Source organism: Chelonoidis abingdonii, chromosome 1 (assembly GCF_003597395.2).
Source record: "Chelonoidis abingdonii isolate Lonesome George chromosome 1, CheloAbing_2.0, whole genome shotgun sequence".
NCBI lineage: Eukaryota > Metazoa > Chordata > Testudines > Testudinidae > Chelonoidis > Chelonoidis abingdonii.
The window spans coordinates 360,907,179-361,051,357 of record NC_133769.1 but is presented as its reverse complement, the minus strand read 5'-3'; the positions used below and the strand labels follow the sequence as shown (position 1 = coordinate 361,051,357).

The window sequence follows — 144,179 nt, the reverse complement described above, 5'->3', positions numbered from 1 at the left end:
AAGGCTCTGGGGCACCAGCTGTGGCTGGGAGATCCAGGGCCTTTAAATCAACCAGGGGCTCCCAGCTGAAGAGGTGCCTGGGAGCCCCCTGGGGGCTCAGGGGCAAATTAAAGGGCCCGGGGCTCCGGCCGCTGGGGGGAACCCTGAGCTTTGTGGGGCTGGGGCAGGGATTTAAAGGGCCCAGAGCTCCTGCTGCTGAGGGAAGCTCTGAGCCCTTTAAATCCTGGCCCCAGCCCGGCTGCCAGAGCAGTGGGCGGGATTCAAAGGGCTCTGGGCTGCCCGCAACCGCAAGCAGCCCAGAGTCCTTTCAATCCCTGTCATGGAAGCCGGTGCGGTCCAGCATGGCGTACTGGCTCTTGCTGGTACACCATACCAGACTGGACCGGCTTACTTTCACCTCTGCTGTCATACCATGGTAAGGCTGTTGTAGTGTTTGAGGAGTTCACACTTCTCACTAGGTTGGTGAGATCTCAGTGTAGAACATTCCCAATGTGGGGGTTGTGCCCTGCTTCTTAACAGTCTGCCCTGAAGTTGGCCCTTATGGGCGTCAGCCACTCCAGACAGCTTGACACACCCCCTTGTTTTAGACAGGTATTTTTGCTGTCTGACTCTGCATACGTCCCTGCAGAGCCCGTTTAGCCTGCAAACAGGAGCAGGGGGAACCCTCCCTTCCCCCCAACATTCTTAAAGTGAGAGCTTGCAATTCCGACAGCCGCCACACATTCCATTATGTCATCACTGCTATTTTTAGACATACAAGCTTGATTAAAGCTAGCATGGGTTTGCTTCCCCGAACGGCAGCCACCCCTCTGACTGCAGTGTAGACGTATCCTGGGACAAAGAATGCAGCCAAACTAGCTAAGCGGGGCATCAGGACTGAGTTGCCTTCAGATGCTATTTCTCGTTTAGCTGAGTATGCATTACCTTGAAGCTGGCCTCAGTTCTCTTGGAAACACTGTACTGTGAATATCATTGCAGAAGTCAAGGTGTGAGGTCACAAGCATGTTCCAGAAATCTTGCTGTATCAAAGTTAAACTTGGGGCCCTGTGCGATGTTTATGAGGCGAGGTCCACACATGGGGAATGTGGCAGGAGGAAGAAAGCTGATATTCAACTCTAAACATAAGGGATCCTTTAAAAACTTGCCAGTGTTGTCTTAAATTAACTTACTGTATGTCAGTATTGCCGAAAATCCCATAAATACTTAGCATTGGGGCTACCTGGGAATACTGCAGATCCTGGAGTGATGTCCCGTAGGCATCACTCGTAAGGGTGACCACTATAGTTGTGACAATCAGGCTAGGAAAGAGGGCAGAGAAAACGAAGGCATTTGGGAGGGGTCTGAAGAGAAGTGAATATTTAACAGGAGGTAATCAGCTTTCATCCAAGAGGAAACAGGGGACAAGACAGGGTTACAGATATCCAGGGGAAGGGAGAAATACAACGACGTGTCACCAGCATATAAAAGAGATCATGGGCTGTGAGCTGAGTTAATGTCCCTGTGGGGAATTAGGTTATAGTCAGGCCTCTTCCTATTCAGCTTCACTGTCTCTGGCATCTTCACTATAGATTGTTGGAAGAGTCTTTTGTGTGCCACAGTTACCCACCGTTAGCTGGGGAAGGGAGGGGTGACGGCCAGTAATTCAGCAGCAGCGTTACGGGGGCGGGCAGGAAGAGGAATATGCCACAACAGCAGCTTGCTCTGCCACATCAAAGATGCAATGCCCAGCGTCAGTGACTGGTCCTGGCTGAGCCACCTGGTCTGTAGTAGTTACTGACCCACGCCGTCACTCAGAATCTTTTCTGAAGAGCGCATGGTTCAGAGAAGTCTCTTCCTCATTTTTTGTTAACTTTAAGCAATTCTAAACTCCCTACTTCCGGGGCTAGGCTGGAATTACAAACCACCACTCAGAGGGTGGTTTTACACTTGGGTGTGTGTCTAAGATTTGCAGTCTGGATAAGCATCTAAATTTGTCACAGCTTATCGAAACTAGACTGAGCTACATATCTCTTGCTAATTGAGAACAGAAGATGGCACGTTCCCGGTAGAGACTAGGGGTCAGTGTTAGCATCAGTTGCTGATCCATCCTCTATTTTCAGGTCAGAGTATGGGCAAGACCATGACAGAAGCAGCATCTACTAAGCATCAAACTTGGAGTCAGGGATGCCTTCAGTCTAACCCTAGCTCTGACACTGATTTACTCTGTAGCTTTGGGTAAGTTATTTAATAGCTAGCTCTTAAAGATTGCTTTTTCTGCATAGATCTTAGACCACTTTACAAAGGAGATCAATATCTTTGTCTCCATTTTACAGATGGGGAAACTAAGGAGCATGAAGGTAAAGTGACTTGCCCAAGGTCACCCAGCAGGGTAGTGGCTGAGCCAGGAATAGAACCCAGGTCTCAGGCCAGTGTTCTAACCATTTGGCAACACTGCCTCCCCTTCATAAATGGATTTTTATCCTCAGCAAACCCCTTGTAGGATAGGGAAGCATTGTCCCATTTTATAGATGGGGAACTGAGACACAGAGCAGATTGTGTTCTGCCCAAGCTCACACTGGAAACCAGTAGTTGAGCTGGAAATTGAATCCCAGTCTCCTGAGTCTCAGTCCACTAGACCTTTATAGCAGGACAGCTTCACAAAACAGTGGTGTTTTCTTGTAGATGGGCCTAGGTCTGAGTACCCCTGAGTGTGGAGAAAGTTCATATCTCGACCTGGATCTGAACTCTGTGGCTGGCCCATAGCTCTGGGGGGGGTCAAACCATAACCCTGAACCTGAAACCACTTGAGCTTTGGAGTTCATATGCTGCATCTCATGCCCATCTCTGGCTTTCACTGTAACAGAGAGTGTTTCTGAGCGCTGAAGAAGCAGAACTTTGGTTTGCTGTCAGCTCTAAGAGCCCTGCGTTTTGTCTCCCTTTGACTGGAAGGAGAAAGCTAAGACCCAGTAATACAGTAGCTGTGCTACTTCCACTGGGGCTGCTGACTCCCAGCCAAACTGACAAACCACTGCTGAGATTAGTCCATTGATTGTGGCTGTTTTTCCTCGCAGAGCTCAATGAGCGATGGAGAATAATGATTCTGTCTGACTTTCTCCACATCAGCCAGTAGCTTGCAAACAGCTCAGGGGGCAGAATGCCATGAGCCATCATCTGGCACCTGAACAAATGGCCAAATTGGAGATGAAGGGTGCAAAGCACCACATCAGTGAACGACTTCACTTTGGCCAAACAACACTGCGATTTTCATCTAGTCCACAATTAACATGTTCCACGGTAGGACATGTGACATGTCTGAAATACTATCTCTGCCTGCCTCTAGCCCAAGGTTCCTTTGTGAGATGGGACTTCACCAGGCCTGATCAGATGCTTCCCAGAAGAGGTATGCATTGAAACACGTTACAGCTAGGGATGTGACCTTTGCTGCTAGACAGGGTTGGCACCCGAAAGGAAACCTCAAGGGGAAAATTGTGGCTATTGGTGAGTCAGCTACAAATCAGTGCCCCAGCCTGGTATCAGCAGGCGCTGTGCATCATTCAGATGAGATGGGCAAACTGCAGGCTGGAGCTGGGCAAAGTTCAGTGGGTCAGGTATGCCTGGACCTTAGGGAACTTTATTTCATGGGGAGTTCACATCCACTGAATTTTGTGCTGAATTTCAGGCTTGAATGAATCCCCAAAGCAAAACTTGGGTGAAGCTGCCAATCACAAATGCTTCACTAGCGCACCTGGAGAATGATTGTGGCGGGGACCGCAAAGGTTGGCCCAGGGGAACTGCTGGGTAGCAAACCAGGGCTGAGTTAAGGGTTTATTTAAAAAAATGTTTACACAGTTCCCTGGCACCCACTGTTGGCATTGCTTCATTAACCTCTCTGGCCCATATGCTTATCTGTGTAGCGTACTGGTAATCCTTTAGCAACCAGCAACTGCTAATTAATAAATAAAAGTCTGGATGCACAATGAATCCCAGAGATCAGAGCTATACAACAGGGGAGGCGTAGGCACTATCTGGACTGTGCACCTAGCTAGCATTGCTGGCTGGAGTGGAGAGGCAGGGCAGGGCCCACTGTCCCCTTAGCCACTGTGCTTTCCCTTGCGGCGGCTTTTGCTTGCGGGAGCGATGCATGGCCACAACCTGTATAACTGTCATTTTCTACTATGCAACCTTACTTTTGCATGAACATCATCTGACTCTTGTAATATGCAGTTTGCAGTGTTTGTCGAGCATTTGGGGTGAAAAGCCCTGTGTGGGTGTCTGTTGTTATGGTAACCAGACAGAAGAATTGGTTGATGGGTTGGTAAGGGGATTGTTCGATATCATGAAACCATCATTCTAGTTAAGTAGGTTCACTCACTGGGACACTGATGCTTGGGGTAACTGGTGGTGGATTTCAAGTAGGTGTAATGAGACAGGTTTTGGTGGGACCCAACTGAGAGTGTCAATTCAGGACAAATTGCTTAAAGCAGGGCAGTTACAGCCCAAGGCTGGAGTTCCTTTACTATTAAAGAAAACCAAAGCAGCCCAACAGAGAAGACTATAGTTTTACCTTACTGACTAACCACAAGTCACGCAAGCTATTCCCTTAGACGCTCCAGTTTCCGAGTATCACCACCAGTGCCACTTGTTATGGGGATGAATGGTGATGAAAACCAATACCCCCACTAAAAGAAAAAGGTTCTCCCAATCCCAAGGGACCAAGCCCCATTCCCAGGTTAATGTACAAATTAGATCTTACCCACAAATCACGCTGTTTAGAATCTAAAATCTAAAGGTTTATTTATAAAATGAAAAAGGTAGAGATGAGAGCTAGAATTGGTTAAATGGAATCAATTCTATACAGTAATGGCAAAGTTCTTGGTTCAGGCTTGTAGCAGTGGTGGAATAAACTGCAGGTTCAAATCAAGTCTCTGGAGTACATCCCCAGCTGGGATGGGTCATTCAGCCCTTTGTTTAGAGCTTCTGTTTGTAGCAAAGTCCCTCCAGAGATTAGAAGCTGGATTGAAGACAAGATGGAGAGGAGGCAGCTGCCCTTTATAGTCTATTCCAGGTGTAAGAACACCTCTTTGTTCTGACTGTGGAAAACTACAGCAAAATGGAGTTTGGAGTCACATGGGCAAGTCACATATCCGTGCATGACTCAGTACTTAGCATGTGGGCAATGGCTGCCACCTGTAATTTTGAATGTTTCCAGGAAGACTTCTTATGTGGCTTGGAGTCTCCCAAGGTCTATTGTCAGTTAAGTGTTTCTTGATTGGGCACTTAACTTGAAAACTTCTGTCTCAAGAAGTTGACCAAAAGCTTTAGTAAGGCTACTTCCGAATCAAAACCCATTGAGATACAAGTACAGAGCCAATATTCATAACCTCAACTACAAAAATGATGCACACACAGACAGCATAATCATAATTAGCAAATCATAACCTTTCCATAGACATCTTACATGACAAGCTTTGTACAATACTTGATGCAAATATACAACAGTGGTTGTGACAATGATTTATACGGTTATGTCAGTAACGTCACGGTAGGGTCTGGTGATGAGTGAAGCTCAAAACATTTAGAGGCGTTGTGTGTTGCAGGGAAGCACCAAAAGCTTTGCATACTTATCTGAACCTTTTTGTTCTGTGCCATAAATACAAGACTCTTTGGGTCTGCAAAACAGGGCTGTAAATCTCCAAGAACTGGCTTTTTCATGATATTTCCAGTTGTTCTGCAAATGCCATAAGAACAGTCTCTCAGTGTATTTGTTTCCAGCTGAAAAGATAAGAGAATAACAGGTTGGTTTGCTCTGTCCTATTCAGGTCTGGGGTGTACTGGCAGAAGTACGTTAGGGAAATTTCCATGGAATGACGTTCTGTCTGGGATTGAAGAGAAAGTGAAGAAATACAAGAGTGGCTGGTCTGTGTGAATTCCTCCATTATATCTGGTTCTGGCAGAGACTAGTGATCCTCTTACTTTTACAATCCACGCACAAATTTAAAAGAAAAACAGCCACAGGGCAGATTTCTAGAGTTCCATTCCAGACTGCACATAATCACAGCCCTAATATTGCACCTGTCCTGCGGGAAGGCAATGCCTTTTTTTGAATACAGGAGCTCAGTGTTATTCAATGGGATTTCACCCTGCAGCGAAAGAAACCTCCCTGCAGGACAAATGAATTTCAGCATTCCAGGCCCTATTGCCATTGTCATTACAAATTAGGGAGTTACCAGGGGCTATAGCCACCCTTGGCCTCTTTTGCATTCAGTTATTTGTGAGTGCAGATAAATCGGCTGATTGCATATATCAGGCACAAAACAGCAGTCTAGAACCCCCAACAAATTATATCTCTGGTGGCAGTGACTTGCAAATATGTAAGGCCCTATTCAAGGAAACCACTTAAGCATTTCTGAAATCCATTGCTGTTTAGGGGCATTCTTAAGTGTGTGCTTAAGTCCATCCTGGTGTAGGAATGCTTTCCTGAATTAGGGCCTTACCTGCTACTTGCTGCAAGCAGGAATGTTCCTGCTGCCAGAATGAATCTGACCTCTACTCTCTATTCCCTCTGCAGTTTTATTCCCCCACTGCCATAAAATTCCATCCTGTTTGGTTTCTGAGAGCAGAAGCAGCCTGGTGAAATGAACAGCAACCATCAGCATGACAGCTGCTGAAACTATCCACCCTATTAGTATAACCCCGATGCACAGGCAGCAGCATGTATGCAGCCAACCCAACCCAGTGGGGCGATTTTATGAATATAACCACAGCAAGGAATGAAATCACCCATCATCCTTCAGGGTTTCTATGCAAACTGTAAAAGAGATTTTTAAAGCAATTTTTTTCATATTTCAATTGTAATAACTCAATATCCAGAAGACAGATTTAAAAAAATCTACTGGTTTCAAGGTGAGTTAACAATGTGCAAAGCACATGCCAGAACACGTCTTATTAGCAATAAAAAAGTCCTTTATTTGCCTCCCTTGAGTATTTCTTTCACACTCACTTTTTTTTAACTATCTTTATTTGTTTCCCTTCTCTCTCTCTCTCTCTCTTTCCCCCTCACAACCAGATCACTTAAACAAAACAAAGTTTTATTTCATTCCAGTCGGGGACTTCTGCCAAAATCTGGGCCTCCGTTTTTATATGTATACACATACAGACCAGTGCTGAAAACACACACAAATCCTCCTCCCCCCACCTTTCCCCAAGTCAGTGGGGTGACAGATGAACAAGACACAGGGTGAATTATCCCAATGGTGCCATGAAGGAATGGCTTTTACTGGCAGAGTTGAATGTATTTTTGCAAAGGTTTAGTGCAATTCCTCTGTTTCTCTTGGATTTTTTCATGGCTGGAAGTTTTAGTTTGGAGAAGAGCTTGATGCCTGATGTTTCAGATGTCACAGGCAAAAGTTCCCCCCCATTTGGTGCTTTGAATCTTTTATTTACAGTGTTGATCCCTTTGGTGTAATTTGCATTAATTCTGCAACAGAAATCCCCTTCTACTTTCACTGCTAAATATGCAATATTGGCTCCACTGATATAAGAGGTTGGATCAGTGAGGAGAATCATAGATCATCAGGGTTGGAAGGGAACTCAGCAGATTATCTAGTCCAACCCCCTGCTCAAAGCAGGACCAATCCCCAGACAGATTTTTGCCCCAGATCCCTAAGTGGCCCCCTCAAGGATTGAGCTCACAATGTGGGGTTTAGCAGGCCAATGCTCAAACCACTGAGCTATCCCTCCCCCATTTCCAGGGCTGTAGCAACTTACTTTGCCCCCCAGTTGCACTCTGTATTTCACATCCACTTGAGGCCCTTGTACTACTGGTTTTGTCAGATTATCCTATGCATACAGGCTTTTTCCATAGCAGATTGTTCCATTTGTCCATCCAGTCTGGTACCCTACCCCTCCCAATGTCCAGCATCTGATGGTTCAGAGCAAGTTGCTACATTCTCAGAATGCACCCAGCCAGCTATGGAGAAACACCTTCTTCCTGATCCCTTGAGGTGATGGGCATGAGGAGCGGGGGCTGTGTAGAATGTCAGCCAGGCTTTCCCAAGCTCTTACTCCACTGCTACCTTCCCCACTGCGGCCTCAGACCAGTCACCTAACTGCTACAGGTCTGGTGTTTGCTCTCAGTTAGATGGTGTAAGTGGGGCTTAACTCTGCTGTGGTCAATGGCGTTACACTGTGGTAAACCAGATGTGAGAGCAGGCTCTGGACCTATGGCTCCATTTCCTTATTTGGGATACTACTGCTTACATACTATAATAAGGGTTTTGGGGCTGATCCAGTTCCCCAGGGGACCACTGGCATGGGCATTCGATTGGGTCCTTTGGTAGGGCTGATTTGTTACCATGGGTAAGCTAAGAGCTAGGTATTAGTCTGAGTACCCTTAACTTAGCACGTGCACACACACTCACACACACACACACACCCCTTCCCTAAAAAAAACAAAAGGTGTTTTCCACAACACATTCAGGAGTTGACACACAAGCTCTAAGGAGACTTGGTTCTGCAGGGCAGCTGAATTGGAGGGAAACATATACTCAAGGACAAACACCATATGATTCTTGGCAGTAACAGGATCATCATTCCATACTGGTGCCAACACTTGAGCGTGAGAGCTCCTCAAACAGTGGTGGAAAATGAATGCACGAGAAGGGCACGAGGGCGTGCGAAGCAACGACATAGGTTCATCGGAACGTAGACTCCTGAGGACGTTTGGGGGGATTTGCCTCGTTCTGCAAGTCTTTGTGGGGCTAGCACTTCACTTGCTCATCACTCACCATCCGGGGCAGATTTTCAAACGAATTCATTTCCCATTTAGGTATCTCAAAATGGTTTAGGTTTCCTAATCAGCTCCCTTTGTCTCACGGCCAGATTTTCACAAGGAAATCATGCTGAGCTCTTCTGAAAAATCTGTCCACCTATCTAGCTTCCATTTAGGTACTGGGACTCTTTTTAAAAATCTGACCTGGAACGTCTCTGACCCTGTGAACACTGACTGCAAACTGGCTGCTGGCAATTTTACTCTTTTTCCAGCTAGACCCAGAGCAGATCTGGGGCTTTAAAAAACCAGCAGCCAGTCAGGTGCTAGAGCAATGGAAGGAGAATTTGAGAAAAATTCTTAGTGTGTAGATGCAGCTTCTGTGCTTTGGTTTCCCCATTTTTAAGCTGGGGACAGTGCAAACCTACCACTGCTGCTTGCAGCACAGAAATAATCTTGTCTTCTTCCTTACACTGCCTGCCCTTCTAGCACCTCACCATTATTTTCCTTTCCTTTCCTCTCCCTCCAACTCCTCATCTCCCCCTCTCACTTCGTCTCCCTTTCCCCGTTCTTCCTTTTCCTACTCTCTTGCTCACATTTACACACACTGTTTCTCCTCCTTCCACCTCAGCTTCCATTAAACCCCTTCCACAATGTAGCTAGCAAGACGTGCTGATCATCCTGTTCATTAACTTGTATGTTATATCCCTGTCCCCTGCCCGTCATCCGTGCTTGTGCATTTTAGGGTCTGAGTCATCTCCCACGGAAATCAATGGCAAGACCCCTGTTGGCGTCAGGAGGCTTTGGTTCAGGCCTTGTGTTTGCCTGGCAGCTGGTACAATGGAGCTGCGATCTCAACAGGTACTTTTGGGTTTTGCAGCAGTATTAAGAATTGCTCGGCTAATTGCCTACATCAGGCACACACAGAATTCCTGTGCAGCAGTGGTCACAGCACAGGGGGCTGAGGTCTCCATTGGCAGTGCCTTTGCACTTCTGAGGCTATGGCAGAGAAAGGGACCTTGTTTAAGGGGATGGGACATTGTGAAGATTAATTGATTCACATTTGCCCAGTCCTTGGGTCGAAGGGATTCAGAAGTGCCCAAAATGACGATCTATGGCTCATCACAAGTTTTTCTGAGCAAACCATTTTATAAGAAGGCTGACTTTAGATGCCGGAATAGAGTGGAGGAGTTAGGGGAGATGGGAGTTGAATTACTCATATTGATTGGGATAAAAACTAACATGGGGATGGAGCGGGAGGTGCCTGTTTCTAGAAGGAATGTCAGGACGTGGAAAGGGAGCGCAGCTTATTTAACAGCCCACGTAGTCACCAGACGTTTTGGACTAGGGTGACCAGATGTCCCAATTTTTATAGGGACAGTCCTGATTTTTGGCTCTTTTTCTTATATAGACTCCTATCACTCCCCCACCTCCTGTCCCGATTTTTCACATTTGCTGTCTGGTCACCCTATTCTGGACTCAGTCTGTGGTCTGAAGATGAGGGGCGTCTAGGATCAAGTGGAATCACAACGTTGTCAGATTTGCAAAGCATGTGAGGAGTGAAGTCGTGGAGGAGGCAGCCTGGGAAGTTGTTGACCTCAGCCACGCTGACTCTGAGGGAAAGTAAAACACTCTGAGGACTTCTGATTGGAATCCTAGAACCTACAGAGAATTTTGCTGCAAAAGAGCAGGAGCGGTTGGGTGAGACAGCAATTAAAATTCATCATTGTTAAGTCTAAGCAGCATTAAAGGGCCATCGCGGCCACATGGGCCTGAAGGCAAGGGGAAGATTGGCATAGGAAGGAAAGTTGGGAGGCTTCTGAAAATGAGCAGAAGCAAGTTCAAAGGATAATTCGATGAACAAATAAAGGAATACACAAGAGAGCGAGACAGCAATAAATGCCAAGGAAAAAAAAATACTGGCCTAGACAGAGGAGTGAAGAAAACACATTTTTTAAGAAGACATAGTGCTGCCTTAAGCAGGAGCTGAGGATTTTCTATGGGTATATCTACAGCAGGTAGGATGGCTCATAGCTCAGTCTAGACAGATACGCACTAGTGCTGTTCAAGTGAGTGTGCTAAAAATAACACTGTAGCCGGGGATAGCACAGGTGGCAGCATGGGCTAGCCTCCTGAACCCCCAGGGTATGTACTTGGGTGGCTACCCTGGGCTACACTGCTGTTTCAAGCTAGCAGGTGTCTGTCTACCCGAGCTGGGAAGCACAAGTGTAGACATACCCAAGCTGGCAGAAGGTGGGTGTAGGCACGCCCCCCCCCTACAGGGTAAGCAGTGTCCCACCTTTGGAAGGGGTAAGCCAAAGGCTCCATGAGGGTTTTTATCTGCCAACCCTGAGACTACTCAGGCTTGTGTGTTGACTCACTCTCCAGGATCGGGGATGGGGGATAGGAGGGCAGAAAGCCACCCATATCTCCCCTCCTCGGTCATGTTGAGCTCTGCTTCTGCACTTATCCCTCATCTGCTTGAGTTTCAGCTAATGTCCCCTGCCGAGGTTCTGTAGGTGCTGGGGGATGTGAAATTTGTGAGTTAGATCTGTCCTGCTCTTAGCAGGTGAAGGCCAATGGTGCCATTACTCGAGCAGAACTGTCAGTGCCTCCTGACACAAGGGCTTTCTCACTCAATAAACCACCTCTTTATTCTGACACTCTCTGTCCAAATATCACCTTTGCTCAAAGCTTCCTTTTTGGTGGGGAAACAACTGAGGACGTTGTAGTGAGGCAGCTCTCACCATATCTGGAGTGCTCAGATGTCTTTGACTCGAGGTAGTTTGGTTTTAGCCCTGCCTGGCTTGTCTGAAGATCTCCTGGAGATGGAAGATAGAGGAAGCATTTGAGGTGATTTCTTTTAAATCTGGCAGAAGTGCACGTCATTGGAAAATGGAGGGGGAAAATGATAATCCATGCAGAGATCTCTGATATAATTGACTATCAAATGCTAGCTGGCCTGGGGACTCTTGAAGCAATAGGATGAGTTTCTCTTCTGTGACTTGTTCCTTTCTCTCTGAGAGCTCCCAGGAAGCAGTAGTGAGCAATTGCATTTCTGCTCCAAAGGTTCACTCGTGGGGTTCTGCAGGGTTCCATGTTGTCATCCCTCCTGTTCACTGTGTTTGTGGGGCCACAAGGAGACTTAATGAGGAGGGACAGGCTGCAGTGGCTTCTGTGGTCAAAGGACAGTCATCCACTCTCTATCCACCTCATCTGATACCAGTTGGTGTCATCAAATACTTAGCATGTAGCTAATAGAGATGGGGGAATGGATAAAAGCTAGTGAACTGAGACTCCATCTCCACGCCAGGTCACAGGGAGCAGCAGCTGCCATGAGTATTTACCACCATTCCACGTGGCAAGAAAATAATTGTGACCTTTTCGTCTGGATTCAGACTTCACCGTATCTGTCCATGCCTTTCTCACTCTGAGTGGTCCATTGCAATGTGATCCAGGTGAGGCTCAGTTGGTAAACTGGATCCATTCAAACAAAATGTATTTTAATACAGGCAAGTGCAAAATTATACATCTAGGAACAAGGCATGCAGGCGATGCCTACAGGATGGGGGGGCTACGTGCTCAGAAGTAGTGGCTCTGGAAAGGATTAGGGGTTGTAATGGACAGGCACCTGAACATGACCTCACAGAGTGATGTGGCAAAAAGGGCTAATGCAACCCTTGGATGTAGTGAGTAGGGAGGTGACTTTGCTTCTGTGTACGTCACTGATGAGACCGATACTGGAATAGTGTGTCCAGTTCTGGTGTCCCTGTTTTCAAAACGATGTTGAAAAATTGGCAAGGGGGCAGAAAAGAGCCTCAAAAGTGATTTGAGGCCTGGAAAAATCCCTTATCGTGAAAGACTTAAAGCATTCAATCTTCAACGTATCAGAAATAAGTGATTGAGAGGTGCCTTTATAGGGAGAAAATACCAGGCACTAAAGGGCTCTATAACCTAGCAGAAAAGGCCTAACAAAAAGCAAAGGCTGGATGCTGAAGCTAGACAAATTCAAATGAGGAATAAGGCACAAATGTTTAACAGTCAGGGGGATTAACTGTTGGAACAAATTACTCAGGGAAGTGGTGGATTCTCTGTCTCTTGATGTTTTCAGATCAAGAGCGGACACCTTTCTGGCAGATCTGCTCGAGCTGAACACAAGTTATTGGGCTCAGTACAGAGGTAACTGGGTGAAATACATGCCCTGTGTTCTCTGGGAGGTCAGGCTAGATGATGTAATGGTCCCTTCTGGCCTTAAAGTCTATATGAATCTCTGTAGCCAAAACCATTGCACCTGCAGCTTTTTTGGAGGGTTTCAGTTGCTGGCTGTTAGTTCAATGTATGTGCATTCGAGTGATATTATATAGATGTTCCCAGCACCTAGAATGGATGTATGTTTTACTCACATATGGCAACCAGCAGAAAAGTTTCTTCCCTTCCCCCAAAATGTGAAATGCCCCCTCAAAACTACGGGAGGCGGAACATTCACTCAAGGACCCCATGCCACCAATTCCCTTGATTTTATTGCGAGTCTCATGATATTTAGTGGGTTTTTTTTGAAGCCCCAGCTGCTCAAGGGTGTTGGCTACATATGCAATGAATGCATCGCATGCTCCAGGGCCGGCTGTGCCCACGGGATGATTCCATCCAGTCTCTAAATGCGCATGAACGACGCCATTTGGGAGAACAAAATGGCATCCTCCCCACAGCGTGACCTTGCATGCACTGTATGTGTGAGGTCACGCCTTGCATGCCTTACTAAAAATGTCACGGCACGCCACTGCAGCTGCTGAATTAAAGAGATTGCATGAAATCCCAGCTGTCATTTCAAAAAATAAAAATAAGTTTCTAGCCTTCCTGACTGCAGAGAGCAGCTTTAAAATGTGAAGCGAGTGTATCCTGAAGGTCCAGACACCAGAAGGCAAAGAAAAACAGCCCAGCATTTATTATCAAGAGACTTTTTTAAACCAGTCTCTTGATTTTGGGGGCCTGACTCATGATTTTTGAATGCTTGGGCTTGGCAATACTGAGAGGTTTAAGGGCCAGTGTCTCAAGACACATCCAAGCTAGAAAGGGATAGTTTACCCACTGCAAAGAGAAGGTTCTCAGCGTTTCAATGATGTACATAGCTCTTGTTTCTAGTCCTGGAATGTCCTGAGATGTTGGTCCTTAAAATAACGGCATTAGGCACAGGAAAGCTCCTTGCGGTCACTTTCAGAGGTTTCTACAATGTATTAGTTATGGGGACAGATCCTCTGACGTTGCACCAGACTGGATGGAGGAGGGAGAGGCAGCTTTGCAGCACCTTTGCAGCTCCACAGTCCATGCTGGTGGTTAAAGCCAGTGCAATTATGAGCCTCCCACTGGATGGAGCAGATTGCTCCTCTGCTGTCCACAAGAAGCACCACTGCTCTGAGGCACCATCGCTCCGCTGCTCTTCCTGGGATGGGGTAGCTCCGTACTCCCCCTTACTGTAGCTTAAAAGCCACAGCCTAGTCCACAGTGGCTCAGTAGTCTGGGTAGTAGAGGTGTTAAGCATAAGCTACAACCAAGTATATCAGCTTACTCTTCACTGCCATTGGCAAGGATTTTCAAAGGTGGCTAGTGAGTTTGGGCACTTCCATTTTTGGACCTTTTAAGGGGCCTAATTTTCTGAAAATAATGTCCCCAAAGTACTGTAATTTGGGCACCCAAAATCACTAGCCCATTTTGCAAATGGGTTTGTAGATTCACAGGGTTAAAGCCTGTCCCCTTTGAAGTCAATTGGAGATTTGCTGCTCTGCTGCACAAATGAAGAGTATTGAGCCCAGTAACTTATGGCAGGACTGTAGAAGATCTAAATGTTCTGGTGATGTCACTCTAAGTGCAATCAGCTGACCGTGCCTTCTCATTTACCTGCCAGAAGGTTAATTGGCTCAGACCAACAACAAGAAAATGAAGTAACAACAAAATAATAGCACAATGAGAGGGTCCTTGTTTACTCACTACATCCAATGCTGTTTTCTTTTTTAGGGGTGGGCTGCAATTCCAGAGGAGTAGGGTGACCAGAGTCCCAATTTTATAGGGATAGTCCCAATATTTGGGGCTTTTTTTATATGGGCTCCTATTGCCCCCCAACCCCCTGTTCTGATTTTCATACTTGCTATCTGGTCACCCTTCAGAGGACGCTCAACCCAATCTGTCACCTAGGCAACATTTCAGTGAGCTGCGCCTCACGTCGGTCAAACATGATCCTGCCATTGCTCTGTCGTGACCAAACCAACTCTCAGTGCGTGGCATCGTGACCTGGTGCCCAGGATCACAGCACCATCCAGGTTTAACCCAGTGTCTCCTCCATGATGACGGAGGTGTGGCCAGGCCAAATCTGCCATTCTAGGCAACTGGCCAGCCCTCTGCTGCCCTAGGCAGCTACCCAGCTAAACTGGCCTTTGTGCAATTCCAGCTGCCTTGGCAAGCTGCAATCTGCCTCACAGACTGCTCCTGCCCTTCAGGCTACAGTCACCACAGTTCTGAGAGCTCCATACACCACAGCAGGAGCTTTCACAGGCAGGATCATTAGTTCCTCTAGTCTAACTTGTATGTCACAGGCCATTAAGTTTCACCCAGATACCCCTATATTGGGCCCAACCACTTGAATTAAATTAAAGCATTTCAGTCCTCAGGAGACTAAATAGTTGTGTGAAGAGACTGAAGTGCACCAATGCCTGAGGTCCTTGGAGTGGCAGGGAATTGATTAGGTGAGATACACTCAGATGATCTATGTTCTGTGTGCAGAGGAAGGAAAAACAAACAAACCAACAAACAACTAGCCCAAAAATCCTGGGGGGAAGAATTTGTTCCTGAGCCCAAATCTAGCCATCAATTAGAGGAAGACACACCAGACAGGCATCTAAAAAAGAAGATTCTCTGTATCACATCAGATCATTAGTCCACCTTGTCTAGTGTGCTGTCTCCAGATTAAGCTTCAGAGAAAGGAGGGGTGGGGAATAAGAGGATCTATCTGGTTAATTTTGCATCGGGGGGTGGGAGGGAATCCTTCTTGACCCCTGAAGGTGACCAACTGAAGCCTTGAAGCATGAGATTTGTTTATAACCATTGTCTTAATGCAGAGCTGCCAGTGTTATGAGCTTGCTGAGGGCAATGCAGGCAATCCTTTTCTCCCCAAGGCCCAAGAAGGAAGGGGATGATAGGGGAATCAATGGATTCACAATCTCCAAGGTCAGAAGGGGTCATTACAACCATCCAGCCCAGCTCCTCCTCTTCCCCCTCCCTGCCTGGCTGTAGAATTTCTCCCATAAACCAGATTAAAGAATGCCTTTTAGAAAGATAGTTCATCTCGTCTTTTGTTAAAGCTCCATAAAGCCTGCTTGTAACTGGGTCACAGAGTAAGTAAAGCCACTGCTTTTCAGAAGTGCTGAGCACCTGTTACTACAAGGGAAGTTAATTGGAGCTGTGAGTGCTCAGCGCTTCCGAACAATCACCCCTTAAGTGACTTGCCCCTGGTCTGTAGCAGAGCTGCGGAGACAACCCAGCTCTGATTCCTGGTTTGTTCTTCAGCTTGAAGGCAATCCTTCCCTGCTTTGAAATGGGCTGCAAACCCTGAGGAGTCTTGGCTCAGGCATGGGGCAAATAGCTTGCTCAGTAGAAAACTGGCTTGTGACCAGAAAACATCGAGCGGCCGTATATGGTAACTTCTGTCACAGGGAAGGAGTGTTCGGATGGGGAGAGAGGAAATGGGAGAACATAATGGAGTGAAGGATAGTGGCAACTGACATTGACAATAAAAGTGGGATAAGATTTACACTTAAATCTGACCTCCTTTAGCTAAGAACCCTTTCCCTCTACAGCGATTCCTTACAATCTTTATTATCCTGCAAGCTACCTCGGTCATGCCGTAAGCTTTTGAAGAAGCTTGTTAGCACACTGCACTTTCTTGTCACCCTCCTTGTTAAGCAGCCAGCCATTACCTTACAGAAAACATTGTACCCAATCAGTGCCTGGCCCTGTGAGATGCTGAGTCCCTTTGAAGTATGTGAGAGCCAATGAGAAGTGAGGGTCCTGGGTAGGTGCTCAGCTGCTCACCAGATCAGGCCCATCAGTTGGCGAGGGAACCAATGGTTTCAATTTTGAGCAGGCTGCTCTCCTCACCTGATCTCTTGGAATTTGACATATTGCTTCAATACTGCTCGTTTTATTACACCTTTCCTACAGGGTCAAAGGGCACATTCCATCTATCTACCTTGTGTGCAATTTTCATTCTCTTGTCTTCAATGCTTTATAGAACATTTTTTCCCCCTCCTCCTCCAGGATATTGTGGGTTGTTACCTCAATCCTTTTTCAGCTGAGGAAGGCTTGAGGTAATGACCTGAAACTTCCTGGAAGAGATCCCACAAAGCCCTGAATGGAAACCACATGCAACGTATTAGGGACTCTCATTGTACAAAGAAACATTCCTTCAAGTAAAGGAAATTTACACTGATCAGCTACTTATCTCCCAGCTGGCAAACACCTTCTATGCTCAACAAGGCACAGAAATTGGTGGTGCTGGTGGGGATTATTTGATGCGCAGAAAGTTGTAACAGGGAAGATTTTTTTTTTTTTTTAAGTTTCCTTAATTAACTTCCCTAGTCAAACCTCAGGTGGGCCCAGTGCCTATATCTCTGTGGTAGCTGGGATTGTACATGTGTAATAAACGTCTGTCTCACGTCTGTCTCAAATCTGGACTTAGAGTTCAACATCTGAGTGTTTATCTGAACCTCCCCCAAGCTCACTACCAGCTTGGATTTTACTTCACTGCCACCAGATAAGAATTAGGCTCTTATCAGCCTGGATTCCCCAAATACTCCTTGGGGGACCCCCTCTGTGGACTCCCCAACTTCCTTTGGGAAGACCCCCAAGACCCAGACCCCTGGGTCTCCCTATCTCATTCCCCAGCTTCCCCCCCTTCCTGGGTGAGCCTGGGCGATGTAGTACTTAAGTCCTTGAAGGCAAAACAAAGAAGGAAATCACTTTCCCCCGAGGCGATGCCTTCAAATCTAGTAAAGCTAATATAAAGAGATTTTCCAACCCCCCTTCCTGTAGCCTCACTAGAGAAACCCCAAAAACCTCAGCCAGGTTTTAAAAAAGAACTTTATATAAAAAGAAAGAAAATACAGAACAATAATCTTGCATTAAGAAACTCAGTACAGGCTCTTGCTTATAAGAAAATCTGAATAAACAGTCTGATTTAAAAGATAGCCCTATTAAACCAGTCCAGCAAATCAACATACATGTAAATACAACACAAAGCATATAACAGCCTATTGCCTTGTGGCCTTGTACTCACACTTTGTAGGAAAATATTAGAAAGAAATAGGAGTTAGCAGAAATAGATGTTTCCTCCATAGCTGGGAAAACAAAAGACTTAGAGTACACAATTCCCGCCCCTGACTTTTAAAAAATCCAGTTCTCTGATTGGTCCTCTGGTCAGGTGTTTGGTTCCCTTTGTTCACCCTTTACAGGCAAAAGAAAATTAACCCTTACCTTACCTATCTACTTATGACAACATGTATCTGGAATGGATCCATGAAACTTTCATGATGTAAAGATGTTGTCCATTGATGAATCCATGGAGTCTCATTGATACTTGCTTGAAGCTATAATATAACTGAGGAAATGATATAGAATTTTTTTATTACTATTACTCAGGGGAGCAAAGTCTTTTCTTATATAGTGAGCCTACAGAAAATAATATCCTTTTTCATCAATAGCAAAAACATTTTTTCCTGAGATCCTTAGTGGTTTTAGGGAGCAAGGAGGAAAGAGGTTGAGGATAATAACCAAAATATGAAACACTCACCTCAGCATTACAGGGCCAGAACATCAGCTGATGTAAATCACACTGTGCTCTCTCATGGAAACTTTACTTTTGTTCTTTCTTGTTTAGTTGTTGCCCATAATCTAAATCACATCATCAGGCCTGAAAGTAAATGGCTCTTCTTTGCAAGCATGTTGCTGTTGTCCTCCAAAGGCTTCAGCTACATCCTTCCACTAGGGGAAGGAGCTGGTGGGTCGATCTGAGACTCAGAGCTGGAGAGTAAAGTCTGCGCACAGCAAACAGAGACGGAACCTATGCTTAGTTAGCAACCCCTGTCATTCTTAATAAAGATGTGACAGAAGCGGATAAGGAACAAGGACCTGATCCAAAACCTGTTAAAGGACCCTAATTAAGGCAGGAGGGGGAACTGGCTAAGAGCTTTACAAGGAAAATAAACAGTACGGCACCTCTGTAGGGAAAACACTCTCATTTTAAACTCCTATTTCTTTCTGTTCCATCCAAATTAAATGTTACTGCATGTCATGCAAGATAGTGAACGTTAACAAGAGCAAAACATTGACTTTTGAAACGTAAGATATATAGTGTCGCCAGCTCGTGTGACTTTATCATGAGGCTTTTAATATGTAATTTTTTTTATTTTAATGTCACTGTTCCAGGAGATGCAAATCTCAACTTTCATTTTTTTTTTAAAGTAAGTGTCTAGCCCTCATGGTTGCAGAGAAAACCCTGAAAATGTGATCTGAAGGTAACCTAAGGGCTCAGAAACCAAGGAGTCAGATAAAAAGAAACCAAAATATATTAATTTGCATGACTTTTAAGCTCATCTCATGATTTTTGAGGGGCCTAGTTCATCATTTTTGAATGATTGGGGCTTGCTATCCTGGGTAGAGGAAATGACGAAGACAATGTAGTCTAGAGAGCAAATGATTATAAGATGGGACTGCTGGGTTCTTGTCCTGGCCTTCCATGAGTTGCTGGGAGGCCTTGGATAAGTCACTTGATTACATCGTGCCTTTGGTTAGCCATCAGTACAAGGTATATAATGTCACTTTTCTGCAGCAGAGATAGAAATATGAGGCTCAGTTGGCCAAGTGTCTGGAGACCCTTGGATCAATGTGGTTGTATTGTTGCAAACTATTATTACATTTCATTTTATTAAATCAATTAATGCCACCTCATTTTAAGCCTGATGCACTGTTAGATCTTTATTACCTTCATTTGGGTCTTTGTCCCACATCTGAGCCTTCCTGCAGGTTAAGAGGCACAAAATGAACGGATAATAAACGAAGACCATTTGTATGTGTGTGTAAAGGGCAAAGTAAAGGGGCCTGGTGTCTGCGCGGAAAGCTCCCAAAGCAGCGCCAGAGGAATCAGCCCGTACGCCAAGCCGAACAGCTGTCAGAAAGCTATATGAAAACTCAAACACTCAGCTGGAATAATTTATTCCGGCTGGTTTGCAGAGATAATAACAAAAAGAAGTCCAGCTCTTTTGTCTGCCTTTGCAGTGCTGCCGGTCCCGTACCAGACTTTTGAAAAATGTAATTTTCAGACTGCAGATGTAAGTTTACCTCATCTGTGCTGAGTGGGTAAACTGACTGGCACAAAGGACGTCTGTGTCTAAGGTACCACGTGGTATCTATACAGTCTCCTCTCCTGGAGAATCTAAGTACCTCAACATCGTTATCTTCATAGGTGTTGGCTCTGGGGCTGGAGCATCCATGGAAAAAAAAATAGTGGGTGCTCAGCACTCACCAGCAGCCCCCCAGGTTGGCATCTCCCCCTCCCTCCGTGCCTCCCACTTGCCACAATCAGCTGTTCAGAGGCATGCAGGAGGTGCTGGGGAAGGAAGAGGTGGGGATTTGGAGAAAAGGGTGGAGTGAGGATGGGGCCTGGGGCAGAGTGGGGGTTGAGCACCCTCAGGGAACAGAGGAAGTTGGCATCTATGGTTATCCTCACAACTTCCCTATTGGTATAGGTCTATCTAAGGTACTTCGGTGGCCTCCATTGCTGTAGCATCTGAGTGCCTCACCATCTGTCTCTTCACACCACCCTCAGTGGCGGCTCCAGGCATCAGCGCAGCAAGCACATGCCTGGGGTGGCAAGCTGTGGGGGGCGCCCTGTCAGTCCCTGTGAGGGCGGTAGTCAGGCCGCCTTTGGCGGCGAGCCTGCAGGAGGTCTGCGGGTCCCACGGATTTGGCAGCGGGTACGATGAAGCAGGGGGACTGGCGGACCTCCCGCAGGCATGCCACCGAATCCGCATGACCGGGGACCTCCCACAGGCAAGCCACCGAAGGCAGCCTGGCTGCCGTGCTTGGGGTGGCAGAAAAGCTAGAGCCGCCCCTGACCACCCTAGAGGGAAAGATTGCTAGCCCCATGTAAGAGGGGCACAGAAAGACTAATTGGAGGAAGAAGAGCATAGTCTGTGGCAGAGGATGGGAATTGAACCTAGATCTTGAGAGTCCCAGGGTAGAACCCCTCCTAGGTAGTCTCTGCCCTAAGTTATCCCGGGTTCCCAACAGTATCCTCTCCGCACAGGGAATCCTGACTTGTGCTCAAGGGAAAGTCATGAGATGCTGCCTTGGTCCACAGCTTCGTGAGAGCATGGTCCATCAGCTGGAGGCGTGTCCACCACAACAGCCGGTCAGCAAGTATACTGCCATCTGCAGCTGGAGTCTCCTTCTACTCCTTTTCAAAGAAAGGGGAATCCATTGCCCCATGCAGCTGGCCAGCTTGAGCCACTCTGCCTCACGTTGCTAAGATGGCTCTTTTACTTAAGGTGCTGCTGCTACCAATCTGCTTCAGCTCAGCATGGCTCCTGTCGGTAAAAGCAGCATATTGCCACTCATTTACATACAGCGTGCATCCTCTTTCCAGCACTGGTGTGGATTCACAGGGGCATGCTGAAGCTCGACTCATCTGTCCGCCCCAGTTTTAAACTCGGGTGACGCCACTGATTTCTTCGCAATAGTTCATGAGCGAAAGGCGAATCAGGCCAGGAAAGCGGGACTTTAGAAATGTCAGTTATGTTAATTGGAAAAGCAATGAGTATGGGTGGAAACCAAACCAAGCAGTTCCACTCAGTTAAGGACCTTTTGAACTTTCACCCCCACCATATCCAGAACGTAATCCTCAAACCTTTCACAAATGGTCAATTAACTGCCCGTTAAAAAAACACTGTTTGTCATCTTCACAGGGTTCTGCACTTCCGGTGCTAGCCAAGACGGGAAGCAAAAAGGGCCAAAATACCCAAAGAAAGGCCGATCCTGCCATACTACTGGCCCTGCCAGAAACAGAAAAGTCCCTGAAATCTTGCGATGCAGCTTGTTGCTCCTCAGATTTCCAGCCTGGGTTTGGAGTCTTGAGAAGTTTGGACGCTTGGGAAAAGGATAACAAGATCCTGATAAGTGTAACACCAACAGATGCTGGTCGTTGGCAGGTGGGATTGAACCTGGGATCTCTGGAGCTTAGTGCGTGAGCCTCTACAGCATATGGTAAAAGTCAACGAGATGTTAGCTAGGGCTGTAGAGCAGACTCATTTTCTCTCTCTCTCTAAGTGGTCTTGGTGCCGCTAGATGGGACAGGCCACCACACCCAGAAGGTATGTGGGTTACAATAAGCATCTGACCTTTTGTGAACTCAAGCCTGACTCCTTGAGATTGTCCCATCAGGATTACCGATGGAGCCTGTAGTGCCACCTATAATTAAGGTTGCGGGAACACACTTTCCATTATAAATCCTATTTTCAGTTGCTCATAATTTTGCCAAACTTTAACTATTCAGGTTTTAATTTTCCATGCTGAGTCTCTGCCTCAGGCTGAACTTTCCAAAGAAAGTTTTATAAAAACAGTTCATCACCCATTTCTGAGAAGAAAGGGAGGGAAAAATAGGTAGTATCGCCAGTGTCATAACAGACTGAGCTTTAAGGTCAGAGCCTCAGCTGGTATAGATCAGCATAGCACCATTGACTTCCTTGGAGCCAGGCCAAATTCCACCAGCAGAGCATCTAACTAGCCCATTGTTTGTGTTAACTGTGTACAGCATAAGCTAGTCAGAGAACATTATGTTTTCATGAAACTGACATTTCACTTTTCAGCTAATCATGGTCAAATAAGTCTGTTCTGCACAGGCTGCCCTTCTGAATTCAATGCATACGGGACGCACCTATCTTTTGACGCTTTGGTTTGCATATTTCATATAATGTCTCTCTCTCTTTTTTTCCCCCCTGAAAGTTGCAAGGTAATTTACAGATCGAGGGCCCAAATTCTCATCTCAGTTACATCAGTGCAATTGCCATTGATGTCAGAAGAGGATGTGCACCAGGGTTGCCCAGAGGATTCAAGGGGCCTGGGGTCTTTGGCGGCGGGGGCCCCCGCCGCCAAATTGCTGCTGAAGACCTGGCACTTCAGCAGTGGGTCCCGGGGGGGAAGGACTCCCCTCCGTGGGTCTGTGGCGCACTTCGGTGGTGGGTTCTGGAGCGGAAGGACCCCCTGCTGCCAAATTGCCACCGAAGACCCAGAGTGGAAGAAGCTCCGGGGGCCCAGGCCCCGCGAGAGTTTTTCAGGGCCCCCGGAGCGAGTGAAGGACCCTGCTCCAGGGGCCCTGAAAAACTCTTGTGGGGGCCCCTGCGGGGCCTGGGGTAAATTGCCCCACGTGCCCCCCCGCCCCCCCCGGGCAGCCCTGATGTGCACCCATGTAATTGAGAGTATGATCTGGCCCCATGGGTATCAGACAGCTCTTAGCTTACATATGGAACTCCTGCTGACATGCATAAGAATTGCACATATGGAATGAAAGCCTATGGGCCAAAATATAATTTGAATGTACATATTTTCCTCTTTCCCAAGTCAAGTACATTTTCCTCACCTCAAGTCAGATCTTTCGGCCTCAGTTTATGTTTTCCACCAATATTAATCTTTGGTTTAAAAGTTATGTTTCATCTGTTAAAAATAATCTTCTCAAGGGCTGAAAAAGCTCTAATATTAAACAGAATTTTCCTATTAAAATACATGTATTCCATGCAAGGTCAGTCAGTTCAATCTGCGCACTGCAGTAAAAGAAAGGCCATAATGACTGTACCTGGTAAAAAATTAACTGCATTTAATTTAAGCCTATAAGGCACTCTAGGGTGTGGGATTGTAACGTGATAACTGCCCACTCAGGGGTAGTTGTGCAGCAAGAGGTGGAGCTAGAAGTCTTAAGTCATCCTAGCTGAGCAGTTATCACATTATTATAGAGTAGATAATAGATTTGTTAACATGGAGACAAATAATTTTTCAGATTTATGTGCTGGCTTTATAAATGGCCCGATAAGTGGCAGAAACATAGTGCAACAGCCGCTCACCATCAGCCATTTACATAACTTCTTTAGTCAAGTTCTCACATACACACATACCCCTACCTGTAGTGTCTGAGCGCCTTCCTTTGTCGTAGTGATATGGCCAGCATCTGTCACATGTGGGTTGTTCTTCCTCTCCACTGCAGACAGTTGTCTGGGGATTGTTTCATTAATCTTATTCTAGGCACACTGTTCTGGGTGTTTACAAGTGTTCTGAGATCTGCTAGTGGTAAGCACTGTAGAAGAACTAGGTATTATTGGTATTTGATTACATTAGCAAATGGAAGGCTGGAGAAATGAGAGGAAGGATGATCCAGTGGCACCTGCCTGGGACAGCTGGGTTTAAGGCTATGCTTTTCCACAGATGTCCTGGGTGACCTTGTGCAAATCACACAGGGCAAGGTTCACAAAAGTGCTATGAGCCTAAACCCCCAACTTAGGTGCCTAAATCCCAATTTTAGGCCACGCTGCCATTCACAAAATTCCCACAGTATCCTGTAAGCACCTAAACTCACTCAGCGGCTACATTTTTGGAGCAAAAGTTCCCTAAACACTTACGTTTATGCCTCTGGGGGTGTGTGATGCTCCCTCCCTCCTGCTGTCCAGGCACCTGTCTCCTGCCAAAGCCCCAGAGCAATTCACAAGCCAGGGGAAGTTATGTTTGTCTGCCTCAGTCATGTGCGGGGCCCAGTCTGGTAGGACAGCAGCATCAGTTCCCCTATAACTTTTAGCTCCATGGTTAGGCCACTCACTCAACCCTAACCCTAACCCCCAGTTCAAGTCCTCCCTTCAGCTGATGAGAAGGGATTTGACCAGGGTGTCTGACTCCAAAGAAAGTGGCTGTGAATCGCTAGTAGAGAGAGGCACCTCGGCTTTAGGCACTTATGTCAGGGGGAGGGCTTAGCACATACCCCTCTTGTTGACGTCTCCCATAGGCTATCTGAGCTGGCGTCCCACCTAGCACGCTGGCTTTTGTGCATCACAGTCTAAGGTGACATCTGTCCTCATTCATTGTATAGGGAGCCTAGGCCCTGAATTTCAGGCTTTGTGAATCACACTGTGTGCCTGTGGTTTCCTATGTGACACTCAGCATCACTGCACTTAAGTGCCTTTGTGAATCTAGCCCTTAGTCTCTCTGTTCCCCATCTGTAAAATGGGACTATAATAGCAATTCCCTACCTCACAGGGCTGTTTCAAGGAGAAATATGTCCAGGATCATGAGGAGCTCAGATACTATGGTGATGGGGGTCATCTAAGTCCCTAAAACAGATAGATAGAAGTGGACCTTGCCCTGGCAACACAAAGCGGTGAGGTTTGTGGCCGTGCATAAGTCTTGGTTAAGCGAGGAATAGCACACGACAAATGCTCATCGGTCAGAGGCACCAAAAGTGTTTGTCCAAACCCTTCTCCCTCCCATCTCCAAAATGTTGGGGGCTCAGGTAAAAAGAAGTGAGTGGAAACCATAGCTGCTCAGTGCCTCTGAACACCAAGCTGCTTATTTAAAGGTTTCCATGTGGCTTTTAAGTGACTCGCTTTAGGGGCCCACGTTTGAAAAGTTTGGCTGACATTTTCAAAAACAAGTTCCTAAATTTAGGCTATGAAATACACCTTTAATCACCTAAATCAGTGGCTGCGAGTATCAAAAGGCTCCCCCTGGCATCAAAGGGACTACTTGTAGAGTAAGGCTGAAGCACTGGACCCTTACTTAGATATTAGGTTCTCAGGCCCAACTCCTCAGTGGTAGTTTGGAGCCTAGCTCCCATTGATTTCAATGAGAGTTCAGTGTGTAAATACCTTTGAAGATCTGGGCCTCAGCACCTTCCAGAATGTGGCCTTCCTCCCTCAGTTTTCCATCTATAAAATGGGGATAACGGTAATTACCTACCTTATTTGGGCATTGGGAAAATGAATTAGTTACTGTGTTGAAAGGGCTATAAAAATGCTAGCTGTCGTAGTTGGGAGGCAGTGTAGTCAGGCCACTGGAGTGGGACTCAGAAGAGCTGGGTTTTATTCCCTGCTCTCTCACTGACCTTGGATATGACACTTCCTCTCTCTGTGCCTCTGTAAACCCTGCAACCCTCTGTGTCCGGCTGATCTAGTTTCAGAGCAGGGCCTATCTCCTACTGTCTAGGCATGCTTCCCAGCACAGTGGGGGAGAGGGGATCGTCTAATGTCTGCTGTACTAAAAATAATCTATTTGGGCCTACTGAGAAGGCCATGCCATGGCTGCTAGCAAGAAGGGCCTGATCCTGCTCCCACTGAAGTCAATGGGATCTTTGCCAGGGAGCAGGATGGGGCCCAAAGCTAGACGCTGGTGAGAGATGTCAGCTCTTTAGCCAGCTTCTGTATTTGTCCCACTTGTGGTTCCCCGGCCTCCCTCCCCCTCCCGTCAGCCTACTTTGGTTAGATAAATAAATAAATAAAAGCCACAAGGCGATCATTGTCGACATCCTCTCAGCACTGAAAGAATTCCTGGGCTAGGCCTGGCGTGTGCTGTCTCCCGGCCCTCCTGCTGCCCTTTTCCTTTCTTGAACAATGTTCAAGAGCAATATTGAAGTGGTAGGTGAACAATATTTTCTATTCATTCCGACGAGCGATGATGTCAAAGAGAAGCGAACCGGTTTCAACCGTTCCCCAGTCCGCCCTCCGCTGCACATGATCAAATATAGCTTAAACACGTCTGCACCGTGCTGGAGCACTTTCGGGCTTCAGACGATGGTCTGGCAGGGGTCACACAGCGTGCATTGTAGCCTCCTGTTAATGCTGCTTCGCCTTGCCAAGATCAAAGCCATCTGAAATATCAGCTTTTTGCATCAAGGACCAGACTCAACTGAAAAACGGTGCCAAGTTTTTCTTTTCTCATCTGTTTTAAAACTTGCCGGTGAGAAAACACCTACTCTGCATGGGCCACAGAAGGTCCTGCTTTCTGCAGCTCTTCTAGTCAGAACGCACTGTTCTGTGGTGTAACTTTACTGGTGTTTTGGTAAAGGTGGCCATTCTCAATTCCAGAGAGAAGGTGGGTGAGATGAGCTCTTTTATTGGTGAGAGAGACAAGCTTTCGAGCTTCCACAGAGCTCGTGTTAAGTCTGACCTGAAGACAAGCTCCATGTACGGTCAAAAGCTTGTCTCTCTCACCAGCAGCAGTTAGTTCAGTAAAATACATTACCTCACCCGCCTTGTCTGTCTAATATCCTGAGATCAACATGGCTTCAACACCACTGTGTTCATGATGGCAGACTTTTTAGTGTCACAAGTGGCTTCTTAATGGACCCCTACCCCCCTAAAGGAAGGATGGTACAGTGATTAAGGCATTAGCCTAAAAAGTGAGGAGACTGAGCTGAATTTTATGCCCTCCAATGTGACTGTGGGCAAGCCACTTTGTGGAAAATCTTCATGAGTGTTTGTGAGCCATTGATTTTTCACCTTAGGTAAAAATGGAAGATAAGCTGCTTCAGTGGTTCACCTCCTTCCTTTCCAAATGGATCTTATATAATATCAATGTGATTTGATGCCATCAGTAGTTTCCAGGTGATTTTATATGTAATATCATTCTACTCACTGATTCAAACATTTCCTGGTCTATTTGCTTGAACAAACAGGGTCCTCAAATGTGGTCTTAATCTTTCTGTTTACAGTATAAAATGTTGAAAGGAGCTGTCAGCGATCAAATTCTCGATTGATGAACTTTGTGAGCCTATCTTTTTTAGCCCTCAAAAATGGGTTTATTGATATGAAAAAGGTTCAGAGGCAGGAATTTCTATCCTCTTTATAAATCACAAATCACGCTCCTTTGTATCACTATGCCAGGAACACAAATGTGTGTGGTGGACTTATCTGCATGTATGTATCCCTGTTTTCTTGCACACAGCTGAGTTTTGTAATGGGTTAGGGCTCTGGTTATGTAGCAAGCTTGCATAATGCGTAGTGTGTCCCCTTCTAGTTACTGATGTTCATGGAGGATAACAACCTACTACTTCTGTCAGCTAATAGCGTTATTCTTTTAGCTGAATCAGAGATCTGCACTTTGCTGAAGTTCTGAGGTTCAAACCCCACTGATAACTCATGCTGAGGGTTATAACAATTACATTCGTTGAATCATTTCCCGCATGCTTTGGTTTCTGCTACTATTTCAGGTCTAGCTTAAAAAAATCATATTGGTCACTAAAGTTATTGCCTCTGTAGCCCCTCCCTGGCTTCCTGAGCTAGATAGTTGTTTTCAGTCCCCAGCATGCACTTTATAACGAATGGTTGATGGATTATGGACAGTTTCCCCATCAGATAGTAGAAGGAAGAGCTATCCATGGCTCTGCTCCACTGCTGTGGACTGGTTTCTCTGGGCAGTGATCCCAGCAACTGCCTTTCACCCTTTGGAAAGTCATAATGTTTAAGTTAGCCTTCATCTGATGCCCCAGACAGGCTGACTTGCTCTCAGGCCCTCTTGGCCGAAGGAGCAGAACAGAACAATCAACAGTGTGCCCCTGTTGCCAAGAAGGCTAACGGCATTTTGGGCTGTATAAGAAGATAAGTAGCCAGCAGATCGAAGGACCTGATCATTCCCCTCTATTTGACATTGGTGAGGCCTCATCTGGAGTACTGTGTCCAGTTTTGGGCCCCACACTACAAGAACGATGTGGAAAAATTGGAAAGAGTCCAGCGGAGGGCAACTAAAATGATTAGAGGGCTGGAGTACATGACTTATGAGGAGAGGCTAAGGGAACTTGGATTGTTTAGTCTGCAGAAGAGAAGAATGAGGGGGGATTTGATAGCTGCTTTCAGCGACCTGAAAGGGGGTTCCAAAGAGAATGGCTCTATACTGTTCTCAGTGGTAGCAGAGGACAGAACAAGGAGTAATGGTCTCAAGTTGCAGTGGGGGAGGTTTCGGTTGGCTGTTAGGAAAAACTTTTTCACTAGGAGAGTGGTGCAGCATCATAGAAGTGCAGAATCATAGAAGATTAGGGTTGGAAGGGACCTCAGGCAGTATCTAGACCAATCCCCAACTAAATCATCCCAGCCAGGGCTTTGTTAAGCCTGACCTTAAAAACCTCTAAGGAAGGAGATTCCACCACCTCCCTAGGTAAACCATTCCAGTGCTTCACCACCCTCCTAGTGAAAAAGTTTTTCCTAATATCCAGCCTAAACCTACCCCACTGCAACTTGAGACCATTACTCCTTGTTCTGTCATCTGCTACCACTGAGAACAGTCTAGATCCATCCTCTTTGGAACCCCCCTTCAGGTAGTTGAAAGCAGCTATCAAATCCTCCCTCATTCTTCTCTTCTACAGACTTAAATAATCCCAGTTCCCTCAGCCTCTGCTCATAAATTATGTGCTCCAACCCCCTAATCATTTCTGTTGCCCAGTAGGAAGCTGGAATTGGGTAGAATCAAATCCTTAGTATATATATGGAGGATAAGTGAGATTCTGGTGTCTCTGGCCTGTAGTAGAAATAAATGATGGTCTTGATTGGGTCTATGAAAAATTTGTGGAGGGGGATAGTAGTTTTGAGGTCCTTTTAGAATGTCTCTGTATTGGTTTCTGTTCTACTGGCTCAGGATGGGAAAGAACACAGGGGAATAGATTGATTTAGTTTGGCTTTTTTAGCTGTTTCAAAATTGTTTTTCATTTGAAATTAACAAGACTTACAACAATAATGTACTGCAGTCACTTCAATTTATGGGGGCAGAGTGACAGATGTAAAAGAGTAACAACTAGCTAATAGCACAGGTGCAAATGGAATCCAGGACTCCTTACTCACAGATCTCTTTCCAGTGCAAGACTATACAATTTTGGGTTTACACTCCAGAGGGTATGTGCACAGGAGTGCTGGTCAATCCCCTAGCTGAGTCCTTCCACACAAAGCCGATCGCAGATCATACAGGTGGATGTGACCCTACTTGTGTGTGTGCTGGAAACAGAATTGAGAGCCTGTCACAGCACCATGGAATAAGGGGAGCCCAGGCTGGTGGGACAGGTGGAGTCAGTGGGACCCCAGTACATCTGGTGGAACCCCAAAAGGGGAGTCCAACCTGTCACACCCATATCCTGTGGCTGAGCTGCAGCCTGTGTCTTAGAAAGGTCAGCAATCTTCATTTAAAGACGTGAAGGGATGGAAAATCCACCACAGTCCTTGGTAAATTGTCCCAATGGATAATTACCCACATTGTGAAAAAGTTTTGCCTGATCTCTAGCCTGAATGTATCTAGTCATTGGATATTGTGAGGCTTTTGACGATTAAAGAGTTATGGAATCTCCCCGGAGGTCTGTGGAGAGGTGTCACTGAGAGCAAAATGCGGCTTGGTGGTTCCAATCATTCCCTTTCATTGAAAAAACGTACACAGAGAAAGACAGAGCCTGATCTCGCATTTACACTAAGGCTTTTTAACGCTTCTAAGACCACATAGCTTCAATGAGACCCAGATCCAATAGGTCCAAAACGTTGTGCAGAAATAGAGAGTTGCGCATGATATTTGCATTCTCACTGAGAGGATCATCAGCCTGACTAGTGGGCAGCAAGGACAGGGCCGGGCCAACTTGGCAACAGCTTGCCCACATAAGGGTAAAGAAATGTAGTCAGACAAGCTGTAAAAGGACCAGCAGCACTCACAGGCACAGGAGGAACCACAGTAACCCAGAGAGAGGTGAAAGTAAGCCGGTACGCCCCGGTACGACATACCGGGAAGAGCCCCAGGCCCTTTAAATTGCCGCCAGAGCCCCGCTGCTGGAGCCCTGGGGTAGCGGTGGCGGGGCTCCAGGGGTTATTTAAAGGGCTGGGCCTCCCGCTGCCTCCCCACCCCTTCCGCCCAAGGCCCCGCCCCTTCTGGGAGCCAGAGCCGACCCCAACCTTGTCTCTATTTCTACTTTCACCCTTGAACCCAGACGTGCAGTGAGAGGCATCACAGCACCCACTGGACCACAGTAGCTCTGTTAATGTCTATAGACGAGGCTGATATACACCAGCCTAGGGTCTGGTCCTACAAAACATAAAGATTCAAACCTTGGATCTGAAAATCTCCAAACATCAATGTTCTTGAAATCCAGCTCTCGCTCTCAGTTTTGCAGTGTGGATCCATGTCTAATGTACATTTGTTACTTAGTCAGACCTGCTAAACAACTGGGATGCTGTACGATCCCTTAAAATCACTCAGATTAATAGATAAAAAATAAAGCCACGAGCCAAAATATAAAATACCTTAATGGAGAGGGCTAGTCTGAGATAGACTATGTCAAAGGGGATTGTAAATTTCAAACCCAGGGGGCTTCTACATTCAAAACTTGGTCACTCGGTGTCAGTAGCAATGGGAAATGGTTCTATTCTCCAGCTACTGAAGTTTATTGCTAAAAGTTATTATTATGGTACATATGCATGTGCGTGAATGTATGTGTGTTTGTGTGCACATACTGTAGGAAATTATAGCAATTAAACAATGGAAATAAATATTTATACACTTACGTACATGCAACAAAGCTGAAGCTTTATTCCCGTGTTGTTGGTTTTGCAATACATGCGAGAATACACAGCACATTAAGCCCTTCTGTTCAGTGGGAGGATCCCATGTTAAATTCATAATATTCTCACATTATATTGTTCTATTTTAGAGAGTTTTCAGTAATCAAGTCTCCTGCAGGGTTCTTTATAGCCTCTGCTAGTGCACCTTGTGGCTTTATACTCCAGAGATCTTAGCTAAGTTCCTTTCCAAACTACGAGCTAAACTCATCTTTGGTGGAACTCTACTGGTTCAGCAGAATTACACCAGGGATGAACGTGGCCCTATGTATTTTAACAGTAACCAGAGCAGTGCTCTTGATACAAAACGGCACACTGCTTTCCTGACCTCTCACCTCTAATTGACACTGGACCTATTTGTCCTTACTCCAGGAACATTCATTACATTCTAAATTCCCCAAACAACAAAGCAAGGGCCAAATTCTCCTCTGTCTTACACGTGTACAGTCTCACTGAAGTCAGCTAAGGTTTCTTTAGTTAATTAAGTTATATGGGGTGCAACTGAAGGCAGACAGGGGGCCAAAATGTATTGTCACTTACAGTTCTCCCACTGTCCCAGACACAGCATTTCATTCTATGAATAAAATAGTGTCTCTATCTTATATAGAACTTTTTATCAGTAGGTTGCAAAGCTATTCCACAGTCTTTAATGTATTTAATCCTCATAGTGGTCCTCTGACTTAAGGAAGCATTATTACCCCCATTGCATGGATGGGGAACTTAGAGGATAAGTGATTTGCCCAAGGTCACATGGGAAGTCATGGGCAGAGAAGGGAATTTAACCCAGGTCTTCCACATCTCAGGCCGGTGCCTTAACCATTGGCCAAACTTTCCTTCACAATTTTTTCTACCCAATAGAAATACAAATTAGTGATTAAATTCTGTTCTCAGTTATATGAGCCCAACTTGACTGATTTAAACGGGATGGCGACTGAGAGAAGGATTTGATCCAATCCTGATGTAATGAGATTACTTACATGAGTAAAGGTTTGCAAGACTGAGGCATACCTCTGAGCTTATATTTGATCTGTGCTCAGACCTCTTGTTAACTTCAGGAGGTTGCCAATTACATGTGCTGCTCCTCTTGATATGCAGGGATGTAAGTCTGTCTCCCCGATCATGGTTAATGGCTACTGAACAATGCCTGTGCTGCTGTTCTCAACGAATGCATACATTAGACTAAAAAAATTTTTTCCTGCGTGTGGTCTCCACAAAGGCCAGCTCAGGGGATTGGTAATGGGCTATCAGGCTTTCACCCCAAGATTGCTACTAGAGCTGTGTGAACAATGGCTTTTGTGGTTCACTGATAACGATGAAAACTTGGGGGAAAAAAACATTTGGGGTCAAATTGCAAAGGAAATTATTTTGAAACAATTTGGCAACATTGAGCCATACTTGCAAAATATTTCAGTGCCACTCACGCCGCATTTTTCACCAAAGAAAGTTTCAGTTGAAAAACGTCACCTGGCACTAGTTGCGACTGCAAATTCAGCTCACGTAGGCAGTGACCAAAGGCTCTTGAGGGATCTCAGTGGCCAAGTGTCCACACCCCAAAAACCAGCTGCACAGTAAGTGGCAATCTGAATGGTGACCGTGGAATGGGGACTGAACTCAGTGGTAATCTTGCTAAGGATACTGCTACGATGCCGCTGCTAGCAGGCTTGCCAGCTTGGCTAAACAGATGCACACTAGATCTGCTTGAGCTAGCATGCTAAAAGTAGCAGAGGGTAGCACAGGCAGCAGGCCGGGCTACGTGCCTGTGGAAAAACCCACCCAGACCCTCTGGGTACGTACTTGGGTGACTAACCCAAACTGCCACCCATGCTACCCCAGTTACATGGCTATTTTCAGCAGGCCAGTTCGAGCAGAGTGAATGGGTGTCTGTCTACCTGAGCTGGGGAGCAGATTCTCAACTGCAGTGTTCATTTACCTAAGGTTATGTCTAGTCTGCAGTCACAGGATGTGACTGCAGCTTTAGCAGATATATCCAAGCTAGGTAGCTCGGTTACTGAATCAGTGTAGGGGTGGTAGCATGGACTTCAGCGTGCAGTGCCAGGTTTACAATGGCGCCAATGGCTTCATGGACCTGGGCCCCTGCTCTGGAGGGGCCCCGGCCTGCTCCACTTGCACTGTGCTCTGAGACCTCGCCAGTGCACTGGCTCCCCCCGCCCACCACCTGCTCCTCTTGGCCTGCCTGCCGACTGGTTGAGGGCTCCTCTTCACCCCCTGGCCCCACCCCCTGCTCCTCTCAGCCCCCTAGCTGGACTCCAGTGCATCTCCAGCTCTGGGCAGTCTCTGCTTCCCACCACCTGTGAGGCCCCACCTGTCTCCCCGGAGCTGATACATAAGCCTGGCCAGTCTCAGCCAGGTGTGTGTGGCAGGGAACAGCGTGGAGGGCTTGGTTGGGCCCCTCCAGGCAAGTGCGTCTGGAGGGACCCTGGCTGGGGCAGGTCCTGTCCTGGCCGATCACACCACTCCCAAGGGGACGGAGCCAGGGCCGGCACTTCCATTTAGGCGACGTAGGCAGTCGCCTAGGGAACCAGGATTTGGGAGGGTGGCATTTTGCTGCTCTCAGCGGCAATTCAGCGGCTCGGGGTCCTTCCGCGTGCCGGGTCTTCGGCAACAATTCTGTGGCAGGTCCTTCACTCACTCCGGGACCCGCCGCTGAAGTGCCCCGAAGACCAGGAGCACGGAAGGACCCCCGCCTAGGGCGCCAGAAACCCTGGTGCTGCTCCTGGACGGAGCGATTCCCAGGAGGCAGGGCTTAAGGGAGTGGGTCTGTGGGGAGTATGGGGGGGTGCTGGGCTGTGAAGAGGCAGGGAAGATCTGTGTGGGTGCTGGGGCACTAGGGAGTGGGGGTTCTGTGGGGGGTGCTGGGCAGTTGTGAGTGGGTCTGGGGAGCCTCTGGCCATAGGGAGTCGGGGGCTGTTGGGCAGAGGGGGCGCTCTGTGTGGTGCAGCATAGGTCCACCCCTGAGGAGAAGGGGCATGCTGGAAGCACAGGGCCGGGCAGGCCATTGTGCATCTGGCAACTGCCGATTTGTAAATAGTACCCTCACACTGGGCGGAGCAGGGCCGCCCCTGCCATGCCATGTCCCTTTGCCTCTGGCTGGCCCCTCGCTCCAGGGACTGACCTCCCCTCGCCATGGTCCACTGCCTCTATGGGAGCCCACAGATATGTTTGGTGCTGGGCCCACAAAAGGCTAATCCGGCCCTGAGCACAGGCATTACCCAGGGTTCCAGGTGGGCTTGTACAGCCTGCCCAGAAGCTGCATTGTCACAGTTCCACTACTCTAGTGCCTGAACTAACTAGATTTAAACTAGTTTGGGTGCATCTCTTTGAGCTGCAGTCACACCCCATGCAGTGTAAACATACCCTAAGTCTGGCAGTGAGGCCCAGTGGCAGGGTCATTGGAATTCTGCCTTGCAGCTTTCTGTACCGTGTTTGTTCTGTGGCTAAATCTAGGACTTGTCCAGCCACCTTCTTTCACAAGCATTGTTTTTTGCCATGCACAAAGAGCAACCGCATTCTTTCCACTTGAATGACTTCTCATTTTAGATGGAGAAAACAACAAAGAACAAAAGTGAAGTTTCCATGACAGAACACAGTTTGTTTCTTTTGTCTATAAAAGGCGTTATCAACTCTAGGAACAAAACTGCAGCTTTTTATAGGAAGTGCACTGTGTCCTAGTGGATAGACTGCTGGTCTGGGATTCTGGAAACAGGTTTTCTTCCCAGCAGTGGATGGCTGGGTGCTGTTAGACTTCACTGCACCATGCCTCCATTTCTCCATCTCTGAAATGGGGATAACAATACTGACTCACTTTGTTAACCACTTTGAGATCTGCTGATGAAAAGTGCTAGATAAAAGGCAGTTGTTGTTATTCTTTGCATGCAAGTTGAGCTAATCCAAATGTGAAGATGCAGCCTGGAGAGAACAAAAGCTGTGGTTTCATAGCACAAATATACATGTGACAAGTGTTGTCAGTAGCTACCAGTGTGGTGCTCTGCTCTTGTTCGATGATGATAACAGCTGGCTGTGTGCGTGTTCCCTCTGTGTGCTGCCCCGGCTCTGCGCAGATCGCTGAGACAGCAGACCTGAGAGAACCTGCAAACATCTCAGACTCAAGTAAGGTACAAAGGAACCTGAGCCACGTTTATTGTCAAATGAAGCATGGTAATAGTTTCCCGTAGACTCTACAAGACATACTACGAATTTGTGCCCCCTGGCAATGGACCAGCTCAGTCAGTGGCGGGACTTTCCACTGCCCCCTAGGCCAGACAAAGATGTGCACTCTGGGACCTACTTTTATAAGTTACAGGACAGATTACTCATCCCTACTGATGTATTGAGGTACAGCCCCTTGACTCTTTGGGGGGATGTCTCCCTCTTTGATGATGTTGTTTCAAACAGATCTATCCATCATGCTGTCCTTTTGACCCTGTCTTTAAGATGCACCTGCCTGTTCCTCGTTATCTCTATAGAGTGTTCTGATGTCATCTTGGCACAAGTTCCTCTTATTAGCACTTATGTGTGGATGCACCTGCTTCTAGCAGCCCTCTTCTGTGAGTGGGGCCTGTCTCTGGCTCACAGCCCAGCTTTTGCTTAGCATGCTTGGAAGTACTTTGGTTCAGGCTTCAGGCCTCAGACTGGGTCTTTGATACAAGAGTTCGTGTTTCAAGGCCTCATCTTACTACAACAAGAGTCTAACTATAAATACAGAAATACAAATGTCTTTTATAAAATAAAAGGGAAATAATTTCTGCATTGAAAAATGGTCTCAGATTGAACGGAGTGACAGATGGCAAATCATTTATGACACATACTGCAAAATGACCATTATGTCTTATCTGTCACTTCTCACCTGTTGTTATGTTTCCTCTTCCTTGTGTTTGTGCGGGGTTTTGTAGCTATGTAATGTAGTTGCTTTTGTTTGAGAACCAGACAGTTTGCCCCATCTTGTAACCAGGACTTTGTCATAAGTAAGCAAACATCTGTTAAATTGAGCTGTACTCTGTGTGTGTGTGTGCGGGGGGAGTTTAAGGTGAAAAACACAATAGAAAATTGAGTGGGTTTCTTGTGCAGCATATACAGCAGGATATACTCAGGAGGAGATTTATAATTTGTAACCTGTTGCAGTTAAGTGTCTGAAAGAAGCTGAGCAGAAAAAAGAATTGACTGAAGTGAGCTGTTCTTCTGTGGGGCTGTGTTGTGCTTCAGTGGGAAATGCCCGTGTTTCAGTGCACAAAAGGAATGTACAGCATAGAGAATTAATAGTGTGAGTTGCTTTCAGAGCAACTAAGATGACACTAATTGTTCAGAGTAAAACTGAGAATATTGTACCTGTCATCTCTGTGTCCTGCCCTTTATCTATAGCCGCTCTGGTCCAGATCCTCAACGGGTGCAAATCAAAGTAGCCCTGTTGATTTCAGTGCAGCTATGCTGATTTACAGCCGCTGAGGATCTGGCCCCTGCATATTAGCAAAAAACATGCATTGATTCTAAAGCGATAAGGAACCATTGGGATCATCTAGTGATCTCCTGCACAAAACAAGTCATTGAACTTTCCTGAATTAATTCCTTTGGAACTAGAGCATCTCTTTCAGAAACATCATCTTGATTTCAAAATGTCCAGTGTGGTAGAGTTCACTATAACCCTTGGTCAATTGTTCAGTGGTTAATTACCCTCACTGTTACAAATGCATGCCTTATTGTGATTCTGAATTTGTCTTGCTTCAGGCCCCAGCCATTGCATTTTGCTATGCCCTTGTCTGCTAGATTGAACAGCTCTAGTATCAAATTTCTATTCCCCATGTAGGTACTTACAGACTGTGATCAAATCACCCCTTTACCTGCTCTTTGTTAAGCTAAGTAGATTGAGCTCCTCGAGTTTTTCACTGTAAGGCAGTTTTTTTAACCCTTTAATCATTCTCAGGGCTCTTCTTGAACCCTCTCCAATTTATCAACATCCTTCTTAAATTGTGGGCAGCAGAACTGGACACAGTAGCAGTTGCACTAGTGCCAAATACAGAGGTAATATAACCTCTCAACTCCTACTTGATATTTCCCAGTTTATACATCCAAGATTGCATTAAGCCTTGGGCCAAAGCATTGCATTGCATTGTGAGCTCATTTTCAGCTGATTTTCTACCACAACTCCCAGTCGTTTTCAGAATCACTGCTTCCCAGGATAAAGTCACCCAGCCTGTAAGTATGAACTGTGTTCTTTGTTTCTACATTTGGCCATATTGAAATGCATATTGTTTGCTTGTGCCTAGCTTACCAAGTGATGTAGATCTTTCTCTACTAGTGACCTGTCCAACTGATTATTGACAACAACCCCAATCTTTGTGTCATCTGCAAACTTCAGCAGTAATCATTTTTATGTTTTCTTCCAGTTCATTGCAATTCAGTAAAATATATTTCTAGCTTTTCTCTTTGTGGTCCCAATCCTGTTCCCTTTGGAGTGAATTGCAAAACTCCTTCTGACTTTGCATGTGCTGCATCAGACCATCTGAAAGGAGCGTGTCATCGCAGTAGAGTAATACTCTGGGAAGACTGTTTTTAATGGCTGTATTTTCCATAGGTGAGACTATATAACAGGCTTTGGATAGGTGATTACTGCCTTGTGCAACCATGAAACTGAAATTCGCTAGCAAGTCCTCTAACAGGTTTGGTACCCAAGTACATACCTAACAGAGCGGGTATGGGTGGGTTTTTGTGCAGGCAGGTAGCCCGAGCTGCTGCCTGTGCTCCCCTCTGTTATTTTTAGCATGCTAGCTCAAGCAGATCTAGTGTGTGTCTGTTCAGCCAAGATGGGAAGCCTGCTCTCAGCTGCACTGTAGCAGAGATAGCATCTCAGGAGGAGAAAACAGCTCACCAACTTTAAGATTACACACCTAAGCCTGCTTCCATTGAAGTCAATGGCAAAAGTCCCACTGACTTCAACAGAAGCAGAATTAGGCCCTTTCTGTCAGCGTCTAGGTACCGCTTCAAAATGTTAGATCAGCTACCCAACTGATTTCCAACCACACCCTCCCCGGATCCTCTTTAGACACAAGAAAACCATCTGAATCAACTATTAGTGTAGTTTCATGTGCCGAAGGTGGGGAGGAAGTGGGAAGAGGATTTTTTTTAACCTTGTTTTCTTCTCCCAGTGCTAATGCTCATTTCAGAAATGAGCAACACAGACGTCTGTGGAACCATCTGCTCCCCTGGGCTTTGGCAAATGATGATCAGAAAGAAGCTGTAATCATAATGAAAACTGCCATAAACCATTTGCTGCAGATTATGCCATGACGGGGAAGTCTACATCTTCTCCCTTAAAGGGCACGGTGACATACTGCACTGTTCATTGTATTCAGTCGGGCCAGATCTGAGGGCAACTCATAAACTTATCTGCATTAAATTAAATCGCCAATTCCCTACCCCACCCCCAGATCGGCTACAAGCATCAAGCCAAATAAAGATAAATGCATGACAGAGTTCATTAAAATGATTGAAAATCAAGATGGAGCAGCACATTTTTCATCAGCGCTATCCCAGGAAATAAAGATAAATTCCCCCACTTCATATTTTAACATAGCTTATCATAATCACCAGTAATAGCAACCAAATGTTTTTCATTTGTTACACTCAAAGCAGGCTGGAGGAGCAGTTTCCTGGTTTTAGGCTCATCCAGTTTAATTTTAAGCTGGTGTCAGGGGTCACTTCCACATTGTGTTTTTGCTGGAGTTTGTACATGTGTAATACCTGGGCTGGATAAGCCACTGTAGAGAGAAAGTGGCTATAGAAGGCAAGGGAGGAGGAAATGGTATAAACTCACTGAGTTTATAAAAAAAACAAACAAAAAAACCCCCAAAGACATTGCATGGCTCACATGTCAGAGATGGGTCCGGGGGACCAATTTATGGCGTGGCAGGGACAAGCGGTCTGGGACGGACATTGGTGTGATAGGATGAATGAGGTGAGCGAGATGTAGGTGGTTACTGTATATTCATGCTGCTAATAAGCATTAGAGAGAGGCCCTAGCCAAAATGCGTGTGGGCGTTTGGATCCCAGGTTTGCTTGAGACTCATCACTATATAAAATACAACCTTTCCTCTAGAATGGTTCCTTACGGACATCTTTGCTAGAGAGAGCGGTGGGGAACTAGGGGCCAGGAAGTTCTGAGTTCTAACCCTTGCTCTTGCGTGACTTTGGGAAAGTCATTTAAACAGCTTGGAGCCTGGTTTTCCCTGTCTGTAAACTGCCAGGAGTGATGGCTGCCTCCCGCAATGGAGCATTGTGATGATCAGCATGTGACGTGCCCTGAAGATCATAGATGCTAAGTTCTGGGCTGGATTGCACCCTCTGCTGTTAAAACCTGAGGGAGAAGGCTATGAGCATAGGTGCCTACGCCATAGGTGCCCTGGGGCTGGAGCACCCACAAGGAAAAAATAGTAGGTGCTCAGCACCCACTGGCAGCCCCACGGGTCAGCACCTCCTCCTGTCCCCAAGCGCCTTCTGCCCATTGATGGCCCTGCCGATCAGCTCTTCCTACTCCCTTCAAGTCCCTCCCACCTGCTGCCATCAGCTGTTCAGCAGTGTGCAGAAGGCACTGGGGGGAGGGGGAAGAGGAGGAGCAGGGGTGGGAAGAGGCAAGGGTGGGGTGGGGCAGAGCAGGGGTAGACCACCCCCGGGGAACAGAGGAAGTCAGTGCCTAGGGCTATGAGAGAAGAAATCTCAGTGAGGATCCCCTCCTGGGGCTTCCATCTGTGAGTCAGGGATCTGCATGGCCAGTAGCTCCTGCCTATGTCCCCAGCACCCCTGCTCCCTGGTGGTGTGTCTACCTTGGAGCTGTACTACTGGGTGCTCCCTCTGGCTGAAGCAATCAACATGAACTGCACCACTGGCAGGGCAATCCCCGCCATGGACGAGCTGAGGTCCACGTGCAAAGTATCCCCGCAGTGTGTAGAAATGGCAGGCATGTTCTGGCCCATTGCAGCGAACTGGCCAGTGTGTATTTGCAGCTCTGCCTTCTGTGGAGTAGACTCCCAGCTGCTGAGCTATGAGCCTGAGGCCCTACAAGAGGGATAAGGGTCTGTGCTTTTGGCACCAGAAGATCTGAGCTCCAGTCCTGGTGCCACCATGGAATGGCCATAGTGCATAGCCCAACAGCAGCCATGAAATCCTAGGCAGTCACTGTCTTCTTATCATTTCCTGTTTGAACAGAAACAGTCTAAAGAGGATTGACACCATTGGCAAGTCCTTCTGTCCAGCAACGAGAAGGCGTTCCAATGACCTTTACACAGTAACACACAGTCTGCAGATCGGGAAGGGGGACAAACAAAAACAAACAAAAAGAACATTTCTAAGCCTGGCAGAAGGAGGCTTCCATATGTCAAAAGTGAGCAAGTTCCATGAGCGCAGGCAACTCCACTCTTGTACATTCCTGCCAAAACCAGGACCTGGGGCATAATCTTACCAGGGGAGCGTTGGAGGGTAGCAGTGCAATAAACTCACACAATTGCTGAATTGTTTTTAAACCTAGACACCGACAGAAAGGGCCTAATTCTGCTTTGGTTGAAGTCAGTGGGACTTTTGCCATTGACTTCAATGGAAGCAGGCTCAGGCTTGTAATCTTAAAGTTGGCGAGCTGTTTTCTCCGCCTGAGACGGTATCTCCACTTCATCACACAGAAACCAGGGTGGGGGACCAAAACTGGGGGATACCACATGCCAGACTCCAACCATAAATGTCAGTAGTTTATAAAGCAACAATAACACTAATAAAAAAGGCCTTTGGAACAGAACTTTCATGTGTTGCATCAACAGCTGGCAAGGTTTTGTCCTGACTGTGGATTGGCAGCAATAATCCATCAGGGACAAGAGAGGTCAGGACTGGGCAAGTTGAGGCGTTTTTTCTTAAGGCCAGAGCAGGAAGAGTTGAAAGGCAATATCATCTGGTGAGAAGCTACTAGTACTTTACTTCTGGCCAAACACACAAGAGAGTAAGGGGAATAGAACAATTAAACCTCGGGAATTCAAAAGGATAAAACAAGAACAGAACTGCTGGCTTAAGAACAATTTAAACCCAATCCTTGATTTTTAAGCGCTCGTGTTTCCAAGATGTTGGTGATCTGGGTAACTGAAGGAGAAGTGACGTAGGGCTGGATTCAGCTTTCAGTGAAGTCAGTATGAATCTGGAGTAACTATTGATGTCAATGAAGTTATTCTAGGTTGAAACTAGTGTCGTCAAGGGCAGAATCTTACCCACAGGGCCCCATTTGTCAGCATGTAGCCACGCGAGAGGAATCAGTCAGATGGCATGTGAGTAAAGGCTACAGGACAGAACTGTAGTTCTTCTGAAGGGCATCCTAAGAGGTTGGGCAGCTCTGAAAGTTTGGTTATCTTGTTTTAAACATTGACCCGCCGCCCTCTGTTTAGCAAACTTATTGCTAAAGAGAGAAAATATTCAGTGGCTAAAATGGAACACTTGCTTGGAAAGAACAGTGCAGCTGGAGTGGAATGAAGCAGTGCACAGCAGTTCAGGATGGGAAGTGAGGAATATCTTATCCAGCTAAACCCTCAAAAGGTATTTGGGGTAGGTAGATTTTACGATACTACTTAGAGCTGAAATTTTGCCAGGTTGTTGAGGGTAGCACACAAACACTTGCAAAGGAAAGTGGCTTGGATTCTGTACTGATCACAAGTGGCCAGGAACCTGGCATTACATCTCATCACAGACAGCACTTCCAGTAGCAGTTTTCCTTAATGTTACGCTGGGGCATGGGCTCACCCCTGGCTCAAAGGGAAGAATGAATTCAAAATAAAACGTCTCAAAGTCCTGACTGTGCCGTTCACAGTGACTCAACCCGCACTCCTTACTTTAGTGAGCATGGAAGCTGGTAGATTTTCATTAAAAGGCAAACAACAAAATCACAAGGTAGTGAAATGACCGATTCCCAACCTCTTTGTTGCTCGCTAGATAAAATTTACTGCAAATCTAGAGGTGCAATATGTATTATGTGACAAGATTAAAAACGCATGTAAAATAATAACATATTTACAAGTCATACATTTGGGCCAGATTCCCTATCTATCTGATTTTTCATACCACTCCTGGCCATGGGATTTGAACCCACGGTTGCAGTCAGTAGTGTTACTCTGGATTTATGCCAGGCTAAATGAGAGTAGAATCTGGCCCACCAGGTGGTAGGACATTTCAGATGTTAATCAGCTAGGCTTTTAGCTGACTATTCAAGGATGGTGCTGAGGGGTTTGATGGCAGTCAGATGTAGCTAATGAGATGAACAGGAACAATTTGTCATGCTGTCCAGCTGGGTATCTTCAGTCATTTTCAACTTCTCTTAGGTGCCCAGTGCAAGAGCAGTAAGCTCTGACTACATCTCTAAATCAATAGATATATGGTTCTTCAATACTGTCCCAGGTCCAGTTTCCCTAAGAGACCATCTCATCATCTCTGCCCCCCCTCACGTCACTTGCGTTCATCAGGAGCACTGCCGCTATCCCCAGGGTGAACCTAGCAGAAGTTGAGGGCAGGTAGAACTCCCTCGAATGTGCTTCCCCTGGAAGGCTGTACCTGCCTGCACTCACAGCACACTGCAAGAGGGCTCCCTTTGTCCAGACTTTCCACTAGCTGCAAGCAACAGACTCTCTGGCATTTAGTGTCCTCACTAGATTTTTCTCATCTCCATCCTTTTAAAGTCACAGTGCTACAGGGATTTGCAATGTATTTACTCCCTGTATTTGGGTGATGTTTACTGCTCTGCATCCAAAGCAAGTAAAGTGCATCCAGATACTATAATGTCATACTCTAGCTCTGAAACAGTCACCACTTTACACAGAATAAACCAGAAATAACCACATTAACACAACGGGCCTGGTTCTAATCACACTTAACCCAGTTTTTACACCAGTTTATCTTCACTGGGCCAGAATCTCAGCTGGGGTAAATTGGTGTAGCGCCATTGACCTCAATGGAGCAACTGCTCCTGATTACACCAGCTGAGGATCTGGCTCTTTGACTTCAGTGGAGTCATTCCTGTTTTACGCCAGTGTGAGATCAGACTCTAAGACAGTGGAGCAACAATTGTGGAAAATTGATATACATGATAGGAGAATCAGGCCTTGTTTTAAAAATCCATATGAAAGTTAACTTATTCTATAATAGTCTGTAATATGTTGTAATGCACATATTCATCTTTGTAATATTATTATAATATGATTATGGCATAATTATGATGTATTTTTTACAAGATAAGTCATGTGAGGTGTCATTGGAAAAGTTATGATTTGCTGAATATGATTATCCTCTTCGTATGCATGTATCATTTTTGTATCTGAAGTTATGAATATTGACTATCTGTATTTCAAATGATAGTCAAGGATAACGCCAACTAGACAAGATGCTTTCAGTCTAGATAGCTGGTTGGGAAGGACCTATTCAGGGCAATGAGCCATTACCGAAAACAAACTTCTCCTATTATCTCCCACTTGGTGACCCTTCCTGAGAACACTCCAGACAGCCTGTAAGTAATGGCTGCTATGACTGTACAAAAAGTTGTGACCAGGCCACAAGATTCTGGACTCCATCTTGGGATGTCAGCATTTTTCCACAAACCAGTCTGGGAACTAAGTTTTGAAACAAAGTGTTCCCACCATTTGCTAATGCTATATAGGGGAGGGAATGACATCATCTGGTGTTCTTCACTCCCCATACAAGAAGGCTCTTGGAAACACCTGAGGAACAAAGACTGAACTGGGGGAAGTGCTGGACCCAGGCTAAAGAGATTTTTAGTCTGTGCATGAAAAACCTGGGGATTCCAAGCTGTAAAGCAAGTGCAGCTTGCCCCTTAAATATCTTCAGCGTGCTGGTATCATTTCTCAGGGTGAGACTCTGCTAACTCATAACCAGGCTATTTAGTATATTAAGCTTAGTTTGTGTTTTTTGTTTATTTGCTAGGTAATCTGCTTTGATCCATTTGCTATCACTTAAAATTGATCTTTTTCAGTTAATAAACTTTTTTGTTTTAATCTAAACCAGTGAGCTTTGACTGGAGTGCTTGGGGAAAATCTCTGCTTGGTTACCACAAGTGTGCATTTTTCTCTTCACATTGAGGAAGAGGTAGATTGAAGATTAAACCCATATACTGGACAGATTTGACATGGGCAGGATGGTACTGCTCTGGGGTCCTAGACTGGGAAGCTGGTGGTTAGAAAGTCTGCATGTAATAGCAGCTGGTTATGTCCCTACCTGTGTGAATGCTGGTGAAAGTGCAGGCTGGAGGGCTTTGCAGCTTGTCACAGCAGTACAATGTGAGAGGGAGCCCAGACTGGTGAGTGAGGAGGCTCAGTGGTACCCCAGTTACAGGTGGCACCCTGGGGAGAACCCGTCACACATTGTGCTAGCGTCTCTGCTTGTGTAATATGGTTCAGCTCCCTTGATATCAGTGGAGCTGCACCTGCTACACCAGCTGAGGATCTGATCCTTCTATATATATTTGTAACCCTTCTGCTAGGTGGAGCCAGCAGCAGCAAGGGCCGGGTTCAGTATCTAGGGGTTCCTTTTCTACAATATCACACAAAACCAGCTCGAACCCCCACCCAGTGACTTGGAACCATTACACACCATCCCCTGGGTGCCTCTTAGAGGCAATACTTCCCCTCTTGCAAGCACAGAGTCTGTGTGTAGCAAAAATTTCTAATAAAAGGAGGGAAGTAACTCAGCATTAATTTGGGAAAACACTGCAACTAGGGTTGATAAACATAAACCAAGAGCAAAAGACCCATCCCCAAGTAAATTGGGCAGCATCCTTTTCCCCTCAGGTTCTTGATTCCAGCAACCCAAAAGTCCCTTTAATGTGCCCACCCCTTCTCTGGAACCCACTCAGAGTTGCTGTCCTTGGCCAGTGCAGCCCCGGAGTTCAGATGTTCATCTGCATAGTTCACCTCCCAACCTTGGTGTAAGGAGGCACTTTACAAGCTACGCTGCTCAGATGCTCACTCATCACCCCACCAGTCAATTGCTATGCTTCTCTGCAAGGTTATGCTCTGCCCTCTCCATCAGCCTCCCTGCCATCGTCTCACTATGCCTCTCCATCAGCTACTTGGCTGGCCACTCACCAACCTGTTTTCAGGGCCCACCACTTAATCCAGCTCTCAGCGATTTCAGCTGTTAGTAGGGCACCTCATACTGGGTAGTCTCTTGCAATAGAGACACTGTCTCAAAGTAGGTCTAATACTTAGACCTAGGTATCAGTGATTTCAGCTCTGTACTGTGTAACAAGACTCTTAATTGAGGCTAAATTAGCTCTTTTATTATGTGATGGAGAAAGGAAGGATCAAATAGTACCAAGAACAATTAAACAGGTCCCACACCACCACATACAGATACCTATGTCCACACTCTCTCAACTCATTGGGCTTTGGAACCCATGTCCCCTGAACAACAAGTGCTGTTCAGTTGAGGGTGAGTTCCTCCATCAGGGTGTGACAGGTACAGTTCAAACAACAGGGATAATAACCCTATATTACTCCTGTCCCCATAACAAGGAGACTGGGGATCCAACACCAGCCACAAGTGATCATTTGGCCAAGCAACCCCATCATGCTGAGCACATAGGAAGGGTGGGTGTGTCCATGCAAACAAGATCAGCTCCTGAAGTCCTTTTCCACAGCTCACCACTAGATATCAGGGGAGAGCTCATTCAGACTTTACTTACATATTGTATCACCTGTATGTTACAAGGATATACAAATCCTCCTGAAACACAACGTAACAAATACTGCATCTGAAAATGGGCCTGTGGATCGCTATATTCACATTACTTTCACTTGCATGGCTCAGAATATCTAGGTCTTTGTTGGCAAGGGTAAATTAAGCCCAGAAGGGTTTTGCCAACTGAAGGAGGACTGAGTTTGAGAGAGGAGAATGTTATTGTTTGAATCCTGAGCATTTCGATAACCTGGAGAGAGAACCTGGCACAAAGTGAGGAAATACAACTTTTCACGACCATCAACACATTGTGTCTGTGGAACATCCCATTCCCTCCCTGTTCTGATAGCTAATGCACGCGGAATTCATTGCAGCAATCACAGGTTGCCCTGAGATGAATGGTTTCGGAGAGTTGTCAATACACTGCACACGGCATCAAAGGGCTTTCGCTTCAGACAGGCCTGCACTGTGCGCATCGTGGGCTCGCATAGTTGGAAGCAAGAACTGAACGCTCAGATTTATTTGGTTGGTATGGTTTTTTTAGAAAGAGAAGTAGAGGAAAGGAATTTTGGGGGAAGGAAAGGCAGGTTGGGCACCAGGATGTGATGAACACTTGGGAAATATTTCATAGAGACAGGTTGGCTGGGTCCTAAAACCAGCAGATAACTGAGCTTTGGCCCTGTTGTGGCACCTACAGGCCATCTACTCACTAGCTGAACTCAGAACAGGTATTTCGTCCTCTCCTGGGCCAGATTCTCCTCTGACAGCAGTTGGGCCTACATTCTCCTAATCCTGCCATGGGGACAGATCCTGAGAGCTGCTGAAAACCTTTAAATTAACCCACTGATTTCAGGGAGCGTGAAGGGCACCCAGCACCTCTCAGAGTTAAGCCCTTTGAGTATGTCTACATTGCCACTGGAAGTGAACCTCCCAGACTGGGTAGACCAAGTCATGCTAGCGAGGCTCAGACAGGAGCTTGGACTCTCAAGCCTGGGGTGGGTGGGTAGGATTGAGAACCTGAGCTCCTGCCCATGCCCCGACATCCACACTGCTATTTTTAGCATGCTACCTCAAGCCTTCAGGGTCTCTCTACCAGAGTTGGGAAGCTCACTCCCAGCTTCAGTGTAGACATACCCTTAGAGTACAAGCCAGTGCCCACTAAAGTTGATAGGAGTCTTTCTGCAGGTGTTAGATTGGGTATCCAGTTGCACGGCAATGTGGTATTATGAAGAAGACCTCATCATCCTGTTTCCTGGGCTTCTGGGAAACCAGGAAGGGATATGTAGGGAAGATTATACGGTGACCTCATGAGGGATGCAGGAGAAGAGTTCACATCACTCCTCAGAAGCCTGTGACAGCCAATCCAATCACTGTACGGTAGGTGGCTTCACGTGGTAAGGACTACAGGAAGGGGGGTGGGTACTGTAGCAAAGAAAATGCCATTTCCATTAACAAAGGGTCAGATGAAAAAATATATCCTGGGATCTCACTTGGACTCTACCCAGACTGAGCCAGAAGGGTCACAGCTAGGACATTTCCACCCTGGTCTCCGCTCTGATGCTAAATGATTAAATCCTTCGAGGTGGAGAGATAATTCAGTCCTCATGCTCAAAAGGGCCCTTCGTGAATAGGCCAGTTATTACTGTCGCTGAATCACGGGCCATAATTTTTGTAAACTGAGCTCAGAACAGCTGACCTCTCATTGTACAACAAGACCTCAAGCCAGGGCCAGTGAGGTTAAAGAGAAAAAAAAAGGAGTGAGCGAGAGAAGCAAATGCTTCATTCTTTCAATCATTCAATCCTCAGGAGCAAGGACTAGCTTAATCTTCAGTGCTGAGGCTGATGATGAATGGTTTTATTAGCAATGGTAATTCAAGCCATGTGCAATGCAGGGCGTATTAGTGCTTGTTTCACTGCCATCAGCCAATGGAAGCCTGCTCCACTATGGGGATGCCATGTGGGGTTGGGTGGGGAGTGCGGGGTGGGGGTAATCATTACAAAGAGACTGAGACACCCCCAAGTGGCCGTAGTTGCTTTGGGTTCCCCCCACACCTTAAATCACTTTCCTCTCCTCTTAAAAACATGCCAGACATCTTAAAAACATTTAAAAGTACATGTCCTCTGCTGTAATCCATTATCTAAGGTTCCCATGTGGGCTCCATCATCAGAGAGTGCCAGATTGATAATGCGGTTTGTACGAGGCTCCAGACGAGGTGGATTAGAAATAGGATTATAGCACTCGAAACATCCCACGTGTTTCCACCTTAATTTGAAAGGGGGGAATGGATCGGCCAAGGGGAGGGGCCTCAGGAGGTTACAGAGCAGAGTATGGTATATAAGGCAATATGGAGACTCTGGGAAGTGGGAAATGTGTAGGGGTGTGTGTGTGTGCAGTTTCACTCTGAACTAGTTAAAATGGCAATATTCCTGCCTAATTATTTTCAGCTGTTTGGGTCCATCTGGAGACGTCGGATTTTTGTGTTATTAAATATTGTCAGTTGGTCATAAAAGCACTGGGGCCTTCAAAGCAACATACACATTAGAGATGAGCACAAAATGAAACCCTAAACAGAACACCCCACACATCATGGAAATTCGAGTTCAGATCCAGATTGAAACAGAGACAATGGATATATATGGTGGGGTGGGTGCTAAGGTATAAAGGTTCAAAATTCAAGATATGTTGCTGAAATTCTGTTTGATCAGATGAGTCACACAGTATGGTTTTTGTTCCCTTACTGGATGGATGAGCAGCATATGCTTCTGGAGTAAATACTCTTGTGTAAAATGTAAAATTTGCTTTCTGTGAATACTTCCACAGTCATTTTTGAAACTCACTTTCCATGAACTTTTGTGCCTATAATACTTAATCCAATGTTGCAGATCTTGAGATTTTTATGGTGAATCTCATGATATTTAGTGTTTTTCTTGATGCTCCTAGTCATGTGATTAAAAAAGAATCTCAGCTTCCATTTTTAACTAAGTTTCTATCCTTTCTGGCTCCAGAGAAAAGATTGAAAACTTTAACCCTAAACGTTGAAAGCTCAGAGGACAAATAAAAAGAACCCAAATGTATCACTTTCTAAAATCTCATGATTTTAAGCCAAATCTCATGATTTTTTTGGATCTGACTCTTGATTTTTTGACTGCTTGGGGTTGTCAATTCTATTGATCTTACAGACATTTATGGAAACTGAAAAGGCATGCAAGTAGCCCAGGGGATAACTCTACCTCGCACAAGCCTGCCGTGCACCAATTCTCTGCATGGACCTGCTACTGTTCACTAAAATCCCCCTTGCATGCTTTGATCTACTCTATTTTCACGTTAAGGAACTTGCAGTGCATGGCAGCAGGGTCCACATGGACAGTAAGTACGCAGTAGGCCAGTGCGAGGTAGATTTATACTCCAGCTTGCCATGCATTCACTGTTTGTCTAGATAAGCAAGCCCTCAGCATCATGATTCCAATCGTACAGGCTTTGGAAGGAGAGGCAGATTATTCTTTCCAGGGTCCACTACCTTGCACATCATAATGAATTCCATCTGCCATCACAATGTCCATTCACCAAGCTTTTTATATCCTGCTGGAGTTCCTCGCAGTCTCCTCCAGACTTGACTATCCTAAATATTTGAGTGCCAACTATTCTGTAGATTTTGCCACATCACCATTCATGCTCTTTTCCAGGTCATAATAGATCAAACAACACCATCCCTATGGAATCTTGTGGCACTTTATTGATAACCTATGGCCAGGTTGAAAATTGACCATTTAGTCTTACTCTTTGCTTTCTATCTCTTAACACACTTCTAATTCATAACGGTACTTTATCTCTCACCTCATGACTATTCAGTTTCTATTCTATTCCATTCTATTCTTATGCTGTGCTTTATCATCTTAGTATTTGACAGTCATAGCCTCTTATTCATAGATTCATAGACTCTAGGACTGGAAGGGACCTCGAGAGGTCACTGAGTTCAGTCCCCTGCCCTCATGGCAGGACCAAATACTGTCTAGATCATCCCTGATAGACATTTATCTAACCTACTCTTAAATATCTCCAGAGATGGAGATTCCACAACCTCCCTAGGCAATTTATTCCAGTGTTTAACTACCCTGACAGTTAGGAACTTTTTCCTAATGTCCAACCTAAATCTCCCTTGCTGCAGTTTAAGCCCATTGCTTCTTGTTCTATCATTAGAGGCTAAGGTGAACAAGTTTTCTCCCTCCTCCTGATGACACCCTTTTAGATACCTGAAAACTGCTATCATGTCCCCTCTCAGTCTTCTCTTTTCCAAACTAAATAAACCCAATTCTTTCAGCCTTCCTTCATAGGTCATGTTCTCAAGACCTTTAATCATTCTTGTTGCTCTTCTCTGGACCCTCTCCAATTTCTCCACATCTTTCTTGAAACGCGGTGCCCAGAACTGGACACAATACTCCAGTTGAGGCCTAACCAGCGCAGAGTAGAGCGGAAGAATGACTTCTCGTGTCTTGTTTACAACACACCTGTTAATGCATCCCAGAATCACGTTTGCTTTTTTTGCAACAGTATCACACTGTTGACTCATATTTAGCTTGTGGTCCACTATGACCCCTAGATCTCTTTCTGCCATACTCCTTCCTAGACAGTCTCTTCCCATTCTGTATGTGTGAAACTGATTGTTCCTTCCTAAGTGGAGCACTTTGCATTTGTCTTTATTGAACTTCATCCGGTTTACCTCAGACCATTTCTCCAATTTGTCCAGATCATTTTGAATTTTGACCCTGTCCTCCAAAGCAGTTGCAATCCCTCCCAGTTTGGTATCGTCCGCAAACTTAATAAGCGTACTTTCTATGCCAACATCTAAGTCGTTGATGAAGATATTGAACAGAGCCGGTCCCAAAACAGACCCCTGCGGAACCCCACTTGTTATACCTTTCCAGCAGGATTGGGAACCATTAATAACCATTCTCTGAGTATGGTTATCCAGCCAGTTATGCACCCACCTTATAGTAGCCCCATCTAAATTGTATTTGCCTAGTTTATCGATAAGGATATCATGCGAGACGGTATCAAATGCCTTACTAAAGTCTAGGTATACCACATCCACCGCTTCTCCCTTATCCACAAGACTCGTTATCCTATCAAAGAAAGCTATCAGATTGGTTTGACACGATTTGTTCTTTACAAATCCATGCTGGCTATTCCCTATCACCTTACCACCTTCCAAGTGTTTGCAGATGATTTCTTTAATTACTTGCTCCATTATCTTCCCTGGCACAGAAGTTAAACTAACTGGTCTGTAGTTTCCTGGGTTGTTTTTATTTCCCTTTTTATAGATGGGCACTATATTTGCCCTTTTCCAGTCTTCTGGAATCTCTCCCATCTCCCACGACTTTCCAAAGATAATAGCTAGAGGCTATTATGATGAAATTTGTAAAAAGCCTAATTAAATAATATCAGCTGGTTCTTGTTTATCCATATTTTGTTGACATGCTCAAAGAATTCTAATAGATTTGCGAGGCACAGTTTTCTCTGGAAAAGCAAAGCAATGTATCTGTTACTAAAGGGAGGCTCTGGGCTGAAATTTGCAGGAACTTTTGATATATAGATAAGTGCAACATTTGCTGCCCTCCAATCTTGTGGTTTAGGAGCTGATTTTAAAAAGAGATTGCATATTTTTGCTAACTAGTTCCTTCAGAAACCATGGATAAATATTATGTGGTCCTGGTGACTTGTTGCTGTTTAGCTTATCAGGTGCATGAGTAGTTCTCTCTTATCATGCTAGGTAGTAACTAGCAATGGCTCAGTGTAGCATCTACTGTTTATACCTGAACCTCTTTGAGGAAAACTTGGGAATCTTGATAACCGCAAAGTTAAGGTTTATGCCCCTCTTTCGCAGAGCTCACATTCTTCCTTTCTTTCTCCTCCTCCTACCCCAGTGCATCCTGGAAATTGTAATTCCTCCACTCAAAGCAACAGGAACCGCCAAGGAACAAACTTACAAACACAAACTGGAGTAGCTCTCTGCCCCTCACTAGCTACAACAGAACCCTTGTATATGCTTCTGTATATCTAGCTGAAAAGAAAGGAAGTGACGGATGAACAGCGGGGGACAGAATTTGGCACTAAACGTATCAGAACCAGGGAGATCGTAATATCATTAGTACCATGAAAGAATGACAGTATCTGATTCTGAATCAAATTCTTACTGAAACAGCATCACATACCATTCTTTGAAAATTTAAAAGCCAAACTGAGCTCTTCTGTAACCTGGTGAAACTCCTTTCAGACAAATTCAGGCCTGGTGTGAGTGGATGCAACTGCATTAAGTTCAGTAGAACGGCTCCCGCTTACACCAAGTCTGATATTTGTCCCACCCATTTATAAACCATTCTGAAGCTGAGTCTATATATTTGTTCTCTGTAGGTTGAGAGGATAGTGAAGTGGATAAGGCATTGGGCTGGGATACAGGTGACTTAGGTTCATTTCCTGCCTGAGTCATACACTTTCTGTGTAACTGTGTGAGCAAATCACTTAATCTACCTCCCTGTTCCTCCATCCGTAAAACGGAGGAAGTATCTTTCCCCATCTCACAGTAGTGTTCTGAAGACTAATGATTGTGCTCAAGATGATGAAGGCCAGCTGTCTCTGCAGCTGATGCTCCAAACATAAGCCACATTTTAACTTGCATCACAATGAGTTGTTTCTAAGGCTACATCTACATTTGCTCTGGGAGGTGTGATCCACCCACGCTAGCTCTGGTTGCAGTGTAATGGGGGGGGGGGAGCATGGGCAGCAGCTCAAGCTGAGCACGTAGTACCCACCTGGCCCCCTGAGTGCATACTCAATAACCCAAGCTGCTACCTGTGCCACGCCAGCTACACTGCTAGTCAAAGTAGCACAGGTACATCGATGCAAGCTGGGAATCACACCTCCCAGCTCAAATGTAGGTGTGGCCTAATTGTAGTTATTCTCTAGTGTGCATTTTATAACGCTGATGAGAGACCTACCACTCTCAAAGGCAGCCCAGCTGTGCGGCATCCATTCAGAACTGATGATTTGTTTATCTTGCTGGATGGGAGCTGAGGCTAGTTGCAATAAAAAGTGCTGCAGGGGGCCCTCAGCACTGATATTTTAAGTGTCTTGCTGCATCCAAACCCTATGAGGGCTTGAGTTAGGGGCGCTGTGTATCTTGTTTCCATCTTCAGCCTATGTCGGTTAGAGAGGGGACTCGCCATACTCCAAAGCAATCTGAATTGAATTCAGATTAAGATTAATCTAGAGTTAATCCACCACATAATCCTCTTTCAAGATTCCACATGCCACCAGACATGTTTGGTTACACCTAGCTGGTCAGTAATAGAGCTTATAATGAAACAATTAGAAAGAAAGCAACGAAGTCAGACCCTGAAAAGAAAACTATTGCTGATAAATAGAGAGGGGCCCAGCACCAGTTCCAGAACATCTCTGATCTTTGGGGGTATTCTGAAATCCAAACCCACACCTGGATCCTTATTTTGCAAATCGCCCCTGTTCTATTATTTTGATTAAGGTGGCACCTAGAGGCCCTAATGAAGATTGGGGCCCCAATGTGCTAGGGACTGTACATACACATAGGCGATGTCTATACTTGGAGCTAAGGATGTGATTCCCACCTAACGCAGGCTTACTTGGGCTAGCTCTCATTAAGCGAGCATGCTAAAAATAGTAACAAAGCCTCAGTAGCCCAGGCAGTGGCAAGCAGCAGCATGGGCTAGCTGCCTCAAGTACACACACATGAGGTCCAGGTGGGTTTGGACTCGGCACAGCTAGCCTGTGTTGCCACTTGCCGCTGCCCATGCCACTGTGGCTACATTAATATTTTTAGCACACTAACTGAATGAGAAATAGTGCGAGTCTGTCTACGCAAGCTGGGGATCACACCTCTACCTCCTAGTGTAGACGTAGCCATAGGGAGAGGCAGTCCCTGCCCTGAAGAGGGTACAGTCTAACTAGACAAGATGTACAGCTGGTGGGAAGGGAAACAGAGGCACAAAGCGGTGAAATGACTAACCCAAGATTACACAGCCAATCCGTGGCAGAGCCACGAATAGACCCCGGTTTCCTGAATCCCAGTCCAGTGTACCAGCCATTTGACAATGCTGCCACTCTATTTTGATAACGGGCTGGAACCCAGAGCCAAGATTCATCTAACGCTGGACTTTGGGGTGTGTAGTGAGCCGGTGTGGCTCCCCTCCAACCCAGAGGAGGAAGAGCCCAGCCGGAGGCCAGAGTGGGCGGAGCTAAAGAGCTCTGAGCCTGCCCCTCAAAGGGTCAGGCGCCGACCCGGAACTATAAAGGCCGGCCCTCAGAACTCAGTCAGGCCCCAGCAGCCGAAGCGAGCAGACATCCCTCAGGGAGCTCGAGACTGGGAACACCCTGTGACCGAGGGCAGCCGCCCAGACTGGCCTGAGCTTCCCCGCACCCGCTACCCGGAGGAGCTGCTGGAGCTTCCCCGCACCCACTACCCGGAGGAGCTTCCGGAGCTTCCCCGGGCTGACTATCCTGAGGAACTCCCGGACTTACCACCCAGCCCCGGTCGTGATGAGCCTATGCTCCTGGACCCTGCAGAGTCCGACGTCAGGACCCAGGTAGGCCCCGAGGGGGAGTACAGAAGTAGCCTGGGGGCAGCCAACCCCAGTCTGGCTGCAGCCTTGCTGTAGCCTATGTCAGTGTGTTGCAGCCAGGATCCCCACTGACTGAGCAGTGGATCGTTAGCAGCCGTTAGGGCCCCAGGCTGGGACGCAGTGGAGTGGGAGGGCCTGCATCCCCCCCTGCCACCCCACTGCGGGGTGGCAGACTCCCCCTCTTCCTGGCCTGAGGAGGCCGATAACTGTTACTGTTGCTCAGCCCTGACCAAAAGCCTGAGCCTACTGACTCAGCATTTGCTGCCCCGACCTGACCTAGGGCCAGGCTCATAGCGGTTATTACAGCTCAGCCCTGCCGAAGGATCTGAGCCCCTTGCCCCCACAAGGCAGGAGATTGCCGGGAGGACTGCCGGGCTATTTCCCGGACCCACTGGTGCGTAGTGAACCTGTGTGTCTCTCCTCCTCCCCCCGGAGAGGGACAAGCCTTGGGTGCACTCATGTACACGGTGTTTGAAATCTGGATCTAGATCCTAATTTTACATCCAGAACCCATCACTTCTCACAAATAACTCTCCAAAAGGCAACTCCTCCCCCTCTGCCCTCCCCACTGCTGCATCAGGCCTCCGCTGCTCAGAACTGGTGTAATTCTGCGGTGGGTGGAGGGACCCCAGGCAGGGGGTCTGCACCTCCTGTGTTACAACCATACTAATGGGAAGTAATGATATATAGGGTAATGCCTGGGAACACAGAAAACTCTACTTTCAGGAAGTGCTTGATGAAAGAGGCCTGCATATGCGGAGGAAAGAATAAAGCCTGAATGTTGCATTGTCTCATCTCTCTCTCTTATTATGCCTATACACTGACCACGGTGTTAGAAGTGAGCCAGCTCCTTGCAGGTGTGTGAAGAGCAGGAACTAATTATATTGCAAAGCAAACAAACAAGGGGAAAGCAGTAATCATGGCAGCATACCAGATTGCTGTCCCCTGGCAGATGGACTTGAAAGGGGATCTTGTTTCGCAATTGGACATTCTTTAGATCACAATGGGAAAGCTACGACATTGCAACAGGCTGGATCAAAAGCAAGGGGGAAACAGCAGCTCTGTCATTAGCTGTAATGAGCCAAGGCTGCTGCATGCTCCAACAGCATCTGGACGTGTCAACAGCAGAGTGGGAGGACCCAGGGAAAATCCTAGACGCACTCCAAAAGTGTTTTCAGCCCACAGAAAATGTCATAGAGGAAAGGTATCTTTTCAACAATTGTGATCAAGAAACTGGAGACCCAACAGATTGGTGTATTGCCAATTTATGCAAAACGGCGAACTCATGCCATCAGCAAATCTTCAAAGATGAACTAATTTGCAACACATTAGTAATGGGGATGAAAGATGTAGGCACTCCCATGAGACTGCTCACAGAGTCCACATTAACTCAGCCATGAGCTAGAGACCTGTGCAAAGCTAGTGAACAATCTCATGTCCAGATGCAGAGCATAAGGGAAGCAGACACAGAGAAAACTTTCCAAAGCATGAAAATACAAGAAGTGAGAAGCCCCACTTTCCTCTTGGGAAATTATTGAGACACAAGCTATGGAGATGCGCTGAGTGCACAAGATAGCATCGCATATTCAGGCAGTTGCATCATAAAACCCAGCTAACCAAGAACAGAAACTCTCTCAAGAATACATCAGAGCCATTGTGGAACAGAAATCTCTTTCCAGAAAGCCAAAAAGACCATATACTGTCCAAACATGACCAAGGATTTCCAGACCTGGTGAACAGATATGATACATGTGGAGAAATACAGGCAAAAAGAGGAAGAGACAATGAAAATACACAGCATCCCCAACAGACCTTGGAGCAAAGTAGGAATGGATCTTTTCACTGCAAACCACACAAACGACCTCCATTATTGTAGACTACTGTTCAGACTTCCGGGAACTAAATCAATTATCAGACACTACCGCAGCAATCATCAGAGAAAGTAACAAAGCATTTCAGCAGGCCTGGTACCCCAAACCATGTAATATCATTCAATGGGCCCCAGCTTACTTGCAGTGAATTTGTGCAATTTACCCAGGAAGGGGAATTCAGTCACATCACAGTATTACCAACTCTCGTCGGTCAAATGGCAAAGCTGAATTGCTAGTTAAAATTACGGCATCGGAAGCCCCAGCATTATTCTAGCTGGCAGCAGTTAAAGGAGTAACAGAGGCAAAGGAAGAGAGACACACCAAGACCAAAGTCTACCATGCCTAATGAGCTAAAGACCTCCCCAAACTACTGACAGGAGACCCTGTCAGGAACAAATTATTTCCTCAGGATAAATCATGGACTTGGAAGCAACACATTTGTGTTGAACAGATACATCCTCGTTCACACAACGTAGCAATGGATAGACATATATTTCCAGGAAACTGTATGTACATTCACCCACTATGAATACAAGACATAAACATGGTCCTGAAGGAGGGTGAAATATGCACGCGGCTGAGACTTGGTCAGCAAGACACAAAAGGAACGCAGGACGATGAGTGACTGAGAGACATCGGAACAGAGGCTCAACACACCCCTCTCCACCAGGAAAACCAAGTGCAAAATGTTGTTATCACAAGCAACAGTGTTCATGGGACAAAAGCAGCAGCAACTACTGCAGTCTTAGAGTAGCTTCAAAGGCATGCTGACACTTGTTGGAGGAGAGGATTCTTGGGTTGGGAGTAGAGAAAACTTATGGCTATCCAGCTACCTAGTCCTTGTTACCATGAGATAGATAGATCGATTGATCTGTTATAGAATCTTTGCATCTAAGCATCACAGTATTTTCTCATTCATACAGAAGGTTTAGTAGGTCGGAAATGAAACATGTGCAATGATTTTGAGTGCTTACGGCACCAAATAATTCTACGTAAGACCCAGGGATGGTGAAGAATGTTCATTAGTGCAACAGGCCTAGTTATATGTTTAACTGTAATGGAACATATGAAACACAATTGGGACTCACCTGTTGAGAAAGGCAGATAGCCTCCCTTCCTTCAAAATGTCTGTTTTATAAATAGCTCAATCTTTCATGGCAAGGACTCTAGCAGAAATCCCCTCTATTACTCAGCATGAGGATTACACTACTGGGATTATCTAGAATAATAGACACTGTGGTATGAAAGCCCTTCTCTGTGGGGCTGTGTATCTTTTCCAGAAAGTGACTAAAGCCAAAATTAGGGACAGGAGATTTTGGGTGCTCAATTTGGGGCACCCCTAAAGGGGCCTGATTTTCAGAGGGGCAGGTGATTGGCACTTTCTGAAATTCAAGGTGTCTCAAATTGGGCATCTGAAAATCATGGCCTCAAAATCACTGGGCATTTCTTAAAATTTGATGCTAACTATTAACTGGAGACAACGTGTCTAACCCAGTTATATATGCCTGGAGGCATTTGCAATGCATATCTTTGTCTCTCGAGCAAATTTTGCCATAGGTTACTGGACAGGGACTCAGTAGATCCGTGATGAAATCCTGGCCCCCTTGAAGTCAGTTGCAAAACTCCTGTTGCTTTCAATGGAACCGACTTGAATGCATCTAACTTATCAAAGTATTCTGTAACCCAGTTCTTTCCCTAATTTGGCTTGCATTCCTTCCCCCTCGTTATTAATATCAAATGTGTGGTGTATCTGGTCACCATTAACCTTTTCAGTGAAGACTGAAGCAAAATAGGCATTAAACACCTCAGCTTTCTTGGTGTCATGTGTTATTAGATCTCCTTCCCAAGTAAGTAGAGGACCTAGGGTTTTCTTCACCTTTCTCTCCTCTTGCTATTTCCTTTATGTCCCTTGCTAGGTCATGTTGTGCCTTCACCTTTCTCATTTTGTCCGTACGTGCTTGTGCTATTCTTTTATACTCCTCCTTAGCAATTTGTCCATGTTTCCACTTTTTGCAGGATTCCTTTTTGATTTTCAGGTCATTAAGAAGCTCCTGATGGACCCATATTGGCCTCTTACTATTCTTTCTATCTGTCCTTAACCTCGGTACAGTTTGTAGTTGTCCAAACTATGCTACATATTAGTTTTGAGTGTCACCTTATCATTAACTTCATCTCATTAACTAACTAAATATTTGCGTATACATGTATATAAAGATCTGTCTCATTTATAGAGCACGCCTGTACCAGAAATAGCCATGGGGCAGCTTTTCAGATGAGTCTAGAAGACTAGTCCCTCCTCCCACCTCTCCCTGTCACCTAGGGTGACTAGACAGCAATGTGAAAAATCGGGACGGGGGTAGGGGGTAATAGGCACCCATAGAAGACAAAGCCTCAAATATCGGGACTGTCCCTATAAAATCAGGACGTCTGGTCACCCTACAATCACCAGAGAACTTTAGTGAAACTGAGGTTATTTTCCCTGCTATTTTTCACCACTCTAAAAAGAAACTAACCCAAGAGTGAACAAATAATCTGAGTGGGCCTGACTCTCCTCTCACAATCAGGTTGACACCAGTGATGCTCCATTACCTAGAATGCTCACGCAGGCCTCTGTTGGCTCCCCATTATTCCTTCCTCCCTCCTCCTTATTTCCTAATTTGGTCCTTGAACATATGTGTAAACATTAGCAGCGACAGTAATGGGAGTAATAATCAAATAGAGCAAAGCTAGTCATAGCACTCATGGGTGATGACACCCCGTCTTCCCTGACAAAGGCCCTGTTGCTTATTTCAGTCGATGACGTTAATTTTTATTTATGAATAAGCAATTTTCTAGAGGATAAGAAATGATGAAGTCAACTCAGGCTTGGAGTCAGCTGTCTAGGGATACAGGAATCCATGCTAAATGGGTTCCATCCGTACAACTGTTAGTGTAAATTAAGCAGTTTCTTGTTTAAGTGCCCTGAAATACACATGCTTGTCAGATACTAATAGTTTTAAGTAAATGATGACCCCAGTGAGACTGTGTAATCTCTGTCCAAACCCTAACATGTCTCAGAATCATTCAGGCCTTGATCTAAGATCCACTAATTGGAAAAGTCTTTCTGACAGACTAAATATTTGCAGATTCTCTTTCCCTGGAATTAGAGTCCAACTCTGGAATCTGTAGCACTGACATCCTCCTGGCTTTGTGTTTTAGGTACAGTCCCAGGGGAGGGGAATATTGAACTTGGAAATTATTTAGAATTGATTAGCATCAGCTCTTCTGGCATTGATCCCAGTCTTTCTCTCCATATATCTTATGTGCACCTTTATTTTCATTTCCTTTAATAACAGGAATTTTTTTGTGAGCACTCAGACAGTGCAAATGAGGTTCCTTTCAAGCTTCAAGAGATCGCTGAGCTGGTTAACTTTTCTGAGTTGCACTTTTTGGGGGAGGGATATTTTTTAAAGTATGTTTCAGTGATTTTAGTACTGGTAAAGGCATCAGCTTGACCTGCCTACCAGCTGGTGTTGTCTGGTGAGCAGCTCAGCTCAGAGGAAGGCTGGTTTGTGTTTAGATTCTGGAGCAATGCTTCTCAAGATGTGGGTTGGGACCTCAAACTGGGTTGCGACCCCATTTTAATGCAGTCACCAGGGCTGGCTTTAGACTTGATGAGGCCCAGGGCCAAAGCCTGAACTTGAGCCTGAGTCCCACCGCCTGGGGCCTGAGCCTAAGCCCAAGCCCCACCACCTGCTTCAGCCCTGAGCAGCGGGACTCAGGTTTCGTCTTCAGCCCTGGGAGGTGGGGCTTGGATTACATCCCCCTCCCCCTCCAGGGAAGGCAGGGCTTGGGTTACTTGCCCCTCCCCCCAGGTCTGAAGCTCTGGGGCTTCAGCTTTGCTCCCCACCCAACCCCCCACTTGGGGTAGCGGGGCTCAGGCTTCAGTCCTGGAGTCATGTAGAAATTTTTGTTGTCAGCAGGGGGTTGCAGTGTGATGAAGTTTGAGAACCGCTGCTTTAGACTGCTGTGCTCAATTCCCAACACTGCCATAGATCCGCTCCTCTGTGACAATGAATTTCTCTCTCTGTCTCAATTCCTCGACTGTAAAATGGGGTTCAAACGTCCTTTCTCCCAAACCTTTGCCTTGTCTATTTACAGTGTAAGCTTCTCGTAGTAGAGACAGTCTCTTACTGTGTGTCTGTATGATCCCCCCCACCAGCTCCACCATTCTGGAGGAGGGGCTTAGAAAGTCTTTTATTTTCCATGTTCGGGTCAATCCTTGGCATTTTGGCTGAGACTGCAGGCTGGGGCAACAACTAGCGCCAAATGTGATGACAGTTTTGTGGTATGGACCAGTATTCACCAGAGATTGGGTTAAGACCAACAATTCATTTCACATAGGTTGCCAAGCAGACATCAGATGGAAACAGCTTTCAGTCACTGCTAACCTCAAATACAAAAGGCTCTTGTGATACATTAGTTAATCCCTGAGCTACCCGGCCCACATTTCTCAGGATTGGATCTGGCTTCTAGTGAAAATTGCTAGGGACAAATAGTAAATGCAGAATATGCATAAGAATCCAAGGGGAAAATCTGTATCTGCTTCGCTTGTACTTTCTTCATCAGTTTAAACAGTGTGTAAGTACAAGTATTTCCATGCAATGCCTAGTATCACTCTATTCACAAAGTTTAAAGCCAAAAGGAACTATTAGATCATTCTAGGCTGACCTCCTGTATGTCTCAGGCCATAGAATTTCATGCAGTTAACCCTGTCTTGATCCTAACAAGTGGTATTTGATTAAAGCATATCTTCCAGAACATCACCCCGTCTTGACTGAAGATTTCAACAGATGGAGGATCCAGCACTTCCCCTAGTTTGCACTAATGGTTAATTACCCTCACTGTTATTTTTATTTTTTTATTTTTGCCTTATAGCTAATTTCAATTTGTCTGGCTTCAGCTTTCAGCCACTGGTTCTTGTTGTCCCTTTCTTCACTAGACTGAAGAATCCATTAGTACAGTGTTTCCTCCCCATTAAGGTACTTATGCATCGTAGACAAGTCCTCTCAGCCTTCTTTTTGCTAAATCAAGCAGATTGAACTGCTTATAGAAAGCATCGACTCGTATTCTCCCCATATCTCGTGGTGTCCGATCTTGCAGTACTTACATGCAGTTTCTCAGAGAAGGACGAAGGGCCAAGTCAGTGCTGCAGGGATTTGAATCTAAGGAATCTACATTTTTTCAAACCCGTGCTTAGATCACTCGACGATTAAATAATGGCCAGGTCCTGTTCCATTGGAGTCAATGCCCTCAATGCAGGAAGACACCCCTATTCTGGAAACCATTTAAGCATGTGCTTAACCTAAGTGCTTTCCTGAATGGGGATGTACTTAAGTGTGTGGTTAAGTACTCTACTGAATCAGGGCCAAAGTCACTGGGCCAGATTTGGATTTCATTTACACCAGAGTCATGGTGATCAGAATTGACTTTGATGGGAGGAGGAGAAGGCCCTGTCTATCATCTCAGTGAGTTCCCTGTCTCTATTTGCTGTGGATGGTGCATAGACACTGTGTTAGTATCAGATCCTAGGGTGATGGCTGCTAGATCCAATTAGAGAGCCTGTTCCTGTTTCTCCCTCAATATGACATAGCATGTGGTTTCTGACTCTTCAAGGACAACACTATTCTGATTATTTAGATTATTTGACCTTCCTAGCAGGGCCCTAGCAGTGCATTATCTGAACTTATTGCTCAGTTAAGCTCTAATGAACAGTTGTAAACACACTTGCATGTAATTTTTCCCCTTTCCCCACCTTTTCCACCAGCCTCAACTACAGCTGCGTCTGAAAGCCCATTGCATTATTCCACTGACATAAATAGGCTTTGGTTCAGGCTCCCCATGTATTTTCTCGGTCATTGTCTGTTAGCCGTCAGCTCAGACATAGCAAATCTCTAGATTCCTGGCGTGCTCATCACCTACTTTTACTGTTAAATTCCCAGCGACGTCACCCGAGTCTGCATTTCTCGAGTGAGAGCCATCATCCTGCTGAATGTCAGCAGATTCCTTGCTGCTTCCCAGATTGCCAGCACCCCAGCATTAACACCTTGTTCCTGTGTCATTTCAGCAATCACCAACACGGGTGTACAGTCGCTGTGTCGCCCCCCCCCCCCCCAATGCAGAGCCATGTGTATTATCTGGCTCTGTTTCAACTAGCAGAACATAAAAACTGGGAACCTCTGCTCTTATCCTTTAGGGACAGAATTCTTGAATTAATAAGTTACCAACATCGAATTCACTTCTCTGTCCTTTGGAGCAAATGTAATAAGTCCCTCTAACAAAAGCAATAAACCCCCTGAACAATGCATTTATGCTGCTAAAACCAATAAGTGACGGTACACCCATGGTCTGGAAATTAAAGCAATCCAGACAAACAATATGTTGAGATGTGTCCTGCTTCCTGGTGCAGTTATTCCTAACATTTGGACCCAGATCAGAGGCAGCAGCATTCTCTATAAATATACCAGTGGGGTGGAGAGCTATTTCAAACAGAAACGCATCCCAAATCCTGCCAGGAATTTATGAGGCTGAGACCCGGCCAAGAGCAAAATATGTTCTGGCTCGAATGATGTTACAGAGGTGGCTCTGACAGGGGTTGTCAGTGAGGAGATGAAGGAGGAATCCTCCAGATGGAGGAGTGCTGGGACATTTATTGATTTGAAAAAAACAAAAACAAAAAAAAACCCCAAAAGATGAAAGCTACAATGAAAAAGTCACCAGCACTTTAAAACTCAGGTTTCAACAGACAAGACTAGTAAGGAAATGACATTAACGAGGCTAGAGTCCATTATTCCTTTTATTGTTTGCATTATATTAGCACCTACAGCCCTCAATTGGAATCAGGAATCCAGTGCGCTGGGCACCGCACAGATACCTAACAAGAGGCAGTCCCGGCCCTGAAGAGTTTGTCAGCTAAATAGACAAAAGATAGGAGCGGAGATGGCAAGATGGAGTGACGTGCTGTCTCCCCTAATTCCTCACAACTTCTTTCCATTCTGATTGTTAAAAGTCCCGCAATGGTGCTCGCGACCTTTAAAAATATTGTCCCCACTGTGTCTCTGAAAACCAAGGCTTGGTTCTGTAGCCTCTTGCCTCGTTAGCCTTTACCTAGAGGTTAACGGTGCTAGGGGTAAAAAGGGAGAACCCTCTCTCCCACCTGTGTTGTTTTAGTCTGTGAACTGTGCAGCTTCAGAGAGAGAGCAGATTCCAGCAACTGACAACTTCTTTAATGAGCAGCCTGTTAACATAAAACTGCAGCCTGACATAGGAGCAGCTCCCGCCTGACATTCCAACAGCTCTCCTTAGGGCAGGGTAAATCTCCTGCATCTCAGGGGTGCCACCCCACCTGCGAATTTAATAGGGCTATTTCTGCAGTTTGTAGGTGTAATGAGATATCTATAGGTTGCATGCCTGGTTTTTGCAACAGTTGCATGGGCGTTAAGGGCTTGATCCTGCAGTCCTTACTCATGGCAGTAGTCCCTTGGGTGTCAATAGGGCACGGCACATAAAGAAAAGAGTTACTGCATGAGTAAGAGTTACTGGACCACACCCCAGCAGGGCATGTCATTCATTATATGAGGAAAAATAACTGACAGCGGTCTGGGATGACCTGATTTTCAGCAGTCAGGAACATGTCCCACCACCACCACCAGATGTGCATGTTTGGTGCGCTCGTGCAAGTGATAGAATCTGCACATGCAAAACCTGTTTAGCCAAATGTGCTTCTTTCTTGCATACAGCTCTCCCTGGGCAATGCAGGTCTTTATTAGTGTGCGTTATTTTTATTGCAATAGCACAGAGTCCCCAACCAATGACAAACTGTCATTCTGCTAAGTGATCTACAGTCCCTGCCCAAAGAAGTTTACAATCTATTTAGACGAGGCAGGCAAAGGAAAGATTATTATCCCTATTGTAAATATGGAGCACTGAGGCACAGAGATAGGCCACGTTTTTTAAAAGCATCTGGTGATTCTGGATGCCTCGTTTTTTGGGTGCCCAGGTTGAGATACCTTAAAAGACCCTGATTTTAAGAAAATTCTCAGCAGCCATCCTCTGAAAAGCAGGTCCTTTCACGTATCTCAAATTGAGCACCCAAAAACTGAGGCTAGACCTTAACTGCAAGGTCATCCTTCCTCTGTGCTAGATTCTATCAGCTTTCAGTGCGCATGCAAAGTTTCACAGACCCCGGCAAAAGCCAAGTGGAGGCCTGGCTGAAAATCGAGCCTTTAGCTTTCGGAGCATTTGAATCATCTGGTGAGAGAAGTAAGGAAGGAAAAATAAACTGAAACAAACATGAACAAAATTTAAAAGGAAAGACCTCAAATAAAAGGAAACTGAATGACAAAAATGAACCACCTGTCCCCACCCTCTCCTCTGGGACCCTTTCATTAAAGTGTGTCCAATGTAGATCAATCTTTACTATACTCTGGAAGCACTGTAGGGCTGAACAGGTATTTGTACCTCACGGGAGCGAGAGAGAGAGAGAGAGAGAGTGTGTGTGTAAAGGGCAAAGAGAAAAATCCTATTTGGATGAATGGATATTTCAAACATAGCCGCTGGGAAACACCTTCCTTTGACATCTACTTGCCAAGGGGTGGTTGTCGCATACAAGACTTCAAGCTAGAAGCTAGAGTAATTTATATGTTAAAGGCTCAGTAGAGAGGGGTATAACATGAAAGGGTGGATATAAATTAAAGTAGCCCTTACCCCAGGGCAAAATGCCGCTCTTGCGTAATCTCTTGGCTTCGGTGGGATTATCTGACTAGAACTGAGGGCAGACTTCTGGCTGATATATATAGACTAAACTCATGACTACAACCCACATTGACCCTCTCTCCACTGCACTTCCCTTTCCCCTGCCTGGGGAAGGGTCCTGAGACAGGAAGTGGCAGGCTATGTTGGCACTGCGAGCCAGGAAGTACAGAGAAGCTGGATGCAGAGAGGAGCCATCAGGAGCTATTCACAGAACCATATGTGGACAGGGTGTGACCGCTGGATATCACAGCTGGGTGCAGGTCAGAGTGGGACTCAGGGGGGAGCAGCAGCAGCTGGGTAGGGAGCAAGTGCAGGGGGGCTCCTATGAGAGACACTAACCTAGCCTGGCCTGGAAAAACACAAACTTCTAATTGGTTGAATAAAGACTGGACAGGAGAGGACACTCCAGTCATGAAGGCTGAAGAGCCCTGACCCTCAAGTGGACTGCCCCAGTCACCCAACCATTTACTGCTGTTGCTGACCTTGAACTGTAATTGTTTAAGCCTCTGTACCTAGGGTATCTGCAACCTTCCCATTTCCTTCCTTCCCTTAGCCATGTCTGAGTAGTTATTGGCTATGGTACACCAGGCATGCTGCTCGCACCCTGAGGGTTTGGTGTGTTCGGGCACTGAGCAGCCTCAGTATTTACATATTATAACATAAGGTGGTGCCATAGCTTTAGTTAAGGGTGAATAGCAGCTTCTGCATAAAGGGAACTTGTCAAAGTGTTTTATTCTGGTTTGTGAGGAGTTAATTTGGTTCTGCTGCACAGGCACATGGATTCACCTGAAGGGCAAATGTTGCCCCGACTCACTCCCCTTAGGCAGCGGGGTTGTACAGTCTACACAGACCTCCTCCTGGACCCTCCGTGGGTAAGTTACATGCATGTAGCCTCAGTTGCATTCGCCGATGTGTAACTTATACCACCAGATGCATCACCTCTGAATTTGGCCCCATAAACTTGCACCAGATGCTTCCTTGCCCTATATATCCCATTACTCAATTTCTGTCTCATAATTCCTGATTGTGCTCTATGCCTTTTCCATGAACTATTTTATATACAGCATTCCCATCTTTTCCCAGTATCATTCCAACCAGACCTTTCATTCGTGGGGCCAGTCCATAATGTGTAACATTCTTCTCTTGTTCCTGCCAGATAGATCTTTATTAGTCTTGCTGTATGTGTTGAAGCATTGTTGGGATCATAACATGACCCAAGTCCTGGACAATAAGAAGTTTCCATACACTAGCTAGTGTTTCCATAATTTTTGCCAGCACTTAAAACTCCTCAGTTAAAAGAAAAAAATTCTATTGTTGCCACTGGCTTGCAACGGTCACCTTGCTGATGCAAAAATACCCTCATCCTCTGGCTTCAGATGTTGCAACCAAACACAATATTTTCTATTCCCTTTGACAATGCTTTATTGCCATTTCCTTCAACACTAGTCAATATTTGCATAATAACAATGACCTGATGCTGGAGCCCAGCCTATGCTTTTGGAAAGGAGCCCTGACTCTAATGGAAATGCCTCTTAGAACAAGAGAGGTATTACAGTTTCCTTAATTTGTGCGGGGATTTCCCTTCTGGTTTCTTACCTGACCCCAGTGGAATATTAGCTGGAGAAGATGCTGTGTCCTGGTATTTTAGTCTCTGGCTTCGCTCTTCATGCTCCAGGTCAAGATTACACAAGCTGCAGCCCTGAACTGAAGGGAAATCCTGGAGATAATCGCTGTAAAGGGACAATACAAAAAGCAGCTGAATTTTTATAAAATAAGCAACAAGGGAATTTCCTCTGAACGAGTAGGATTTGGGGAAATCCCTAAAAGCTGGGAAAGTGTGTGGCATTTCTAAGGTAAAATCTGACTGTGAGTTAGAGGGCTATTATTAATTGCTATTATGATAGTACCCAGGGGCTTCAGTCAGATGGGCGGCGGGGTGGGGGCAGACATTGTGCTGACTGCTGCACAAACAGGTAGGAGGAGATAGCCTGTGGGGGACTGGATGGGTTGGAGATTAGCAATTGGCTATGAAGCATTTTGGTTGCTGAGTCAAATTGAGGCCAGCTTGGTAGTGGGCAAAAATTGTCATTGACTCACTGTCTGGCTTGGAGTCAGTACCAAGAAGACATGTATCCTCACAATAGGGTGACCAGATGTCCCGATTTTATAGGGACAGTCCTGATTTTGGGGGCTTTTTCTTATACAGGCACCTGTTACTCCTCACCTCTGTCCCGATTTTTCACACTTGCCCTCTGGTCACCCTACCTCACAGACCCAAACTCTCCACTGCTAAGCCCCCTCATTGACTGTTATGCAACTGGCCAAGCAGAACTAATTCCCCTCTCTTCCCTAGAGGTCAGCACTGAGGCACTTTTGTGGAAAGAAGCTTTCACTGCCTGTGCTGTACCTGTTATTTGGCGAAAGAGGGTCTGTCTACCTGGCAAGCGGACACATGATCGCAGCATGTGTAGACATTTCGGAGCAACTTTAATCTAGTTAGTTCAGGTACCAGTAGCTGTGAAGCTGCAACATGGTTTCACTGCTATTGGTACCCGAGCTAGCTAGATTAAAGCTAACTCAGGTATATCTACCCATGCTCTGAGGGCCGTGTAGACATAACCCAAAGAAGACTTCACTCTTAACAGTGTCAACTGGGCATCTTTCACCAGCATTCAATTCTCATAAAATGCATGATAAAGTCTGTGGTGATTTTAAAAGTAAAGACTCTAAAACAAACTAGAGACTAGAGACACAAATTATGCTGATCAAAGATAGTGAGCGTTTTGGCTGTAATGAGGGTCACAAGAGCTTCAGCTTGTCGTGTTTGCTGAAGAGAAAGGTACGACGGGATCTTTTTGTAACTGCTAAAGCGTGATGGTTTGGTGAATGATGAGCTGTTTGAACTGATCGTTAACCTGCAAATGTATGGAAGGGTGGTCTTGTGGTTAAGGCATTGAGCTAGGACACGGATGCTCTAGCTTCAATTCCTGTCTCTGCTACAGAATCCCTGAGTGAATTTGAGCATGTCACTGAATCTGTCTGTGTGCCTCAGAACTCCACCTGTAAAGTGTCGTCTCTGGTCTGTTTAGACCATAAGCCTTTTAGGGTAGGGACTGTCTCTATGTGAATGTACAGTACTGTGTATAATGGGACCTGGATCCCAGTAGGGGCCTTTCAATGCTGCTGCACTTTAAATAATAACAAGGCATTCCTGAAAAACTGAAATCTCCACATTTTGGATTAAAGACAAGTAGGGCTTTGTGTCCCAAAGGGTGAACAAGTTTGGAATCCTCTTCCCCAAGAGGTAAAATCCAACATTACTGAGATGGAAAGAAACTAATTGCACCTCAGATTGATAGTTGTAGTGGACACTTAACCATGGATATTTAAGTATACTTGACCAGGCTGATTTTTGATCACTTCCACAGGTCTTACCAGATCATTACATTTTGAAGTCTAGAAGAAACGTTGAAGCATATTGGTAGGGGATTTTCACCTTCTGAATCAGTGAGTGGTGGAATCATCCATAAGGAGCAGATGAGTCTTCACTTTTTCCTCTCTTCAATGGTCATGTTTCTATGTCAAAAAGTACCAACAAAATGTCCTGTATTCGTATCACATGTGGGCTTTCTCCTTGTGTCAGGTTCAGAACTTTCAGTAGGATCACAAAAGTGAACCAGTCTCATGTCACAAAATACATCTGTCTAAGGTACTTAACTGGTATCTGAGTTCCTCACAGTCTTTAATTTCACGACCCACCCTGTGAGGCAGAGCAGTGCTATTATCCCCATGTTACAGGTGGGAATTGAGGCACAGAGAGGCTAAGTGACTTGTCTCCGATGTCTTACATCTGACACTCCTGTTAATACACCCCAGAATATTAGCCTTTTTCACAGCTGCATCACATTACAGATTCATGTCCAGTTTGTGATCCAGTGTAAAGAAAACTAATGTTTTGCCAATGTTTAAAAAGAGTAAATGGGATGATCTGAGTAATTATAGGCCTTTCAGTCTGCTGTTGCTCCTGGATAAGAAAGTGCTGATATGGGACTTGATTAATAAAGAATTAAAGGAGGGTAATCTAATAAATGCCAGTTATGGGAAATAGATCCTGTCAGACTAATGCTATTTTATCAATAACCTGGAAGACAACATAAAATCATCACTGACAAACTTTGCAAGTGACACAAAAATTAAGGGAGTGGTAAATAATGAAGATGAGGACAGGTCACTGATTCAGAGCGATCTGGATCACTTGGTAAGCGGGGAGCAAGCAAACAATAAGTGTTTTAATACAGCTAAATGTAAATGTTTACATCTACGAACAAAGGCTGTCGGCCACACTTACAGGGTGGGGGACTCTATCCTGGGAAGCAGTGACTTTGAAAAGGATTTAGGGGTTCTGGTGGATCATTAGCAGAACTAAAGCTCCCAGTGTGGCACTGTGGCCAAAAGGGTTACTGCAATCCTGGGATGCAGAAACAGGAATATCAAGAAGAAATAGAGAAGGTGTTTACCGCTGTCTTTGGCACTGGCACAACTGCTGCTGGAATATTACATCTAGTTCTGGTCTCCACAATTCAAGAAGGATGTTGATAAACTGTTGAGAGTTCAGAAAAGAGACACAAAAATGATGAAAGGGTTAGAATCCATGTTGTACAGTGATAGACACAAGGACCTCAATCTCTTTAGCTTGACAAAAAGAAGAGAAAGGAATTACTTGATCACAGTCTATGAACACCTACTTAAGGAGCAAATATTTGATAATGGACTTCAATCTAATGGTGGTAGATTCTCCATCACTGACTATTTTTAAAATCAAGATTGGATGTTAGTCTAAAGATCTGCTCTAGTTCAAAAGAAATTATTTGGGGGAAGTTCTACGGCCTGTTATACAGGAGCTCAGACTAGATGATCACAACGGTCTCTTCTGGCCTTGGAATCTATCAACGTATGGTGTAAGTTACTTATTTTGCAGAAATCTAATAATAATAAATTGATTTATATTAGCTGATGATCTAGCCCCTACTCTGATTCAAAGATGGCCTAATACATCCCAAATGTCCTTACTGGTTTCTGACCTATACCCTGGCTAGTGAACACTCAAACAAAGATTTAGTAGGAGCGGTTGCCATTTTTTTGACTTTGACACTAAACAACCTCATACATCCAGATCATAAATGTCTTCTTAACCTAGCAGGCTGTTAAAATGTATGCCTATGCAGATTTACTGTCACATCTGGAGGAGCCAGTGCTATCTTAATGGCTGCAGTGCAGTTTTCATCACCAGACACATGGAAATCGGGCTGCATTCAGCAAATCCTCTGCAACCCATTCCACATAAGGCAAATAGTGTCAATTCATGGTACCTCTGGGACAGCTTTAGGGCTGCGCAAACCCTGAGGTGTTTGGGTTGGGCTGCAAATGGGTCTCTAGGGTTGGGACCAACCCTGCTGACTTGCGCTGAGGTTTGGGATTCTGCAGCCCCAAAATTTCCAGGAAAACCCCCCGCTTGTCCCACTCGCCTTGGGCTACTGAACCTTACTATTGTCTTCAGTAGACTGGGGCGTGATCCCTTCTCAGACATGGGCTGGCCTGCTGGCTGCTACCCCTTCCTAAAGGTGTTTTAGGGGAAAACTCAGGCTATGCCACTGCCCCCTTAGTACACCAAAGGCTGGTCAGGCCAGGAGACAGTCCCTCCTTCTGCTGTTACCTACTCTATTAGATGTAGAAGCACAGTGCACCTTAGAACCCCATGTCCTGGGATGCCTGATAATACCATCATTAGGGAACAGCTGGTTGTTCCCTGGGTGCTCACACACCATGAAATGATGCAAGGGGCTGCCATGCATTAAAGGGAAATACAATGGGGAAGATTGTGGCAGACCTGATGTGGGTATGTTGGTACCCTCCACCCGCACATCTTTGTGTAGCCCGTGCAAGGTTCTGTCACAGTTGCAGTCCCTGTGGTTGGTGAGGAGCACAGGGACTTGTCCCTGGGGGTGACCGGGTGTACAGTGCCCCCAAGAGGCAGGGATGAGCTAGTCATGGGCCCATTCCGCTCTGCACCAGCTCATGGAGCACTGATCAGCGAGACGATGGCAGTACAATTCCTAGAGCTGTGTGAAAGTGACATTTCAGCAGGATTTGTTCCCATCATTCTGGGTCATTTTGCCCTCTTGAACTCTTGTTCTTCATGTTATGGCTCCAGAATGGCTGCTTCCACGGTGAAATGTGAGAAAACTTGACATTTTGCACATTGTTGATGCAAATCGATTATTGTCCATAATAAAACTTTGAATTCCAAATGTCAGCTGTTGGAAACTGAATTTGGTTTTTGCTCAGAATTAGGCTCCGTTGTTAGTGGAAACAGGCCACTTTTCCTCCGAAGTCCGGTTTCAAAGTGGAAACTACAAAAGTCTTACTTGAAACTGACCCGTTTTTGAAACCTGGAAATGAAATGCAAGGTTTTCAAATTCCATTACACATTTCTCCTCACTTCACCTCCAGCACCTGAAACCCCCAAGGCCTGAAACCTTTTGGCTTGAAAAACAATCAGATTATATTTTAAAACACAATCTTGAGAAGCAATCTGTAACTCCATCACCCTTTGCCTTGATCATTGAACTTTCTTCTCTGGGGTCTCCTCAATTACCAACCCTCCTTAGTCAAGCATGTACATAAGGTTACTACCTGTCTTCTCACACAGACAGAGCAATCCAGTCCAATCTACATCACTCCAGCTTCAGATAACTCTGTTGGCTTCCCATTCATTTCAAGATCCAGGTCAAAACTGCTTACCTTGGTTTTAAAACCCTGCTCGGACTTGCTTCAGCCTATGTCACAAACTCGAATCAGCTCTGTGGGCCTGATACTCTTTTTAGTCACTTACGTTGTTGCAAAGCAAGGAGGGAGAAGGTGTAAAATGACATCATTCTAACCTGATGACATTTTATAACTCCTTTTTGTTCCTGGCCACACACAGTCCAAGGCAGTGGTGAATCAGGCCCTATCTATCTTCCTTTCATCTAGGTATTTATAGCTCCACCACCCCCTTCAGCGCTACCTGAGCATGTCTCTTCTTTGTGCTGAGGCCACAGCTGCATTACAATGGGTACTTCAGCCTGCTAGCAGCTTGGGGGCAGATTCAGCCTTGTCATTTGCTGGCAGCTCCTCAGCCCTCCCTACTGTATAGCTTTTCTGAGGGAAGTTCCAATCTTTATTTCCAGTTCTTAGACTAACATTTCGGTTCCATGACGTGTTCGCCTGATTCCCGCCCGTGCCCCCCTGGCTGCATTTGATTTTTGGGGAGACTGTTCCCTCTGCTTTGCTTCCCTTTCTGAGGTGCTTGCAGCGGCTGGTGCCCCTGCAGGCTTCAGGGAGCGAGCTAGGCTGTGAAAAGCCAGAGGCAAAAGGAAAGGTCTGTGTCTCCTGCTCTCCACTTCTCGCATGTCTCGTTGGGGTGCTTGGCCAGCTCTGTTGGCTGAGAGTAGTTTACCTTGTAGCTCAGTCTGAGTGAGGTCATCTTGTCCCTGCAACCCATCCCCAGCAGGAAAGAAGCCAAGCAGGATTGGAAAAGAACTGACTCCAGAAAGAAGCAGCCCCATCTCCATGAGGGGGGTGAAGCCAGAAGGGCAGTGCACCAGATGGAAGATGGCGCCGAAGTCCCTATCACTTGCCCAGCAGCTGCCCCTCTGGCTGCAGAGCTCAGCCGTCTCCTCCCCATGGGTCACAGATCAAGCTGCCAACACTGGAGAATGTGGTGAAGGGCCTTTGGACCCAGTGTGCTCCTGCTGCTGCCCCCTCTATGTAACTTTAGCACCCTGGTGGCCAACATGGAGTCTGCTTTGCAGGCAGCTCTGGCCAAGAGAAAGTGCGCCCAGGAACAGAGCGGGGAAAGTCCTTTCCACCCCAAGGCACCTGTTCCAAACCCCCTGGAGTGAACACCAATACCAGAATAGTACAGTGAACATAGGATATTCACAGAGGGATGAATGGAGGAAAACAACAGGGGGAAATATAGGGGAGGGTAAAAAAAGGTTGCATTCAACACAAGGCCCCACAGGCCCAGTCGTAACACAGTCGGAAAGGGCAGACACTGAGCAATGTGTCCGCACAAAGAGTTCAGGAGTCCTGGGCAGAGTTCCAGTCCGGTGGTGAGCCTTTGGTGCTGCTGGTTGTCTTCAGCACCAGTAAAACTTTCCCCAACAAACCCCACCAGTACCCTCTTCTGCCAAGCCACACCGAGCAACAATCTTCCCACTGAACTAGCTACAGCCTCCCTCTTTATTTCCAATGCAAAGTCACAAGCCCCAGTACTCACGGCCCCATACAGCTCTGGGCCGCAGTTATACTGGGTCCAGCTGCGGTTTGTCCTTCTTGGGAGATTCCTCCCTGACACAGTGCTCCTCCTGGCTCCTGTCCTGGGATGTCCCCGATTGGCCACCATGTCCCTCCCAGGCTTCAGGCAGGCTCTCAGCTGCTTCACTCTGTAACTTGGGTCTCCTAAGTCACTGTCCAGTGCTCTCGTCACCCAGAGGGCAACCTCACTATTTCCTCCGTTCACCTTCGCACCCTGGCAGATAATTCTCCGTGTTGGGTTCCCCTGCTCACCTTACAGAATGCAGCGTGGTAGATCGGTGCTGAAAAGACTAGGCCACAGATGTGTTCATTCCTGAAGGGATGTGTGTACACACACTCCCAGAAAGCGACTTCTTCCTCTGTCGGTGTGGAAGGCCAGCTGCCCAAATCGCTTAAAAAAGGAGAAGAAAGATAGACTCTTCCGGGCAAGAGAATACTGAGGATTGTGAAACTACACTTAGGAGGTCTGCAGCTGCTCTAGACAAGCTATAACTATAGATCCCTCCTCCTGCTCCCTGAGATGTTGTAATGGAGGGATATGGGCTTTCTGCCATGCCTAAAAGACTGGGGAAGTAGTGGGCTGTCCTCCTCAGCCATTGCTGCAGATCATCGTGCCCTTGTCCAGGTTTATTGTTTCCCAGTTTCTGTGGCAGGCTGCCATGCCTTGCCTCCATCTCGGAGACGGCTTTAGTGACCCAGACGTGGAAAACAGTAAGGGGCGTCTTGACTCTCCATTTATTTATTTCTACCTCACTCTTCCCCCATCTCAGTGCACTCCAATCTCTGCCCCACCTTCCTTAAATCTCTCCATCTTTTCCGCCGCTTTCCAGGACAATACAAATGATAGAAACAGGAGAGCAACACTGAGACTGGCTGAAGAGTGTGTGCAGCTCTCAGGCCTGATTAACCTAGCATTAGATCAGCAGATGTCCCTGTCTCCCAGAGGAGATCTGCTATGGTAAACCAGTCCTGCTTCAGACACATTTAAAATCAACTCCTGGTTGAGGGGATTGTGGCTCTCATGGACCCCATAAGAGAATTCAACAAATAGACCTTATTCTGCTGGCTGATACAAAGTCCATAGTCCACTGTTAAACTAGCAAAACATAGGCTGGAGTTCCTGCAGGAGGGCTTTGTGATGGGTGTATGAGAGTGCCCAAGAACAAAGAGCAAGTCTCTATGGTATAACATTCTCAGCATGGTCAAGAAAAAGATATTTTTGAACAAATCCCACACACGGACATACTGGATGACCTTGGAACCTCATCTTGCTTGTTCTAGCCCTGCCCAGATTGAATCCCTATAGGAGGTGTCATTCTATGCCCTATCCATTTGAGTGGCATCCAGATGGCTACTATCTCATCTACACAATTGCCATAGCATTCATTCCTTAAGTAAATCTGGTAGATATTTCTCCTTTCATTAAATATCAAAGTCCAATTCTTAGGAGCACTGACAATGTCAGAGCAGAGTAGTCCTGTCTCCTGGATGGCCACCTGTTCACCAAATTCTGAATATTGGTCATCCAGTCTTAGCCAGTGGAAAAGTCTTAGTGGAAAAGTCTTTTTCATGCCTTAGTCTCCAGGGGAAGATGAACAAGATATTAATATATATCTAATTTTGAATGCCCATATTTCAAGGATGATCTTGCTGCCCAGCCTTAAGGCACATTGCTATGAAAATCTCATTGTAGTGAGTCTCATTGAAGTTAGCTTGAAGAATAGGAAATATTTCCTGTGCTTACCTGAAAATGTCCTTTCTTCGAGGAATAAGGTCCACAGATCAAGTTCATCCTGGAGACAAATGGGTCATCCAGAACAGAGATGGAAATGGACATCCAAGGATTTGGGTTTGTTGTCATCAGGTGGAATTTACTACGCTCTGCAGTAGGAGAAATTGTCATGTTTTTCCTCAAAGAATATCGAACACCATCTCTAATTTTGGAAAGCAGATTTGTGTCATCCTGGCTGTAAAAATTACCTCAGTTGGAGGAAACTTCAGGAGGCAGGTTTTCCCCTGCTGCCAGTACCTGATATATCCGGTTCTCTAATAGGCAGGTTGACGCATTCATTGTCATTGATCTGTGGACCTTATTGCTCAAAGAAAGCAATTTTCAGGTAAGCCCGGATATATTTTCCAATTCTCACCCATCTAGCACAGAGCTCCTCTCTGCACAATCTAACCTTTGGTGGTTAGGGACTTATCTCCAACTCCTGCCATCTTGACCTCCCTACCCGTGGCCCAGTCCTGCCAGGTTCTGAGATCCTCCTCTGGCTCATTAGGTGCCCTTATCTACCACAGCCTTCTATGGGATCTGAGCTGTCAATATGTCATAAGAAGCATTCAGCACCTCAAAGTTAAATGACTTGCCCACGGCCCAACAGGGAGCTTGAACCAGTATTGCCGGCCAGTGTTTCAACCACAGAACCATACTTCCTCCCATGCTGTTTAGTTATGTGAAGGAGTTTAGGATATAGTATGTATGAAACGTGCTCTGTAAAATAAAACTGCATTGATATTGTTTTAAAAAAAATTGTCTGTGGCTAATATAAGATCTCAGCTGTGTGCATATCACAAGACAGACATATTAAAAAAAAACAAAACAAGGGTCAGATCCTTAACAGCTATAAATCTCTCTGCTGATTCTCACCAGCTGAGGACTGGGCACCAGTTTCCTAATGAAATAGATTCCTTTGAACAAAACATTCTGAAAAAATAGAGCTCAAAATAATTATCCATCATTAGATTAAGTGTTTCCAAAAAAAAGTATTTTTTTTATTCAATTTGGGAGTTTGGTTTCTTTCATTTCAGTTTCTGAAGCACAAAGTAAATCACTCGGGATGATAACAGGGTGATAAGGAGAGCAGTAAAATTAATTTACTGGGCTGAGTTTATCTGATTCTGGCGAAAGTGAATATTGTTCAGACGGCACTGTTCCTGACAAGACACCCAGTTCAAACACAAAATTACATTAAGCAGATGTAGTCCATTAAAAAGCAGAGTCTGAAAATGTACTTTAATCTGTCATGGCAAATCCTAGTTGAAAACTTCGGCCCTTTAAAAAAACGTCGTGGGAAGATGTTCTTCCTCTGTTTTTATGACTTTAATCTATTTTCCTGTCAGTCCCAGGATGATGATAAATATGGGATCACCTCAGATGGATCGCTAACATATTGTAGCTGTGTTATGTACTACTGGCTAAAGCTATGCAAAATTCTGATTGTGAAACCCAGCAGAACTGGTTCTGGATTTCATTGCAATCCAAAGCCTAGGTCAGGCTGTAGTCCAAAATTTGGCTAGAGTTTTGAATAAAAAACAGGTGAAACTTTTACCATGTTTCAGCGCTAGACCAGGTGAAATTCAACTTCACTAGGAATTATGGCACAAAAAAGAGCAGCACATTCAACCCATATAATGATATGTTTCTTCTCCAGTGTCGTATTGAGCCACTGGGTATATTTGCTTGCTATATAGCTAGGTTTGGAAAGATTATATTTGTATCTGTAACCCTTCTGCCAGGTGGAGCCGGCAGCAACCAGGGCCAGGTTCAATATCTAGGGGTTCCTTTTCAATAACACAACACAGAACCAGCTTGAGCCCCCACCCAGTAACCTGAGAAAATTACACACCACCCTTGGGCATCTCTGAGATGCAATACTTCCCCACTCACCAGCACAAAAACTTTTAATGAAAGTAGGGAAGTCACCTAACATTAATTAGGAAAAATGCCACAAGCAGGATTCATAAACCCAAAACTGTGAGCAGGACACCCACTCCAGAGTGCATGGGGTAGAGCAACATGGCTCTATCTGCTGGCTATCTAAGCAGAGTAGGTGTGTTCATGGAAATACAGTTTGCTTCTGAAGTCTCTCCCCCTTTCAGCTAACTGTCAGGGGACAGTTCATTCAGACCCTGCTTACATATCAGTAAATGTCATTAAACATCGATTTCACCTTACATACACAAACCAAAGAAAAAATATTTTCATTGAAATAATCAAAATTTACAGATAGACAAAGTAAGAAAAATGATGCTCGAGAACTTTTATTTGAGGATATTTACTTTGTGTATTTTGACATGCAGTGTTGACAAGTTGTTTTAATGATTACAAAGCTTTGACTTTTTGACTCTCAACATCTACTGTCATTAAATAATTATTGTATGACTCCCTGCATTATTTCCCACAATTACGAAAATTTAAATTGTTAAAAATTGAAAAAATGCTTAAATAGAAATATTGATATTATACATAGAAATTATTTTAAAAAATTGACTTCTGCTAAGTCTATATATAGCATCTCAAGTAGTATGGTCTTTGGTAAACTAGGGTGACAAAGTTGGGACTTGAGCTGTGTAGAAGCCTGTTTGTTTCTGTTGGAATTATGTAGTTGTTTTCTTTCATAAACCTGTAGGGTCAAATTCTGGCCCCACTGGAGCCAGGATTCACTCCTCCTGTTTAAGAAGGATTCTGATTCCATATGTCATGACACAGTGTCAGACATAAACCTGTGATGGAACACTTGCTCCTGACTACAAACAAAAGGTCAAATTTTCAAAAGTGCCTAACTTGACTGTGGAACTTAGGCTCCTAAGTCATTTAGCTACTTTGAGATGCCTTCAATGCCTAAGCTTGCTGCTCCAGAGTGTTTCAAACTCCTTTTCTTTGTGGTTCCCTAGATCATTCCTGACATATACTTTGGCGGTATAAACAGTGGCTAAAGGAGGAACATAAGTGCTTAAGAGTATTAGAAGGGTTTAAGCAACATGAATGGAGATGAATTTTGAGACTGGCCCAAGGGATCATAACAAGGGATAAAAGGATGAAATTAGGAGGAGCATTTCAGCTGACTTTCAGGAAAGGTTTCCAGCTTGTCAAACAGACTCCCCAGGGAAGTGGGGTAACCCCCATCACTATTCCAAACGAGACCAGCTAAAGCACTAGGAAATGTTCTATAATGAACAATTCTGTGCTGGCAGGACTGCGTAGCTCAATGGGTCTTTTCCGTCTCAGTTTCTGTTATTCAGCGCCATCAGTTTTATTCTTTGAAGTTTCTTTTGGCTTTTTACAATTCATCATTTGGAATACGCTCTTTGCCCCAGGAGGTAAATGTTTCCCTACTGATTTTGCTATCAGTGTAAACAGCAATACAGGAAGGGTTCAGGTAAGACATGAATGGACCACTAGTGGTGCGGAGGTGAATTTGTACCACCACTGATATAGGTCACTACAGCACTTGGCAGGGGAGGGATAGCTCAGAGGTTTGAGCATTGGCCTGCTAAACCCAGGGTTGTAAATTCAATCCTTGAGGGGGCCATTTAGGGAACTGGAGTAAAAATCTGCCTGAGGATTAGTCCTGCTTTGAGCAGGGGGTTAGACTACATGATCTCCTGAGGTCCCTTCCAACCTTGATATTCTATGACTTCACGCTGTCCTGGCCCACCGGATCAGCTACAGTAACTGCACATGGGCACTGGCAGAGTGGTTCTTTCTGGGCAATCAATGGAGGAAAGCAGCACCTCAACTACCACTGAGTCTAGTTGGACCCATGAGTGAAGTTTTAAGTGTGTAGGGGTCATGGTGAGACTAAGAGTTCTGGGCCTCCTTAAATCAGGTGATTGTTTGGAACTGTGGGGATTGATGCATGGATATAGATTGCTCATTTTCTTGTGTGTAAACATATAGAAAGTTAATGCGTTTCTACTATTTTCCCTTTCCCCCAAATAAAAAAAAAATGCTTCCAGTTCCCTATTCCCAATTGCCTGCTGAGTGCTTGCAAGAGGAAGGTGAACAGGGAGGTTGTATTTTAATTTCCTACAGTGAGAATAGAAGTATGGCTCTAGGTAGGTGCTCGAGCCACCCTTTTATTTTAGACAAAGGACCCCCAGACAGTTTGAACCTGGCCTCTGTTACTTCCATTGGTGCCTGCCAGAAAGGTTACATAGATCATACTTTTGAATGAACTTTACATTATTCAAATAGCAAATTGGGCAACAACACTGTTTGATGGAGAATAGCAATTCTTTAATTGTAAACAGTAGAGATGGGCCGCAACATTGGTTGTGAAACCCTCCTTTCCCTCTGCCCCCATCTTACTGAATTTTTGAAGGTATTTGGGTCCAGGTTTGTATTTCGCAATGTAGGGTTTGCTTTACGTTGGACCAAATGGGATACCCAGTCTAGGTATCCCCACACTCAGAAAATTCAGTTGAATCAGATCTGAACTTTGACTTGGGGCCCAACTCTAACATATAGACTGCTAAAAGTCTAGCAGGTTTCCACTTCCAAAGGACAGCATTTACCAATAGTTTCCACTTAAAGAGATCAGCGATATCAGTAATTTCCCCTTGTAAGACTCAATTCTCCAGCTGACCATAGGTGCTGACTCCATGAGTGCTCCAGAAAAATTAGCAGGTGCTTAACACCCACTGGCAGCCAGCTCCCTTCCTTCCCCCTACTCCTGGCTGCCAGTGGCCCCCGTTGATCAACTCCTCCTCCTCTCTCCCAGCACCTCCTGAATGCTGAGGAACAGCTGTTCTGCACCATGCAGGAGGTTCTGAGGGGGAGGGGGAAGAATGGAGATGGGGCTTGAGTACCCCCAGGGAAAATTAGAAGCCAGCACCTATGGTGCTGACCACTCTGGCCCTGATACAGTAAAATATTTAAGCACATGCTTAATTTTAATCATATGAATAGTCCCACTTAAATCAATGCTGTCACAGTTAGAACCAGCATAATATAAAATAAATGTAATCCATTTATTAAGAGTGAAATTCATCCTAGTACAGAGGGCAGTGCAAGGTCTTGTGTTGCCAGCTCTCAACATTTTGTTACAAGTGCTGTGCTATTCCGTGTTTTTTCTTAAAGTCATGGCTCTTAGAGTCATATGGCTATGTGAGAATCTCATCTATCATTTTTATATGGAATTGGAACTTTCCAGCCCTCCTGGGTTGTAGAGAAAAGCTTGAAAATGTAAACCCAAAAGGATGAATAAACAGAAGGATTCATAGTCTTTCAGGTCAGAAGGGACCATTAGATCATCTAGTCTGATGGCTTGCAGAACATAGGCCATAAAGTTTCATTCACTTATTCTTGTATTGAGCTCATGTACAAGACAAATAAAAAGAATCCAAAATGTACTTTAAAAAACCCTCATGGTATTTAAGCCAATCTGATGATTTGGGGGCCTGACTCAGGATTTTGAATGCTGGCAGTTGGCAGCAATATAGGCACCATGTAAGTCCTAACGATAGGACTTGTCTTAAGTGGTGTACATATACCTTGTGTCGTTCCCCCATGACAGGGCGAATTTCACGCTAAATGAATAAACCATAGTTCTGCTGAGATGTTTAATCAATGCCTTCTGAATAATGAAACTGGTCCTAGAGAAGAAACATGCTGTACCTGTTAAAGTCATTAATTCCACATGGATTTCAAGCTTCCTGTTCTGCCTCCTGCTTTTTTTCTTTCTTTCTTTCCTAAGTGTGGCCCTCATGTTTTGTTCTGTGTCCCTTTGTTTCAAAGGTCAATGTTTCACATCCTTTGGATCAGGAGGTCACAGTAATAAATCAGCAAGCATAGCTACATTGTTTCATGTCCTTCTTCCCGACCAGTGAAATGCAAATATTGTGTTTGTGGGTAAAATCTGCAGAAAGCCGGCGTGGGGGTTTCGTCGCAGCCTTTTGGAATAAAGAGAAGTGCATGGTGAGATTTTAATCTGGAAAAAAATGAATCCAGACAATGCAAGAAAGGTCCACTGCACTAAGCTTCATTTCCTGCTTGGATTTTGTTTGATGCCATGAATGATTCCATAAGTAACATATTTGCAACAAGCTCTGAGAGAAAGCAGCGGAGGAGGAGCTGCTCCATCTCTGCTTTGTATTGCTGCTGCATTGGAAGGTAAAGAAAAGCACCTGGGTTGTAATACAGAATTGTATTCACCAGTAGCTGGGTAATCACGTACCTCCAGATCTCCTTTTTCAACCTTTTGCTGAGCAGGTAGAAGCAGCAAGAGCAAAGTGGCTGGATGTGTTTTTCAAGCAAGCACCAAACAGTGGTTAACTTAGAAGACATTAATGGTTGTCTTCAGGGTCTGTTTTCTAACAGGAAACAGGGATGTTCCCTCTGGGACTCTTTTATCACTTTCCTGACACAGGCGTTGTTAATTGTATTCAGATTTTTTCTTTTTCCTCCCCCCCCCCCCCGTCAGATGCCTTTTTTATTTGGGTGTGGAGCACCCTTGCCCTGTCTGCTGTAGTATGATTAAGGCACTTTCCATCTTGCAGTCTAAAATAAACAAGCAGTTGGGAGTTTTCTATAACAAATGTAATCCATGTAGACAAGGAGAGCAGCCTAAATAACATAAGATGAAAAGGGAGTTGAAAAAACACCACAAATACAGAGCCAGCTGTATGCATGAAAAGAGCTAAACCTCAGGATTTGCACAGTAACGTTAAGGACAAATCATTTTATTAAAGCTTGAATAATATTTCAAACAAATGCTATGAAGCCACTGACAAATGTCTTTCCAAAACAGCTTTTTTAACATTCTGAAATAAAAATGTTTGTGAGAATACATTGGATATAGTTATAGATCACAAGCCAGATTCCCAGCTAGGGTTAATCAACATGGCTCCACAGAAGGCAATGGAATGTGACCAATTTATACCAGCTATGAGGAACTGGCTACATGTGTTATTAGAGGCAGAGCTGGAGACACAACCTAAAGTTAAGGTTGCTTAACACTTTCCAGTATAAGACTCTGTTCTCAATTGTTCATGACTTTGCTGAACGACAACCATTTAGGGTGAAATGCCCCATGTTGGGTAACTATCTTTAAAAAAAAATTAAAAAATAGAGTAGGTAAAAATATATGTTTTGCCTATGTTAAAAAAAAAATCCTTCCACCATTTCATTGAGAAGCTCTAGTGCCTTCTGTAATTTGGAGCTCATGTGGTAAATGCTCATGCACTGAGCTCCAGAGAGCCCTGGTTCAGTCCCCACAACTGGGGTTACATATGCTCCATCCCAAGGCTGCAGGAGCTGACCATTACTTTCCCTTCAATTGCTTTTCTCAGCAGCTGCAGTGCCACGTACTAGAACTGAGGCTACGTCTACACTACAGGATAAATTCGAATTAGCTCAAACCGATATTATAAAACAGATATTATAAAGTCGATTCTGCGTGTCCACACTAGGCACATTAGTTCGGTGGTGTGCGTCCATGGTCCGAGGCTAGCTTCGATTTCTGGAGCGGTGCACTGTGGGTAGCTACTGTAAAATAATGAGGCCAATAATGTCGATTTGCGTCCACACTAACCCTAATCTGATATGGTAATATCGATTTTAGCGTTACTCCTCTCGTTTTGTAGGAGTACAGAAATCGATTTAAAGAGCCCTTTAAATCGATATAAAGAGCAGTGTAGTGTGGATGGCTGCAGCATTAAATCGATTTAACGCTGTTAAAATCGGTTTAACAGCGTAGTGTAGACCAGGGCTCAGAATAGAAAGATTGTCTGTCTTATGCTCTCAGAGTTTCCCTCTTGATTCCCAGGCAGTGTAGAGGAGGAAGAGAAAGTGGAGGGAGGTTGCAGTTAATATGCTTCTACATTATAGAGTTTCTTTTTTCAGTTTGCTTTTTTAAAAACCAAGGAATTACATCCCTAACAAACTACTTTAATAGAACATTAAGGTTGCAAAGTCCCGTACTCAGATGTTAGGAAATGCCAAAATTAAGGTTGCCTGTGCAACCCTAAATCAGCCTCCTGGTGCATTTGCATTATGATACAGTCTTTAATTACATGATCACAAGCTATTTTTTTGCATGTGACCCCTGCCTCATTCAATACAAATAATGGACGGTACTCTGTGGATGCAGTAAGATTGTGTAGTGAAGGAGGTTTTAGTATCTAGACCTCTGCCTCATTTGTTGCAGAAGTTGGAAGATGTGCAGTGAATGCGGCATAGGAGTGCAGGGAAAGAGAGGATGGTCTTGTGGTTTAAATGGTTGAATGCCACCTGGAAGCACTGGATTCTCTCCTTGCCCCTGCTACAGAATTCCTATGGGATGCTCGGCAAGTTAATTAAACCAACCTCTTCCCTGGGGCCACTACTTTCATGGGCGGCTGGTATAATAGGCTTGGGGAGGCTAAGTCTCCCCAAACAAGATGTGGTGCCCTTCCCTTTAGGAGGCACGCTGCTGCCCTGCCACCTTTGGAGCGCCACTGCCTGGACTGTGGCCCCACCCATGCTCCACCCCGAGGCCCCACTCCTGCACCCCGCTCTTCCTCCTTGGCCCTACCCACACCGTTCCTCTTCCCATCCCTGGTCTGCCTCTTCCCCCAAGACCTCCCCCGCCTGCTGCTCATGCTTCTCTGCCCCTTTCCTCTGCAGCCCCCCACGCCTGCCTCTCATGACTCTTCGGCTCCTCCCCTGTGCCTGCCCCTGCCGCTCATGCCTCTTTGCCCCTTGAGAGGCAGAGAGGTGTGGGCAGGGGGCCTTTGAGGGAGGGGGCAGAGAGGCATGATGGCAGGGGGTCTCTCGGGTGGGGGGGAGCTGAGCAGGAGCAGGGCCTGGGATAGAGCAGGGGGCAGGGCCACAGTCTCAGTGCTGGTGCCCCCCCACCCACACTTCTAAGGAGCTTCCCACACTCAGGCCCAGCCTCCACAAATGTGGGAGTCATGCACCTGTCATGACTACTTTTGTGTTCCTCCTTTTCTTGTTACCTGATTTGAGACACCTAGGCATGTCTGCTCAGTAAAAAACCTCTACGGCAGCAAGTCTCAGAGCCCAGGTCAACTGGCTTGGGCTCTCACTGCAAGGCTAAATTAGCAGTGTAGACATTCAGGCTCGGACTAGACCCGGGGTTCTGAGATCCTCCCCCATCACTGGGTTTCAGAGCCTGGGTTCCAGCCTAATCCCAAATGTCTACATGTCTATTTTTAGCCCTGTAGTGTGAGCCCGAGTCAGCTGACCTGGGCTCTGAGGCTAACTGCTGCAGGGCTTTTTTTTGCTGTGTAGATGTACCCTTGAGGTCTGGTTGGAAGCCTGTACAACTGCAAGTGAAGTCAATGGTAACTGTACTCTGAACATACAGCGTGTGAGAAAAATGCAAAGTACTTTGAAAAGTCAGGCCTTAGGTGTTTGAAATTGGCATCCAAAGTGAGTGAATGCTTTTGTCAAGTTTGGCTTTAATCTCTGTGCCTCTTGCCCCAGGTGCAAAACAGGGGTAATATCTCCCTACCTCACAAGAGCATTGTGATGGCAAATTCTTTACATAGCAAAGCCCAGGAAGAAATTAATAACTCTGAATTCAGTGCCTGGTTTTCAATAAATAAGGCGAGGTGGGGGGGCACATCTCGTGATACAAAGAAATATTGAATAGCTAGCCGTTCGGTGAGTCCCATCCATCCTCTGCAGTGAACGAGGTAACATCCTGTGGAAAAAAACAGTATGTGATCATGTAATTAACGACTGTATCATAATGTATGTGCACACGAGGGCTGAATAAATCTCTTTGAGTGCTTTACTTTGCACTTAATTTTGTGTGTGTATATATATAGTCAAACTCTATTATATCTATCTATAATAGAGCGAGTTTGACTATCCACTCATTTACTCGATTTTTCATCAGCATAATTCCACTGAAATGACTTCTGTGGAATTACACCAAGATAAAATTGATGCAATGGAATGGTGAATCGGGCATGATGTATAGCATGTTGACTTGAAATATGGGGCACCTCTAACCTACCTATTTTTTGGGATGCAAAAAAACAGTATTGATAAAAGTACGAACTGGATTTTACTTAAATCTTGGCAAGCCATAGTACAATGACATTGATTCTTCTGAGATGGGAATTACCATGCTAGAACTCCAAAACCGGGACTGCTGAATTTGGTTTGTCATTAGAGGTGCCCTCCAATGCTCTGTGTGTGAAATTCATCCCAGTCAAGAAAGCCAGTACCATACCCTCTGCCCTCAGCATGAGTTTTTTCTTAAAGGGCCACACCATCAACTTGACAATTACATTTCCAGCTGCACATTTTGTACATGTAACACCTATGGTAGTGAACAATGAAAGACATGGGTGGGGGGAGGAGGAGGGAGAAGTGTGGTTCCTTTGTGCATTTGGTGGCATTTTGTGCATAGTCATTTTCACCTGCCTAGTCAGCTACTTTTTTCCTTTCTGAAAGCCCCTTATAAACATCAACAGAGGAACAGAAAAGCCCTTCTAGACTAAAATCTAGGCAAATGTGTTGTCTTAAGTCAGGACACCCTGTTTACAGGGACACTCTAAGAAACTGGAATTTTTAAAAATAACTTTAAAAAGTAGTTGAGTTGCCAGTTTAAATCTCAAGTAATGGGCCAAATTCTGGTCCCAGTGAGGCACTGGGGGTCCTGCCATTAAATGCAGCAGGAGTTACATTTGGATGTAAGGGGCTTCTGTGGTTCACAGAGATTTGCATTGGTCCTCCTCACCAGGGTGAGATACATCTGTTGTCAATGGGGCTTTGTGGGATACTAACGAAACAAACCAGGGATCAATTCAGCAATCTTTTTTGCCCATTTGCATCAAAACACTGGACTCAATTCTCTGCTGAGGCTAAGCTCTGCTCAGTGCAGCTGAAAAGCAGAGGATAAAGGTAGCTCAAAACTGCCTTTTAAGCTCCCTGCATCTGCGACATCCCCTGCCCCAAAGGCTGCTCTAATTTATGCCAACTGCAGTGGTTCTTAAGGGGTTGTCACACCTGTTGGGGATCAGTGAAATGAAGCAGTGCTCCACACATGCTCCCTTTCCCTCCCAGCCATGGCCGCATCTACATGCATGGGGACTGCAAAGAAGGGGTGTCATGTTGGCTGGGCACCACCCAGGGACTCCCCCATGATGGGTGAATTCTCAGCTAGCTGGCCAAGCTGCCTTAACAGCCCCTTTGCACTCCCACTGTGGTACAAAGGCATGGTAGCATCAACTGCAATCTGGGTGTGGGGCTTCAAGGCATTTAAGAATCTGAAGCATTCATGAGGTTCCCAAAAGACCTCTGTATGTTATGCGTAGGATACAGTATTTGACAGTCAGTGAAATTCTGTTGTCCCTCTAAGGGATTTAGAAATTGCATACCACTCAGTTGCAGTGTCTTCTTGAATCAGATTTGTAACAGGAAAGGCTGCTGTTTATAGATTCATAGATTTATTTTAGGGACTTTGTGTGTGGTATATTTATTGCAGGTAGGAAGCCATCTGGGACACTCATGCTGGTACAGGACACTGCAGCGTCTCCTCCCCAGTGTGGGCTGCTGCATGCGCATTGTGCCCATCTTCTGCTCTCTTCCCTGGCCCCCGACAGAATACACAGCCATGTTGACGGCCTTAGTCCTTATTGTTAAGACTCTCAATGGCCTGGGTCCAGGATATCTAAGAGATTGACTGAAGTTCCAGGATGAAAACTACTGTGGACAACTCTGCTTCTCAGGCACAATGGAACTTCCTACCATTAGGGGTGCTGGAACAATTTGCATAGTGGGGGTGCTGAGAGCCATTGAATCAAATTGTAAACTCTGTATATAATGGAAACCACTTCAAGTCAGGAGGTGCTGCAGCATCTCCTGCATCCCTAGCTCCAGCAGCTGTTCCTACCATAGAATCATAGAATTGTAAGACTGGAAGGGACCGCAAGAGGTAATGTAATCCAGGCCCCTGCACTCATGGCAGGATAAGTTTATCTAGACCAGTGGTTCTCAAACTTTCTTTTTCATGGACCACTTGAAAATTGTTGAGGGTCTTGGCGGACCACTGGATCTTTCCAAATGTTGTTTGTACTGTTGGTCTCTCCCCTGCCACAGCAGCCACAGAGCTGAGGCGGGGAAGGAGGGCTCTGTCTCCCTGGCAGCAGCAACCCTGGAGCTGGGGAAGGTTACCTCTTTCTCTAGCCGCTGCGGCCCCACACGTCCCAAATTCCCCCCAATCTCTCTTCTCACCCCAAGGCCATCACCTCACCTTACATGTGCGTCTCCTCAGAGTCCAGGCACCTAATTAGTGGAGCTACGCCTGTGTGGCTCCACTAATTAGGTGGATGGCCCTTCATTCTGTTGTGTGCGGCCACCCAGGCATGCACCTGCAAGGAAACTATCCGCAGACTACTTGAATGGAGCTCATGGAACACTGGTGGTCCGTAGACCACAGTTTGAGAACCTCTGATCTAGACCATCCCTGATAGGTGTTTGTCTAAAAATTTCCAGTGATGGAGATTTATTCCAGTGCTTAACCACCCTGACAGAAAGATTTTCTTAATGTACAACCTTAAACCACTCTTGCTGCAATTTAAGCCCATTGCTTCTTGTCCTATCCTCAGAGATTAAGGAGAACAATTTTTCTCCTTCCTCCTTGTAACAACAACGTACTTGAAAACTGTTATCATGTTCCCTCTCAGTCTTCTCTTTCTCCAGACTGAACAAACCCAAATTTTTCAATCTTCCCTCATAGGTCATGTTTTCTAGACCTTTAATCATTTGTGTTGCTCTTCTCTGGACTTTCTCTAATTTGTCCACATCTTTCCTGAAATGTGGTGCTCAGAACTGGTCACAGTACTCCAGCTGAGGCCTAATCAGCACAGAGCAGAGCGGAAGAATTACTTCTCGTGTTTGCTTACCACACTCCTGCTAATACATCCCAGAATGATATTTGCCTTTTTTGCAACAGCGTTGAACTGTTGTCTCATATTTAGCTTGTGATCCACTATGACCCCCAGATCCCTTTCTGCAGTACTCCTTTCCTAGGCAGTCGTTTCCCATTTTGTATGTGTGCAAGTGATTGTTCCTTCCTAAATGGAGTATTTTGCATTTGTCCTTATTGAATTTCATCCTATTTACTTCAGAGCATTTCTCCAGTTTGTCCAGATCATTTTGAATTTTAATCTTATCATCCAAAGCACTTGCAACCCCTCTCAACTTAGTATCATTCACAAACTTCATAAACGCTCTCTCTGCGCTATTATCTAAACCACTGATGAAGATATTGAACAGAACCAGACCCAGAACTGATCCCTGCAGGACCCCACTCAACATGCCCTTCCAGCATGATTGTGAACCACTGATAATTACTCTCTGGGAACAGTTTTCCAACCAGTTATGCACCCACCTTATAGTAGTTCCAACTAGGTTGTATTTCCCTAGTTTGTTTATGAGAAGGTCATGACAGGCAGTATCAAAAGCCTTACTACAGTCAAAATAGACCACATCTACTGCTGCCCCCTATCCACAAGGTTTGTTACCCCTCAAAGAAAGCTATTAGGTTGGTTTCACACAATTTTTTCTTGTTATATCCTTGCTGACTGTTACTCATTACCTTATTATCTTCTAGGTGTGTGCAAATTAATTACTTAACAGATAGTGAAGTTAAACTGACTGGTTTGTAATTCTCCAGGTTGTACTTATTCCCTTTTTAATAGCTTGGCACTATATTTGCCCTCTTCCAGTCCTCTGGAATCTTTCCCATCATCCATGACTTTTCGAAGATAATCGCTAATGGCTCAGATACCTCCTCAGTCAGCTCCTTGAGTATTCTAGGATATATTTCATCAAGCCCAGGTGACTTGAAGATATCTAACTTGTCTAAGTAATTTTTAACTTGTTCCTTCTCTACTTTAGCTTCTAATCCTACCTCATTTTCACTGGCATTCACTACATTAGATGCCAGTCACTACTAACCTTTTTGATGAAAACTGAAACAAGAAAGTCATTTAGCACTTTTGCCATTTTCACATTTCCTGTTATTGTTTCCTCCCCCTCACTGAATAAGGGTAAAACTCATCTGTTCTGTCCCTAGATTGTGGAACGAACTCCCTCGGGGACTAAGCACCATTCCAGACTCACCACCGTCCACTCCAAGTGCCAGATGCACTTCTTCAGTCTTGCCTTCTCTAATATAAACACAGAGCGGTATGCACAATTAAAAAAAAAATCAAAAACCCCAAAACAAAACATTCCACAGCAAGCACACAGTTGTTCCCCGGGAGACAGGATGTGAGAGAAAACAAACCAGATGGGAAAGATGGTAGACGTGTTGCTTAATGCGCTATGTGAAGGCACTCAGGTATTATGGTAATGAGGGTGGTATGAGAACCTGTCAAAAACAGCATAGTTTCTCTCTCTTCTATTGTGTATGTATCTGTCTCAGTCAACTAAATGTTGGTTACATCTGCTTCAATTAATCTGTGATTAATCTTTTTTAACTGATCATATGTAGGAGGTAATGGACCAGGAAGACGGGGAATGGTGGAAATGGAAAATTAGACATCTGTCCAAGCAGAAGACAATGTTATAGATTTAGATATAATAATAATAACAATTATAAGCTCTTTTCTTTGCACTGTTGAGTAATTTCAGCATTTATTTCATACTATTGTTAAGCTTGTTTATAATAGATATATTTATATATAAAGTAGAATAGAGAAAAGCATAAGATATATTTTATAAATATTTCTGTATGTTCTGCATACAAAATAAAATATGTACATCCACAGATAGTGGTTCTGTGCTGTTGTCATGGCAGGACCATACATTTCATTCACATACTCCGGCTAAGTCTGCTTAGAATAGCTGACATCTCGCCTTGTCTGGAATTTCTAATGATGTAAACACACCTCCCACAATGCTGGTGTCTTGGCAATTTCTTGGCTCTGAGTTTATAGCTTTGTTGAGGGAGGAGGGATGGTGCCATATTTACGTTAGGACTGGATGGGACAAGGCATCGGAGTAACTGTGAATTAGGGAGTAACATCCAATGGTCGAGAGAGAGGAAATGGATACATGAGTTGACTTTCCATTTCCATTTTACTTTGACTTCACTGTGTATTTTGTTACATCTCATGGCTGCTCTCTGGTCACTCAGCCCCTGTGTCCAATGGGCTCCTCTCACTACACCCAGATCACATTGACACTGGGGTCCAATATATTTTTGTGAATACTTGAATTTGACACCCTAGCAGCCTACAAAGTCGGGACAAGACCTCTGGTCCTTAGGTAGAACAATAACTTTAGTCTCGGCCCTGGACAAAAGAAAAGGGTTAAATTGTTGCATATGTTTTTGTTTCAGGGGCAGAACCAGGAATGTTTCTGGCTTTATCATGCTGAGTGGATTCTCCCGTCCTAAAAATTAAGTCTTTGGAAACAAATACAATGATTGCTTTGAAGTTATAGTGCATCCCTTGTCAGGGATTGTCCTGTAGGCTACTGGAGAATCCAGGCCCTTTGCGGCAGGATGCATGAGCAGATGTTAGCCTGTATTATTTTCAGCCACAGCTGTTTCTCCTCCCTGGGAAAGTTTCTCTTTGTTTCTTACAGTACTAAAGGCACTTGTTAGCTAGATGTCATTGGCAACCATAGGGCATGTTTTTGCAAGAAGGTACGATTCAAAATGAGTTTTGGCTTAAGCCTCTTGTCTTCTCAGGAAGAATTTGATTGGTGGGAAAACCCTCCCCTTTTTACATTTTAAAAAACAATGTCATTTTTACTGTTGTAATTGAATTCTCTTTATATCATCTCCAAGTCCAGGTTTTTGCAAGATAAACGATGTCTAGTTCAGGAAAGGTTTCCTCCTCTATGACTAGTGCTTTGGTGCCATCGGCATCTAAGCTCTTTGACCGAGTGAGAGATGTTTCATTTGCACACGTATCTTTCAACAGTCCTCTCGCATTTTTTACAGGTCACGTAGCAGCACCAGTGGTATTTGCAGTGGCACCGCTCCACCACTTTGTCCATGTATGGGTTGTAGCCTCGGCCACAGCACATCAGGTCGCAGCTGTCGCTGCCGTTGGAGGTTTTGTTGCATTGCCTGGAATAAAGGAGATGGGGGGTATTAATGCAAATCATCACAAAGCCTGTTTAGAAATGACGTAATCGTCTGTGTCTGCAACTGTGGCTTGGCTTGTGCGGATGTGCCAGGCTTGGAGGAGGGGCCGTGGGACTGATCTTCAGGTGGGCTAACTGGATGCTTCAGCCACCTGGGGATCTGCCCAAGGAGCACGCCACACCTGCAAAGAAGCCAGATAAATTCTCAGTCCCTGTGTTCTGGGGCCTGATCCAAAGCCCACTGAAGTCAATTGGGAGTTTAGAATCCCCTACTGTGCAAGTGCTGGAGATTCTAGTCCCACCAAGAACACTAGTAACCCCACAAAGGTGGGGAGGGATGAGACTAGGTCAATACCCTTGTGCCATTGGCCAGCAGCACTGGGCTAGCAGAGGAGTCAGCACTGCTGACCCTGAAAAGGGTGCCGAAAGGGCCACGAACTCCCCGAGGGACTGCAGAGGCCAAGTGCGCAATGCCTGAGACTGGGAAAGTCATCTCCCTGTCTTAAAGCCATGGTCTAGCCACAACTGTGTCAGGTACATTACAGCTAATCGCCCCGGGGCAATACCTTGCACTTCTGTGGGGCCTTCCAAATGAGTATCTCACTGCAGTGTACAAACACCAGGCCTTGCCTGGCTCTGACTTGCCACCTCATGGCAGGCAGTGGGGAACATGAGTATTGCAGGATGATACATGTAGCTTATCATACAGATGTATTTCTTTTCTTTCTTCCAATTTTAATTAAATTTGCCCTCCTGAGAGTCAGTCTGTACTTCTGTATGGTTCTCTTGGGTTGTCTGCTGAATCATTTCACAATGCTGACTTAAATTTTCAAAAGTAACTGGTGATTTTGGGTGTCACCTTGACTCACCTTTAAAAGGGCCTAATTTTCTGAGGGTAGATACCCAGCCATTCCTGAAAAACCAGCCCCCATCCCTTAAGGTGTCTCGAGTTGGACATGCAGACATCACTAGTCACTTTCAAATGTAGTCCCCCAGGTAGTGGGAAGTTCATGGCCACCTGGTAAGGTAGTGCAAGTTTTGCATGGCTCTGAGGCTGGCATCAAACACTGCAGTGATAAAGCACCACGGTGAATAAAACCAGCATATGGGGAAAGCTGGTCTTATGGCTAAAATACTAGCTGGCCACTCAAAACCTTTGGGTTCAACTCCTGTCTCTGCTACAGATTCCCTGTGTGACCTTGGACAAGTTTCTTAATCTCGCTCTGACTCTGGTTCTCATCTGCACAATACAATAAAGCTTCCTGAGTACTTAGAATGCAAGCTCTTTAGGGTAGAGGCTCTTACTATGTGTACTTAGAGCACCCAGCACAACCAGATCCCAGTCTTAGCTGCAACCTCTAGACGCTAATATCAAGCGAGATGCATTTCCCTAGGAAACTGCTCAGACATCTTTTCCAAATCACATTTTGCTTAGGTTATTTTGGCCAGAAGTATTTTTACATCAGATCGGGGGGAGGCAGGAGAGAGGAGAACGGAGAGTGAGGAGGGAGAATTGGACTCCTGTGCTGGGCAAGCCATTAACAGCTGGAAACGAAGCCAAGTGATTTATAGGAATTCCTCATGAGGTAATGCTTTATGGGACGTTATAGGATTAATGAAGTGCTGGGAATTTTGTTCTTGTTCTTCCCTTATTTATTCCTGATTTGGTACGACTTCCTGTTTGTTATTTCTGACCTCCATTCATGGCCAGGTTCCACTTTTAAAGTTTCCCCACTCATTCCCCCACCTTGGGAGTGCATGTACATATTTACAAACCTCTGGTAGGTTAACCAAAGCCTGCTCATAATTGTTATGCTCAACAGTCAAAAGCTCAGTCCATAACCACACTGTGTGTGTTTACCTAACATTGACCGAATGGCATTGTCGTATATGCCTGTGACCCTGCGTCCCCGCCAATAGGAAACCTCAGAATGACTCCTCATAAACGTATTAGTCAATAAGTTAAATATTTAGAGCAAAGGTTCAAATACATAAATATTAACATTATGGAGGAGCTTTAAAGGCTTAGTCAGCTTTGACGGAGGTTGGGAAGGTTGAAGCCACTGGATTCATTTTGCAAGGCCCATGAGTTCATAACAGGCCATAAAATTCACATGTTTGGGTGTGTGATGCATCCATGCCATCTTGTACAATTCAGCGGGAGCTAAGCAGAATTGGGTGGGGTTAGTACTTAGATGGGGCTCTCCAAGACACACACAGCTGCTTCAGAAAGTGGCATGGATGATTTGGTGTCACTCTTTCCTCTGAGTCGTTATGGAACCAAATACCCCAGTATAGTGTCAGGGACACTGTGTCTTACAGGGACACTCATATGGCTCTGTAGTGTGATATATTTAGCACATCATCATCAAAGTTACCCACAAACTAGATATGGAGCAAAACTGGTACCATTTATCTGAAATCTTCCCCCTCCCCATTTCTTCCCGCCAAAAGACTGAAGGTTTGGATCAAAATGGAATCCAATCCTGTACTGTCTGTAGAGTTAGGGTTTTCCAAACACTAAATCCACCCCACTTGGCCTCATAGAGAGAGGGGAAAAGAAAACGTTATAAGAGAATGCCAGTCTTCCCTTAATTTTGTCATTTTGGATCAAAGAGCTTAGAGCTGAATCATCCTGATTTTGATTTCACAAAACCCCAACCTGTTAAGCGCACCTCTACCCCAAACATGTTTTTTGAACGATTTTGTGTCAATACCATTAAACAACTATCTTGTTCTCTGTTGTAAGTGTTGGGATTGGGTGAATAATACCCAAATCTTTTTACAGACTGAAACAGCTGCTGGTATCTATAGTATTTCTTCTGGACCTATGTGTATAAGTAGCTAAAGACGAGCAGGGACAAAACCTACAGGTTTGTCCAAATTAGCAGACAAATCATATTTGATGTTGGCTTGTCACGGAGCCTGATTCTAATCCCACCCAGCTAGACTGAGCCTTATCTGTACTTGTGTAAATCCAGTGCAATTCCATTGACACCAGTGCAATTCCACTGCAAGTGAGAATCTGGCCCATTGGCTTCGAACCTAGCACTATAATTCCTAGAAATATTTGCAAAAACAATAGAAAATAATGTACCAGCCACCTCCGATGATGAGACAGAAAACAAGCCGTGGACCCAACTGTGCTCCTTGAAGATGCCATGGCATTTTTTGCAACAAGAGGGGAGGTTAGCGAGTAGCCTAGCCAAAGTTCACTCACATTCTGCCCATCTAAAGCTCTTTAGGTCTGTAGCTAGTGTTGTGTAGTAGTCCTTGGTTCAGAACAGCTTCATCTGCATTCCAGAAGTGACTGTGTTGCAGTGGAAAGCTAAGGGACTCTTGAACCCACAGGGTCACAGGTTACACCTACGTGAGTCTTCCCACAGAGAGCAGAGGCTAAGAAATGCCACAAGCACAAACTCATGGAGAATCCTCTGAACCATTTACTCTGGGCCCCCTGTGGAACTGGCAGGTGGTTCCACCATGTAAACTCCCTGATGGTCCAAGATCCGTGTGAATCCCAGACCACGCACAGGGGAAGAGATCATTAGCGTAAAGACCAAATCCTCTACCAGAGCTCCCTCAAGAGCTAGGCTGCATGTACTCCCTACTAGTGGCCTTGCCGCGAAGGAGGGATTGTAGCTCCTTCAAGGAGTCCCTGCTGATCTTGCACTCAGATTCCCAGCTGGAAATCCAGCCATGCCAGAGGGGAGCGTGAGATGGAAAGCAGCTGCGTCTAGCTCCACCCACTCCTAGCCACTCTCGCCCACTCCACAAACCATGGAACCCTATCATGGAGAAGGGCTTCCACGATGTCTAGGGCCCAGGGCAGAGAATGCATCAGAGCCTCGGCTTGCCTTCTAGTTGTGGGTCTGCATCCTCTTTAGCCACACTTTGCTGCTCTCTGCCCCATGCTGCAGAGAGTACGGAGCATGTAGCCCAACTTCTTCAAAGCACTTGGGGATGAAAGGTACTATATAAATAATATAAATGATTGTTACTCTTATTATACATGCCAGTCCAGTGAGAATTCGAGCAAGTGCTTCTAAGTCAAATCAAATCATGGCCTGGTGGTCCATTGTCCGGCACCATGAAGTTACTTATCTTGTGTCACAACACTTAGACTAACTCGTTCGGAGCTATTGTGTCCTTTTGTATAGATATGAATCTGCAGGATGGTGCTCTATGCACTGCTGTATGCTAGTTTCCTATGATGTATCACACAGGAAACAGGAAACTTAAAATCATATCACCGTTTCTTAAAAATTGTGTAACTCCATATTTTCATGAGTGCTGGAAGGAGTTGTTCTAGTTATAATGAACTGGCAAAATACAGATGTTTAAAGGATATAAATTGTTATTTTATACATCAGGCCAGAGCCAGAGGCCAAAACAGCCCTTGCAAGATAATTCCACAAGACAATTTATGTCTCTTACTTTTCGTACTACTGTGACATTGGAGGGAGCGGAGCAGGGGGCAGAGGGTGGGGAGGAAGACATTTGGGTCGAGATTTTCAAAACCATCTATGGAATTTAGAAACACAATTCTCCCTCAGCAATGAGAAGTGGCAGCCGCTGAGCTCCAAGGCTGTTCTGGGACAGATCAGTAATAAACAGCTCACTAATCTTTGTGTGATTCTAGCAGTCCAAGAATTCTGTGTACAAGGCAACATTTCCCTTTCAGTCACTTTCTGATGGGACTTAAACCAATATTTGAAATATGATACACTGGATCCTAATGATAATGAAAGTGAATTCCTTTGCCTCTTTTCTCACAGACTGGATCCCAGTTTCATACTCTGGTATAATTTATCTTTTATTTGAAACTGATGATGAATTTTCTGAAATACCTCATTGAAGATACGCTATAGAGCGTTGTCTCACAAGAACACCCCAAAATTTTAAACCATCTTTCTCTGTGGTTCAATTTGTTCTAGTTATTGACAGTCATAAATTCGGGGACCTGCTTCATGTGTCAGCTTCTCTGGATATTTATTTTCTCTCAAGACCATTTTTCTTTTATATAAAAAATGTGGCAGTGATACATAGATTAATGTGCTCTGTCTAGGGTGACCAGATGTCCTCATTTTATGGGGACAGTCCCGATTTTGGGGTGTTTTTCTTATATAGACTCCTATTACCCCCCACCCCGTCCCGATTTTTCACACTTGCTGTCTGGTCACCCTACCTCTATCTTACGTTGGTAAGAACACTGATCCATTGCAAGACAGTTCTTAACAGAAATGGACTCAAGCTGCAAAATTCAGACCCTGCTCCAGATTTTGTACACTTCAAAGGTCTGGGAGTGTTCAGAGCTCAGGTTTGGAATAAGGTTTGAATTCTGTGGGTTTTGATACAACACCATTTCTAGTTTCAACATAAAAACATAAAATAGCCCAGTTGGACTTACAGATGATCCCAGGTTCATTCAAAATAAGGTCTAAACTTTCATTGAAAGTCTTTTGATTAATCCTGGGCTCAGCTTGAAGTGAAACATTTCACACAGCTCTGCTACAAAGAAACTTGATTCCCCTACCACTTCCCAAACTCCATGATTAGTCTAAGCAATGGTAGGGATAACTAGATAATAGTAGCAGTGAGAGATCTAAGGGACTATTCACTCCATCCACCTGCCAGCCAATGCAGTATTGTTCCCTACAGTATATAATGAAATCCAATATTCAGCGCAGTAGAACTTGAGCTATAAACCTCCCATTTTACATGATCAAAACTTGTTCTGATTCACAGGACATTAAACTCCCCGTCTTTTTCCACGTGAGCCAGAAAAGTCCCTCCCCCCTTTTATATTGAAAACTAATGATCCAATTTTAAAAAAAAGATTCCTCATGAATTCTGCACTTAATGGAGTTTTATGAAAATTAGATTGTTTAAAAGCACCGTACATCATGGGATGGTTTTATTTCCCTTTTTTCCCCTTTCTTTCTGCTTCGCCTTGTTAATTTCACTAGACTCTCAAAGTTAGCAGCACAATTAGCAAATATGCCTTGGGTTAAGGGTTTGGGAATGAGCTCATGTAATGCAATCTAAAATAACAAGAGGGAACACAGAATGCAGACCTTACTTGTCAAGGGAGCTGCAGCGTGCCTGTCTCCTCCGTGCACTTTTAAATGTAGCCAGTAGATCTGAAAAACTATCTGCCAAAAAAACTTCAGGATGGCGTTCTCTCAGTTTGTAGCTGGAAAGGGGGTGTGATGTGCTCGGTCATCAGGATGGACTGTGTGTGATGGAGGGGTGTGAGGTAAGGGAGAGGATGCCCTGGCTGGAGTGGGATTATAACACCTCCTGTCTGTTGATCCATGGAGCGCTGCTGGCAGCACCGCTGAAGGGAAACATTTTTCTTGTTCTAGTGGCCAGAAAAGAGGCCAAAAAATGAGTGAGAGTGGGTAGGTGTGGAGGAGACGGGAAACAGGCGGAGGGACTTCATTTAAATTCCTTTTAGTTACATTCACTTTCAAGTTCCTTCAAAAAATCAGGCTTGAAGGAAATAGCGAGATCTCCTGAAAGTTAAAGTGTAGAAGGAATAAAATATTAAGATGCCTTTGGGACCCTACTTATCAAGTAAATCCTGTTTGGGATATTTCCAAATGAATGTTATACACCTTTGTGTAGTAAATGCAAACTATATATATATATATCCTGTACATAACAGCAACTGGTTTTTGCTTCTTTCTCCTCATCTCTGTCACTAGGCACCATCTCTCAGTTACATGCCAGGCTGGAAAGGGGCCACCATATTTAGAAGATATTAAAAGTGTTCTCTTTTAAAGGAAAACTGAAAAAAAAAGTCTGGATTAGCTACTGCAACCCCCGAGGAAAGCAGCAATGACCTGGAAATGCACTGTGGGGATTTTATTTGCTAATTTAACATAGAAACTATGCTGCTAGAGCAAAGCCTCTATTACATGGTACATTACATATCCAAGTTCTGAGACACAGGGCTTCTTCTGCAGAAGCAGCAACTAACAACTATGAAGATTATTTTATATATACACAGTCAGCTGATAATACTACTTAGCACATGCTACACCTACAAGTCAACACTGCAGCCTATTTCTGTCCTCCTCCCACCTGCCTCTGAGTCAACACTGACCTTGCCCTGTCTGTGAACAAAGGGTATCGCTTTACTGGGCTTCCTTCAAAAGTCATCACCTCCTTCCTGCCTTACCAGCTTGGCCCTTTGCATCCTCAACCAATGTCATTTCTAGTGGATCCTCTTCTTCCATACTCACATTCCCTGCTGTTACTGGACTCATGACAATAGCCCTTGCTTGATCCCTTCCTCACTTGCTAATTATTAGAATCACAGATTCATAGAATATCAGGACTGGAAGGGACCTCAGGAGGTTATCTAGTCCAACCCCCTGCTCACAGCAGGACCAACTGCAACTAAATCATCCATCTTCAACTTGAGGAGTATATGAAACCTTGCACCCGAGCTTGGAAAAGGTAGATGTGGTCTGCCATGCAGCATTGCTTTGATAAGGTACCTTTTCTGAAACTCTGTGAGCTCTCTAGAACATGGACATCCAGTCCTTGGCTATATCTTTCTGTTCCAGCTGGCAATATGAAAAGCTAGTTACGGTAAAGTATCAGAAAATCAGACAGATCTTTTCTAAGATGTGCATTACCTAAGCATCTTCTGGTCTTCTGGTCTTCAGCAGGCCATTGCAGAATTGTTCTGTGCACTGACTGGGTGCTAAGGAATTACCATGGTTCTGGAGAGAGGAACCATTATACAACGAATGTCTCCCAATGCCCAGATGTGTATTTCCCCTGCAGTCTCCTCCCTTCTGCAATATGATGTCCATGTACTGACAGGATATATGAATATAATTTATTTAGTGTCTCTAACAGTAGAATTTCTTTCTACTGAATCCCTCTGGACCAGCTACACAATACACGGTGATGTGCCCACCACCATCAACAATGGTGTTCCTTGAGTAAAAAGACTGTGGCCCTGGCCAAAAAAGACACATATCTTGTGTTTATACAGGTTCAGGTGCCTGTGAGTGGGAATGTTGCAGTTGTGTAAGCATGCACAGCAATACTACACAACAGGCCAGGACAGGGAGTGAAGAGGATTATGGTATTTAATGAGGACTGAGATCAGCAGAATGTAATTATCCAGACTGGAATATAGCCTGGATAGCACTCTTAACTAAAAGGATCTTGAATGGGTACAAGTGGTCAGGTCTTCAGTTCTCATGTCTCATCCGAAAGACAGCACTTCCTGCAGCACATATTTTATAACCTCCTAAGAAGGTCTTGGTTCATGTCTGGCTCAGCAGAAATAATATTCCTGTGGAGTGACTAACATCATTTCCCACAGCACTCTGGATACACACACAGGGTACATGTTATCTGGCTAAGGTGTTGCCACTCATTTACCAGTATTCAGACTGCAGTAGCATAGAATTTATGTGGAGTGAGTAGGAAGGACCAAGCACTCCACTGTGCCTGATGGAAATTTGAACAGCACTGATGGTGCTAAGTCATTAGTAGTAAAGGGATCCTGCAGTGCCTCCATGAAAGCACAAACAGCAGCTAAACACAGGTCACGCTGCGATTTTTCAAAACAAAAAAGGTGGAATCAAAAACCCAAGAGACTTGGCAATATAGCTCAACATCTCTGTTGTTAATGTTGCTTGGGAGTGTTGGCATTAAACCAAGTCCTACCTGCCCAAAGAGAGGAGCACTTACACCACAGCAGTTCCTACATGAGCTATAATTGTCTAGAGCAGATAAGAGGGGCTTAGTGAGCCATTAAGTCGGGGCTTGATCATCGTCAATTTCCCAAGAGGCAAGTTCATTCCGTTACAGTCCTGTGGCATTTCAGTAAATAAGTCAAATAACACAGGGGTGGGAGTCTACATTCCAAGAGCCTTTTACATAAAATAAATCTGTTGTAGCTGCCTTCAACTTCAATCCTGCAGAGACTACAGATCCCAGCAGACATTATCCCATTTTATCTCAAACAGCCCTCGGCATGGATCATGGTTTGAGATGGGGCAGAACCAAAACCCTGGATATGACCAACCATGAACTTAAAGGCAGTTTGAAGCTACAGCCAAACAGAGCCCATCTATCATCCAGTTGGAGTGCTGCATGCTGGGAGCTGTAGTTCCCATTGGCTGCTGCAGTACATTAAAGACTTGTGCAGCTGTGCACCATATTGCCAATTTCCATGGCTGACATTAGCCCAGCAAGTGGCACTTCAACCATCCCCGATAGTAAATACCACCTGCACAGAGATGTTCATGCTCACATCGCTGCTTCTATGCACCAGCTGAAAACAGAAGAGTACAATTCAAATCTGACTTGTGAGTCTTTACCTGTCTTGTGTCCCGTGTGATCCCACTTTTTCATTCTTCATGCAGAAGTCAGGCGAGCTTTGCAGGTAAATCAGCTCTGTCTCTTTAACTGGCCTGATGTCAATATCCTTTGGTACTAATTGCTTGCGTGTGCCCATGGGTCGGTGTACCACCTTTGTGGCTGACAAGTATTTGTTTTTGAGGTCCTGTGCGATGTCTCTCAGTTCTTGAAGACCCTTCCAGCAGGTCTTGATAGAACAGGAACCAGAAACTCCATGACACTTACATTTCATTTCAAGAGAGGCTTTCAGGGCCTATGGAAAACAACAACGAGTTATGAAGTGACCTTCTCTTTACTTAAATCTCCCACAGAATTGCTAAGGAATTAATGTCTTAACTGGATTGCAGTAAAGAGTATGCACTACTCTGGTTTCTGCACAACCAGGTTAAAGTACCTACTGTGCAAAGTGAAACACAGCTCACAGCTTGAAGACTGCTGTCAGCCTGGGTATTATTTTTACTGTGGCACCTGTTAAGGCAGTGCACAGAGCAGTGCCACAGTTTTCTATCATATTCCGACACATCCTTTAAACTCCCGAGGAGCTGGAAGTTGAAGTAATTTGCAAATAATCAATATGAAATTTGTGCCCTCAGCATATTTATACATTTGATAATCTAGATTTCAAAGCTTTGATTTATCCAGCTCTGTGCGCAATGACCATATCTCCACATTATCTCTAATACAGAACTGCTATATTATGCATTATATTGTTTCCTTTGATTCTGCAGTTTGCGTAATTCCCTGAAGGCAATAGGAAAGATTCTCTGGGGGTGGGAATCAACAGAGCCGTGTCCCTTTACACCAGACAAGAATTTGCCATGGTGCTTAACCTTTAGAATTGAGACATTAAGGAGCTAATGGAAAGAGAGAGGTGGTGCAGTGCTGTGAACTCCGGATACAGTGACTCCCTGTGTGGCCATGGACAAGTCTCTCAGGAGCAAATTTTAGGGCTGGCACTAGCGGGAGTAGCTGGGCCAGCCATCTGGGAAACATGCAGGGGAGGGAGAGAAGACGTTTCTCCTCCAGGCACAGTGGATAAGGCTATACTGCACACTCAGCTGGGGCTCTGACTCAGCTTTGAGCTCAAGTCTAATTCTTGTCCACACACAAATCAGTGTTGGGTCAACCAGCACTCGGGACCTGCATTCTAGGACCCTGGCAGGGGAGTGGGTCCGAGCTCGAATGCCACTGTGACTTGGGTCCCCAGACTCGAGACAGAAGGTCTGTGTAGTGCCAGGGGTGGCTCTAGGGATTTTGCTGCCCCAGGCACGGCAGGCAGGCTGCTTTCGGCGGCTTGCCTGCAGAGGGTTTACAGGCACGCCTGCGAGAGGTCCGCCGAAGCCGCGGGACCAGCGGCCCCTCCGCAGGCAAGCTGCCGAAGGCGTGCTGGGGCCTGGGGCCTGGAGCCGCCCCTGTGTAGTGCAATGTGGATGCACTGTATGGCTGGGAAACCTGGGGCAGCAATGGTAAGCCCAGGGTTACAATACAGCGTAGATGTACCCTGAATGGCTATGCAGGTGCTCCACACAGACTGTCCCAGCACAGTGGCTGGAGCGGCCTCCAGAGCCGCCCACAGGGGAGAGAGAGGACAGGAGAATCTGAGTAATGGCAGATCTGCCAGCTTTGCCCCTGCCTATTCCCCACCCACTGAGCCCTGCAGCACAGGGATCCCTGGAGGAGCTGAGCTCCACCCCACGAAAAGCGGATGTGCACCCTTGAAGCAGCCAGGCATCCAGCCTCCTCTTGAGCAGTGGAATCCACTGGAAGGGAACTTCTGCAGCCACAGAGACAGGAGCCGGGTTTCCCCTCAATCTCTCTGAAACCATTTCTCCATTTGCAGAGGGCTGTTGAGGGGACTCGTTTGTTAACATCTGCAAAGCACCACATTCATGGCAATGGTTACTTTGTAAGTTAATTTTTATTGGAGAAAACTAATCCCTGGGCTCACGCAGGCCTGGTCTACACTGGGAAATTAGGTTGGTATAACTCCGCTGCTCGGGGGTGTGTGAAAAATTGACACCCCTTGGCGATGCAGCTACATGAACCTAAGCCCCAGTATAGACAGCACCAGGTGGATGAGAGAAAACTACTGCCTCTCAGGGAGGTGGGGTACCTATTTGGTGGTGTCTTCACTGAAGTGCTACAGTGGCGCCACTGCCGCTTACGTGTAGACAAGCCCTTAGACACTGTACTCATCACTGACACAACAAGTTAAAGGCATCCGCCCTACTGGCTGTACTGATTCAGTGTACACCTAGTGCTCCTTACCATTTACATGGCACTTGCCATGGGCAAAGGACTTCACAGACATTAATTAGTTCACACAACACATCCCGGGGAAACATCATCCTTACATTACGGATGATGACACTGAGAAAGGGAAGGGAAGTGGCCTGGCCAAGGTCACACAGTGAGTCAGTGGCAGAGCCAGAATTAGATCTCAGGACCTCCTAACACCCAGTCCTGTGCTCATGCTTCCCAACCCATCTGTCGTCCAAATGAAGAAACTGAGGCAGAAAGGTTAGGTGATGCACCAGGCTCACAAAGGGAGACTCCAATGGGAGAGGAAGGATGGTCCAATCATTAGGACACTACTCTGGGACTTGGGAGAGCTGGACTGAAAACCCTGCTCTGCCACAGACTTCCTGTGTGACCTTGGGCAAGTCACTTAGTCTCTCTGTGCCTCAGTTCCCTAGCTGGACAATGGGGAGAACAGCACTGCCCTATCTCCCAGGGTGTTGTGAGTTTAAATTCATTAAAGATCGTGAGGCGCTCCGACACTATGGCAACAGGGGCCACATAAGTACCCTATGCAGACAGTCCAGGCCAGAACTGAGACTTCAGGAGTTCCCGGTGCCCAGCCTAGGATACATGACCATACCTCTCTCTCTGCTGCTCATGTCCATGAGTACTTAAAGGAATTTGCATTTCTAGAGACTGAATGATATCGTCAATGCTTATACAGGCCAAAGGAGTTTAGTGGGCGCTGGGGAAAGGCCTGCTTCCGTGCCAGCTGGTAGAGACACTGAACTTTCACAAAGCCATCAACCACTACAGAGGATTGTACAATGACAGTAGCTCTCTTTGGTTTGTTACCTGTCTCCCTACTTCACTGTTGTGCAGATGCATCAGCTTATGGGCTTGTGATCCTGATTTTTTCATCTTCATGGGAGCATCTGAAAATTTGGACCCCATGACAAGACCATAGTTGAGGTTGTCAGCACATCCTCCCCATCGATACCCAGGTCCAGGTGTCTCACCTGGGATGGGACCGCAGGAGCAGCCAGGGAGGTCCCCGGTGGTGCAGGCCCTGGCGATGGTGTGGCTGATGGCTGCAGCAGAGAGGGCATACACAAATGCTGACTCCCTTGTACCTGCAAGACAGAAGAACTGCATCTCAGCCACTGATGCCAACATGCTGGGTACCTTCCAAAGAGAGGCCTGCACAGCCCCTGCCTCAGAGAAGACACGTCTCAAACACACAGCGTAAAGAAACGCGGCTGGAATCTTTTCTGCTGTGCAACCCAAACTCGGTGCTACACAGGAGTACCTTGGAGCTTCGGCTTTATGAGCGAGCGACCCAAGTAGCACAGGAGGAGGTAGCTGGGCAGGCTGGCCTGAGGGCATGTGTCATAGGGGATGTGGGAGGGATATGGGTGAGGCCAGCGCAAGGTTTGGTCTGGCCCTTTGTGAGGGTGTTACTCCAGTGACGCACGCAGGATAGGCATGTGTGCAGAATAGGAAAGATATGCAGTTCCTTCTCTGCCTATAACGAGGGTCCCAGCCCCTCTGCATAGCATGGTAAAACTTGCCTCCCCCTACCCACCTCTGACTCACTTCTCCCTGAGCCTGGCAAAGCCAGCGCTGACTGTTACCTCTCTCCAAATCCAGCAGGTAGTTGGGTGCCAGCTCAATGGAGGAGCAGTTCCACCGCATGTCGGCGAAAGTTCTACGGCACGTCTTTATCACTTCCCGGGCTGCCTGGATGATGGTTTGCATGAGCTCCAGGTTGCTGCGACACAGCTGCACTTGGGACATGACCAGGCCTTCTAGCTGCTTGCAGTGCTGGGTCTGATTCAGAGCAAGAACGGGGGGAGTCTTGGACAAAGCTCTGTGAACAAAAACATCACCAAAGCCATTAGAAGGTTAACCTTCCATTTGGCATTGGTTTCTCCTCCGTCAGGCTGCCCAAGAACCACCTGAAAACACTTTGCCTTTGACACACCGTACCCCTCCCTCCTTTTTGACTAAGGAAAACATTTCAATCCATCCAAAGGCTTTCAGAATGCCACATGGATTGAACAACATAGATGCTTTGTGAATTCTTTTGGACAGGCCTACCCTGCAGCTAGGAGTGAGCTTCCCAGCCTGCGCAGACAGACTTCGGTAGAGGGGTTCACACTAGCCAGGCAAGCTCAAGCCAACCTGAGCTCCTGGATCTGAGCTCCAGGTGGCTAGCCTGAGACGCCACTGGTGCTGCAGTGTCCACACAGCTATTTTCCATATACTAGTGCAAGGATCTCCCAAACACTTAGAAAATGACCCATCAGCTCCATAACATATAGCTAGATCTTCCTGTGGCTTTAAGAAAGCAAGCTACATAGGCACTATCAGTGTTCTGCATTCAGAATCCATCTCACACACCCGCAAAGGAATATGCTAAATGTCCAGGTATGTAATTACAGGGGAAAAAATCCGCTGCTTAGCCTAGAAAAAAACCTATCGAGTTTCCAAAACAGATGCTTCACCATTGAATTAAAGCAAACTGCTCCACCTGTAACTACCATTACACTTAGATAGGTTGGTATAAATATCTTCAAAAATCTGGTGCAACAGCAAAATGACAGTACTGGAAAGGCAGGATGCTGGAGAAAGTTGAGAGCTAGTCCAAAAACGCCAGTGCAAACATTACCATAAAGCAACACAGAAGGCTACAATACACCATTGACCACTGGCCCACCTACTCTGGTAGCCTTCCTCCAGCAGTGGCCAACATTTGAGCCATCAAGTGAAAGGAAAACCAGGGAACTGATTATGCCAGGCAGCATCTTTGGGCATGTGATTCTTCCCTAGCCACCCATAGGTGGTCAGCTGAAGAACAGAATATGGCTGCCTTTGTATCTTTATGAGCTACCTAATGCACCTGTAAATATCCTTCCTGATCATGAAACTAGTTTATAACTCACTGCGTCATTAACCGGTGAACAGTCCTGCACAGGATGGCGATATGCTGCCGTAAAACATATTTCCTTCTCTCCGTATTTAGTGTGTTGCCTTTCAGTTTCATCCTACACCACTCTGTCCTCCTAGGTGAGTTTAGTTGATTAATAGGCACATTTATTTTAATTACTGCTACCGCAGGTAAGTGATTCACAACTTAAACAAAATACCCAAATCAGATTGAGAGATGGGTCCAAACCATAACACTTGCTCTTTGCTCCCCACTCTCACGCCCACCTTTGGGGATTTCATATCCACATTTGAATCTGTCCCTTATCGCAACTATGAGATGACCCGAACCCGAAAACCCAAATAATGTCTTAAATTCTCTGTTTGTCACAAACTTCCTTTGTGCCCTGGGGCTGGGAGTTTAGCTTTCCTTTGTTCCAGTTCCCTAGCTGTGGAGAATAGCAGTGCCCCACCTCACAGGGATGTTGTGCAGATAAATACGTTACATAAGAATGTGAGGATCTCAGATACTATTGCAAGGAAGGCCAGATAAGTACCTATGGTTGATAGATAGCATTCTGCATCACTTGAAACTTCTGCCTGCTTTTCAAGGGTGAGCCCCAAGCAGAATGCTTTGCAGAAATCCCTGGTCGGTTTTCACCATACTCTTCATTATCAGGTTTCGTCTATAACGTCCCTACCTGCAGCTCTGGAAAATAATCTCATTGCTCCTCATGAGCTGGCAGGAGGAATAGGAATTTCCTGTTACCTGTGTGTCATACTGAGTGATATGAGCTCAGTGGTTTGAGCATTAGCCTATTAAACCCAGGGTTGAGAGTTCAATCCTTACACTTAGGGATCTGGGGCAAAAATCTGTCTGGGGATTGGCCCTGCTTTGAGCAGGGTGTTGGACTAGATGGCCTCCTGAGATCCCTTCCAACCTTAATATTCTATGATTCTATTCTATATGGAACTAGGTAACCAGAGGTTGACACAACTGATATTGCCTGTCAGCTGGGAAGATAATACATCACCTCATTATAAGCATATGAACTACTTATAAGGAGGAACTGCCCTATCTGATGACTGGCACAGGTAGAGCCAGAGTTAAAGTCAATTAGAGCTGCAGGTGCTTAGTAACTTGGAAAATCAGGCCCTTGGGACCAGATCCATCAACAAAAGATCTGCCTCTTGGCGTCTAAAGTTTGGCATCCAAAACTCTTGAAAATTTGACCCAGAATGTTTATCAACAATTCTCAGGAACTGAATCAAAAGCTAGTTAGGCAAGAGGCCAAAACTAGTGTGAGATTCAGATCACACCTAATCATAAATACAACAAAGGTGATGGCTGCTTGGGATGCAGTATAGTCCAAGCAGCAAAATAAACAAACATATTGGGTACATCTACACTGCGGAAAAACTCTATGGCAGCAAGTCTCAGAGCCCAGGTCAACTGACTTGGGTTCGAGGAGCTGGTGGTTCAGAGCTAAAAATAGCGGTGTAGATATTCCTGCTCAGGCTGAAGATCCTCCAAAGATCCTCTGAGACCCTCCCCCTCACTCCAGCCCAAGTGTGAACATCTACACCGCTATTTCCAGCCCCATAGCATGAGCCCTACAAGCCTGAGTCAGTTGACTTGGTCTCTGAGATTCGTTGTCTTGTGGGTTGTTTTGTTTGTTTTTTGGGAGGGGTGTGTGTTTTGTTTGGGATTTTTTACAATGTAGACGTACCCAGTAAGTCTGATAAAGTAAAGGAGTTCTGCAAGTCTTGTCCCAACTGCCCTTGAGAGACATGGAAGGTTGGATTCATTTAGAGAGAAAACAGGTGTGTCCGAAATGCTGAAGTTCAGGTTGGGACAACTTAGAGCGGATTTGATCTGTTGCTTGATATGGCTGGGAAAACAGGACCACGGAGACATGAAAGGAGCCTGCTGAAATATGGCATTGCTCCAGATAAAGTGGGATTATCACCAGCAGGAAAGAAGCCACATGAGTGAATATTATGCAACAATGTGGAATAAAGCAATATGTTTATATGGAAAGGAAGCTAGAGCATTTCAGGGACCCAGCCAGCAGAAATTGAGGTCACTTAGAGGAAGAAATGTTGCAGCCCAGGAGAGGCCCATCAGAAGATGAAGGGAAAACAAAGGAGAGATGGCTGGAAAGCATCACAGGTTATGTCAATGCTAATGGTGCAGTGGAAGGGAGCGATATGAACAGAGGGCTCATAACGAAATGCGGTACCACAGCACTTGCTGATACTGATGGTGAATTTTATGGATAAAATGTTCCAAAGTGACTGTGCAGTAAATAAAAAACTAGGAAGAGTGGAAGGATTTGCAAGAAGGCAAAGAGAGAGGGATGCATTATAAATCCAAAGAGAGGAATTCAGTAATTGGAGGCAATCGCTGTTTCTTGTTGAGTAAGCCGCGCTCTAGGGAGCCAGCCATGAATAAAACACAGGACACAGAAATCTATTTTGTGAACATCTCTCACACTTGAGCTTCATGCCTTAGCATACGAGAATTTATAATGGGAAACATCTCTGAACGTCAGGAGGAAAATGAAGAGGGTGATGGAGATGGAAAAGAAAACTCATGTTTATTGGAGACACTTGCAAAGAATGAAATGCATATTTATAAATCACGTAGATTAGGAATGCAAGAGACACGTTAGGTCATCTAGTGCAATGATCCTCAACCTTTCTGGGCCCAGGACCCATTTGTAAATGTTTATGGCCTGTTGTGACCCAGTAAACAGCCTGGGAGTGAAGGCCATGGAGTGGCTTCAGTTGGCATCCTGGAACTTACCCCACTCTGGCAGCTCCTGCAGCTCCTGTGCTGTGGGGCTGGCAGGGGATGGCTCTCTGCTTTGGGCATTGCAACCTCCAGGGTTGCAGCCCTGCTCAGGTTTGGCTCCGCCCCTGACTGGACCAAATTTGTGTGAGTGCAGTTGTGGCCTGGCCCATGGGATTGCAGTGCCACTCAGTCAAATTTGGCCTGTCATGATGATGGCTGGGCCAGACCTGAGTGGCACTGGGACCCCAGAGACTGCAGGGTGCAGGGAGTTGAGCCCAGCAGCCAGTACCATGGGACAGGAGCTGCCACACAACCCTTTGAAACATTCTGGCGACCAATTTTGGGTCCTGATCCTTGGGTTGAGAAACCCTGATCTAGTGAGTCTCAGACACTACAGGTTTGGTTGATCTCTACTGCACAGCCACAAGTGGTTTGTCCCCAACCAATCTAATTTTAAATAACTCCAGAAACAACGCATCAGCCGGCTATTTCATAGCATAACTGACATTTTATGCTCCTTACCCTGCCTGTTTACAATGACAGTTGGTGTCATTGGTGGAAAGGATGGCTGTGCCTGAGAAGGACGCTTGTTTGCCATGTTGTTGCAGCTGTGTTGGTCCCAGCATATTAGAGAGACAACGTGGGTGAGGCAATATCTTTCATTGGACCAACTCCTGCTGGTGAGAGAAACAAGCTTTCGAGCTACACAGAGCTCCTCTTTGAGTGACAGATATTACCTCACGCCCCGGTCTCTTTAGAAGGACACTGTGAGGTAAGGGAGGCCCAAAGAAACAAAACCCACCTTGCCTGGTCCTAAGAGGAGCCCCCACTCAGGGCTGGCTCCAGGCACCAGCTGAGCAAGCAGGTGCTTGGGGTGGCCAAGGGGAAGGGGCGGGAGGTCGGGCTCTTTGGCAGCGAGTCCCTCGGTCCCTCTCGGAGGGAAGGACCTGCCACCGAATTGCCGCCGAAGAAGAAAGCGGTGCGGTGGAGCTGCCGCCGATTGCGATCACGGCTTTTTTTTGCCTTTTTTTTTTCCGCCACTTGGGGATGCAAAAGCCCTGGAGCCGACCCTGCCCTCACTGCATAGGGGGAGTCTTTGGTGGCAGGGAGTCTCCATAGGAGCTCCTCCTCCACTCCTACCCCAGCTGCTGGCAGAGGGAGAATGGCTAGAGAAAAGGCGCATGGATGGGATTTCCCTGCACCCCATGTAATCTCAGAGGTTGCAACAGACTCTTGTGGGCAGGTGGACCAGATTAACACAGCCTTCAGGATTCACACCAGGGGATGGCCCGAGAATTGGAGGGGCACAAGACTACGACACAGCCACTATTACCCCCCTTTCTCCCACGTGGACTTGCACAGAGAATCCAGAGCATGGGGTGTTTTCTTTTATAAATGTCACTTTTCACAGTTTCATCACTCTAGCTGCCCTTCCCTTTACTACCCTAAACAATCCTTCATTCTCCAGGATGCTGAGGAGGACTGAGGGTTTGGGTTTTTTATTCAACCCTTCCCTTTAAATAAACAGGTTTCAAACCAAATTTACTCAGCCTTAAATAAAACATACTAAGGCTTTCAGTTGAAGTTATGGCTACTGACAGAAAACCATAAACATAATTACAGGGGAAATATGATGCATGCTCAGATCATGACATTTGTTTATTCTTTTAATTATCTTGGACAGTTTTAATAAATCCATTTGAAATATGAATAAGCTACAGTATTTAATGCTTTGGGAAGCATGGGCACAATCCTTCATCCCCTGGCACTACTTGCATGACAAAGAGCTACTCACATGAGTAAGGTTTTTTTCAGGATCAGGCTCTATATCCAGTACAAAATCTTCATCCCTCCTCTGTTGATGGTTGTTGCACAATCCCAAAGCCCCACCCCCCTTCCTCACACCTCTGGTCTAATTTTGTTTAAATCTTTTTATTTTAACTGGATTTCTAGAAGATTAAGGTTGGTGGTTTTGTTTTTTAGAGTTCTCTTAAGCATGACAAAGAGGAGGTTCTGGGTTTGGTTTAAATCGACAGCCTCAGTACAGATTCAGCACAGCCATGTCTTCCTGGATTGTAGGAATGGGGGAATGCTCTCCAGGGAGAATCTGCGCGGAAAGGAGGAATGGAATATCCTTTCACATACTTTAGGATATTTTAGAGCCCTGTGGATACCTGGGCAGCTAAACAAAATTTGACAAAGCCACACTGGCCCTTCTCTGCAATAGATCCGCCAATTCACAGCTGGCAGTAACTTCAGAGGGGACTTGGATTTGAAGCCGATGGACTTGTGCTTGCAGTGGCAAACTTGGCTTCAGGTTGGAAGGCACTTCTTATTGTAAGGTTTCACTTTAGGGTTTTTCTTCATTTTATTTTTTACTCTATAAATGCCACTTGTCTGTCTGAAAAAGTTTTGGTATTCATTTACCCATTGCAACAATGCACCAAGGGACATGGTGGCTTCTCCTTCACTTGCAGTCTTTAAGTCAAGACCAGAGATGTTACCAAAAGACGTACTATATAGCTCAGCCTCAAACACAAATTATGGGCTTGATTCAGAGATTACTGGGTGAGGTTGTTTGGCCTATGTGATGCAGGCAGTCAGGCTAAATGATCACAATGGTCCCTTCTGGCCTTTAAATCTATGAACTCTTTGTTCCTTCGGGTTAAACGTTTTAAGTGATAGCCAGTCAAAATCACCAGCCCTCCTTTGCAGAACTTTGTTGCACCCTTTACCCCTCTTCCACACACACTCCCCGTGTAATTTTATTTAAATCTGTCTATCTTAACTGGATTTCAGGAAGATTAAGGTTGGTGGTTTTGTTTTTGAGAGTTCTAAGCACGGCAAAGAGGAGGTTCTGAGGGATGGCTCTCTGGCTTTGGTTTAAATCAACTGTCCCAGTTTCAGTTTCACAGCTAAAAAGGGAAGAGAAAACTTCAAAGCAAAACTCCCTCCGAGGACGCAATCCTGTAGTTTTTCCCCCATGCAACTCACTCATTGGCATCAACGGTCCTGATTCTCCCCTCGCTTATACTACAGCAGAGCTACTGCTGATTTACATCAGTGGGAGGAGAAATTCAGGCCCACTGAGAGGAAGAACAAAATTCTCTCCTCCCCCAAAAGAAATGTTCATCTGAAAATCCTGGAAGATGATTAAACTAACTTGTTTGCAGCAGATGAAAAGGGCCCAATCCTGCAGTCCTTACTTGTACTCCGTCTGGGGTGAAATCCTGGCCCCACTAAAACCAATGGGAGTTTTGCCACTGACTTTGATGGGAGCCGGATTTTACCCTGAGAGTTGTATAGGAGTTAGGACTGCAGAGTCAGGCCCAAGGCAACAACATTTTAAATAACTAAAATGTGGGATACCAGGGAGCTTGAGTTAGGGATAAATTAGTCAGAGATAACAGGAGAGTGTGAAAACAGGTCTTTGTAAGAGAAGCCCTCAGAGAACTTGGTAAGTCACAATGCCAACAAAACACATCTTTGTGTCACAACAACTCCATATACTATGTGGCAATCAGTCTCTCCAGTGAACAGGTTGGAAAGAGCCTATTTAAACATCACATCCATTAAGAAGAAAATATGGTTGGCCCTGAATCTGCAGCTGTTTTGTAAGCCCTGATTTCAGCGCAAGTGTCACATGCAAAATGAACCCAGCATGGGGCCTCTCTATTAGTTCTTTCATTAGGGTGAAATTCACCCCTCTGCAGAGGAACAACACAAAGGCTAGACACCACTTAATTCTCACACAAGGGTGAATGTTCTAATTCGGAAATGTGAGTGATATGTTTTGCTGCTTTCAGCAGACTCAGTGCACATTGTTCAATGCATTTGTGAGAGTTATCAGTCTTAAGCCTGTGCAATGCAACATCTGCAGTTGCACAGAGCTCCCTCTAGTGTTCTCCTCACTTGTCGTAGTCATGAATAAGTAGCTTGCCTGCAAATTGGTGCCCCTTAGGCAACTCTCACACTTCCCTGGAAAAATTGCAAGGCTTGATCACAAATCACGTCAATAAAGCCCTGGTGCAGGATGGCCCCTTGCAACTCGTGCTCTCGCAGATCGTTCATATATTTAGGGCTTCTATGCTACATTTGTACATCTGTAAATTTTTTTTAAAAAAAAGGAAAATGCAATAGAACATAAAAGGTAGCTATTTATTTTAAATTATTTTAATTATATTTATGGGTACTGTGGGGCCAGATACTCAGCAAGACAATGCACACAGCTTCTCTGATGATGACATCTTATTTTGCAAAAAAACAAAAAACAACAAACTTCCCTCAGTCTAAAGAATCTATGGGGGAAAACAAATTCATAAAACAAAATTTCCCTGTGGAGTGTATTAGAGAGACAAGGTGGGTGAGGTAATATCTTTTAATGGACCAACTTCTGTTGGCGAGAGAGACAAGCTAACAGCTCTGTGTAAGCCTGAAAGTTTGTTTCTCTCACTAACAGAAGTTGGTCCACTGAAAGATATTACCTCCCCCACCTTCTCTCCCTAATATCCTGGGACCGACATGGCTGCAACAACACTGCATACAACCTATGGGTTTATAACAGTTTCTGAAAAAGCTGCACAGTAATTAAAGATCTGATCCTGTAAACACCCATGCTGGTGTAAATAGCTTTACACACACGAGTAATTCTCTTGAGGTCAATGGGTCTATTCTCTTGAGGTCAATGGGTCTACTCCCAAGCACAAAGTTTCTCATGCAAGTAACTGTTCTGCAAAGTCCAGGCTTTATACATATAGGACCAGATCCTCAGCTGGTGTAAAATGGCAGAACCCCAAGTCAGTGGGCCTGTACTGATATATGCCATTTGAGTATCTAGCCCACAGTACCCATAAATATAATTAGAATAATTAAAAAAATAGCTACCTTTCATATTCTATTGCATTTTCCTCTTTCTTTCTTTTTTCTAATTTACAGATGTACAAACAAAGCATAGAAGCTCTAAATAGTTTACCAAAAAGCTTTGATTCCCCCCCCTTTACATCACATTTTAAATCAAAATGCACAATCAAAATCAACTCCAAGTAATTTGGGGCTCAGCCCTGCAGTCACTACGCAGGCAGAAATCCCACTGTCAGTGGCCCTTTAGGTCCAAAACAATTCTCATTGACACCAGTGTAAATCAGGAGTGACTCCATGGAGTTATACCAGCATAACCAAGCACAAATTGCCCCGTCCTGAGACTGGGAATGGCTGAGCCATTACACACATTGAATCTATTTCCCCATGTTAAGTATCCTCACACTTTCTTGTCAAACTGTCTGAAATGGGCCAGCCTGATTATCACTACTAAAATTTTTTTTCTCCTGCTGATAATTGCTCACCTTAATTAATTAGCCTCTTTGAGTGAGTAGAGCAACTCCCTCCTTTTCATGTTCTCTGTATGTCTATATATATCTCCTTACTATATGTTCCATTCTATGATCCGATGAAGTGGACTGTAGCCCACGAAAGCTTATGCTCAAATAAATTTGTTAGTCTCCAAGGTGTCACAAGTACTCCTGTTCTTTTTAAGGGGTGTATGAAGAAAGAGAGTGAAAATAACTTAAATTAAAAAAAATAGTTCTTTCTAAAATCGCAGATGGCTGCCTTCCACTTATGAAAAGTGCACTCAGACAGTTAGTGCAGATTTCCACCTGGTTTTGAACAGGTGTGACTGGCGCACAGCAGGGCATCTGGATGTAGTTCATACTTCAAATGTCACTTTAATCTTAACTTTCATCTTCTGTACTAATATTCAGATAGGGGGACACATTTGGTGGGAAAAGGCCATTCCTTAGATCGATTTTTTTTCCTCCCCCAAAAACTAAAAGTTTAACATAAATCCTGAAAGCCCTTTTTTTCGGGCAGAGCTATTTCAGACCCCTGGAGGCTTCCTGGTGTGTTGATCTGATTATAGTGCTGCAAGGGAACTTCCCTGAAACCAACCTAAATCTTGCCTTTCGGAGGGCTGATTTCAGCACTCGCTCCACACTCTTTTCTCAGGTAACACTCCCAATGCAATTGATGGGTGTATTGCTTTGGGCTTTGCTTTGGCAGATCTCTTAATATTAAGCACATAAGGATTACCACTGACAGTCAAAGCTTAAAGTTAAGGATGTGCTTAAGTGGTTAATCAGGGCCTTAATAAGCAGTGAGCCAGTCCTACTGCATAGATAAGTGACGTTTGATACTATTAAAACCTAATTTTCAATATTAATATGTATTATTGCACTCTGAATTTTAGTTGCATTACAATCATGCCTAAACCTCCTCCCCCCAGGGACTGGAGCCCCATTGTGCTAGCCTGTGTGCATACATGTAACAAGAGTCAGTCTCTTCACTGAAGAGCTTACAGTCTAAATAGACAAGACAAAAGGATAGGAGAAAGAAAGGATTATTAGCTCCATTTTACAGGTGGGGAACTGAGGCATAGAAACTAACTGAGTTGCCTGCGGCAGAGCCAAGAATTGAACCCCAATCTCCTGAGTCCCCATCCAGTGCTGTAACCACAAACACCTTGTGTTCTGAATACAGACTATTAACCTGGCGACGATTTCATTGCATTTCATTTTACATTTTATTTTACAAAAGATCATTCAGGACTAACCTGCATCATTTAATCTCTGCATGGTCTTACATCCTATAAAAACCAAGAGATGGTTCACCAGCCACATAGAGAGTGAAACCAGACGACTATTCTAGGGGTTTGTTTGTTTGTTATGTGATAATCAGCTAATTGATTGTTTATTTAAGTGGAGAAATATGTCAGTGATCTGTTGCTGTTTGCACACTGAGCCAGGCTATTACACTGTGGGGAAACCCAATCCAGACGTTACAACTCTAGCTGGCTTACAGTCAGTCTCTGCTCTCAAAATCCTAAGGGTAAATGGTTCACAAAAACATATCTGTCAGCTATTCCCTTTGGCGAGAGATTGGCAGCATTATCTTAACAGCCTGCCCTATCACTTCTAGTTTGTGCTCCCCCCCATGCAGTGCCTTGTGGGAAAGTGTTCGGTAGAAGTTGATATTAAATGCTTCATTAAGTGGGTCAGGCTAGTCCAGTTCTTCCTTTGATGTAAATGAGGGGAGAGCTGGGCTCAAAGGATGTACATTTTAGAAATAAAGCATATACATATTGTTGTAGTGGATGTGATCCTGCATTCCTTGAAATCAGTGGGACTTCTGGTGCCCTAAGGAATGCAGTATCAGTCTTGAAATGTTTTTCCAGTGTGTCCAAAGCCAATAGTGCTAAACTTGAAGTTGTGACTGTAATACAACAGCAAATGACAAGATTTTTAAAAAATAATGTGTTGCTTATAAAAATGGAGCGAGAGAGATACTTACAGCCATTTTATTCCAGAGCAAATCCCAGTCTGTAAAATGAAAGACAGAAATATTGCAAGACTCAGCTTCATTTTTCCACAGCCACCCACTTTCAGAAGGAAATCAACTCTTAAAAGGGGATCTTCCCAATTTTCTGAACAATGTATTTCCTTCAGTTTAGATGTGGTTCCTTCTTGGAGCACAGCAACCTGAAATGAGGGAGAAAGCACAAAGATATGGTTAACATCCAAGTGTTGTGAGTCCTGGTGACAGAGAAATTTATCATCCAAATTGCAAAGGAGTGGTTTATGAATCACGAAAAATTTCAGATTCCCTCCCCTCCCCCCCCCCCAATTCTTGATAGAACCTTTACAGTCAACAGACAGACAAAACGTATGGCTTGAATTATGACTTGAGTAATAGTCTTGATTGTATGTTTCTGGTTAACCCGGCATATGGCAAGACTTCATTCCCTGTTTCAATTCTTCCCCCCACCCCAGGTTCTGTAAATCTGCCTGGGGAGGGAAGAAATACAAATCTCAGGTCTCTGTTTTAGCTAATCCTATTCGCTTTTACAAGATAGATAGATAGATATTTCTGAAAAAAAGACACATTAAACATCCATGTGTTGACTAATGGAGGTGCTCTTGCTCTGCAAAGGTTTCCGTCTGTCTGATCTGTTACAGACAAATGTGTTTTGTTCCTTCTCTCCTGTTTTCATTCTCACCTTATTAACTTTGCTTCTCGCTTCTTCCAAATACAGGAACACCTGGAGCGCAAGGAAGAGCCCGCCACTCTGGCCCCACAGTAAACATTACAATCAAAATTGTCTCAAAGAAGCGTCCAGCAGCAAACAAAAGATCTCAAGGATCCTCCTTTCTTTGCTTTTTATTAAACAAACAAGGCATATGACTCCTAAATTCTTACGAGTCCTCCCTTTCCCAGGCAGGGGGCTAGCCCTGCTCCCTGCAACAATGGTAGTGACAAACCAGTCGGGATTCTCTCCCATCAGAGACAACCGTGAGGGTCTTCTTTTCTGCTTAGCCGCTAGTGGTTTTTCTCAGTTGTACCAAATTAAGGCCAGATTCTGCTCCTCTTAAAGTCAAAGTTTCAAAAGTGGCTAGTGAATTTGGATGCCCAAATTAGGCCCTTTATACGCATTAGAGGGGGATCTGATTTTCAGTAATGACTGAGCACTAGTGCACCTTCACATCAGGCCTCTGGAAGGTGTCTCAAGTCAGCCACCCCAAACCTGGACTCACCAGTCACTTCGGAAAACCTTGGCCAATGGCATTCGAAAAGCGGAAGGATCATGCCCTTCACAGTGATCATTCGATGCCTGCCTGACCCCCAGGTCTGAGGCTGCCTGAAGCTCTTTTCCAAACTGCGCTGTTTGAAGGGTCAACTCTTGAATCCCCTAGGAGAGGACTCCACTTTGGAAACCCGTTTACACGTGCGAGTTCCCCCCGGGATGCTTGCTGTGATTCCCAGCGCACTTTGGGTTTTCCTTCAGGGTGTCCCCATTGGTGTAAGAATCCTGTCCCTGAAACACTGTTATCGGGAAAATGACACTGTACCATAGATCTTCATCGCTGGGAGTGAAATCCTGGCTCCGTTGAAATCCATGGCAAAACCCCCATGTGCTCCGACTGCATCAAGATTTCACCCGCCTCGGTTTTTATTCCCTTTCTTATTAAGTTGCAAGCAGCGGTGGCGCCGCTTGTGCAGAGAGGCACGTTCCCTCAGTCTCGGGCGTCTGCACAGTGAGAGATTTATTCCGGGGTCTTTTATCTTTTTTAAAAACAAAGACACACTTGAAACCTTCACCCTTGGATCCTGACCATGCATTGGGCGGTCTGGGGGCTATTTCAGACCCCTTATCTGTCCCTTCACAGCACAGACCTCAGTGTGAAATTTCTTACCGCGTCCCTGAAAGGGAGGGAGGGAGCTATCTAACCCGGCTCTGCAGAATCCCTCCAGCCCAGACCCGACACTGTCCGAACCAGAACTCCGGTTTCCAGCCTCTAGCTCCGGAACAGGTTAAATTTACAAATTCGGGAGAAAGTGGCAAGGGGGGAAACAGTTATTGAAGCCATCAGCCGTATTGTTTACAAGGGCGAAGAGCCCTAGGTCACAGATCACGCCAGCAGCAGGGGGCTTGTTGCCTAAACCCGACCTGTTTTATCCTAAAAGTCCAGCTCTGCTTTGCCCGTGCATGTTTCCGACGAGCTGCCTTTGGCAGCCGCTTCCTCGGTTGCGAACGTCCGCGCTGAAGAAAATTCGCTCGGCAGAAAACTGCTAGTGATGATAACAACTAACACCGCAAAAGCCTCACCTACCTTTGCCTCTCCCTAAAACGCACATCACAGCTCGTCCGCCAAGAGGGAAAGAGAAACAGCCCGGGTCATTCTTAAGCTTTATAATATTATTGTCCCATTCATCCCAACCAGGGACCGGGCTTCAAAATCCAGGGCGTGGGATTGTGTGTCACATAGGCAACAACACTGATCCTCTACATTGCCGCCGAGCTGGTCGCTCTGTGATGTGGACACACGCGCACGTTACAGGTAAACACGCTGCGGGGCTATGAACCAGACAGGCAAGGGGTGGGGATGTGTATAATAACGATTGCGTTGCTCTGTCTTTTCCATCTCCATTGACAATCCCTTAACAATGTGGAACACATGAACAACCCCCCGCCTTGCACACAGGCAAACACACACCCCCCACTCCCCGCCCGTCTCTTGTTAATGGCCCCTGAACATCGGCAGCAAACTTTCACCAACACGTCCCAGGCTCTGAATCTTCTTTCTTTTCGCAGCGCTCTGTTGTGCCATCACCCCAGACGGGATCCCAGCTAGACCATCCTATGGCCCTTGTGCCCAGCTCGGGGTTGGTTAGAGCCATGGGAAGTTAGAGGGTTTTTCTCCCCTAGTTCTGACACTGTTGCTTCCTTCGTGTGAACGTTTCTTAACTCCTCGCCGTCTGAGGAAGCAAAACCTGCGTCTCCCTGGCAGCAGTGAAAAATAACCCACTTAGGGGTCTGGTTCCCTGCTCTGACCCTCTTCCCCTGACCAGGTTTAACGGTGCGGAATGAGGCATGAATCAATCGATACCCACTAGCAAGAATCCCCTTCCTTACCTTTGCCGGTAAAGCTGCACCAGCTCCCCTTCGCCTTGACCCCTCTCCCAGCAAACACAAAGTTTTGCAGCAGCAGGCAAAATACTGTAGATACAGATCCCAACACTGGAGGTCAGCCGGAGGTAAAAGCTGCTAAGGGTGGACAGAGAAGGGGAGGGGAAGGAACGAGAGACAAAAGTGAAAGGCTGCGTGAAGATGCAGCGGATAATGTGTGTTTGTCTATCTGTCTGTGTGTGTGTGTGTCATGAGCACATTGCCAGCTGCGCGTCTGCCTCTGCCCTCTCTTGCCTTAAGAACCTGCTTATATGGGGTCCCAGTGGCTTTGATCTGCCGAGTGATGTCAGACTGTATTAGCATAACAAAGCACTCCGGATTTACTGCTTAAAACAGGACAAATGACTGTTTGATCTATTCAGAAAAAAGAATATGTATTTTCCAGTGTTCTCAGCAATCACCCCCCTCCCCCCAAAACGCACACTCCTTTCCCGCTCCTGGTAAATAAAAGATTAAGACCGAAGGGCAGGTAGTTTCAGGATCTAGAGAACAGAGAAAGGACTTTAAAGTTCTTTGTCAGGGAGTTCTGTAGGGCTGGTTCCACTTCATTTCATCAGCCAGGCAAATCAGACCAACATGGAAATGTTTCCTTGATAAAAGCATCCTAGTCATCTGCCTGGAAAGCTCTGCAAAACAAGTACTAAGTACAACAATCTGGTAAAGACAGGAGTGTTGGGGAATTGGCAAAACAAGAGTTACTAGCATAAGCTTCAGCTAAAGGCAGGAGCAAAGAAATGTTGAGCCTCTCAATCATGACTGGGAACTAGGTTCTGACTAGTTTGACTATTGTATTTCCAAAGTCTCTCTTTTCTCCAGATTTCTGCATGTGTATTGCATCAAACAGTAGCCCTGCTGAATGAAGTTTGTCACAGAAAAGTCATAGTACAATTGCTACTCCAGTAATACAATAATTCCTAACAATAAACAGTTCATTATACATTTGAAGTTCAATTAAAAAAACTCCCACAACACATTTTAGTTTGAATTGTCATAGTTTCCCTGAGATTAAAGGGTTGATTTCCCAGTGGAAAGATTGGGTGTATGAAGCTGGTAACTTCCTTTATTTTTATTCTTATCTATGTGTTCTAATTAATTGTTTATCTATTTGTTTTTCATATAATCTAGGTGATACACAAAATGATAAAGCCCATGCAATATTTTAGTGGTTTATACTTTTCAGTAGTCTTTTTTGCATTCGAAATTACCTACCTCTACAAATATATGTTCTAAGAACTACAAAGAAATGATACTGATTGCTATTACATTATTATAATGAACAGTTAATGATTAGCAACAATAACTAGTTAATATTTTAACCAGAAACCTTAAATGTTACCTTTACAAAGGGTGACCGGTGTTTACCTGTCTTTACAGCTCACTTCCCAAATAAAACCAAACCACATTTTTCATTTGGTTGTTCTGAACAGGTCGGTTAACTGGATTTCCTATTCTGATAAAGCTAAGAAGTTGCAATTTGACAGTTGGAATAAAAAGCATATTATGTGCCCTGCTTTATTGAATCATACTGTCAACCTTTAGCTTTCACGAAGCTCCGCTTATTTGATCTTTCTTTAATCATTGGCAAGTTCAATTTTTTTTTACATCAGGTTCTTTTTCTCTCAAGACAGTTTCAGCAGATGAGGGTTTAAGATTACTGCGCACTTCAAACGGGCCTCAAGTGCCTACAGAACAGGACAAATCTGGATGTAGGAAGCCCCATGTCTGCCATGAATTCAGAACAAATTGGCACAAAAAGGCTCTCAGTTGCTGTAATATCCATGCCCTTTTCCTCGGTCAGTCTAATTGTGTGTTCCAGGTGAATGAGGAGGGGTAGGAATACTGAATAACACATTGCATGGGGCCTTAGGACCTAAAGTTTGAGTTTTAAAGTAGGGTGAGAAGAGTGTCCTAGAGGTATACCTTGAGAAAAGGCTTTTGTATGTGATGATGCTTTTACCAGGCTTTATCTTAGGAAGAACTACAGCATTTAAACACATATTATCACTATCGATTTTTGCTACCTGACTTATAAAGCATCCAGAATCTATGCTTCAAACTTTCCAAAACCACCCTATTATTTATTTACTCTGCCACCAGCTTTACAAGGTGTCTGGTTTTGTTTGTTAAAATGTTTTGGAGGAGCGGGTGATGGTTGCAGGTGGGCACTAGGACAGATGGAGACTCCTACTTTTTCTAACTTCCTGGCATTCTGCTGTCCTCTAAAAATGTGCAGATCTTAGGATCTAATTGTCAACAAGTTGGTGTTCTGGATTCTTCACAGGGCAATTGTGCAGGGTAGCTATTGCAGAGTAGCTTCCAGAATAAGACTGCTGTTCTCTGATTTAGCTTACCCCATGGAATAATAATTCTGGAATAAGAGTGTCCACATGGGGAGCTATTTTGGAGTAGTTCTTGCACTTTAAATTCACACCCCTACCTTATTCTGCAACAACTTTCCTGTGAAGACCAGCTCTCTAGATCCTGATTCAACAAAGCATTTAAGTATGTGTTTAAACGGACTTCAGTGAGACTCAAGCATGTGCTTTAAATGCTTTTCTGAGTCAGGGCCATTATTACCAAACCATCGAAGTTCTTTGAGTCCTGCTTTTCTCAGCTAGATTTGGACCTTGTTTTGGCCATATGGTTTTCAATGGAATAATATGGATTCTCTTCAGATGTGTAGCCCATAGAGAGCTGCCTGGATAAATGTTTGTGTTTTTAATGTCTTCAAGCTGTACAAAGCTTTCATGAAGATCTCTGACATTTCCTAGAAGCCTAAGGGCCACAAACACATGTGGAAGGTATCTTGATTCAATATTTTCCATAGGTTTTTCAGAAAAGGATCCTTGAGAGAATTTATCCAAGGGAGTCGGACACCCTACTCCTATAGAAACTCAGTGGAATTTGGACACCTACCCCCGGTGTGTTGTATATTGTATATCTGGAAAGTATTTATTTTCTACTCTAAAAATTATTAGCACAGAGGTAAGTAGGACAAATATTCTCGTGGGTGCATATCCTGGCAAATTTATACATTAATCCCAAAGGGTTGGTTGGGAAGTAGGGAACAGCGTCATTTTACGGTGAATCTTCAGATTCATTTTTATGCATTTTTTTTTAAAATGTACACAGGAAAGTTGCTGGATTGGAAACTGAATTTGTCTGGTCATCCATTAGCGCAGGTGCAACAGCAATGAAAGCTGCTGCATACACTGCTCTGTTTCCCTGCCTCAAACCTATTATGGAGAGGGGCATTTAGTTCTTGACCCCTTGTGCAGACTGTCATCAAAGATCCTAACCATTTTGCAGAGAGTTGTTTTTCATGTGAATCCCTGACTATCAGAACTGAACTGAAATCACCAAACAGCCAATAGACCGTGACAACTTTTAGTTACTACTGACCTGGGTTGAATTAGAACCAGCAATGCAGATGTGGAAGGCTCTCTAGTTCAATCACACACACACAAACATACACACCACCCAAAAACAAACACTCAATGCGATTACTCGCATGGCTAAAGTTAAACGTGTGCATTAGAATTTGCAGAATTGTGACCTATGAGTGTGAATTCTTCCAGAGCAGAGACCATGTCCTTTTTTTTTAAATCTCTGAAGCACTGTGCCAAATCATGACACTGTGTAAATGTTTATTAATATGACATAGTTATGTACACTGTGATGGTGTGGTAGAATGGTTTTATCAGCATGCATGGAAGATGCTGTTTGCTACAAGTGAGGTCATTGCACACGAGGGCCAGTAAAACATTTCTTCTACACTATTGTGTGTTCTGCATATGGCGTTAAAAAAAGCGATTTTGAAAATATTTTAGAGTTTGACTTTTTAATGGAGCTATTTTTACATATCCCTCCACCTGTAAAGCCAGGTGACAGAGTTACTATGGGTGTAATTCTCATGTACATCAAGGCCCCTATACACTGCTGGAGTGGTGTAAAGAGGCCTTAGAGTACATGAGAATTAGACCCATCAATCCAACTGCACAGTCCTTTGAAGGAGAGAAAAATGAATGATTATTAAATGTTAAAATCTCTTACAAAAGTATTTAAAATAGGTACATGTACAAACGTCATAACTTCAAAGTCCAATGATTTACACTGTTCCAGGATGAGAAACAAGCGATCCATCATATGTCCAGTTAGGGAGCGTGCCCTTTAGCACAACATATAGCACCTATTTCTATCCCTAAGGGCTCATGAGATATCAGACTTTTAAAACTGTCACTGGTTCCAGACTGAATACTGCCCATTCTGGCTTCTGCCACTGTAACTTGTGGGGAGAAGTTCCACATTTGTGGAGGAAGGAAGAGACATTTTTGTGACAGGATTCTTAATATTTTGCAACGGTGGCTGTTGTGAAGTTGCTCAGTGGGCTAGCATGTTAGAATAAGTCCTGGCAGAGACTGATTTGTAAGCAGAGTGAAGGGGAGGTGGACAAAGGTATGTGATAAATGCAACATATGAAATAGATATAACCCCACATAATAATGTTATTACATGTGAGATGTTGATTTTACTCTTATTATTTCTACAGTGCCTTGTATATACATGACAGGTACCACGCAAATAAAGAAAAGGTTTCCTGTTCCCAAGAATTTTCAGCTAAAGCTGGTCAAAAACTAGAAACATTTTTCAGAAACCTTTTCATGAAAACACCTTTACTTTTTTTTTTCTTAGCTGAAATTTTGAATTTCAAATTTTGCCAACCAACTCTAGAGTTGGTTGGAAAAACAGATGATATATTTTTTTTTACATTCTTCCTCACCTATCACAAAATCTGAAAACTTCAACCAGCTCTATCATCATAATCTAAAATCACAAAGACTGGGTAGGAAAAGAAAAGGAAGATGATTGTGACTCTGATGCCTTAGATGGTGAGGATGACATGAGAGAAGTTTAGAGAGTGTTTCTGGTTGTTCTTAGAATCATAGAATATCAGGGTTGGAAGGGACCTCAGGAGGTCATCTAGTCCAATCTCCTGCTCAAAGCAGAAACAATCCCCAACTAAATCATCCCAGCCAGTGCTTTGTCAAGCCTGACCTTAAAAACCTTTCCAGGTAATCTATTCCAGTGCGTCACCACCCTCCTAGTGAAAAAGTTTTTCCTAATATCCAACCTAAACCTCCCCCACTGCAACTTGAGACCATTGCTTCTTGTTCTGTCATCTGCTACCACTGAGAACAGTCTAGATCCATCGTCTTTGGAACCCCCTTTCCGGTAGTTGAAAGCAGCTAGTCAGGTAGTTGAAAGCATGCTGAAAGCAACATGCAGAGGGCATGTTAATGTTTTATTACGTGTGAGATAACACTTAAGAAAGAGTATCCCTGGAAGATGTGTGTTTTGAGGAGGAGGAAAGGGTGCAAGCAAGACAGACTAGACCAGGAAGGGGATTCTGGATGTAAGAGGTTACATGGAAACCACAGCAGTAAGAGTGGAAGAAGGATGAGAAGTGAGTGGGTTAGATACACAGCTTAGCCTGACAGGTCAGAGAGGGTTAAGTGGTGCAAGGTCTGAAAAGGAGGCAATTGAATTTCAATGTAATGCAGAAATCAAGAGAAAGCCAGCAAGGGGGTGTGAGGAGAAGTTGGATGTGGTCAGAGCAGTGAGCAAGGAAGATGGTTCTCATAGCTGCTGGTGGATCAGGTGAGACTCAGGCAGCTAGACAGGAGGGGAAGCTGAACAGGACTGGATCCAGGACTGTCCTAGTGGGAATGAAGAGGAACCAGCTGATCGTGGAGATGAGGTGGAGAAATAACTATCGAGTATTTCACAGCAGCCATGATGGGAGGGTAGAAAGAGAGAAACAAATCCATGAGGACATGAGAGAGGGATGGTAGTGGAGCTGTTAACAACAATGGAAGTGGGCTTTGGGAAGAGATCAGGGCCAATCGAGGAGGGGTGGAGGGAGGACAGGAGGGCCATTTGGCCTGGGCCTCAAGCTCAAAGGGGGCCTCAAATTTAGCCATTTGTTAATTGTTTGGCATTTGATAAATTTCACAACTTGTTTTTATGCGCATCCCTATCAGACACACTCTCTCAGCTTAGAGCTGCAAATTTAAGCAAATAAGAGATGTGATTTGATAAAAAGACATATTTTTTTTGGTTATTTTTATTATGGCTAGAGGCCTCAAAAGTTGGAAGTGGCCCAGGCCTCTTGGGACCTCTGAGAGGGCCTGGAAGAGATCACCGTGCTGAGTTTGATTTGGTGGCCGGTTAACGAGGGAAAGATGGTTGAAGTGGGAGAGGCAGGTCTCACTCACGAGAATGTTACATAAAGCACAAGCATAGTGAGTATAACAGTGGAAATGCTTGAGCAAGATGAGGGAGAAGCAGATGAGAACCCCAAGAAGGGCTGGTAATTGTTAAGCACCTTCATGGGGAACAGTTGAGAGCTCAGTAGTTCTGACTATATTACTTACGCTCCCCAGCAATTATCATAGTATCCAAGCACCTCACAACCTTTTATGTATTTATCCTTACAACACCACTGTGAGGTAGGGCAGGGTCATTATCTCAGTGTTCTAGATGAGGAACTAAGGCACATGAAGATGAAATGACTTGCGCAGGGTCGCACAGAAAGTCAGTAGCAACGCAGATAAGTGACTCAAGTTTTCCCATGGCCCAAGCTTGCACCTTCACCATTGGACAATCCTTCCTCTCCTTGCTGTAGGTGGAATAGGTGGGTTTCAAAAGGCAGTGGGGGAGTCCAGGGGCAGAGGGGTTGGACAGCCTGTTCCAGAGATGCAGCAGCAGCAAGGGATCAAGGTTTGACAGAGCAGTAGAGGCCAGAAGTGACAAAGCTGAGGGAGAAGGATTTTGGGAGGAATTACATCACAGGGGCGTACAAGCAAGGGGCCTTGAACTCGAAGAGAAACCAATCCCAGCTCTACCTGTCCTTTCAGTGGAGCAGCTGGTGAGAATGTCTACACACAGAGGACCCAGCATGGCAGGCCTTCCTCAGGCAAAACTCCCACTCTGCCCGAGGCTTCCTTTACCAAATACGCAGCCGTGCCCAAGAAAAGAACTTCCTTAATTTTTTTTTAATATCTCATTTTTAACACTCCTTATATGCTTTATTAAAAGACATTTCACCTTTTAGGGTGAAAAACAAGGCTTTTGGTTGGTCCTTTGGGTGACTTACTCATTTGCTTGTGAATCTGCTTGGCTGCGTTTCTTGAGAACGAGGTGGCTGCAGTCCCTCATGAAAATAAACAGCATCTTACATCTCGTGAGGGGATGGGTGGTGTTTTCTCTCCCCCCCTTCCCCCCGCTCACATGCTCTGGAATAGTGAAAATAAAATTAAAATACAGAAATTCACAGTGCAGTATTAAACCTCCTAGAATCAAGCCCAACATGGAGGTGAAAAATCATGTCAGAAATCCACACGCTGCCTAGATTTTGAAGGCCGAGGACCGGATTCTACTCTCACATTGATTATATACTGAGTTCAACAGAGTTATTACAGTTTCCACCAGTGTGTGTGATAAGAGGATTGAACCCTTAGTCCTTAACTCTAAAATGTCTGAATTTTTTTTTCTGGGTATGGTCCTTCCCTCATTATTATTAATAGTTCTTATTCTGATTGTGATAGTGCCTAGACCAGGACCCTATTGTGCTCGGTGCTGTACAAACACAGAACAAAAAGGCAGTCCTTGCCCCACAGAATTTACAGTCTAAGTTTGAGACACAAGACAATGTCAGGTGGCTACAGACCGACAGACGAGAGATCACAAGGAAACAATGAGACTGCCGCTATTTTCCACAGTCTTTGTACTGAGACAGAGCTAGCATTGTTGTTCAGCAGCCAAACAGAATCCAGGACTCCTGGGCTCAGTTCCAGACTATACCACTGGTTCACTGTGGGCAAGAAACGTAACCTTACTGAGCCTCAGTTTACCCAATCTGTGAAATGGCTACAATAATACTTCTTTAACAGAAAAAATCCTCCACCAAATACCAAAGGTTTAGCAGTGGAAATATGGGATTACCAATCAGCAAGGGTCAAGAAGACTTTTGAATTAAACAAAACCAAATCAAATCTCATAAATCTTGGGTAGCAGATGCTTCTATGATATAAGGATAGTTATCTTTTATAAAACACCCTCTCCACCCACCCATCCCTTTCCTTTTGTCCTTAAATAATAATTTTCCTGATTTTTTTTTTGTGCACTGGTAGTTGTTTACTAAAGGGATGCTATGATGAGACATAGCATCAGCTCCTGCCCCCAGCACACAGCTTGGGGACCAATGCTGAGAATGCTGGGAATCTCCTTCAGGGCTGGAGAGAGGAGGGACCATCTGCCCAGAAAGCCTGGGAAGTCAGGGGTTCCTGCAGCTCCTCTCTGCAGAGTGTGGAGGCAAGGATGGCTGATGGATCCCATCACAGAGCGAACCCCTGTGGAAGCAGGGTCCACAGCAAAGACAATCCCCCAAATCCTCCCCCTGCCCACCCAGTGCAACAGAGCCATGCTGTGTCCACAATGGGCAGGACCCCTCCATGTCTGTTGAGTCAGTGTGGGGGACAACAGGAATTGATCTTGAATGGTCCACAGGAGACCAAAGAGCTTGGCTTGTTTAGCCTAACCAAAAGAAGGCTGAGGGGAGATATGATTGCTTTCTACAAATATATCAGAGGGACAAATACTAAGGAGGGAGAGGAATTATTTAAGCTCAGTACCAATGTGGACACAAGAACAAATGGATATAAACTGGCCATCAGGGAGTTTAGACTTGAAATTAGATGAAGGTTTCTAACCATCAGAGGAGTGAAGTTCTGGAATAGCCTTCCAAGGGGAGCAGTGGGGGCAAAAGCAGTGGGGGCAATATCTGGCTTCAAGACTAAGCCTGATAAGTTTATGGAGGTGGTATGATGGGATAGCCTAATTTTGGCAATTAATTGATCTTTGACTATTAGTGGTAAATATGCCCAATGGCCTGTGATGGGATGTTAGATGGCATGGGATCTGAGTTACTACAGAGAAATCTTTCCTGAGTGTCTCGCTGTGAGTCTTGCCCACATGCTCAGGGTTTAGCTGATTGCCATATTTGGGGTAGGGAAGGAATTTTCCTCCAGGGCTGATTTTCACCTTCTTCTGCATCATGGGACACGAGTCACTTGCAGGAGGATTCTCTGCACTTTGAAGTCTTTAAACCATGATTTGAGGACTTCGGTCGCTCAGACATAGGTTAGGGGCTTGTTACGGGAGTGGGTGGGTGAGAGTCTGCGGCCTGCATTGTGCAGGAGATCAGACTAGACGATCATAATGGTCCCTTCTGACCTTAAAATCTGTGACTCTAAGATATACTGTAGTTGTGGGGTTTTATCCTAGAGTCCCTATGAGAGGGATGACTAAACTTTCAGCAATCAGGCCTGGTTCCCCAGGGGATGCTACCCCACCAGCCCCCTAACATAGGTTAAGCTCAGAGGGTCTGGTGCTCCTCTCATTCACACCAGCGCAATACCACTGACTTCAGGGATGTGAGGGGGGAATCAAATCCAGCCTCTTTAAAGCTCTGTGCCATTTGGCTTCAGACCAGGCAAGCAAAGGACCTTTCAGCCTGGAGTCTGTGGAGTGCATATTCCTCCCATGAAGCAAAGGTTCCATCCATGCCCCAAACAGGCCACCTTTGTTAATAAAAAATTTGCTGTCAGATCCTCTCTCCAAGGGGCACAGCCTGAACATCCCCTCCAAGATGGGGCAGGTATTTTTCCTGCAGTACAAGGAATCCCCCGTCCTTCCTTGCTGGGGTGCAGCAGGCACATAGACACCACAGTGTGGCCATCAAGCAGCTTCAGATGCTTGGACAACTGATGTGCACAACCCCGCCCCACCCCATCCAAAGTGAACGTCTAGGTGGTTAAAAAATCACTGAGCAGTTGAATATCATTTTGCCACCATGACTAGAAAGTTGCATAAAAGAATGGGACTGTGCAGTTATGCTTATCCATGAAAATATTACCTGTCTGACGTACAATTCTGTGTGAATGACAGCTGAGATAGTACAATGCGTCTGCTCAGGACACATTTGTTAAGCTTCGTTATCACTGCTAGTTTCTCTTTCAGGCCCCAATTCTCCCAGTTGTCCCACGTGGCTGCATCCATACATCTGTGTGGAGTCCCAATGATTTCTGCCTGCACAAAACTGCAAGAGTGGGGCCTTAGTAGTCAGAGTAGCCTAAAGACCAGATTTTCGGGAGAGCTCAGCTCCTGTTTATCTATGTAAATAAGGGCCAGCTTTTCAAAACAGTTCCACACCAACAGGGCCGGCTTTAGGCCAATTCCCCCGATTCCCCAGAATCAGGCCCCACGCCTAGGCGGGCCCTGCGCCTTAGGTGCCTTTTTAATTTTTAATTTTTGTTTACACATCCAGCAGTGGTCCCGGTCTTCGGCAGCACTTCGGTGGCGGGGGGTCCTTCCTTCGCTGCAGGTCTTTGGCTGCATTTTGGCGGCAGGGGCTCTGCGGAAGAACCGGAGCAAGGGAAGGACCCCTCGCTGCCAAAGTGCCGCCAAAGACCTGGACTGCCACCGGGTATTCAAATAGGGCCCAGCAGTTCCTAAAGCCAGCCCTGCACAGCAAACACGCTGAGCTCCTGTGAAAATCTGGTTACTCAGTTTGTTGCCTAACTGGGAGCTGACGAAGTGGGTATTCACCCACAAAAGCTCATGCTCCAAAACATCTGTTAGTCTATAAGGTGCCACAGGATTCTTTGCTGCTTTAACTGGGAGCTAAGCTCTTCTGCAACTCTGGCCCTGACAATGGAAGTTGAGCACATCTGGACCCTGAAATGACAAGCTCTGTTCAGGAAATAACTTTCCAGTTAGAACAAAAGTACATTTGAAAAAAAAATCAATTTTTTTTAACTTGGAAATCATAATAACTTTTTAAAATAGCTTGGTTAAATCTGAAGCTAGTTTTTCTGGCAGAATTAACCACTCTCCACCCCCCCAGGCGTTTAAATATTAGAACTTGTGACAGAATCTTTATTCTAATCTCTTGAGCAAGGCTCTAAAGTATACACACATAAACGTTACAAGTGCATGTTATTAAGGATGGTTCTGATCTTGCTTTGGGCTCCATGAGGGCTTTTCATTATAGGATTGGGGCCCATATTTCTCATGGGTGGGGTTGCACAGTTGGCTGCATCTTCTATTTCTGAAACGTAAAACATACAGCACCAAGGTGGGGGAATTACAAAATGGTCCAGAGTTTTTCTGCCTCAACAAAACATTTCTCTGTGTAGCCTACAGGGAAATCTGTATATTCTGGTGGAGGTAGGGGAGAGGTTAATGGAGATCACCATCAACATATAATTTAAGGTGACAATAATTGTTAAATGTGAACAAAACACTGTAATTTAAAACTAAATTTAGAACATTTTGGACTAGGAAATCCTTCATCAGCTACATCCTTGGCTATGTAACCACGTACTGTACAAGACAGAGTTAGGTTTTTATTTGGTCTTCCCTTGTAAAATCTGCTGAAATTTGTTAGGCGTTAGCTTACATCCCCACCCTCTCCATCCCCAGTGCTGTTTGAGGCTCTCACCGCTGCCCATTAGATCCATCCTGTTCACATTGAGGTCAATGGCAAAACTCCTGCTGACCTCAGCAAGAACAGGATTGGGCCCTACTGGGGCAGATTTTCAAGCACTCAGCACAAACAGTCAGGGCCAGATTTTCCACAAATAAGGGGCCAGTTTTTCAGCTGAGCTGAGCCTTTTTGAAGCCTTACAATGAGAACTGCTGGGTGATGAGCATCTTTGGAAACATGCCCCCAATTGCAGGTGTTGTGCCTCTGAAAATCAGGCCCCAGACTTTAAAGGCTAAAACACATCGGTCTTGATTCCCATTGATCTGACCCAGTATGGCCAGTCTTATGTTCTTCTCTGCATGCCCCAATCCTCTGACTGCCAGAAGCTGGTAATGGAGGACAGGGGATGGATCACTGGATAATTGCCCTGTTCTGTTCATTCCATTGTCAGAAGACAGGATACCGGGCTAGATGGACCATTGGGCTGACCCTATATGGGTATTCTTATGTTCTCTATAGGAAATAATGAAGAAGCTGTTTCATAGTAACACCAACCATACTTTCATGGTTAGACAAAACTACCTGGAAAATTTTGGAGGTGGAGTCTTTCAATGACAGCTCACATTTTTCTCAGAAGCTGCATATGTTCTACTACCTGATTTCAATTTGACTGTTTATAGTTAGTGTTTCTGTTTACTTACAAAAACCTGATTATGCTGTTTGGTTCATCCTATAAACATCTGAATTACACACCTCGCCATATACATATGAACACTGCAACAGACCCCTTTTGGATTACTCATACACACACACACACACGCACACACACCTCTTTCTAAACTAACCAACCAGAAAGTGAAACTGAATATTGATGTTCATGTACGTCTGTGATGTCATAACCAAGTGTGTAACTATTTGTGTCTGAATAAGGAATGACGTGACGGATTTCATTGTTCTTTTGCATGCGAAATGTTTTCAAAATAGGAACACACCAAAGCATAACATTTCTGTGGGCAATTTTGAAGTTTCAGGGACTAATTCACCATTGTGTTATTCCAGATTTGCCCTCCTTGTAGCACTGTTATGCTACCACTTGGACACCTTCCTACTCTCAGGCAACCCAGGCTATTACGTAGCAACGTATTCACTTAATTGTGTGGAATCTGCAGAACAAATATTCATTTTAACTAAGGAAATCTACAGGGTAAATATTCGTGAAGCTTATTCTCTTTTAGATGAAGTGCAATGGTGTTTGAAATCCATCATTGCATCCCTTGAAAAGAAGAGAGCTTGACAGGAAAATTATAGGTAATTCATCAAGGTAACGTTCTGAGAAAAAAAAATACGGGCCCTGTTTAGCTCTCCTTACTAGGCAACATTCTCCTCCTCCCTCTCACCCACCGCTGAGGTCAATGGGCATGTTGCTGGGGGAGGGAGTGCTGACTGAGGTCCTATGGGAGGGGGAAAGAGAAAAGGCTTCCAAGATTTCTAAGGTAAATCAAGAATGAAAAATAATGGTGTGCTTTTCTTATGTGCAAAACTCTGTAATATGTCTCTGGAAGTCTCTGAAGACCTCAGCCTTGGATGGAGAAGCTGAGAAGGTAGCGTATTGCATGCATGTAAATCTCAAAATAGCTCTAAAACCTGTCTGAAAATGTGAAAGGTGTGGACAGACACCCCTCCTCCCCCCACTGGACCTGATCCTCCAGCTCTGCTGCAGGCACTGAAGGGTTTCCGTTGGTGTTTGACCAAAATAATGACTGCAGCAAGGGTCAACCCTTAGTAACCTACACTTAATTTTAAAAATGCTGTGGCCAGGCCTTGGATCCTGTGATCCACTTGTGGTGAGCTCCTACAAGCATGGATCTCACCCTTTCTGTGCAGAAAGGGGGTCTGTCTCCATGGCACCATCCCTCCTCTTCCCTCTAGGGGGCTCTCCAAGAAGTCTGGTGTCTGTCCATGAGGCGGTGGGGGAACAGGGGAGGAGGTACCTGTGAAACTTTCCTGGAACAGTTCATAAAATCCTGACTCATATTCACTGTTCTATGGGTGTCTGGCCCTGCCACCCTTTGCCCCGGAAGAAGCCACAGCCAGATTTGGCTCTACTGGGGTTACAGTAGCAAGTAATCAGGTAGCAGGGCTTCTGTGCACATGGCACTGGCCTCCTGCAGATGCCCGGAACCCTCTGAGATGCCGATCTTTTGTGGTTGCACCTCTGTAAGGAAATCATTGTAGCATATTCCCCAGAAAGAAATGCCCTTTCACTGCAGGAATGGGCAAGCTGCGCCAGTTATTGTGATCGTCCACTGCAATGAGCAAAGAACGTACTCTCCGCTTTCACAACTAAATGGAAAATTCATTCCTTGGGCGGATGCCCAGTCTGCATTAAGGAAAGTCGCACCAACGTAACAACATCATAGATTCCAAGGCCAGAAGGGACCACTGTGATCATCAGCCCAATCTCCTGTATAACACAGGCCATATGTCAGTAATAGTTACACTGCTGCAAACCCCTAATGGCTGCAGGCCACCTTCGGTTCATGAGTGGGTCAACCTGCATTGATATAAGCCTCACTATGCACCAGGGCGGTGTATCTGCTGTAGGCATTTGCAGCAGTTCAAATTTCCTTAGACAGGGCCTTAACTTTCCCTCAATTAATTCTTCACAAAGGCACAGAGCCAACACAGCCACCTGTAAACAAACCAACCAACCAATTAAGCTACAGCTCCTACAGACTGTTATCCTAAGCGGAGTGTAACTGAGAAGAACAGTCTAGTGAGCAGAGCCCTGGACTAGCCCTCAGGAAACTGGTGTTCTAGTTCTCCTGGGCAAGTCGCTTCACTTCTCTGTTTCCTCTTTCACTACTTGTCTATTTAGACTGTAAACTCTTTGGGGCAGGGACTGTCTCCATGTGTACATACAGCACTTAGCACACCAGAGCCCTGATCATTACGGAGACTTTAAGCACTAGCAAAATATAAATAATCATTTCTATTTTGAAATACTTATCACACAGATACCATGGTGTCAGGGACCAGAGAATTACCTTGGTAGAGAACTGGCCAGAGCTCTATTATTGCATATTTTGTTGCTGTTTTAGCTAAATAGAATGTGTGTATACAGATGATTTGAAACAAGGAATTTGTCTTTTACTGCCCATCGTCTCTAAAGGCTTGATCCTGATAAGATGTTTCCAAAAGATATGCCACAGCTCAAAGAGACGTTATGGGCTTGGTGCATTAATTACTTGGGTAGGGTTCTTGGGCCTGAGTGATGATCACAGTGGTCCTTCTGCCCTGAACATCTAGGAATCCTGTACTCACTGAAGTCAGTGGAAAAGAACATGGGCAAGATCAGGCACTAAAAGTTGATTCCGCGTCACACCCTGAGGTTTACATCAGCTGAGACTCTGACCCTACCTCTAGTCTCCCCTCCAACCCCAAGACACGTGATAACAGCAGTGGTTTATGACCTGACGATAACAACATTCCTAAATTTGCCACTTTATTATTTTTAAGTACATAACTGAGTCATCCTAATATTTTGCAGGACAACACCCATGTTTTTCCAGTTAATAATGTTTGTGTTACCCACATTCATGTGATCTTATTCGCACCAGTGGAAAAATAATGTGTAATTGCTCCTTTTTTTTGTTTTTGTTTTGTTTTAGAAAGTTATGGGGGCGGGAGGAGGAGGAGGACCAAATGTTTGTTTGAGAAACAGAATGCATTTGAGACAGACACTGAAGTGACAAGCCATACATTCTCAAAGCGCACGGGGGGAGAAAGCATCTTTAAACTAAAAAAAAAAGAGAGAGAGAGAGAGGCAGAAATCTCTTCTTCATTCCACCAGGCCAAAAAAAAAAAAAAAAAAGATCTGGCAAGGAACAATCTGAGAAAGTGTCTGAAGAGCTGGAAGAAGGTTCTACATCACACATAGGAGCCAAAAATGTGTTTGGCCACAACCAGTGTGTGATGCATTGCAAAATGTTTCGCTAGGAGATATTGAGAGGGTGGGATGGCTGGCACGAAGAGTAAAAAAGTGGTGGTTCGTTACGGGAGGAATATCTTTAGTCTTCAAACAACAGCTACTAAAATATCTTGAATGCTGTGCCTCCCCAGTGGTGCTGAGCTTTAAAAGCCTTGCATGGAAAAGCTTTTTTGGGGAAACAGAACCTAATTTTAAATTCTTGTGGAGTTAGGCTACTGCACTATTCTTGGTACTAATTTTTTTTTTTAAAAGCAAAGATAAGACCTGATTCAATGCTCATTGAAGTCAGTGGATTTTGGATCAGGTCAATGATATATAAAAAAGCATTTCGAGCTAGCCATCAATAAAGTCTCTTCCATTAAAGTATATATATTTGTTTTAATTTATTTAATTGGGAAAGGCAATTGAAACCCATAATTCTCTGTTATAAGGATGTGCCAGCCAAGACAGCAGCAGATAAAGCCTGGAGCAGCATAAATCATAGCTCCCATAAGTCATTTTCAGGGAATCATCGGCGAATAAGCCAATAAAATTTGACCATCATTTATTTATTTTATCATTTTTTGCCAGAGCCACAGTAAATTCAGCTCTGTATTATTTAAGTGATCCTAGAGGGTGCAGATGAACGTAATTTGGTCACCTAGAAGAAATCCTAAATTTGGAACCCGAAGGCTGGTGGGAGAGTGGGAGCCCTGAACCTTTTTTCTTTTATGACACTGGATTGCGGTATGGAAAAGTTGGCAACCACTTACCTAGGCCATCTCCCTTGGGGTCAGCACAGAACTGTTCTCTATGATACACAGTGTCATTTTGTACAGGATAACTTGAGTTGATCAAGTGTATACCTGGTGGCACTTTGTATTTGTCCTACGCATTTATTTTCCCTTTCTCAGAGCTGTAAAAAGGCTTTATTCAGACACTGACCTTAAATCCTGTTCCTATGCAGAGATGGGATTTGACAGCAGGTTGGAGGGGATAAATTTTTTTAAACAAAATTCATTTTGGCAGACAGCCTTTTTCCTCCTCCAACAGAGGCCCCAACCTGTACTGATATTTGGTGGTGCAGACCACGGCAGCAGACTTTTTTCTTTTATAATACCCCGCAGGATAATGCCAGTTTGTAAGTATATTACAATGGCGTGGTTCCTGCTACTACGATTAAAGGTCTGTCATAATTTCCATTATAAACCTGTTTTTCTGGGGTCTATAATTCAGCCATAAAAACTCACTCTGGGCTGAAATTCAGCTGCAAGGTCTTGGATGAAAACCAAATTTGATTTAACCCTCAGAATACCGAGCAGCTCTCAGGTGGATGATTCCTGGGAACGAAATGCTTTCAGTGCTGGGAGGCCAGACTGCTGTGTGCACTAGTGAAGGAGAACAGGCAGGGTTTCTGGGCATTCTGGAATCTTCGCTGCCTCCCACCTGCCTGAAACCTTTCCGGATCCCCCACACTACTGCACCCAGATGACCGGCCTTCAAGTCACTAGCTGGAAATATTCCCCATCCTGCCAGACGAATGACCCTCTGAGCTGTCAGTTCCTAAGTCCTTTGTTACTGAATTCCTTTACCTAGCTATGAACCTGCTGACCTTAAAAAAAAATAAAAATCTACCAGTGGTTCACTCCACAGCTGTCAGTTCAGCAACCCAGGCCACCCAAGAACACAGTGCCTCATGCTCCACTCTATCCTGGCCTCCCTGTTGCATACCAAACCAGATTCAAGTCCTCATTTACAAATTTCTCCATGGATCTGACCAACTTACCTGCAGGGGCGTATTCACCTTGCAGAACTCTGGCCTCCCCTGGCAGCTACATCCCACTGAAACAAAAGAACTGTCAGCTTAGAAGGGTGAAACTCATATGTTCAATCTTTGGGGCTTTATTACCATGTCAGACAGCTGCTCTATGAAACCAGCATCACTCAGTTACTAGTTTTTCATACTTACATTACAGTAGTGTCCAGAGGCCAGGGATCCACTGTTCTAAGCACTGTATGCATCTCCTGCAGCAATTCAGTTTTCCTTGTGGGCTTCCAACCTAAGTACTGACCTGGCCTTGCTTTGACTGCAGCCAGCCTACATTCGGAAGGTCTTGCTGGTGTGGCTACACCGGTGCTATACCGACAAAGCAGTCACAGTGCGCAGGTATATCACCAAAACCCCACTTTTCCCAGGACAGCTCATTCCAGCCCACACCTCCTACACAAATGAAATAAGCTATACTGGCAAAGCAAAGTTTTGCTGGTATTACTGTGTCTACATTAGGGATTTTGCCAGCCCAGGTTTGTCAGTCTGGGCTCCCATCGTGTCACAGCTATGCCAGCAATAGTTCATAGTGCAGCGCTTTCTTCGCACTCCATCGAGAACACAGGATGGTCCAGTGGTTAGGGGACTAGGTTAGGACACATGTTTAATGCCTGGCGGTGACCGCAGGCAAGTCACTTAGCCTTTCTGGGCCTCAATTACCCATCTGTACAATGAGGGTAATAGCACAGCCTTGTCTCCCAGGAGGCTTGTGAGGATAAATACATTCAAGACTGTGAGGTGCTGATATTATTGGAAGTGGGAGCCACATAAGTGCCTAACATAGATAGTACATGGTGGCCTCGCTGAATACATTTCCAATCTGTCAAATCAATACTCTGCAGAGTAAAGGTGCCTAACAATGCACTCACCCAACAGATGGTAACTGAGTTAGGATGTATTCGGCCAAAAGTTCATAAGAAAGGGGTATTAAGCGAATTTACTGACGAAGCAGATTCACAGCTCAGGACAATGACTCTGAAGAGGTTAGGAATGGCACATTCTTCTGTTGGAGCCTTTAGTAATAAAACTGTTAAAAAATTAAGTAGAAGCTACACTAAAGCTCAAGTGAAAGTAATATTAAAGTGGGGCTGTACTCAGAAAAGTGACTATACAAATGGCATGGTGGGATTCTGAGTTTATTATGTCCCAATGAGATCATAGCAACTTTGCTCAGTTTACAAGGAAAAAGTTGCTTTTTCTATCTGGCCACACTAGAAGTTCAACCTGGGATCTGTGATATCCAGATGTGTTCTTTCTGGCTCATGTATCATCTCCAGTAACATGGAGAGCCTGATCTCCGCACTGCACAGGCTTGCTGTGATTCTGTGCTGGCTGAAAAAATCCAGACAGGTTTCTATGGAGTGAAACACAAACCATATAGTTTTTGACTCTAAAGTGCAGATCAGCGGACTGAACACTAGCTGAGGTGTCAGGCTCCCTGGTTCCACTCCCAGCTCTGACATTGAACTGCTTCGTGGCACTGGGACAGTGACTTCATCACTCTGTACCTCAATACCTCTTTAGTACTTATATAGCCCCCATTACTGTAGTATCTGGTGCCTCTGTTTCCCCACTTCCCTTCATCTGTCGTTGTCTGTTAAGATGATTAAGTCTTTGTGGCAGGAACTGTCTCTCAGGCCAAGTCTGCATTAGAACCTCTGCAAGTACAGCAATGTTGGTGAGGGATGTGATTTTTGGCGGCATTTCTATGCCAGCAAAAGCCCTAGTGTAGACATGGTTATCACCAGTATAAAAGTGTTTTTGCTTATTTCACTTGGGGAACGAGTATACGGTATACCACAAACGCACTCTTTTGCTGGTATAAATTACGCCTCCGCTAGGAGGGTTTGCTGGTATAGCTATACAGGCAAACCTTTTCCAGTGTAGACCTGGCTTCTGTATGCATATATACAGTGCCTAGCACGGAAGAGCCCAGATCTCAGTTGGGATCTTTTGGGGCTGCTCAGCACCCACCATTTTTTCCCATGGGTGCTCCAATCAGTGCCTTTGTACTGTTTTAAAGGCCAGAAAGGAAGGAATGAACTCAGGATTACAGTCCATCAACAATATTTAAGTTCTTCCTCCTGGTTTGGGCTCAACCTCCGACCTCGGTATTTGCGATCGGTCATGTTGATTTAAGCCTGATCGACACACAGTTTTTGTACAACTATGTTGATTAGGGGTGTGCTATTTTACCAATACGGTTATACCAGTACAATAACTAGTGTGGACACAGTTATACCCCTATAGAGATGCCTTATACCAGTATAGCTTATTCCCCTTTCCATATAGCAATAGCTATACCAGTATAAATCCTTTTATACCCACATACCCGTGTCCATCCTTAGGGGGGACTGTACTGCTTTAACAATAACAGTATATTTAAAGCAGGGCAACTTGTGTGTGTGGACAAGGTCTAAATTATAGAGATTCTATAGCTCCAATGTTGGCCATGTTTGATTCCAAGCCAGATTTCCACTGAGCCTGCAACAGAACTAATACCAACCTGCAATCCATTGAGTCACTCAAAAAAAAAAATCTACTAGTGAGTTACCCCAGTAATGGACAACACAAGGACTCAGCCAGCGAAACTTGTCACTCGGGTGTTTTTTCCACATCCCTGAGTGACATAAGTTTTGCTGAAGTAAGTGGTAGTGCAGACAAGCCCCAAGTGAAGTTACAGTATGCTCCCATCCTCCACATCAACATATTTACTCTGGTGTAGGAACCCCATCTTCAGCCGGTGTAAATCAGCATAACACCAGTGCCGATTTACACCAGCTGATGATCAGGCTCCTAATTCTTAAGTTACATAGAAAGCTGTGTGTGCCATCATTTTTAACCACAATTCTTTTGGAACCTAAAAAGTTCTGCTTAAAAAGCAATGGTACAATATGGCCCTCTGTTTTTAGCCTTCCAGTACACAGCGGAAGAAGCATTGCTGAAATCCCGCCAGCATTTAGAACAGTGACTGGAATGTTTATAGGATTGAAACTAAATGGACACACATATATATATTTGGCCTTGAGAAAGTCTGGATTCAAAGGCTTAGTATTAACAGACTCTATATTTGTGCATGATAGGAAGAGCCGAATAACTTGTGATATATTTTGTCTCTTGGGAACAAAATCACTCAAAAATTATCTGAGTCCTCAGTCAATAACATTTTGTTCTGTTATTTTGCCAAGCGCCCGAGAAATATTTACAACAGCAGCTAACCTTGTAACTATCACTACAGGAGTTGTTCATTTAGCCCCTGTGCCATCTCAGACCCCTGATCTTCCAGGAATAAACTGCCAAAAGAAATGTTTTTAGAAAAATACATGTGGTCTGTTCTAAGAAATCTTGAAGGTATCTGGAATATAAATGTGTTGTAGTGTGTAGCATTGTTTATTTATTTGCACATTTTTTTGGTGTGGCTTGTTTAAATAGCTGGAAAAGCAGAATGCATGATTATTATTTTATTAGAGAGCACATTCATTTTACACTAGTGTAAGTCCATTGACTTGAGTAGGTAACTCCTGATTTACACTAGGATGCAGAATCAGGCCCATGGTCTTTGCCCTGAGGAGCTGACGATCGAAACTGAAGGCAGGAGAAATAACGCGGTAATGTTACTTGTAATAGCAAAGGAGCAATGACAATGCTGTAGCCACAGCTGAAAATGTGCAAAATGATCTTAAAGGCCAAGCAAGGCAAAACTCACCTGAGTTCAGAGTGGAGGTGTGTATCAAGTTGAAACTCTGACTTGCTGAAACATTTGCTAAAGTTCACCAGGTCTGATCAAGTCTCAAGTTGGCCTGGGTCCCATTTACAGCTGCAGGTGGAAGCCATGCTCAGCTCATAGTTTCAATTCATAATCTAGCAAAATTTGGAAGTTTTGGTTGAGTTTTGATTTGAGTTTTTGTTTTCTGTTGAACCCAAAATTCAGAATGAAACATGGAGGGTCTGAATTGAAATTGTGTGTGAGGGGGGGAACAGGTTTTCATAGGCCTGTGGCTCCCAAACCATCAAGCTTTGCACAGTCCCAGACTTGAGAAAACAAAACTCTTTCCCCCAACCCATCTCTTTTACCAGTTGTAAAAGTTACCATCGGTGATGGTGTAAACAGGCTGTGTAGTTTTCCCCAACCACACAGTACTGCCAATTCAGTTTGCTTAGAGCAGGGGTCTGGGAGTAAGGATTCTTAGGTTCTATTCCTGGCTATGCCATTAACTTGCTGTGAGATTTGCTGAAAGTCACCCACTTAACCTTGAGTTTCAGAGTAGCAACTGTGTTAGTCTGTATCTGCAAAAAGAACAGGAGTACTTGTGGCACCTTAGAGACTAACAAATTTATTTCAGCATAAGCTTTCGTGGGCTACAGCTCACTTCTTCAGATGCATGTAGTGGGAAAATACAGTAGGAAGATATATATATACATATATATACACACACAGAGAACATGAAACAATGGGTGTGTATGACATAAATTTGTTAGTCTCTAAGGTGCCACAAGTACTCCTGTTCTCTTTTCACTTAACCTCTTGTTCCTCGGTTTAACCACTTCTCCGTAAAAAGAGGACAATAATGCAGTTGTGAGAATTAATGCTTCTGGAGCACTTGAGGATCTTGGGAGGAGAGGTGCCACAGAAAGGCTGTTCATTACCATTCACCACAGTCTTGAAATAGAAGCAGAAAGGAGCATTTTCAATTTTATCTATCCATATCCACCCAAACATTTTATTAAAGCTAATGTTAAAAATAGTATGTAATACATAGGTTGAGAAAAGAGTGTCTGTACATCTGGGTATAGTGCTTAGATTAAATACTCAAATACTACAACTAAAACTAACCCAATTCATCTGAAGATAAGGCTTTATAACACTTCTAAAAGAAGAAGAATAAAGATTACTTGTTACCTGAGACCAAGGAGCTGGGTTTGCAGGAGTTGTGTACAGACTCCACAGTCTAAAATCACCTGAGGTGCTTGACTTTCCAAACAACGAAAGAGACCCCACTGTGGTATAAATTAGCAAGTGTGAATAGGCAGCTGTGTATGAATGGCAGCTTACTGAACTTAACTGCAAAAACTTTCTAACCTTAAAGAACAGCAAACAACCATTGCGAAGAAAAGAGGTGTCAATGACACTATTTAGTTAACTGATATAGCTTTCTGCTACTGCCTGTACACAAAAGCCATACACTTTTTTTTTTGGTGTGTGTGTGTGTGTGCATGTGATAAAGGCAGGCCCATTGACAAATTGAGTTCAGCATTGTGTGGGTGGGTGGGATTATTTCCCAGCCCGCTCAGGAAGTCATTTCCACAATCACTTCTGTCTTTTAAAAACTCTTTTATTGAGATATTTCCTTACAGCAAATGCTCCAAGCTAAACATCTATCACTATGAGCTCTGAAGCCCCAACTAGGGTGGGATTTGGGAAGTGTCCACCCTGACCTAACGCTAGTCCAGTATTATGTGCTTTTGGAAACCCTACGCCTACTCAGTACTGGGAAGTATTTAACTTAGACCTTTCATCTTCCCAATGTCATCCGTATCATTCTTGTTGCCAGTCAAAGGCCTGATACTACAGACAACTACCAATGGACTCATAGCCTGATATTTCTCCAAATGACGTCCACAGTGCACGACTAAGCCTACAGAGCCAGATTTGTACAGGTATTTAGATGTCTAAAGACACAGATAGGTGCTTGCTGGGGTTTTCAAAAGCACTGGGGACCTTCCTTCATCTTTAAGCATCTGGCCCATAGTCTCCCATGACTAGTCTCAACTTCAACAGAGCAGCCACTCATGGTAGTAAGCAATACACCATGTAGCATTTACAGGCTCAAGCCCCAGAGTAGAAGCACAAAGAAACACGCAGGTAATTAACTTCAGTTGTATCTGTCAAGAATTCATGGACACAAACACAGAAAAGAGGAGTTTGTTATTTGTTTCCAGGAGCGTAACAATTATCTTGTTGTAAGAGGAACTCTTGCTCTCTGTGTGTCTTGTTTTCCTTTCACATCCATTCACACATTATTTAACTTTTGACTTGGACACAGCAGGTAAAAGCATTTAACAGCCCAAAGAAACTTGGCTGCTTGTTCCAACGGCACTGAGAAGAAAGGGGGTGTAACAAACTGCAGTTCGTCTACAATTTTTGTTTTAAATTTTCACGTTTTCAGCACTGCATTCTTCTAACATCAGAGGCGTCAAGAGGAAAGAAAAGAAATTACATTCCACAGAGACAGCATAACATTTTCCAGTGTTATAGCATGTTCTCTATTGTCCTCAATTCTGGCTTTTAAGAAACATACTGATTCTTCTAAAGAGGAAAAGTCAGCAACAAATACTTAGCAGGGAGTAGCTCACTGTGCGAATGGGACATGGCGTATCAGGAAGAGCAATTTGGTTGACTTGCCCTGTGGACACAACAAATCACAAAAGCCACTAACAGTGGGCAAACCTGGGCACCCCTTGTGGTAGCCTCTCCAGAGCCAATACAAATTGGAATCAGAGAAGAGCTACAAGAATGATTTAAAGACTGGAAAACCTGCCTTACAGTGACAGACTTGAAGGAGCTCAATCTATTTAGCTTATTTTAGAGAAGGATATTGGGTGACTTGATCACAGTCTGTGGGTATCTATGTGGGGAGAAGAATTCTGATAGCAGAACATTGTTTACACTAGCAGAGAAAGGCATGACAAGAGCCAAAGGCTGGAAGTTACAGCTCGATAAAACTCATACTGGAAATAAGGTGAATTTTTTTAACAGTGAGAATAAATGACCACTGGAATAATTTATTGAGAATCATCAACAGTCTCCATCACTTGGAATCTTTAAATCGAGACTGAATGTCTTATTAAGGCTCTGTCTACACTATCGCTCCAGTCAACATACCTTAGGCGAGTTACAGTGGCAGGGTCTAGAGAAGAAATTCTCCTGTCAGCTTAACTTACTCTTCTCGTCGGGGGTAGAGTACAGGGGTCGACTGGACAGCAATCTTTACTAGACTCACTAAATTGACCACCGGTGGATTGATCTCAAAGCGTGGATCCTTGCTGTAGTGTAGACCTGCCCTAAGAAACATGGTCTATTTCAACTACAAGCTGTTGGGACTGATACAGGAATCACTGGGTGAAATTATCTGGCTGGTAAAATGCAGCAGGTCTGACTAGATGTTCATGATGGGCTCTCCTGCACTTAAAATTCAGGAATCTAAGGACCAAGGGTAAAATTCACCCCTATGCAGAATGTCAGTGTAAATCCTGCATAGGATAGAATTTCAGGTCTGTAGCATGAACTCCTTTTCCACCTACACAGGTTGTCCTTCAAGC

General features: G+C 45.0%; 1 protein-coding gene and 1 long non-coding RNA gene across 3 annotated transcripts in view; one reads left to right on the top strand and one right to left on the bottom strand.

The window, feature by feature from the left end:
• LOC142046131 (uncharacterized) overlaps positions 1–2,589 on the top strand; it is a 138,118-nt gene extending 135,529 nt beyond the window's left edge. The window contains exons 4-5 of the long non-coding RNA XR_012655066.1: positions 2,100–2,214; positions 2,313–2,589. This is a non-coding gene — a long non-coding RNA (uncharacterized LOC142046131). The remainder of the gene's footprint in view (positions 1–2,099; positions 2,215–2,312) is intronic.
• An 87,559-nt stretch (positions 2,590–90,148) lies between these two features.
• On the bottom strand, positions 90,149–119,728 carry WNT11 (Wnt family member 11). Of its 2 annotated transcripts, none has more exons than XM_032806353.1 (6): positions 119,460–119,728; positions 116,339–116,526; positions 104,904–105,139; positions 104,125–104,402; positions 100,989–101,281; positions 90,149–91,618 (listed from the first exon to the last, which is right to left on the bottom strand). In XM_032806353.1, exons 2-6 carry the CDS (start codon positions 116,407–116,409, stop codon positions 91,444–91,446), a joined length of 1,053 nt encoding a protein of 350 aa, XP_032662244.1. In that variant the 5' UTR covers positions 116,410–116,526; positions 119,460–119,728; the 3' UTR covers positions 90,149–91,443. The 2 variants fall into 2 exon arrangements, with proteins under 2 accessions (XP_032662244.1, XP_032662245.1); XM_032806354.1 differs by lacking the exon at positions 119,460–119,728 and adding an exon at positions 118,657–118,977.
• Between the last annotated feature and the right edge of the window lie 24,451 nt (positions 119,729–144,179).

Excerpts from the sequence above, each read along its gene's own strand:
- WNT11 (XM_032806353.1), bottom strand. The coding sequence starts at position 116,409 with ATGAAGCTGAGTCTTGCAATATTTCTGTCTTTCATTTTACAGACTGGG. Across the intron at positions 101,282-104,124 it reads ACAGTGAAGTAGGGAGACAG|GCCCTGAAAGCCTCTCTTGA; the intron begins GTAACAAACCAA and ends TGTTTTCCATAG. Across the intron at positions 91,619-100,988 it reads TCACACGGGACACAAGACAG|GCAATGCAACAAAACCTCCA; the intron begins GTAAAGACTCAC and ends CCTTTATTCCAG.